Source organism: Balaenoptera physalus (genome assembly GCF_965194825.1).
Source record: "Balaenoptera physalus genome assembly, chromosome: 13".
NCBI lineage: Eukaryota > Metazoa > Chordata > Mammalia > Artiodactyla > Balaenopteridae > Balaenoptera > Balaenoptera physalus.
Window position 1 is genome coordinate 66,225,717 of NC_138892.1, and position 106,997 is coordinate 66,332,713.

Sequence of the window (106,997 nt, forward strand, 5' to 3'; positions counted from 1 at the left end):
CGGAGCTGCCTGAGACTCCTTGCATTCAAACATCCTCCGCAACTAATAATAAGCCTCCCTCTCTGGCCCTATCCATTGTCTCCCACCTCTATCACTCTTTGAGCAAACATTTATTGGAAGTCTGTGTGCCAGGTTTTGTATTAGGTTCTGAGAGATGAAACGACAAGTGAAACAGAATCCCTGCCCTTGAGGAACATTGATCACTGGTATTTTCTATGGAGGGACCTCAAAAACTCCTTTTACATTTACCTACCTTTCTCAGAGAAAATACGGAGAAGCTACCTAGGAATGAGAGTACTAAGAGGCAAGACCCCTGCCTTGATAGCCTCATTCTCAAGCCTGCACTAGAAGGGGGTGCAGGATTCTGATAGTGAAGCAAGCGTATCTGTTGGGCTACAAAGCAAACAGAATCCATTCTGGGAACATAGGTCCGGTACTACCACAGCAAGAGGTGCAACCTTTACTCAGATCCTCTTTACTCTTTCCACTGCTCCACCCATGCCTTGTTTCAATGCCTCTCCACAGTCATCTCTCGTCTCCTTGCTGTTTCTACTGCCCTTCCTCTTGCTTTCTTTCGTCTCTGCACCTGCACATTCTACAAACAATAAGAATGCAAGTGACTAGGAGATAAAACCACGTGACTACACAAAATTAACTTTTGTACTGCAAATGATACCATCAAGAAAGTGAAAAGACAACCCATGGAATGGGAGAAAATATTTGCAAATCATATATCTGATAAAGGACCAGGTATCGAGAATATGTAGCTCTGGCAACCCAACAATAAAAAGATAACCGAATTTAAAAATGGACAAAAGATCTGAACAGATACCTCACCAAAGAAGACAGAAGATGGCAAATAAGCATATAAAATGATGCTCAACATCATATGTCATTAGGAACCACAAATTAAAACAGAGATACCACTACAATCTATTAGAATGAAAAAAAAAAAAACAAAAACTGACAATACCAAATACTGACAAGAATGTGGAGCAACAAGAACTCTCATTCTTTGTTGGTGCAAATGCAAAATGGTACAGTCACTTTAAAAGATAATTTGGCAGTTTCTTACAAAGCTAAATATAGTATTGCCATATGATCCAGCAATCACATTCCTAAATATTTACACAAATGAGTTGAAAACTACATCCATACAAAAACCTGCACATGAGTGTTTACAGCAGCTTTATTCATAATTGCCAGAAACTGGAAGCAACCAAAATGCCCCTCAAAAGGTGAATGGATAATCAAACTGTGGTACATCCATACAGTGGAATATTGCAATTAAAAAAAAAAAAAATGACCCATCAAGCCAAGAAAAGACATGGAGGAAGCTTAAATACAAATTGCTTAGTGAAAGAATCCAGTCTGAAAAGGCTACGTACTGTATGATTCCAACTGTATGACATTCTGGAAAAAGTGAAACTATAAAGACAGTGAAAAGATCAATGGTTGCCAAGGGCTCAGAGTAGAGATGGAGCAATAGATAGGCAGAACACAAGGGATTTTTAGGGCAGTGAAATTATTCTGTGTGATGCTCTAATGGAGGATACATGACATTATGCATTTGTCAATAGTTATAGAACTGTACAACACAAAGAGTAAACCCTAGTGTAAACTATGGACTTTAGTCAATTATAATGTATCAATATTGGTTCAACAATTGTAACAAATATACCACACCACTGCAAGATGTTAATAATAGGGGAAACTGAGCAGAAAACAGAGAGGATATATGGAAACTCTGTGCAATCTGCTCAATTTTCTGTAAGCCTAAAGCTTCTCTAACAAATAAAGTCTATTAATTTCAAAAATATATCCTGTTCAATGAAATATCAAATAAAATTGTGATATTAAAAAATATGGGCAAGGGTTTGAAAAGACATTTATCTAAAGAAAATATACAAATAACCAATAAGTACATGAAAGGACACTTTCTTTTTTTGAAGATTATTATTAATTCAATTTCTTTAATAGATATAGGCATATTCAAATCATCTGTTTCTCCTTGTGTGAATTTTGGCAGATTGCGTCTTTCAAGGGATTGGTCCTTTCCATCTAGGTTATCAAATTTGTAGGCATAGAGTTGTTCATAGTATTCCTTTATTATCCTTTTAATTTCCATGGGATCTGTAGTGATGTCCCCTCTTTCATTTTGGGTATTAGTAATCTGTGTCCTCTTTCTTTTCTTCTTAGTTACCCTAGCTAGGGATTTATTAACGTTATTGATCTTTTCAAAGAACCAGCTTTTGGTTTCATTAATTTTCTCTGTTGATTTCTTGTTTTCAATTTTATTGACTTCTGCTCTAATTCTTTTTTTTTTTTTTTCCTGCTTACTTTGGATTTAATTTACTCTTCACCTGTAGTTTCCTAAGATGGAAACTTAGGGAACTATAAGAGATTTAGATCATCTTCTTTTCTGATATATACATTCAAGGCTATAAATTTCCCTCTAAGCACTGCTTTCTCTGTATCCAACAAATTTTAATAAGTTGTGTTTTTCATTTAGTTCAAAATATATTTAAATTTCCTTGAGATTTTTTCTTTGACTCATGCGTTATTTAGAAGTATGTTGTTTAATCTCCAAGTATTGGGGGATTTTCCAGTTATCTTTCTGTTATTGATTTCTAGTTTAATTCCACTGTGGTCTGAGATCAGCCATCGTATAATTTCTGTTCTTTTAAATTAGTTAAGATGTTTTTTATAGCCCAGAATGTGGTCTAGCTTGGTAAATATGTTATCATGTATGCATGAATGTATGAATGAATATGTATGGGTGAATCATGTGACCCTGAGAAAAATTTACATTCGGCTGTTGTTGGGTGAATTGTTTTTTACGCTTTTTTCCTGGTAATTGATTTCTAATCTCATAGCACTGTGGTTGGAAAAGATGCTTGATACGATTCCAATTTTCTTAAATCTACCAAGGCTTGATTTGTGACCCAAGATGTGATCTATCCTGGAGAATGTTCTGTGTACACTTGAGAAGAAACTGTAATCTGCTGTTTTCAGATGGAATGTCCTATAAATATCAATTAAATCTATCTGGTCTATTTTGTCATTTAAAGCTTGTGTTTCCTTATTAATTTTCTGTCTGGATGATCTGTCCATTGGTTAAAGTCCCCCACTATTATTGTTACTGTCAATTTCCTCTTTTATAGCTGTTAGCATTTGCCTTATGTATTGATGTGCTCCTATGTTGGTGCATATATATTTATAATTGTTATATCTTCTTCTTGGATTGATCCCATGATCATTATGTAGTGGCCTTCCTTGTCTCTTGTAACATTCTTTATTTTAAAGTCTATTTTATCTGTATGGGTCCCTAGGTCTGCAGTGGGTCTCTTGTAGACAGCATATATATAGGTCTTGTTTTTGTATCCATTCAGTAAGCCTGTGTCTTTTGGTTGGAGCATTTAATTCATTCACATTTAAGGTAATTATCGATATGTATGTTCCTATGACCATTTTCTTAATTGTTTTGGGTTTGTTTTTGTAGGTCCTTTTCTTCTCTTGTGTTTCCCACTTAGAGAAGTTCCTTTAGCGTTTGTGGTAGAGCTGGTTTGGTGGTGCTGAATTCTCTTAGCTTTTGGTTGCTTGTAAAGTTTTTGATTTCTCCGTCGAATCTGAATGAGACCCTTGCCGGGTAGAGTAATCTTGGTTGTAGGTTCTTCACTTTCATCACTTTAAATATATCGTGCCACTCCCTTCTGGCTTGTAGAGTTTCTGCTGAGAAATCAGCTGTTAACCTTATGGGAGTTCCCTTGTATATTATTTTTCCCTTGTTGCTTCTAATAATTTTTGTCTTTAATTTTTGTCAATTTGATTACTATGTGTCTCGGAGCGTTTCTCCTTGGGTTTATCCTGTATGGGACTCTCTGCACTTCCTGGATTTGGGTGGTTATTTCCTTTCCCATGTTAGGGAAGTTTTCGACTATAACCTCTTCAAATATTTTCTCGGGTCCTTTCTCTCTCTCTTCTCTTTCTGGGACCCCTATAATGCGAATGTTGGTGTGTTTAATGTTGTCCCAGAGGTCTCTTAGGCTGTTTTCATTCTTTTTTCTTTATTCTCTTCCGCAGCAGTGAATTCCACCATTCTGTCTTCCAGGTCACTTATCCGTTCTTCTGCCTCAGTTATTCTGCTATTGATTCCTTCTAGTGTATTTTTCATTTCAGTTATTGTATTGGTCATCTCTGTTTGTTTGTTCTTTAATTCTTCTAGGTCTTTGTTAATCATTTCTTGCATCTTCTCAATCTTTGCCTCCATTCTTTTTCCAAGGTCCTGGATCATCTTCACTATCACTATTCTGAATTCTTTTTCTGGAAGGTTGCCTATCTCCACTACATTTAGTTGTTTTTCTGGGGTTTTATCTTGTTCCTCCATCTGGTACATAGTCCTCTGCCTTTTTATTTTATCTGTCTTTCTGTGAATGTGGTTTTCGTTCCATAGGCTGCAGGATTGTAGTTCTTCTTGCTTCTGCTGTCTGCCCTCTGGTGGATGAGGCTATCTCAGAGGCTTGTGCAAGCTTCCTGATGGGAGGGACTGGTGGTGTGTAGAGCTGGGTGTTGCTCTGGTGGGCAAAGCTCAGTAAAACTTTAATCTGCTTGTCTGCTAATGGGTGGGGCTGAGTTCCCTCCCTGTTGGTTGTTTGGCCTGAGGCAACCCAGCACTGGAGACTATAGGCTTTTTTGGTGGGGCTATCCAGGAGGGCTCATGCCAAGGAGTACTTCTCAGAAATTCTGCTGCCAGTGTCCCTGTCCCCGTGGTGAGCCACAGCCACCCCCCCACCTCTGCAGGAGACCCTCCAACACTACCAGGTAGGTCTGGTTCAGTCTCCTGGGGGGGGGGGTCACTGCTCCTTCCCCCTGGGTCCTGGTGCACACACTACTTTGTGTGTGTCCTCCACGAATGGAGTCTCTCTTTCCCCCAGTCCTGTCGAAGTCCTGCAATCAAATACCTCTAGACTTCAAAGTCTGATTCTCTGGGAATTCCTCCTCCCGTTGCCAGACCCCCAGGTTGGGAAGCCTGATGTGGCGCTCAGAACATTTACTCCAGTGGTGGACTTCTGTGGTGTAATTGTTCTCCAGTTTGTGAGTCACTCACCCAGCAGTTATAGGATTTGATTTTATTGTGACTATGCTCCTCCTACCATCTCATTGTGGCTTCTCCTTTGTCTTTGGATGTGGGGTATCTTTTTTGGTGAGTCCCAGTATCCTCCTATCGACTGTTCAGCAGTTAGTTGTGATTCTGGTGTCTCATAAGAGGGAGTGAGTGCATGTCCTCTACTCCGCCATCTTGAACCAATCTCTAGATGAATTGTTGCTGTCAATAATATTCAGTTCATTGGTGGCGTTGAGTTTAACTATGTCCGTACTTATTTTCTGTATGCTATGTCTGTCCACTCCTGAAAAATGCTGAAGTCTCCATTTCTGATAGTCAATTCTTCTATTTCTCCTTTTAGTTCTATCAGTTTTTGCCTCATGTACTTTGATGCTGTGTGTTAGGCACATAGACATTAAGAATTATTATATCTTCTTGGAGAATTGAGCCCTTCATCATTATGTAATACCCTTTTTCAATGCTGATAACTTTTCTTTGAAGTCTGCTCTGTCTAAAATTAAAATTATCCTGCTTTCTTTGATTAGTGTTAGCATGGGATATTTTTCTCCATCCATTTACTTTTTATCTATAGATATCTTTATATTTAAAGTGGGTTTTTTCGTAGACAACACATAGTTGGGTCATGTCTTCAGGTCAACTCTGACAATCTGTCTTTTAATTGGTACATTTAGACCACTGACATTCAAAATGAGTATTGTATTAATATCTACCATATTCATTACCATTTTCTATTTGTTGTCCTGTTCTTTGTTCCTATTTTTGTCTTCCACTCTTTTTCTGCCTTTTGTGGTTTTACCTGAGTATTTTATGTGACTCTATTTTCTCTCCTTTCTTAGCATATCAGTAATACCTTATCACTTCTTTTAGTGATTGCCCTAGAGTTTGCAATATACATTTGCAACTAATCCAAGTTTCAAATAACACTATTTCTGAAGATTTCCATCTCTCTGCTTACATTGCTTGTCTGTTCTTACATGCTATCTATTTTATCCATTAGAACCCTTAGCACATTAATCATAGGTGTTCAAAATTTCTGGTGTGATAATTCCAACATCTCTGCCACGTTTGGTTCTGATGTTTGCTCTGTCTCTTCAAATTGTGTTTTTTTTTTGCCTTTTTATATGCCTTATAACTTTTTCTTGGCAGCCAGACATGACATACTAGATAAAAGAAAGTGCTGTAAATAGGCCTTAATGATGTGGTCTTAAATATGGGGGGAGGGAAAGCATTCTACAGTCCTATGGTTAGATTTCATTCTTTTACAGTGCCTATGCCTCTGGACTATGAATTTCACAAGTGTTTCTTGCATTTTTTTTCTCCCCACCCCCCTTAGGTGGGATAGGACAGCTAGAGTGGGCTGGAGTTGGGTATTTCCCTTCCTCAGGTCAGTTAGACTCTGATAACTTACCCCAGTAAGTTAGGCTCTGGTTAACTAGTTTCTCCTGAAGGCAGGCCTTGTTAAGAAGAATAAAGTGCTCTTGTAACAGGCAGGAACAAATCTGACTCCATATTGGATCTATTTCTTTTACTTTAACCTTTGTAGTCTATGCCTTTTGCTACAAGTCAGTCACTAACGGGATGTTGCCTATAAGCTTAAATTATACATAATGGTCCATCTCTGGGAACCCTGCCTCCCATGTAATGAACGTTAAGCTAATATACCTTTGTTTACCTCACAGGAAACCTTCTGACCAGGTCCACCTGTGAATGGCTGCAGGGAGGAAGAAATGAACACATGTAGGAACCAGGACTTTACCCTCCTTTTAGTATAAAAGAAGCCTGAATTCTAACACAGGGAAAATGGTTTTTGGGGACACTAATCTACCATCTTCTCAGTCTGCTGGCTTTCCAAATAAAGCTACTATTCCTTGCCCCAACAACTCGTCTCTCAATTTACTGGCTTGTCGTGAGGCAAGCAGTACAAGCTTGGACTTGGTAGCACTCTGGTTTAGTTCAAAATGGTTCCTCTTCTCCTCTCCCTGCTGGAAGCCCAAGGAGATTTTTCTCTGATATTTACTGTGGGAATCTGGTCAAACTCCTGGAAGTAAATCTCACAATATTGTGAGGGTCCCCCTTTGATTGGATCCCCCTATAGTTTTTAACTCCCAGAACTGTGTGCACTGAGCCTCCAGCAATTTGTCAATTACAGTTCAGGCTTTCCTACCCCTTCACTGGTTCCGGAGGAGGTTTCCACTCCTGGGTCTCTGCTCCAGTAAGCTGTGATAAACTGTATTCACCTGTTTGTCTCTCCAGTTTTGGGGTCAACAGTTTGCCCTTTGTCCTCCCCTCTCTTACAGATTCAAGAAGAGTTGTTGGTTTTTCAGTCTTTTTACTATTACTTGCTGTTAGCATGAAGTGTGACTTCCAAGCGCCTTACATGGGGAACTGGAAGATAGAAGCCCAAATTATACATATTAAATGGGTGAATTTTATGATATGTGAATTACATCTCAATAAATATGTATTTAAAATTTGAAAAAGGAGAGGCTGGAAAAGCTCCCCATACATTCTGGGGTTTTTAACTCCAAAAATTAATCTAAAGGCTGAAATTTAAAAATCAATCCACCCCTTCCCCTTTCTACCCACTACCGATTCCTATATCTTCATTGAAAGTGTTCTTAATGAATTACTGCATTAATGAGTCTACCTTAATTAGGTAAAGACAAGGAAATGTCATTCACTCATAGCCTTATCCCAAGATACTTGATCCTTTAGATCCCTTTTTCTGTCCAGGGATCAATCATCCCTAGGAGTTCCTAGAAAACTATATGAGCACAATTCAAAGAAATATCATATCAAAAGGCACCTAGGTAACCTTCAGGTCAGTTGGAGGTTGGAATCACAGAAAGTGATTCCTGGTGTAATCCCCAAATTTGAAGATGTTACTCTCTGAGAGCTAAATTAGTAAAAATCCAACCCAAAATAGAGAGTAGCTAATGGAAGAAATACATCATATTAAGAAATGGCTGTAAATGTCTTCCTGATAAGAATTTTGAGAAACCCCTATTCATTATTAATTTATTCATACATTCAACAAATATTTATTGAGGACTCATTATGTGCCAGCCACTGTGTCAGGTACTGAGGTTATAATAAGCTCTCAAGAAGCTTATCTAGAGGGGCTATCAAAGGTTCATAGGAAGCTTATATTTCATTGGACCTGGGATATAATTGAAGAAGTCAATAACCCAATTAACAATTATAATATATCAAATTCTTATGCCATAAATATATTAGTTGAGGGAAAACGGAGTAAGAAAAAAAATGGGACCTGGATAGTAAGAATTTGGCAGTGTTTATTTAGTACTGTTTGAGAGACACCAGTGGATATTCCAGTATTAGAGAGATGGATGATATGATAAAACCATGACAGCTCCTTATATGGATTTTCCATAATTTTAATCTTAAACTCCAGGACCATACATTTCACTTTTTCATAATTTTCTGTTTATCAAACAACTTTTAAATTTCAAATATAGTTTCCCAGGAACCTTAACAACTTGGAAGGGGCATTTTCGTGAGCCATGGTTGACTTATGAATCAAAATTTGGATGTATAATTTGATGGTGGACTGATGACAGAAGGGAATGTTTGAAATCTGGGAAGTTCTAAAAAATATGGTATATATCCAATCCTCGGGCCTCTAATAGGGGAGGCTGAGAAGTATCCCTCAGGGCATGGTGCTGGTATGTGAAGCCTACAGGTAAACATAGTATGGTGACTAAGGAAGAAGAGGTTGAGAAAGGGGTCTAAACATTGTCATACAAGCTAGGGTGCCTAAGGAAACTGTCAGGAGTAAAGCACACAGCTTAGCAGAGTTAAGGACCAGGAGTCACAAAAACAAAGCAGCAAGTTAGGCAAACAAGAGATGGTACCCAAAAAAATCTTGAGGCAACCAAACCAAGCCAGCAGCTGAATTTGCCCTTATTAGAAGATTATTTTCATTGCTGGTATGGTTTAATGGGGCTGAAAAAGGACACCCTGGACCCCTCTTCCAGAGAAGAAAGCTAAAATGTCCTGGGTTTGCACTGGAAAAAAACCTGGGGTCCTCAAATAGGCTTCTCAAGAGGGGCTTATGCCCATTCTAATGACTCAATGATAGGAATTAGCTAGGGTTCTGCTGGAAATCTAGAACTTTGTCCAAAATATAATCAGCTTTCTTCAGTTGTCGAGGTTTGTAGCTAGAATTCAGGCTTTAGGGGACTTGGCAGAGAGTGAGGGGAAAAAAAGACTTGAACCCATAAGAAGAGAGTCAGTTGGACCCAGAAGGCCATGTGGTTAAAGTCCACTATTTCTTCTACCTTGTACTATCTGTTGGTGGTCTTCTTGTTTTCAGCACAAAGGAGAGCCACCTTATACGACAGCTCACCTTATACGTCATACGCTGGTACCAAGCAATGAAAGACATATTCTTTACATAGATCCTCATAGTATGGGAAGACATTTAGAAGGTCCTCTTAGACTCCCCAGAGCTTTCTAGGTATTAGCCAGCTATTTGGGATATTGACATGAAGTCCAGGCAAATAATAGGGGCAAAAATTATAATTATCATGACGTAATTATCATGGCATATAATTATAAGGCATTCTGGGGGAGAGAAGTACAAGAAGATGTTTAAAGAGAATTCTGCAGCAGCTAGATAGGAAGAGCACTTGAGTAAACCAGCTGAGGTATCCTAAAGTACTTGGTTCATATGCTCTGCCCATTAACCCTGTTAAGTAATGGTAGTTAAATAAACATATAGAGAGCTTTGGAGAGGACCCTCTAAACTAGGATAAAAGTAGACATTACTGCCAGGAAGTCGAGTAGTTCATGAAGACAGAAGATCTCTTTCACAATGATTACTAAAGGCTGGTATAGATGAGGGGCAATAAAGAGGATGTTGTATGCCATACTCATGAGTCCATTCACTACCACTAGGATGGTATGAGAAGATAAAGATTATGGTGATGATGCTAGTGATGCTGTACCAGGACCATCATTTAGGAATGAGAAGTAGGTATGTCAGTCATCCAGGTGTAACTCTAACCCAGGAGAAGAGGAAATAGCATACTATAGGTTTCTTGTGTTCAGTCAACAAATATTGAGCACCTATTACATGTTAGGCACTGTTCTAGACACAAGGGGATCCAGGATTGGAGAAACAAAACAAAACCTGTCTATCCTTATGGAGCTTAAATAATAGTGAGGAAAGCAGATAATGAACAAATTAGTCAATTAGTGATAAATGCTTTGAAGAAAAATAAAGCAGGGCAAAGAAGCAGAGCAACAAGTGTGCTATCTGAAGTAGGGTGTTCTGGAAAAACCTTGCTGAAATGACATTCTAGGAAGAAGTCTGAACAAACAGGAGAGAAAACCATGCTACCAGTTGGAGGGAGAGCTTTCAGATGGGGAGAATAGCAAATGCAAAGGTTCTGAGGCAGGAAGAAGTTAGGAGTATCATACCAGAGGATCACCAAGATTTCCTTTGGACTAGAATCAGAATTGTAACTGGGTTACTATGACTTGGTGGGTTCATATTGTGAAACATATGTAGCAGTTAGGTATGGGTCTCTCTCTGGGTTGAAACAAATATCTATCTGGTCCTCTCACTTCTACACAACCCCTGGATCTCGTCTAGTCATCACCTGACTAATATACTATTGTGTGTTTGCCTCCACTAGAATGTAAGCTCCCTGAGGACAGACACTGGGCACAAGCATGAAACCACTGTCTGCGCTGGAGAGTCATCTTTAGCTCTAGTTGGCATAGGATGACCCCTGGAGACACTGCAGCCTCTACTAGCAACAAATATTAAAGTTTCTGACACAGTGCACTGGCTTAAGACAAAACTTCTTGATTCCAGTCCAGCAGATTCAGCATCACCTGGCTCCTTGTCAGAAATGAAAATTTTGGGGCCCTACCTGGAACCTACTGAATCAGAAACTCTGGGGCTGAGGCACAGCAATGTGGTTTAACAAGCCCTCCAAGTGATTCAGATGCACAATGAAGTTTGAGAACCATTGTTCTAAGTTGTGGAGGTCTAGGAACACCAGCCACTGGAAGAATAAATCTGCATGTCTCAAAGGCCTGGGTGGTTCCTATGGAGTCATTTCTGCCAATGAGGATCAACTTCTTGAGAAAGCTAGCTCAAGAAAGAGGTTACAGGTAACAAGATGACCCCTACCGCAGGCTGAAGCACCACATTCAAGTCTTGATAAGGGCAGAGGTAAACAAAGTCTTTAGCTGAGGTATGAAGACTCAAGCTTGGACCAGATACACTTTTTCTTTTCTTAAAGAAGAAAGTTTGGGGGGATATCAGAGAAGAGAAGACAAATAATCATTATATAAGACAATATTGGGAGTGAGTCTTCTACTTCAGATCTTCTACTTCATCTCATCAAGCATAATGTGAAAGGCCTAGCTGTTTAGCAAGTCCAAGGGATATATCTTCAGGCTCTTATACACATTTCCCTGGGTTAACTGAGAGGCAGTTTAACAGGGGGCCACCCATAGTAGGGTGGTCCAAGAGGATAAATAACATCATTTCTATTAACCAATGGAAGATGAAAAAAAGTGTTCCACAGGTCTACTGGTATCCTTGCATATTTGACTGGAAGAAAAGCATCTATAAGGCTATTTTCTCACTCAGTGATCTTTCCAATTTAGTTGACACTATAAAAGCCCTGAGAATTTTAGCTTCATGAAAACACAAGTTCCTTGGAGCTGGTCCTGGGAGGTTGGGATCGGGAGCTCAATGTTGAATGGTGACTAGGTTGAGATGAAGGCAATCTTGATAGAGGCAGAGCTCCCACTGATTTTCCTTTAGCAAGAATACAGGTTCTTACAGCTTAGAAGTGGTAAAACCCAGAAGGCACAGCATGATTTGGCTCTTCTACTATCTTTATAGTTGGCTCCCCAGTTACTCCTCCCCTCACTCAAGTTGTACTGGCCTCTCTACTCCTCCAATGAGCCAAACTCCTTCTCATCTCAGAGCCTACTGTCCCTTTTTCCAGAAAGCTCCTCTTCCCCCTTTGCCTGGCTAGTGCATACTCATCTCTCAGGTCTTCCCGAGAAAGCATTTTTCTGACTTCTCAGGCCAGGTTAGGTGCTCTGTTTTACACTCTGATTACATGGTATTATTTTCCTTCATTGTACTAGCATTATTCTAATTATCTAGCCACATGTGTGATCATGTGATTACTGTCTTCCTCCCACAAGACCATAAACTTCATGAGGGCAGGCAATGTACTGATTTTCCTTACTTTACTCCCAGTGTCAAGTACAGTGCCTGACATAGTATGTGCTAAACAAGTTTTCTTGGAAGGAACAAAAAGGAGGGAGGTAGAGAGAAAGGAAGAAAAGGAAGGGAAGAGGAGGGAATGAAGGAGGGGAAGTAGGCAGGGAGAAAGGCAGAAAAGGAGGAATGGAGGCCCCATTGGGGCAAATTGGGAAGATATTTGATTCTCAATCTCTAATGGGAGAGTTGGAAGGGTTAAATGTAGCTCTTACCTGAGGCCTCAGTGCTTAAAGGCAGAAGGTGAACATCAAAATTTTGTCCATGGGATAATGCTGAGTTCAAACCACACAAGCAGTTCCAAATGGGTCATCAGAGCAAAGGGGGTCTGAGGTGAGTATTAAGTATAGAGCAAAATGAGAATGGGAAAAGCAGGGAAGAAGAGGGCAAATAAGAAATAATCTATACAAATTCGGGAAACTGTAGGGCAAGTCCACCAGCTGGGCTTATTTCTTTACCTAGCAGCTTTTTATGCATGGGCAAAGCAATGTCTGATTAAAGGGACACAGACCACACACAGTTGCCATATATAGATATGTATTCTTCCAACAGCTTAATAAATTGGGATTCTTGTATACAAACCATTTTCTTGTGAGTCTGGTTAACCCTGGGTACACTAAGGGGACTGAATTAAGTTAGAGTGTATGCCATTTCAAAGCTTAGGACTGGATCCTGGACCATTGTGCCCTGCCAACATGCTGGAGCTCAGTGAAACTCTACCTAAGCAGTCAGCTGGCCCCTCCCTTTCCTACATCTCCAAGGCATCTTCTTTTTAAATTCAACATTTTTGAACCAAAGTTATCAAGCTCTTAACTTATTATCTCCCTTCTTGATCGTCAGCTCCTGGGGGAGAGGGAAAGCATCTAGTTCATTTTCTCATCTCCTACTGAGTCTAGTACAATGACTTCAAATAGTAAGTGCTCAAAAATTATTGAATAAATATTGCTATATACTTCATAGGTGCTGGGAGTAATTACTCCAATGAATTTGTTAACTTCTTGAGGAAAACCTTTTTAGACCTGAATTCCTTCTGGAAATATAAGGAGTTGGACTAAATAATCTCTAAGGCATTTCCAAATTGTAAACTACTGGGACAATGACAAGGTTATGTTACAACCTCTCTTATCATTTCTAGCATATTACTGGGCACATAGTGGGAACTCAATAAATGTTTGCAGTGAACTGACTCCAATACAGATATATTTAAGTTGAGAAGAAACACAGAAATGTGTTTCTGAAGTTTCATATAAATTGCCTAAGAGTTGGACACTACTTAAAGAGAAATCTGTTATTAAGTGGATTCTGAAGGTGAATATTTTTTATGATATTTGGAATCACTTTGTGATATAATAACTCCTTAATTTATTTTTTTAAGTTTCACATTTTTATATATCAAGGTTCCTAATAATAGGTTAAACCAGATTAGCAGCTTACAGTTATGAGGGAGCCAAATGACTTACTATTGACTAAATCAAGCTATTCTTCATAGAGGGAACTGTCCCTCTTTCTGTAGTTTTACAGATCTCTCTCTCTCTCTCACACACACACACACACACACACACACACACACACAACTTTCTCCCCTGTGTCTTAACTCATATTTTGAATTTAGTAAGTCTATCCTGATTTATAATGCTACTCATAAATTTTTCACTTTCCAATACTCCTTTCCACATTCCTCCCCCTTGTTTAACCACATGCCTCACCATTTTTAAAAATAGGTATGCCTTCCACGGTGTCTGGATCATCCTTAGTATCTAGACTCTTCAAGGCGTCTGTCTTGGGTGGTGGCTTTTCTATGAGCATGCTGCAAGTTGAAGCTTCCCCAGCTGAGAAGCAACATTTCTAGGTCACCCTCAAGGTGGGATTCAGGGAGGGGAGTGCTCTTTATTCTCTTTCACTTTCTCTATGGCTCTCAGTTAGCTGTCCAGGGCATTTTTCACATAAATCCAGTGACAAATTAGAGAAGTGATGACTCTTATCAACAACTATCTTACCTCCAAAAGGTTCTACTATTTTGACATAAATGAGGTAAAAGCAGAACACATAACTAGAAACTTTAAGACTGGGGAGGAAGAGAAAGCCATTTTTCTTTGGGACTCTATTTATCTTATAGGTTTTGGAGTGTCAATTCCAACGGCAACAAGGACTCCCACAGATGAACCTGGAAAGGTTGAAATAATTCACAAAGGACAGAGAAATCAACTACCAGCTCATGTGCTATAAATCTTGTTCTCCTTCAACTCCCAAGTCCTCCTTACCTGCCTGGGGCCTATCCCCCACACATCAGGCCAAAATCTCACCTGATACTTGTACAAGGAAAAGACAGGACTCAGTCATAAACATTTTATCATAGTGGGGATGGAATAAACAAGGTCAGTTGACTGCTAAAGCCTGCCTCTACACTAGTAAGTCTCATATCCTGTACTGAGATTCCCTGCAAGAGAACCCATTCTGTCACTGGAGTATGATCAGGAGACACTGGTACCTGTTCTCTGAGGAGTCCTGACTAACTGGCGAGACTGAATCACACACATGAAAAATTTCAGATGCAACTCCTCTTTATGCATGGTTGTCTCCTAGAAATAGAGACAGAGTTTAATGCAAATCAACAGATCTGTGGAATGATTAAGATGGACAAAAGTGACATGGACCAGGTATGTTCAATACTAACAGGTCTTAGGACCTGACAGTATAAAATGTCAGCATATGAAGTGATACATATAATCTACTTTTATACATTTGACAGGGCAAGATATCCTGAACTCAGCAAGCATCTTCTCCAGCATCTGGGAGTAGCTAAACGGCTGGGGGCCTCCAGCTCAGCCAAGTCTGACCTCAGACTGTGGCTGTCATCTGGGTCTAGAGTGCTTACTCAGAAGCATTTCTCCAAGACTGGGTCCTGAGGCCTGCCAAGCTGAGGGACTTGGTAACAAGTCTAAATGAACAAACATATTTCTTCTCATTATTTTCTCTTAAAAATAAAGATTAAAGGTTAATCAATTCGGTCCCAGGAACAACAACATGGCCATTTAGTTCTTCAGAGGGCAGAAATCTGGGTTTGACCCCGGATAGCTTTCCTCACACTTCCTGGAGGAGTGTTTCAAACTCCTCCAGAGTTCTGGAAATTTCTACACGTTTCTAGAGTCCAACCTAAGCCAATCCCAAGCTGCTCCCCGCCCCCTTTTCCCCAATGGCCAATCAAGCATGATGTAGTGCAAAGAGTATAGGACTGCAAGTTAAGAAACTTGTTTACTAGGCCCAGATCTGCCATGTACTTTATAACTTTGGGAAAAGACTTCACATCTCTGAAACTCAGACTGAATGATCGCCAATAACCTCTACAAGCACTAACGTTTTGTGATTCTCAATAAAACATGAATCTAGCCTGAGTTAGATTTAGCTCTCAGGTCAACATCTGTCAAGGCGGCCACAGGTTCCCGCAGATCGAGGGCCACAGCGAGAAGCTGCCATGGAAACCAGAGCATAAGCAAAAACCGCCAGAGCGGAACCAGAAGGCGGCAGGTAAGGGGGCCGAGGGAACAGAGAAAAGCGAAGGACGAAGGGCAAACTAACAGTATTCTAACAACGAGAACAAGAAAAAGCCTAAACTGAAAGAGGAAATCATAACCACAGCCTTGGATGATCCCTCGGCTTCTCAGGTCTCGCCACACTGCGCAGGCGTTGCGCGGGTCCTTGACTCTGCTCTTTGACCTCTCGCCCCACCCCCCCCTCCTCCGCTGCCACCGAACAGCTCTTCCGGTGTTGTGGAGGCGGTTCCGGTTCGCGGCGGTTCCCGGGTTTTGCGTTCCGCGCCCGGCCGGAAACCCCTTCGCATAGCAGCCGGTTCCGGTTCGGTGAGTGGCGGCGGGAAGCTGGGGGAGGGGTGAGGATGGAGGGAGCTTGGGCCGGGAGGCAGTGCGAACCCGGGCCCGGCAGCCTGGGCTGGGCTGGACGGAAGCGGGGACGGCTGTGGGGACGGCGCTTTTTCCTCTGCCCCGCCCCCTGGGACCACCTCCCCTCACCCCTGCTGTCTGCCGGCCGCGGTCTGGCCGGTGGCCGTTAGTTAGGTTTCCCGAGGCCGTTCCTTGAGGCCTCTTTCTCCGGGGTCGAGGAGAGGCCGTCTCCCTAAGGTCACGGCCGGCCCCATCTCAGCACCCAGCCCTACGTGTGAGGAAAAGGCCGGTTGGGATTTCGGGGCTTTCCCGCCAGAGCAGGTCTTCTCTCAGGGGAAAGCTGTTTTCACCGGGAAGCTCAGCTTTTCTGTTATACCTGCTTCACCTCCCGCCTTCCTTGAGACCTGAAAGATATTTCTCGACTACTTCTGCGTCTCACGTAAACATTTCTCCAACTCTTTTTACTCTGTGGTATCTCCCCGAGATGTGATACCGCTAGTGCCACCACCAGAGAGAAGCGTCTGGACCCTCCTGCCCAGGTTATGAAAATCCCCTTAACCGCCACCGTTTGCTTACCTGGCTCATCGCCTTCTGGTAATTCCTTTGAACCGTCTCTTTCTTGGGGTCCCCTAACGTGATCTCTCTGGATATATGCCCGGTTTCTCTTGAGCTTGGTGATTTCTGTTTATCGGTGCCTCTGCAGTATTTCCACTATCTTGTTGGCAATAACTTGCTCCTTTATCACTTTCACGTCAGCCTTGTTAAGTCATTTCATCTCACGTTTGGTTCACTTATATTTGGGGTGGTGGTGATTCTTATGAAATTTATATAAAGCCTTTTATAGGCCACTGACTATTTGATTTAGGGTCCCTTTTCCAATTGGATGTTTTTGGATGGAGTAGATCGCATCATCTCCTAAATCTTCACTCTCTATAAAGATAATTTGTGTTAAGGACTCGTGTTGAAAGAAGATTACACTGAATTTGAAATTACAGTTACCGTGAAACCTTAAGCATCTCTTTAAGCATGATCCCTTAACCTTACAATTTAGAGTTTCCCTTTTTTCCCTCTAGTCCCATTTTGGAAGCCTCGTTTGTTTTTATCTTGAGAAGCCTCATTCACTCTTACCTAATTCCAATTAATTATCCCAACTGCAAAGGTGGTCTTCGTATCACCCATCTGATGACAAATCTAGAGGGAGCAAATGGATTAAAAGACAGGTTCTTCTGCCTCAAGCTAAGGTGATGTAACTCTTGACTGCTGCTTCGGAAGTCTTTCCTTTTCTTTAGCTGACTCCTACACCTCCTACCAATTGCACCAGCTTTATTGTCTGGCTGTAAGTATCTGTTGATGAATCTGGTTTCCTCCTGTGGACAGTGAGATTCTCAGCAGCAGGGACCAGTTCTTATTCATCTTTGTATCACCAGTCCCCTGTATGTTATTGGTGCACAGTAAATGTTTGTGTATGAAAGAAAGTGAATCTTTGGTGTTTAAGGTGTTAGAGTCTAATTGGAGAGATTCCTTGTAAAAATATGAAAAACAACCAAAAAATACATAATGATATAGTACAAACTGTCTCATAAACATAATTTCCCAGAGTTCGTAGTAGGATAATTCATATGATCACTTCCACGCCCTTCTCATATCATAAATTGTTCTTACTACATCTTGGTCCTGCATAAAGCTAATTGTACAATGCCTCTCCTCAATATATACTTTCAAAAAACTTCATCATAGCTCTAACCATTCACTTTTATAATCAGCTCTTTGCATGTATGTAAACTTATAAATGTTTTACCATACTCATTACATTCTGTTATTGCCAGGACTTTGCCATCTTTTTTTTTTTTCTTTCAGATTTCCTATTATCTTGTGTTCAGCTACTTACCTGACTTCACCTGAATACCTGTAACTACTTATGTTCTTTTAGTAAATTAAATGAACAAAGTGAAGTAGAAAATGTGTTACTAGAATGCTCTTCGTAGAGGGAAAAAATTCTTATGCTTGAAAGAATTTGGTGGTATCAGAGGTTCCAGGTCCAACATTTCATGTTGAATCTTGGGGTAAAATATTCCTTCTCCCATTGTATTTGCCAAGTGACAAAAAGGAAGTAGCACACTGAAGAAGCTGGATGTATTTGTATTAAAATGTAAATGTGGGGCTTTAATTCTTAAAATTATAAAAAAGTGTGGATTCCCCAGAATTAGCTAGGGATTACTTTTATCTTGCCAATGTGTATGAATCCTTGAATAAGGATATGCTAAAGGGTGTGAAATTTTGTGTTGTTTATTGAAAGAACATTTGCTTGGAAGTGAGGATGCCTGGATTTTTGTCTTCCCTTTGCCCCATCTTTGAGATTTCAGGCAAGTCACTTAACCTCTCTGGACATAACCTCTCACGTTCTTTGATTTGCTTGCTTCCCTCTTCACATCTATCTCAGCAATGCAAAGAAACTTAACATGGGATTGTTCTGATGGGCACCAGGCTTTTAAATTGGCATTTTTCTTAACACAACAAAAAAGACTAGTGATGACTCCTGGCCCATGGGCCCCCAGAGCTGGGGGCGGCTGGGGGACAGGGAGAGAAGAGAGGCAAAGTGTCCTAGGGAACCTTTGGAAGTGCTGAAATGATTGGACAGTAGAAAATGAGCAAATATTTTAAAACTAAACCTGAAAAAAATGTCCCCTCACCCCTCCCCACCCAAGCCAAACAGGTGTGTTATGAAACTTTAAATAAATATTAAAAGGGTAGGTTTGTTAAAAAAAAAAAAGACTAACAATGACAGTTATGGGATGACCTGAAAGAGTGAAATGTGAAAAAGCCACTGCTAGTTTATTGGTTGATAGGATTTTTTTTTTCCCTTAATGGGGGACCCAGGGAATTTGGCTTTATTAAAAAAGAAAGAAGCGGAAAGAATAATCTGTAGAATTACCAGATAGAAACCTTTTAGTAAGTTGAGCATTTGGAAATATATTTGAAGCCTAAATCTAGGGCTTAAATTCTTTGGGAAACCTCCCTGGCAAGACTAGGTAATCAGATGATTACTCTGCTTAGTCTGTACCTATGCCAGGAAAAGCTCAAGCAGCCTTCCTTTATGTGTGCACTTCGTTATTGGGGCCATAAAGAATTCCTGTTATCATCATTCAGTTTCCTTAGATTGAAGCCCTGATAGTACTATGTATTTGGGAAGTGCTCAATCTTTTTAAAAATATGTGATAAGATTATGACTATATCTATGTACCATCTCTAGTCTCCTCCTATTGTAAATCTGCCAAGAAGCCTGTGTCCAAGGGTACATTTATTAACCTAGTTCCACCAGTTAGTCTTTTAACTTCTTTTTCTGGGCAAATTAGATATATCGAGGAAAAAAATAATTTCATGTAGGCAAAGGGGCTTTGGTTTGCAACTGTTTGAGTAATGATGGGGGGAAAAGTACTTAGTACAACTGTGAAGTGTTCCTTGATAACTTTTTGTTTGGCTGCTAAGACGTATGGAAGAGAAGTCCTAACAGGACTACCACAAGATCTGTCACTTGTTTACAAATTTTTTAGTGGGACTTCCCTAGTGGTCCAGTGGTTAAGACTTCGCCTTCCAATGCAGGGGGAACCCTGGTCAGGGAGCTAAGATCTCATGTGCCTCGGGGCCAAAAAACCAAGACATAAAACAGAAACAATATTGTAACAAATTCAATAAAGACTTTTAAAATGGTCCAAATAAAATAAAATAAAATGGTTTAGCATGAGGTAATAGAAAGAGTAATGGATTGGGAAGAATGTTTAGGTTGTAATTTCAGTGCAGTCACTAACTTTATGATCATATGCAAATTAATCTGCAAAGGGTTGGCTCTCCTAACCTGCTTCGTGCTGTATTATTCTGTGATTCTGTGGGTAGTCCATAATTGCTGTTTAGTATTACACAGGTTGCCAAAATGTTTGGAACTACCTCAGGCTAGTTTTAGTTCCCATTCTCTTCCCATCAACTTGCCTTACCATGTTATATTTTTCTCCACTAAGAATACAAGTGTCACTTCTGAGTGGCTTCCTGTTCTGTAATGACATGAAAGAGATGTTTCAGAATGTAACATTTCTATTTTCTGTCTTCTTTTATAGGACTTTGTATCTTTGCTGAAGTCAGTGATGTGAAAACACCTGACATGGGTAAGACTGACTATGAAGTAGTGTTCAATCCTTTTAGTTACGCTGATTAGATAAGCTGGAGTGAAAGAATATTTGCATCTTTGTGCTTAATAATATTTTCAGTATTTGTGTCTTTGTGCTTAATAATAATTTTAAAGGAGATCTCATCCTAATTATGTAATACAGTATACCAAACAATTTTCTTTTGGTTGGGATATTGTTTATAGCAACATTTTAAAGCATTTTCTCATTCATTGTATTGAAAAAGCTAAATACACAGTAGCAAGCATTTCTGTGTGCAAGGCTTTGTTTTTTAAGTACTTAAAATACCTAATACAGTAAGTCTCCTACATACAAACCTTCAAGTTGTGAACTTTCTTTTCAAAGATGCGAACATGCGTTTGCGTGTCCAATCACGTAAGTTAGTTCACGTGTCTGGCGTACATTGTCACGTGCGTGCATCCTCTACAAGTCCTTGTGCTTTTGTGTACTTTACTGTACAGTACTGTATAGAGTACAGTAGTACAGTGTCTTTATTTCAAGCCCAGGATGTCTGGAAGCAAGTGTAAAAGCAGCAGTAATGTAGGTGGTACTGCTAAGAAGCACCAGCCGTTTTACTGCACTGTACTACTATACTTTTCAAGGTACTGTAAGATTAAAAATGTTTTCTTTATTTTTTGTGTTTGTTTTTTATGTATTATTTGTGTGAAAAGTATTATAAACCTATTATAGTACAGTAGTATATAGCCAATTGTATTAGTTGGGTACCTAGGCTAACTTTGTTGGACTTACAAACAAATTGGACTTAACGGACGCGCCCTCGGAACGGAACCCGTTTGTATGTAGGGGACTTACTTTAGTACCTAGTAGGTACTATTATTATCTCCATTTTATTGACAGAGAAACTGAGACACAGAGGTTAAGAAACTTGCCTAGGATCACACAGCTATAACTGGCAGAGCCAGGATTTAAACTCAGGGACTGGTTCCAGGGTCCTTGTTCTTTAGTACTGTTATACTGCCCTCTATGTGATAAATAATATGATTAAGGTAAAATTTAAATTTCATTTAGCTAGTGGCATTGAGAATTAATTGTGATTGGAACATTTTCTGCTATTCATAGTACTTTATGTCTATAACGGGGAACAATATAAGGTCAAGACTAGTAGTCAATTTAGGAATAGTTTGAAAAATCTATACAGTTAGATCTTATAACATCCCATATGCTCCTTTTAAGTCCACATTAGTCTTCTCTCTACTGTTTTTTCCTTTTGTTTAGTCTACCTTCTTTCTCCTGGTCATTTGTTTCCCTTCTCTCTCATTGCTGATAGCAGTATAAATCACTGAGTTCCCTTACTCTCACTTGTTCCTGTTCTAACTCTTTTATGGTAACAAAGGTCTCAAAAATGGTAATAAAGTACGGTTCTGCCACAGTATACAGTAACTGAGCTGATATCTGTTAAGAGCTATATGAATAAATTACGCTTTTTGCAGAAAAAATTTTCAAGTGGATTAAATTTTAAAGCACCTTGTTGAGTTGAAACAGAGGAAATAAACCAGGGTTAAGAGTATTTGCTTTGAATGGTGAAATTTTTTCCCCGTTTTTTTTTTTTTTTTCTACAGTTAAAATAAAAAAATCTTTTGGGAAAATTTCATTATTTTTAAAACTTTGAATTAAGCTCTTTTTATTTTTGTACAAGTTTTGAACTATTTAGTAGATGATCTCGATTCCAAATTAACCAATTTCTGCACGTGGGCCTGTTTTTTTGACAGTGACATTTTGAGATTTCTTGCCAATAGTTATGAAGGAGCGGTTTTATTTGACTGTAGAGGTGTTTGGGGGAAATCATTTTTATTAGGTGAAAAGATTGGTTCATAGGAAAGTAGGTATTGAAGAATTACGTGACTTGAACTAATCCGGACTCTTTCCCCAGATGATACTGCTGATAGGATGAGGATGGATGCTGGAGAAGTAACTTTAGTGAACCACAACTCCATATTCAAAACCCATCTCCTGTCACAAACAGGTTTTCCAGAGGACCAGCTTTCACTTTCTGACCATCAGGTTAGTAATAATTTTCTTTCCTTAATGAATTATTTTGGCTTAAGTTTTCATCTGATAGAGTTTAAATGCCACACTCAAAAGCACAAGAATATATGTAAACTTTTTACAAGCAGTAATGCTAGTATTTGGAATTCTGTTTGATACGTTAGAGTTAAATAAGAGCCAGGCTATGTATAAATTCTTGGAGAATGGTACCTTTTAGAAACTCTTTATTATTCCTCTGAATATTACAATTACTAATACACAGATCAGCTTTCTTTTAAACTGGTGTCTTAAAATTGCTGAGCATTAAATGGGGGGAAACTATGAAAATATACAGTAGCTCTGAAATTTCTCTGTTCTGTAAAGCTTAGTTTCTCAAGGGACCAGCAGCATCAGCATCACCTGAGACCTTATTAGAAAAGCAGAATCTCAGGCTTTACCCCATACCTACTGAATCAGAATCTACAGTTTAAAAAATCTCTGAGGTTTGAGGACTGTTAATAAAGTGGTCTTTCTCAGTAGGAAGCCATTACTAATTAGGATGAGCCTGTTCTTTGCTGTGTGCAGAATGTTCAGCATCCGTGGGCACTAAATACCTGTAGCATCTGCCCCCAGTAATCATTTTGATAACTGAATATATATCTACACATTTCCAGATTTGTACTGGGGTGCAGCAGCACCCCTGATTAAGAACTGTCCTGTAAAGTTATCAAGAGAATCAAAACCAGGTTGATTTTGTCAGCTGCTTTGATATGTTATACAGCTGGCTTTGAGAACAGGATATATTAAATACGTATTACCTTCTAATGAGCATTCTTTGAATTAAGTTGTATAACAGATATTTTGCCCATTTTTCCCCTTGAAGCCTTAATCATTTCATCATGTTTTCCTTTCTTACTAGTATGTAGCTTAATTTATTTATAATATATATAATTATAATTAATTATATTGCATTCTGAAATATGTCATAATCTTGTTTAACTATATATTTTTCCTAGTGTAAATTTTTGTTTTATTGTAAGAAATATGGTTTAAGAAAAAACTTTTGTTTTGTTTAGATTTTACCTTCCAGGCAAGGAAATTTGGACCGATCTTATACTTGTTCTACAAGAAGTGCAGCTTATCCAAATTATTATTCAGGTATGACACATTACTTGGAGTCAAGGCATTTCTACCTTTCAGACTTCTTCCTAGCAAGTTGTTTGTGTTTACTGTCTCTAAAAGTGAAAACATTGTCAAAAGCAAAATGGTATTTTCTCCACTAAAACATCATTTTAATGAGCTCTCTGTGTATAGTTGCTATAATACTTCACTGATCTAGTCTCAACCAAATATTTTTTAAAGGGAGATTTTTTTTTTAGAATCCATTCTCCTACTTGTCTATTATGCCCTTGTTAAAAGCAATACAGCTTTGTTTTTGGCTTTTAGTTTTTTTGGTTTTTTGTTTTTTTAGATATGTGTATGTGATGTAAAGGTTACTTGTATTGATTTGAAGCACAGAGCTAGCCTATTTGTATTCTGCTTGAAATCATAAACCCTGAAAATTTATTTCTACCCAAGCTTGTCCCTCCATTAGGGCAGGAAATGTTAACTACATGTTTCTGTCTAGCACCTGCCACAGCCATGCTTGCATATTCAAGGGCTTGCCTTTTCAACTTGTGATCCATGACAGAAGTCAGCATTCTCTAGGCTATTCCTAGCCCCTGGCCTGCCTGACTTTTCATCTGCCCCCTTTCTAAGGTTTGGATTTCCAATGATCTGGCTCTGTCTTGGGGAAACTTAAGAGTTTTTTTATTGGTTAGTCTCCTGGCAGTATGACCCAGGAAGATTATAGTGGTCTTCCAAAGTCTTTTCACTCTTCATGCCTTAATCTCCTCACCTGACCCAAGTATGGGAATATTAGCCATACCATTGAACCTGTTTCAATGGGATTTTTATAAGGATAAGTTGAGATAATAAATATGAAATGCAAATAATAATTATTGTTGTTATTTGGCTTCCTCAGGATTCTTTGTCAGCAAGATGAGATCTCCTCCCCTAAAAAGACGTTAGTATGATGCTCTTTTAGATTTATATTATATTTAAATATCATTTAGGTGGGTGGTACTTTACCCTGGGCACTGGATTTCCTCTTCTGGGGTGGGAAATGGTGTCCACATAGTATGTGCATAATTGTATAGAAAAATCAGTTAATTTTTTCAGAAAGTAACTCTGCCATCATTATTGTTGAAAAGGCCTTTCTGATGAGCAGAGAGCCTGAAATATGGCTTGATAGCTTATTAGTATTGATCCTAGGGGAAGGACAGTTGAGTGGATAATATTTTCATTTGAACTCAGGCTGTGTTTGCTTGTAATTTTGTATGCTGATTTACCTTTGGACAGAATTTTGGTTTTTGTTTAAAGTAATTGCTTAATAGTAAACAATCATATATAGAAAATTATACTCAAGATCTCCTGGCTAACTCAACTCTTACTTAACCCTGTGGTCTTTTCTGTTTTTTTATCTGAGTATATATCTATGTACACATTGTATGATTTGAAACGTAATTTTTTTTTTAGCCCAATATATATTTTTTTAATTTTCTATCTGCTTACCTGTTATTCTTCTTATATACCTTTTTCTGTTGATCTCTCATAATCCGTGGAATTTATATGCACATTCACAATCCTTTACGTGCAATTCCAAAATCCGAAAAGCTCTGAAAACCAAAAAATTTTTTCATGATTTATTTGACATCAAAACCTGACCTGAGCTCAATTCATTACTTGGCAAAAGCTACATGAACTGACATTTAACTGTTTATGTTTTGTCTTTTATTTATCTCTGTAAATATGAATATTTACACATTTTACTGTAGATATATCAATATGTTTGATAACGGTGCTGCTTCAGATTATACTTAGAAGTGCTACATAGTATATACCAGGTTATCTTTGTAAAATCGCCAAAATTTTTAATGTAGAAACACAACTGGATCCAGGGGGCTGTGATTTAGGATAATGGGCCTGTGTCTTCATTTCCTTCATTTTCTCTATGGTTTAGGTCCCCTTCACCCTCTCCATTTTCAGCTATTATAAATAACATGACTTAAAATAATTTGTTTTAGCTTTTTTCTTTTAAATTTCAGTAGACCCTTGATATTCACAAAGCATATTTCTGAGATCATCTCAGGTCCCTATATTCTTGACTGGTGGTATTTAACCAGAGTGCTGGCTTTCTACTCAGTTACATGTTTCTTGAGGGTTATATTTTTTCTATGTTTGTCCTCATACCACAACTTGATCCCTATATCAAAATTTTATGCCAGAGTTTTTATCTCTCACTTGAAGGCCTTTTTTTTAGGAAAAGAAAAAAAATCATAACAGTTACTTTATACAGGACGATGACTAGAGAGTACCAACAGCAAATAATAAAACCATATTGAAATGGGGTTGCTGAGGTATTAGATTCATTCTCTAAAATACAGCCTGAAGCAGAGGATTCAGATTTATGCCTCTGCCAAGTTTAGTCTAGCCCCTGACCAAGCAAGCTTATGACATGCCACAGACCTTTTAGGTTGCTCACTGACTATCAGAACTTCCAATCTGTCAATGCCAAGGGTCTGTATACTTTTTTCTTATAATAAAGACTTTAATTCAAATCTTTTTACTGTGTACTTTTTTAACTTTGTTCCTTTGCCACACCCATTCTTGTTCATTACAAGTCCTGCAGAATATTGTCTCTGTTATCTCCTGTTCTTTGCCAATAATTTCCACATTGATTTCTGTGGTCAGTCACCTTGAGACTTAACTCTTGATTGGTCTAGATGTGGGTCCCCAGTTTACCTGCCTTAGTCTCCTCATTCTGACTGTACTGGTCTTTGTCTCCTCTCCTACCTTACTATCCTGTCCTCCACTAAGATGAAAACAAACACAGGAAATACTCAAACTTCAGAACCTAGAGTCTGGAGCTTCCCATTTACACTTTACTGGATCTGCCTCTCTGTATCAAGCTTTTTAAATATTTGCTTCTTAATCCCAAGAATAGACTGTTAAAAACATTTTTTTTTTTTAAATTTAGAAAGCAGAGAAAATGCAACATTTTCACTTTAATAACTTAGTGCTGGTCAGACTTGAAGACTTCTTGATTTTATTAAGAGCACAATTGAAAAGAAAATTAAAACATTTTAAACCTTAAAGAAAAGTAGCTTTAGATGAAAAGAAATGATTTTGCTCTTGCTTAGAATCATTGTCAATGTCTTATTTTTGGAAAATATGTTAAATTAGGTTGCCAAATAGGCATTTAGTAGGTAAGATGAATTAAAGCATCCTGTATTCATAATAACTAAATGAATCTGAAAGTTAACAGGAGCAACTGATGGTTACTTTCATACTAAGTGATTGCCTGACACACTTTTTTTTAAATATAAAATTTCATTATGTCCATAAAATTACTGCCTGTCCTTGTAGAAAATTTGTAGAGAAAAGTAGAAAAATCCCCATCATTCTATCATTGGAACACACCCAAAGTTAAAATTTTGGTGTATTTCCCTATAGTTCTATGTGTGTGTGTGTGTACACATAAGTAATCTTATTTGTGACATTTGCAATCTGACTTCTTAATGATGACAGAATACTGGGTTAAACTGTCAACTAAAAAAGAATGTGTGCAGCCTCCTGTTGGTCCCTTTCTAGCTTTGCTTGATCCCATCAGCAGTAGAGCACTATTCAGTGATTTCATTGAGTGGGGATGGAACCACCTTATTCTGGTGAAACAGATTGCCTGATCCTGTGCTTTTCCCTTGAATTTTAAAGCCAAAACCTCTGTCAGATGCCATTGAGGAGGCTACTCTGGTTTATCCTTGGTCTCAAATTTGCACTTTTTGGTAGACTTATTCCTCAAGTAGACATCTCTAGTTAGATCATTCCCAAATCAAATTTTAACAACAACAAAGTATGAGAGACGAAGATTTCTACTGTTATTACTTTGCTTAAAGATAATGATTTTCTGGTCCTTTAATGAAACTCATTTTCATTAGCCTCATGTCTCTTATTTTTACAGTAATAGTAATAGATGTCAAGCATAGTTGTTGATTATAAAGGGAAAAGGTTGTAATTCATTTTGAAAATAAATTTAATTATTAATTAGGTCATCCACTGGTGCATCATCTGGTACTAATACCACCCCTGACTGCTGCTTTTTTTCCATCTTATTTAGCCTAAATTCTGATAATCCTGATCAGCTTAAAAAAAAAAATTCCTATACAATACAAAACTGATACTTTTGTCAGCTGCCAAACTTTTTGGATAGAGTATCAAAAGCTACGTTAAATAGTTTAAATAACATAAATACATAATATTGTGCAAAGTTCCATAGTAATATGCTTTGAAAGAGGATCTTCAAAGTGATGTTGGCATTAGACAAAATTCAGGGAGTAGAGAGTTACATTTTTGTCTTTCTACTGGTGCTCCTCAGTTACATAGCCTAACATCTGAAGTTATTTTGAAGGTGTTGTTTTAAATTGTCCCATCCTGCTGATGGAGAGAGGAGGCTATAAAAATTATTCTACTCCTAGCTGAAACTTTGAAAGATTTTTATCACCCCAGTTTGTAAGCCACAAGTCAGAAAATTCAAATAATAATTAATCCTCGCTTAGTCTGATTGCAATAGCAAGCATCCGAGCATTGATATGTCTGATGATTATAACATTAAGTGACTGAAGATTATCATACCAGAACCAAATGCATAATGACGGGTCATTCCTGCCATAAGCCGGCCAGAATAAGCAGCAATTAGGTTACCTCTGCTCTTAGACAGAGCCCCTGAGTCGTGAACATGGTAATTAAAACAAGAAAGTGACACCAGCTGCTTATTAAGCAATAACTGTTGTTCATTTGAATTACAATTCTCCTTGGCCCTCCACCTGCTTTCTTACTGGTCTGGCCTACCTTCTTTCAGGCCCAGGCCTGGGAGTGCTTGCAAGATATAGTTGGGGTAAAATGTTGACTTTTGGTGGACACCACGGAGTCACATTGATGCAGATAAGGCACATGGCTGTGGCAGGATTCAGCTCCTTCATCAATTTTCAGGTTAGTATGGCTGAATCAATTATAGTTTGTAGAAGTTCCCTTATTGCAGACTTTACTGGCAGTTGAGACCGGGATCTTTCTTCCATTAGAGACATGGTGATATGCCACATTACTTTGGAATACAATGTTGGACATGGTTGCAGTCATATGGAGAACCAGTATAGGTATTTGTTTAATTTATTCAAACTTTTATTCTTCTAGACAACCCTTCCTCAGACAGTTTTCTTGGCTCAGGAGACCTAAGAACCTTTGGCCAGAGTGCGAATGGCCAGTGGAGAAATTCCACTCCAGCATCAGGTTCAACTTTACAAAAATCAAGAAACAGCCGAAGTCTTTACCTCGAAACCCGAAAGACCTCAAGGTAAGTATTCTGGCTGCTCAGTTCACAAGCTCTTCCTGCAATATAAGGGAAAATGGCTATAAGATAGTTGTTACATTGGCATTTTTAAAAAGTAACACCACTTTTGAACTTTAAACCATAGAGATACGGACAAATTCATTTTGAACTTTCAACTTTTAATTTATCTGGTGCTGGATTTTGGTGACAGCCAAATCTTATCATTAGAGGGAGAGAGTTTTGAGGGAAATCTTGGTGGATATGAGTGTATTGGGACCCTTCAGGATCAATATGGCTATTTTGAACCTTAAAGTGAAAATTGATCAATTTCTGCAACTTCAGTAGCAAAGAAACCAGCGCATTTTGTAGGCTCTCATGTGAGCAGAGACCTGACTTAAACCAGAACAACCTTACACCTTAGTCAACTACCTATAGTGTAAAACTAAACTCAGAAAGAACTTGATCATATTTAGTCTAACTTATAAGCCCTGCTCATTCCCTCACCAAACTTCTGATTATTAAAGGCAGGTGAAGTTTGGCTTAGAAACTTTTCCCTCAAGTACTTTATTATATTAGTAAATATTTCTTTTTTAATATGGTATTTATGACTTCTTAAATATTACTCTGGTGGTGGATTTTAGGCATGTGGGATCATTCAGTTTCCTGCTTAGTCAAAGCTAAGCTTTCTGGTGCTGATTGAAACCAACAAGATGGTTTTTATTTTATTTTATGATTATCAGCACATGGACTCTGGAAACATGTGTGAGTACTCCCAGGGATTGTCTTCCCCACTTCTTAATATTTTTAAAAATTACATAAGAATTCATTAACACAGTCACGTTGTAAAAGTTAAAACATTGCCAATAAAGCCAAAGATCCCTTGACCACTACTCACAATCTCACTCCCTTCCCCTTCATGCGTTTCCTTCCAAATCTTTTCCTATGCTTGTTTCTCTTTCACTTTCTCTTGCTTAGATATAGAATGATATATATGCTGTGTAATACTATAAAATGTATAATATGTTATCTTCATTAAAGATATTCTGTTTGCATCATTTGGCAAGTTGCTTTTTTTCCTCAATAATGCCATGCTGTTATTTTTTTAAATAATGTTATTACAGAAACAGTGCGCATGCTTTGTACAAAATCGGAAAATACAGATAAGCACAAATAAACGATAAAAACATCATATTCCCACCAGTCAGAGGTCACCTTTGTAATGTCTTAGTACATGTCCTTCCAGATATTTTTCTGTTTACACACATTTTTTTCCAAAAATGAGTTCATATTGTGCATACTCTTTTGTAATCTTTTTCAATCATCTTCTCTTTTTCATTCAGTAAATTTTATCTTATACACTGAATAAGTTATATTTAAGTTTTCCTAGTTGACCCAAAAGTATCCTTTACAGCTAGTTTGTCCAAAGCAGTATGCAGTTTAAAATTGCATCTGGTATTTATCACCCTTAAGTCTCTTACAAGCCTGAACAGCACCCCCTTTTTTTATGACATGACTTTTTTCTGCATAATGTTCCACCTTTTAGATTTGACAGGTTGCTTTCCCGTAGTATCATTATTTTGTCCTCTATCCTCTGTATATTTTATAAACTAGATTTTTGACCTTAATAAAAGCTGATGCTGTGTTACATCATATTAGAAAACTTACAGTCCTATCATTAGTGATGCTGGATTGACCTCTAGATTTAGAGTGATAGCACTCTAGTCCTTAATTGTACAGTTAGGTTTTCTTCCCCCTTGTGACTAGAATGTAATCTAAATGATGTTACTTTGGCATTTTATGAACGACCAGTTTCAAATCAGCCTAGGAGTTATTAATATCAACTGATAATCCTTAGCTGATAGTAATTTTTTAATTGAGGTATAATTGACATATAACATTATATTAGTTTCGGGTGTGCAGCATAATGATGCAATATTTGTATATTGATCACCACGATAAGTTTAGTTAACATCCATCACCATACATGGTTACAAAATTTTTTTTTTCGTGTTATGAGAACTTTTAAGATCTACTTTCTCAGTAACTTTCAAATATGAAATATGGTATTATTAACTATAGTCACCATGCTCTACATTACATCCCCATGACTTGTTTTATCACTGGAAGTTTGTACCTTTTGACCTCCTTTGACCTGATAATAATTTTAGTAGTTAATGAAATAGTATTTTTCTAATTTTATCATTTCTTTTACACTAATTAATTGGCACTCTGCTATAAGGGAGAGCTTTTTTCCTCATTAGGGCTGTTTGGTTACCCTGAAATAGTTTTCCTACTGGGAAGGCAGGGTATGTGATTAGATCTTTCTTTTTCATTACCAATTTTCAAAGTAAGTTTTTTTTTTTAATCGCCACTTCAGGTGGTTCAAATGAATTTTTCTGTTCTTTTTTCAGTGTCATGGATTCAGTGTGTTTTAATCCACTACTACAATCATTATTCTTTTAATGCTTACATTCTCACAACTTTGGCTAGTGGAAGTTCCTTCAGGCTTATGTCTGTGTCTGACTCAACCTCGTTAGTTGTTGGTAGCACCCTTGCTTTCTGGCATCGCAAGTGCCCTCATACTGTTTCTTTAGGAAGAAGAATCTTTTGCATTAAACACGCACACACACTCCAGGAAAAATAAATGCAGAAGACATTGTGGGGAATTCATTATATCTTTATCAAGCAAGTTATATTGCCCTTGCCATTTTTTCCTAGCCACATCTACCCATCCTAAGAAAAGAACCGTGTTTCTGAAATTCCAAGTTCTTGCTCCTTTCCCCACTCTAACACACGTAGGAAACATTAGAGTTTGAAGAGTCAGAGGGAGTATATGTACTTTTTAATTTTCTTTAGACCTAGTCTGATTTCATTTGGATCAGACCACATGTACTGATTTAAAGAGTTCATTTCAATAAATTCAGCTTAGTCAGCTATGTACTTTACTCTTCATCCTCAGCAGAAAGAAAGAAAATTAATTATATTGAGCACAAGTACCTGTGCTGGGCAATGATATTTGAAAAAGAGCACATAGAAAAAAACTTTAAATTATTAACCTAACCTTAGAGATAAAACTGGATTTTGAGTCCACAAAAATATTTTTCTTGCCAATTTTTCCCATTATTTGAGGCACATATGGTATAAAGAAACAAAGCAAAATTCTCCTTCAAAAGAGGTAGATAGGGCAGAAGGAGCAGTCACAGTGATGCAACCTCATAAAAAGCCTAGTTTTTTTTAAATGGAGGATGGGAGCCCTCTGTTGGTCTTTTAGGAAACTTAAATTCAATTGAAAAACAGTTGAGAAGCTTCAGCTTTATCCATCTTTGCATATTTAATATTAAAATAATTCCCTCCAAAAGGCTGGGAGAGGGGACTGCAGGGAGTAAATAGAATGTGCATATTAGCACACCTAGAACCCAGGTGCATACCTAGAACCCAGGTTTTCTGAAGAACTCTAATCTGATAGGCTTTCTGTCATACCACACAGGTCTATGGTTCCTGACCAAAGGAACTTATAGATGGCGAAGCTAAGAAATACAATTTTAGGTGTTTGATAATTACATAGTTTGGCACTTTAAGACCTCCTAAGTGGCAGAACCTAATGCAGCAACTCATGTATCATTTCTTGTGTATTTCCCTCACAGGGTACATCTGTCAGTCTGCATTTTTTGTTTTTGTTATTTCTTAAAAGTGAAAATAATCACCTGGTTAGATTTTCTTACTTACTGTTCTTGTCTTTTCTTACAAACTTTTTTTTTTTTTTTAGTGGATTATCAAACACTTTTACAGGAAAGTCAAACCATCACTGTCATGTGTCTGCATATGAAAAATCTTTTCCTATTAAGCCTGTTCCAAGTCCATCTTGGAGTGGTTCATGTCGTCGAAATCTTTTGAGCCCCAAGAAAACTCAGAGGCGACACATTAGTACAGCAGAAGAGGTAAGGAAAACCTGCAACAAAAGCTGCTAAAAGTTAGTCTCTCCCTACATTCAGCCATTTGTTCCCTCTGACTTAGATGTTTATTAACCATTCCATTAATCCTTTCTATGTTTTTTTTTTCTTTCTTAATTACTCTTTTTGAGTGCCAGCATCTCTTCTAAAGAAAGTAAGGAGATATTTTAGCACGACTTCAGTATTTTTCTTAGCATCTTCTATTCCTGTTGGACAGCACACTTAATCTTCAGTATTGTCTGAGTGGCTTTCGTACATCAAACTATCTCTGTTCTCTTTTGGACCCTTATTAAAACTCTAGTTTCATGTGGCAAAGCTGTTAACCTTGCTGGATTTCATACCTGCCCTTCTTACTAGGATAATTTTTCCTCAATATAAAAGAAAAGTCAAGAAGCCAGCTAAATAATTTACATCCTTTCATTATGAGTAAGATCTTTGAGATCATAAACTTTCTCCACAAGAAAGATGTTGTGTTGACACTATGTTATATTCATTCAGTAAACTTAGGAAAAAATCAGTTCCTTATATATAACATATAATTTATACAATAAGGAGATGTGCTTACACCTGTTCAATTAAATATTTATTGTGCATCTAGTCAGCTTTGGACTGGTTGCTGTGGAGATACATATGAATAATAATGACCTCATACTTATATAGCATTAGAGTTTCCAGTGTGCTTTCCACATGTATTATTGTTTTGAATTCTTTTAACCTTGTGAAATAGGTAGAGATGAGGTAATAACCACATTTTACAAAGTTGGAAAGTAAAGATCAGAGGTCACACAACTAATAAATGGCCAGCCTGCAGCCCAGTTCTTCTACAGGAGTCTAGAAGATATGCTTTCTTTTATACAGCATGGTTCTGTGGTTCCTGTCCATTGGCGCTTACAGACCGTGGAGTCAAGAATATAGCATTATGTGCTAAATAATTGTGTAATTTGGCGGTGAAGATCTCTTAGGTGGCAAAACTTGATTATTTGTTACATAGTTTAAAATGCTGTATATTTTTTGGTTTTAAATTTGTATTGAATCTAAAATATTCAAGCAGAGGATGACAGAGCTAGTAAATCATAATTATCAGGGGGAAGGATAGACAAGAAACTGGCACCAGTTGCATTTGGTAATAAGAGCTGAGCAACAGTTAATGAAAGGGTGATTTATTTTTCACTGTACCTTTTGTAACATTGAATTTAGTACGATCTGCGTATCAGTTATTACATACATAAATAATTCTTTTTTAGTTACTGGAGCTGTGGGGGTTGTGCTTGTGCTAGAGTGTAGGCAGCCAGCAGGATACCGAGAGACTTGTGGGGACCGAGACGGTAACACAGGGCAGCCGGTACAGGCCTCCCGAACCCGTCCCTGCCCCGTGTGGCTGCTGCTGGCATCACCAGTGCCCTTTAGAATGTGCGCATTGTAAGCCCCCCATTCACCCACTAGCCAACCAGTCCTTGGGACCACTCAGCCCCTCCTCCTTTCACCTCCACTTCCAGCCCGAAGACTTGGGCTGACCCAATACTTTCATCCTTCCAATCCACCTTCCAGGCCGCAGGCTGGGTCAAGGGAGGACATGAAGCTGGTTTCTCTTTCCTTCTGCAGTGTCAAAAAGATGCCAAGGATTGAACCTGTCCTATGGAACAAGAGATGCAGGGAATTTTGTCTCAGTTGTTTTTAGGTCTATAATCTGCTGTGAAAAGCAAGTCACCTGTAGTGTAGAAATATGGAGTAACCCATATTATATGAACAAGACGAAATATTGGACCAAACTTTATTAAATGAAACTCTCAACAGATTATTTAGATATTTAGTCTTGGATATTACAGATAATCCAGATTAAAATGTTACTTTTCCCCCCTGGACTAAAATTATTGATGGGAGCTTATAAGCTGGAGGAAAAGTTATTTTCCATGGAAATATTGGGATCTCCAAGAGACATCTGTTGCTTATGTTAAAGAAGAAGAATTGTGTATGAATCTTACTGCTGGAGTTGTCTAACACCTTCAGGAATATGAAGCTATCTGCGGAATTAACATGTCACCACTGTGCTGTTGAGTCTTACAACGGGTTTGAAGATAATACGTGAGGAAGAAGAATTTGGAAATATGCAGGTGGTGGCTGTACCACCACTTGGCTGATGGCTGATTCAAGGGCAACATTAAAGAACGATACTATCCAATAGGGCAGGGGTCCCCAACACCCCGGCCACAGACCCGTATCGGTCCCTGGCCTGTTAGGAACTGGGCTGCACAGCAGGAGGTGAATGGCCGGCAAGTGAAGCTTCATCTGTATTTACAGCCACTCCACATCGCTCACATTACCGCCTGAGCTCCGCCTCCTGTCAGATCAGCGGTGACATTAGATTCTCATAGGAGCTCGAACCCTACCGTGAACTGCGCATGTGAGGGATCTAGGTTGCTTGCTCCTTATGAGAATCTAATGCCTGATGATCTGAGGTGGAGCTGAGGCGGTGATGCTAGCGCTGGGGAGTGGCTGCAAATACAGATTCTCATTAGCAGAGAGGTCTGACTGCACAGAGACAGTAATAAATCAACTGCTTGCAGACTCACAAAACCCTATCAGTGAGTGGCAAATGAAAACAGGCTCAGGGCTCCCACTGATTCTGTATTATGGTGACTTGTATAATTATTTCATTATATATTGCAGTGTAATAATAATAGAAATAAAGTGCACAATAAATGTAATGCACTTGAATCATCCCGAAACCATCTCCCCCTCCCCCCGTTCCATGGAAAAATTGTCTTCCATGAAACCGGTCCCTGTTGCCAAAAAGGTTGGGGACCACTGCAGTAGGGTTACCACCAGCCACGTGCACTATTTAAGTTAATTCAAATTAAATAAAAGTGTAGTTTCTCAGTCACGCTAGCCACATTTCAAGTACTCATTAGCCATATATGGCTAGTGGCTACCATATTGGACAGGATAGAGATCATTTCTATTATCACAGAAGGTTCTCTTAGCACTGTTACAGAGGATGAGAGTTTCTGTTTAGGAAAGAAAAAAATATTAGGGACAATAGAAATGTTAAATAGTAAAAACACAAGTAGTTTCTTTTCAATTATATGTTGCTTCCAGACATGCTTCTCTGCTACATATTGAGCAGCATTTTAAGATGTTAGACTGCCTTATAGATGTCACTGATGGTTTTATTCTTTTTCTTTTAAAAAAAACATACTTTACTAATTGTCCTTATACTTATTAAACTTTCTTTGGTCCTCTATTAGGTTTGAAACATAACGTTAGCCAACTTCCTTTAACATTTTATCCAATTATAGCTTCCTTTCCTCTCAATTTCCTAATTTGCTTTCTCAATAGAAAATAGTTTAGTAAGTAATATACATAGAAAGAATTTTTTTTTTTACTTTATAGTACCAGATGCTCCAAAAAAGGATTATGTTTGAAGTCTCAAGTGACTTGCCTCCTTGCATCTTGCATTTGCTTTTGGTAAAGCCAAATGTTACGTGTTCTTCTGAGAGTTGCTTAGACTATTCTTTCTTTGTCCGAAATGGTTCTAAATAAAATGTAATATACCCAGTGTTTTATTGTTTAATGAAGCCCCAAAAAGAAAAGTGCCTTGCCTCATTTAAAAAAAGCATAAATTCTTGTAACTTCCAAATAAACATGTAGAACAGTGAAAACTTCTTAACCTTTTTTCTGTAATTTCTTTTTTAAACCATAAATCAGTTTAAACTGAAAGTATGGGATTTGAAGGAGTTCAGATAATTATTTGTAATATGGATTTATTTCTGTTCATTTTATGTTGTCTAATGACTGTGAGGTTGTTCAGGCTCAGACAGAAGCTTTTCTTTGAAGATATATTTATTGGGGAAAAAGATTTGTGGGGGACTTTTGTGTGTGTTAAATTATTTTTAAAAATCAACTCTTTGCGTTCAGTTAATCTAGATTTCTTGTAATTTGCATTAGCTGAGTTGCTTAATGGCTCCTTAGTTTATTCATGTTTTATTTATAAGTATAAAAAAAAATTTTTTTTTTTTTTTGGCTGCGTTGGGTCTTTGTTGCTGCACGCGAGCTACTCCTCGTTGCAGTGTGTGGGCTTCTCGTTGGGGTGGCTTCTCTTGTTGCGGAGCACGGGCTGTAGGCACACGGGCTTCAGTAGTTGCAGCCGCGGGCTCAGTAGTTGCAACATGTGGGCTTAGTTGCTCCGCGGCATGTGGGATCTTCCCGGACCAGAGATCAAACCCGTGTCCCCTGCATTGGCAGGCGGATTCTTAACCACTGTGCCACCAGGGAAGTCCTAAGTATAAAAATTTATTTCAAGAAAACATTTCGCTATGAGGTATCAGGAAGGAGGGAAATGTTTCTAACTTTTTATGGTTTAAGTCTCTTTTAAAAAAATTTTATTGGATTATAGTTGATTTACAATGTTGTGTTAGTTTCAGGTTTACAGCAAAGTGATTCAGTTATACATATACATATATTTATTCTTTTTCAGATTCTTTTTTCATATAGGTTATCACAGAATATTCAGTAGATTTCCCTGTGCTATAGAGTAGGTCCTTGTTGGTTGTCTATCTTATATATAGTAGTATATGTACGTTAATCCCAAGCTCCTGATTTATTCTTCCCCCCACCTCATGTTTCCCCTTTTGGTTGAAGTGTTTAGGGTACCACAAATAAATTGGTGTTCTCATAATTCTTGGTGTTCTCTGGAGGTCTTTAAGTAATGGGCATATTTCTTTATTTTCCCTTGGTATGCAGAGTAACCTCCTACACCAGTTTATCTGCTTTACTTTCCTCCCTGTGTTATGATAATACAGTCAGAGCTTTTTAAGATGTAGTTTGTTGGGACAGTGAAAATGAACTAAAATGATTGAGTTAATATCCACAACTCAGGTGTGGTATTCCGCTTACGGCTTCCCTTCCCTCCTTCCATTTTACCGCCCCTGACAACAACATACTGTTAACCCCATAGTATTGTGGATTAGGTTACTTGGTGTAGTGGGAAGGTGGAGTCAAGATTTACACTGAGGGGTATTCAAAATTCCAGTCATTAAAGTGCCAGATAACACAGCTTTCCTGTGTATAGATCACAGTGGAGTTGGTTGGCAAAGATGTCTCTTACAATCTAATAATCTGTAATGATGCTTCATTCTTCATATTATCTACTTGAAGAATTTTCATAGTAGCCAATTTATGTTTTAATAAAGAGGCATTTATTTTAATTATGGTTTTTAATACTGTAGACAGTCTCTTCACAAACACTAAAAAAGAAGACCGCCATCATCTTGAATATAATATTAATGTCTAAGGGATAAAATAATGGTGTTTATTTTCTTCATATAGAACATTGCAAATTTGTTTTTTCTCTTGGGTCTATTTTGCCACCAAATGCTCAGCTAGTTCTACCTTTTCTGATCACTCAACTATTCAGATTTGAGAATAGCTCTTTCTCATAAGGAATTGTCATGCAGCACAGTACAAGGTGTATCTTGTTAGATCAGTAACATTATACTGACAATGTAATTGAAATTTACTATGTACAAAAAAAGATTCAAGAAGAAAAAATTTAGTGTCTCTTTACCTTTGCATAGATAATTGCTTTATTTATTGTGCTTTTTAAAATTAATTAATTTATTTATTTATTTACTTTTGGCTGCGTTGGGTCTTCGTTGCCGTGCACGGGCTTTCTCTAGTTGCGGCGAGCGGGGGCTACTCTTCGTTGTAGTGCGCAGGCTTCTCACTGCGGTGGCTTCTCTTGTTGCGGAGCATGGGCTCTAGGCACGCGGGCTTCAGTAGTTGCGGCATGTGGGCTCAGTAGTTGTGGCTCGTGAGCTCTAGAGCACAGGCTCAGTAGTTGTGGCGCACGGGCTTAGTTGCTCTGCGGCATGTGGGGTCTTCCCAGACCAGGGCTCGAACCCGTGTCCCCAGCATTGGCAGGAAGATTCTTAACCATTGCGCCACCAGGGAAGTCCCTTCACTGTGCTTTTAACAAACATTTGAAACTGAATGAAATGCTTATGTGCATATTGAAATGTCACAGTGTAGGATGTTGCTAGCATTGGCACAAAGTATTAAAATTATTTTGTGAAGATTGGTGCTTGTATTAAACTCTATATAAGATTTTGAAAATACTGGGGCATGTTATTTAATGAATGCAGCCCATTGCTTCAGGGGATCTGTGCAGTGTAGATACTTTACCATGATTATAGTTACAAGTCCTTATGTAATCTAGTTCTCTGCTAAGTGACCTCATTTCTTATTATTCTTCTGATTCACACTGACCTTACTATTCCTTGAACACATCAAGCATATTTCTGTCTCAGGGCCTTTGCATTTGCTCTGACTCTACCTGGAATACTGTTTATAAATTTCTATGACTGATTTCTTCCTTTGATTTAGGTTTCTCTTGAAATATCACCTTTTTAGAAATGTCTTACCTGTTCTTGCTGTTCCTCCTCCATCACTTTCTATTCTCTTATCTTTAATTTTCTTCATACTACTTGACTAGTTTGTCAGTCTTTCAACTGTAATGTAAGCTTCACAAGGGCATGGACTTTCTTTTATTCAGTGCGGTATCTTAGTGACTGGAGCATAGTAGGTGTTTAAGTCAATAAGTGAATTATGTTGTAGATGTATAGTATGTGCTTTTCCCTAAATTCAGTATTGGGACTTGAGGGGGAAAAAAAAGTAAATAATGAAAACCATCTCTGGAAAATACTTACACTCTTAAAAATTGGATAGAATAGGAAACTTTAGCAAGATATCCCATTTCACTGTTCTGGTTACTTCCTTGTGGTTTTTCTAACAGGTATTAGGAGTCAAGGGATATGTTGGAGTCCTATTTAGAGGTCCTCAAATGTTTTATTTCTGGCACTCTATAAGTGACACAAAAGTGGCCTTCTGCTTTCATATCCCATAGTTTCTCTATGCTGTTATTTACGTATATGCCCCATAATTTTCCAAAATATACTGTCTGGTATTTGCTTCACTTAACTCCTCTTATGTATACTTTATAATTTTCTAGAATATTATTAATGAACCATAATTCTTAATTATCGTGAGGACGCTGCCAGAGCTTTGACAGAGCTTCTGGGAGTCTAGATACTACTTTGAGAAACATTTGCCTCATTGGATGTATTTAAGATTTTTTTTTCTTTTATAGACAGTTCAAGAGGAAGAACGAGAGATTTACAGACAGCTGCTACAGATGGTCACAGGGAAACAGTTTTCTGTAGCCAAACCTACCACACACTTTCCTTTACACTTGTGAGTCACGGAAACATTGTTCAAATGAATTTAATTCGACATTTTGCTATTTGATATTGAAGTTGTATTCTTCTCTTGCTAGGTCTCGATGTCTTAGTTCCAGTAAGAATACTTTGAAAGACTCACTGTTTAAAAATGGAAACTCTTGTGCAACCCAGATCATTGGCTCTGATACTTCATCATCTGGATCGGCCAGCATTTTAACTGCCCAGGAACAATTGTCCCACAATGTGTTTTCCATATCATCTTATACCCCAGATGTTGTTGCATTTGGATCCAAAGATTCTGATCCTCTCCATCAACCCCAACATCACCACTCTCTTTCACATCAGCCAGATAACTTACCAGCTTCAAATACACAATCTGAAGGTAAAAATGGTGTTATATAACTGTATTTTGAACCCTAATAGCCAATTAACAGTTTATTGGATCCATGTGAATTATAGGCAAGGTAGTAATACACATGTAACTTAATTAAGATATAAGATACAAGATACCTTAAATACATTTAATTCAGTTAGCTGTGCCACGAGTAAATGAAGCATATAATAAGTAGCTTACTTTTTTCTTACATGGAGATGCAAATGATTTCCTATAATATTTTATTTAAAAGATTAACTTCCTGAGCAGTCTTGTGTCAGAATATATTAAGCCCAATTACTTCAGTACTGTCTCTGTTTCTAGTACTTTACAATGAAAATTAAGTACTCTGAAGTTCTAGGAGTTTTGGAACATCAATTAAGAACTGAAGTAGAAGTTCTTAAACAAGTACTACTTATAAAACCTGTATAGTAGGTTTATGCATTTTGGAATGGTCATCGGCAAGTTTGGGAAACAAAGTTTTCTACCTAACTTTCAGCTAACCAAAATATTCAGTCTCTTAGCATTCCAGTTAATTAACAGGTTTGCTCTGGTAGTTTTTTTTTGTTTGCTTAGTTTTCCCCTTCTTTAAGTATGCGTTATGTGTGTATTTATGGTATGTATTTAGGCATGTAACTTAAAACAAGTTTTATGTTAAGTGGTTAGACATTAGGGATCTTTTGCTAGATCAGTCTCTAAGGCTCTCCCCTCCTTCTTCAGGTTATTTAGTTTTTTTTTTAATCTATTCCTCACTTTCTTAAAATTCTCACTTGGGGATTAAAATTATTGGTGACATCATTATATAGCTACACATATTCATGAAAACTTAAATTTTGTCAGGTGATTTACTGAGAACTATTATTAAAAGCTGTTAATTTCAGAAGCATGCATTGTATGGCAGATGCTTAGATACAACTAAACTGGAACAAATATACTACACTGAACTGTTTAATTACTTTCCTGGTACCATTTATTAAATATTCTAAATGAGATTCTAATCATAGTGCTTTAGAAGGACATGATTTCTTCCTCTATCAATAGAAAATAAATGCTAGAATGATAGAATTTACACTCTTTAGAGTCTGCTACTTCTCACATAGCTGTTGCTCTCTTTCTTTCTGCCTTCCCTCCTCTTCTTGTCCCCTCCCCTCTCTTCCCTTCCTCCTTCCCCTTCCCTCTTTCACCTTATTCAGTCTTGTGGTAGCTCATGAACTAAAGACTTTTGAGAAATCTTGGCACATTCTTGTTTCCCAGGAATAGAAAGAAGAAGCACAGGGAGCAAGCTCAGCCCAGGAGGAGATGCTGAAGGGCATATATACTTTCTTTTAGAGTGATTGCTTTATTTGTGAGGCAGGCTCTTCACTAAGCCCTATTTATGGCTCAGTGAAAATGGATCTGCCTCTCTTTCTCTTCCATCTTACCTTTATCCTTATGCTGTGTTATGTTTATGGAAATAGAATATAACAAAATATGGGAACTTAAACTACAGACATCTAGAAGGTACAACCATGTGGAATTTTGTTAATAATGATATGCTCTTGTGTTTTATTGTTTAGACTCTGTGATTTTACTCAAAGTGAAAGATTCCCAGACTCCAACTCCCAGGTAAACTTTGGTTAAAGGACATTTTTAACATATTGTTCTCCCTCTATTTAATCACCGTTTCTTCACTAAGATCTAAGTAATATAAAATGGCCTCAACTCAGACCTCTCTTATATGTTGTTTGAATTATTTCAGTAACTTCCTGATTAATCTCTTTTCCTCCAGCCTCCATTTTGTTCTTCATTCCATTTTCCACCATGTTTTCTAATCCATTCTTTGCCTTGTTCTTTAGTCCATCTTCCATTCTGCAGAGTGATCTTCCTAAAATGCTTATCTAATCATTCATTAAACTCCCTCAAGGGTGGCTTATCAGACGGAGAATCAAGCCCAAACTCCTAGTATGGTATACAACACCCTTCCTCCACAAGTCTTGCTTCCTATCATGCGTTCTTTCCTTTAACAAGTATTTATTGATAGTCTCTTGGGTGCCAGGTACTAGCATAGACATTGGAGATAACAGCAGTGAACAAAATGAAGTTCCTGCTCTCAAGGAGTCTACATTCTAATTGTAAGGGGTGTAAGGGGAGGGATGGGGGACAGATAGAGAACAAATAAGCAAATAAACACATACCTGTTGGTGATAAGTGCTGCAAAGAAAAATAAAGCAGGGTAGTATATGGACTGGGGTTTGGGGGTGCTATTTATCTAGGATAGTCATGGCAAGTTTCTGATTAGGTGACATTTGAGGAGAGACACAGTGGAGGTGAGAGAAGGAACCATGTGTAAATACTGGATTCTTTCGTGTGTTTATTCTATGCTGACTTATAAGATGATAGGTATTTTCTTACCTTCACATTGTGTGCCTTCTGCCTGGCATGCTCCCCTTCTCCCCCCTCCACTTGTCTATCTGGCAGTAGTCTTTTTCTTATCTTTTAAGTCTCAATTCACATGTGATCTTCTATATGAAACTTGACCCCTCTGAGAGGTACCAAGTACTTCTTCCTCTGTAATCCAATAAGTTGCTACTCAGATTGCTGTGTCTTTGCCATATCTGGCCTTAGCAATTCAGTTGCTAGAATAATAATGGTATCAGTTTTCCATTGAGAAGATTAGGAATAATAAAATGTTCTTTCTCATCTCAGTTCCTCTGTGTCTTTGCAGTTCCCTTGTATGTTCTAAACTTTAGATATTTTAAAAAATTCTCCAGTTATAGTTTCTCAAGGAGACTTTATAGTTTAGATGCTTTATTCTTTATACTTTTTTTTTTTTTTTTTTTTTTGAGTTAGACCTGGGTTCTGATCTTGCCTTTTCCAGGCTTCATGTAACTTTGGACAAGTTACTCTTCTAAACCTCAGTTTCCTTATCAATAAAATGCGAGTATTAACACCTTACTATTGAATTGTCGTGAAGATTAACTTACAGATAAAACACTTATAAAAGTGCTTTACATGTGTGTGCAAAAATAGGTGTTCCTTCTTGGGAAGACTTTGACTTCACGTAATGGGTGCTCTCAGTCCTTCAGTTCTTTACTGAGTCTGCCTTTCCTTTATGGGGAATTTCTCCTAGTGACGACTGAAGAGTGAGGTGGACAAGGAGTAGTCTTGGGTAAGGCGTATTGGATGATGCTGTTTGTCAGAGTTGGAGCCTGCTCTCCCAAGGCTTGGTTGATTGATTGGCTCTTTATTCTTAATCTCCCAGCATTCCCGCTCGGTTAAGTTCCAGCAATGAAGATCTGCCCTTATTTCCCAGAATGTGCCATGTATTTTATGCCTTTGTGCCATTGTACATTCCAACCCTTCCCCTTCTGCCTGGAATTCCTTTTCTCTCCTTGTCCACTTGTTACACTCTTATTTTGCTTTTCAGAATCTGACTCAGGTGTTATTTTTTTTCTCAGGACATTTCTCTGGCTTCTGCTGATAGCATTAGTCTTTCCTTCCAGTACTTCTATCTCTGTACTTTGTTCGGTACTAGTACCTTTGCACTACCACCTGGTGCCCATAATAGTGCATGGCACATCATGGGTACTTAGTAAATAAATCTGTGTTAAATAAATGAATTTCCTAGAAAGCCTGAAATACTCTCTTGAGTAGCCCAAATACTCATCATCTCCATTTTGGCTTAATACTTTGGTTTATTAGAAGACACTTTATAATAATAGAAGGAACACAGTCTTTGGAATTGGACATAAATAGTTTCTGATCCTGGCTCTTCCAAAACAAATTATTCTTTTGAACTCAATTTCCTTTTCTGTACAGTATAAGTAATATTTCCTTATTACACATTATATTGAGTCTTAATTAATTTGAGGATTATTGTGAGGCTTAACTAATATGTAAAACCCCCCAAAGAGAGTTTTATACATAAAGCACTAAGTAGGTGCTCATTAAGTAGCTGTAATTATTATTGCTTCAATTATATGAGAAGTAATGTATAATCTCTGAAAAGCAAACAGATTTTGCTTTTTCCTCTGCATTTTGCTTTCCTGCGCCAGCAGATACCTTGATCCGTTAAAGAGAAGTGTTTGGCCCTTACATTATTTATTTATTCAGTAAATACTGACTGCCTGCTATGTGTCAGGCACTATTCTTGGTGCAGAGGATACAGTAGTAAATACAAAAGAGAAAAATTCCTATCCTCATCAAGCTTATATTCTAATAAGGGGAGCAGACAAATTTGAATAGCATGATCCAGTACCATGAAATTCTGGGTGATTCTTGTCACTTTGTTATATTGTTCAATAAATGTATTCTCACGTTCATTTGCTTTTAGTATCCCGCGCTAAGTAGCCCCTCACAGTGCTTCCACTGATCTCTGTGACTTTCTTTCTTGGCTGTTGTATCAGTCGTTCACTGTGTTAAGGAGGTAGCTACCGACAGTGGGGAGGTAATAGAGCAGCATGTTTATCACCAAACCCCAGAACTAAGGATGATTGGGAATACTAATTCTCAGAAGTTAGGCTAAGGAGCAAGGGGATAATCTCTGAGCCCTTATTCTTGCCTTTACAGGACAGACTGTAGAAATTTAAGAACTGAAAGGGACTCTTATCTCCATGTTTACAAACCCAGAAATTGAGGCCCATGGAAAGGAAGTGACTTGCTCAAGGTCACAAAGCAGCTCCAGGAGATACTGGTCTCTTAAATTGCAATTTGATGCTCTGTTTACTTGTTCTACGTATCTGAAAGTTTTCTTTGGAAAACTGTTCCCTCTTCTTTCATTTGGTTCTATGAGAACTCCTTCAGTTAGGGGCAAGGAGATAAGAAAGGAGACAAGAAAGTCTGAGAAGAGCAAAAGGCTCTAGAACAGAGAGCATACCTGTGACTCTGCTAAGCATTATTCACTTGGGTTGTCAGCAAGAGCTGCATGGAGTAGAACTGGCCTTTCATCTTTGGAATGGAGTTGTATTGCTGATTATCCGCTCTGGTTCGTTGGCTCATTAGCCATTTGATATGGGCTGTTCTGTGGGCGGGGATTTTCAGTATCTAATGTGATGTGGTTGAATGTATTTTTACTCAAGTAGACCTACAAGAAGTCCAAGAACCCATAAGATTTTATTAAACCATTAATAAATCTGTCAATCTGAGCCATTTGGAAAGAGGAATGTTCTAGCTTAATATATTGCCTTGACAAGTGATGTACTCTTTCACATCGTGTTGGTCTCTCTTCCAAGTAAGGAGCATGCTAAACTTAATTTCTCGGCTGAATGTTGGGTCATCTTTTTAACTGTACGTGTGCGGATGACTCATATTTGTATTCCTTTACTTCCCAGTTAGAATTGTTTTATGTAATTTAGGTCCTTTTATTTATTGCATACTTGTAAAGCATTTTTATAAACTGTTTAAATAATTGGTTTTCTTGATGAAAATATTTGATTTTCCTTTACGTCTCCTGCTCATTTGTCACATTTTTCTTTTCCCACCCATAGTCCTACTTTTTTCCAGGCAGAGCTGTGGATCAAAGAATTGTAAGTCATTATTTTTGGTATCATTTTTCCCTCTCTATCACTTTCTTTTCAGTTAGAAGAAATCAATTAGCCAATCACCCTACCTATTTTTAGTCAGTAAAAATTTCCTATGTTTGTCTATATAGAAAATAACTTTTAAGTTAATTGGGTTTTAAAGGTTCTATTGGAGTTGGGACATATCTATGCTCAGGTTTATTAAATCTGTAACAATTGTTGAAGCTCAACTGAATTGGAAAAATATTTCAAAGTTAGCTATTGTATAGAAAGGAAAGTAAGTGCCTTTATTTTCACATTGATAAAACTAATTTACTGAATAATCTTTATTTCTGGAGTTTGCAAAATCACTGAAAGTTTAGTCTCTAGTTTCAAGGACTCACTTTGAGTTATCCAAACCCCTGGTCTAGTTGATTTTTTTGAAAGAAAAATAGAAACCCATATTTCTTCTTCTGGATCATAAATACAATATTTGAACTAAAACCTCGATGATATCTTGTATTATTCTCTTCTTTGGGATTCAGTTTCATTTTTGGATTTCTAGAATGAAGCTTCACTTTCTCCATAATCTTAGAAGCATGTTTTTAAAAAAGGACTCCACATTTACGAACACAAAAGTCACTTGTTCACGTTTAGCAACAAACTAGTAATTTTCATTATATCAAAAAAAAAATAGGATAATTTCAGTAACACCATGTGGTTTCACTTTGTCTTAAAGTAAATGTAGTGATAAGTTAGTATAAGGATTTTAGACTTTCTCTCTGAGGGTTTTATATTTAACGCTCATTGTGCGTCAGCAATGTTCTTGACACTGAGAGAGTGGTCTGCATTTGTGTCACGTTCCTTTTCATTTCCAAGGACTAGTGTTTATGATTCTCGAGCACGGGAAAGATTGCGCCAGATTGAAGAGCAGAAAGCACTGGCATTACAGCTTCAAAACCAGGTAAAACAATTTTTTTGACATAATAAATGAATAGCACATCCAGGTTGAAACTAATTTTAGAAGGTTACCTGGATTTGGGATCAAAGTTGTTGTAATTACAAGATAGTGTGATAGCATAGCATTGTATGATAAGTGGTCTATGTTCTTGGTCTCTCCAGCTAGTACTACTTAGTGTACATAGACAAATAGTAGATTTCTTTATTCCACTTATTTTGAAGCTCTGTTTTTCAGAGACTGCAGGAACAAGAACATTCAGTACATGATTCAGTAGAACTGCATCTTCGTGTGCCTCTTGAAAAGGAGATTCCTGTCACGATCGCCCAAGAAACAGGAAAAAAAGGTCATAAATTAACGCAGAGCGAAGATGAATTTCCTGAAATCACAGAGGTAAATTATATACTCTCAATTCCTACACTAGCAAGTGTTGTGTTTAGAGAGAATTCTTTGGACAAATTTCAAACATAAAAGTAATCTGGTATTTAAATTGTATTGCATACTCCTGCTTTCATTTGTATTGCATACCAATCTTGGCTTTATTTTTAAAGGATTATTGAAAATTCAGGAAAGAATTATGGGTGACTTTTAGTGACTTCAGTAAAAAAGCATTTAATAAATTTATGTTTCATTTCATGTGCACTTTTACTTAATGCATGTGTCTGGTACTTTGATATCAAATAGTAAGTTGAGCCTTACCCTTTTTTTTAAGCAATAAAACGCAGAATAAAAATTTGGAAAATACATAAAAGTCTGCATACATTTAAAAATCTGTTCCTTAATTCATTCTTCTGTTTGAAAAACTATCATATAGCTGGTGAGTGTAACACATTTATTATAGTTGTGCTGAATTCCACAGTTTTACATTAAAAAAGTAAAACAAATTTTTCTAGGAAAATGTTTCTAAAAGACTTCACTACCTTTATTCCCTTATTGCCTTTGAGAAAGATTCTATTTCTCGGGAAATTGTTTGGACCAAAGATATAAAATATAATTAGGTCTTCTCATGAACTTAGGAAATTTGACAGCAGAAGGTTATTTCAGACTTCAGGAATAATATGAAACAAGGGTCTGAAATGTACTGAAACAGAGAAGGGAGGACAAGCTAGGATGGAAAGAAGTAATCAGGGAGATTACTGGAAGGAATAGAAACCAAAATATTAGAAGTAAATAGTTGATTTAAGTCTAGGGATTGCATGGAGCTCGGTGAGAGATTGGTATGTCTAAGGCCATGTATGCTTGATCTCTGACACTTCTTGGTTCCCTAGGAAATGGAGAAAGAAATAAAGAATGTATTTCGTAATGGGAACCAGGATGAAGTTCTGAGTGAAGCATTCCGCTTGACTATTACACGCAAAGATATTCAAACTCTAAACCATCTGAACTGGCTCAATGATGAGGTAATCTCACACTAGTTTTTATATTCAAAGAGTAAGTAAACATCAAGTGGAAACGAAAGGTATTATTTCACTGTTTCTCAAAGTGTGGTCCTTGGATGACCTGCTTCAGAATCAGCTCTCACAGGCCTCTCCATTCTCCTGAATAAGCTTGAGGCAGTGTGGTAGAGTTATGTATTTTAAACAAAGATCTCAGGTGATTTTTTTATGTACCTTAATGTCTGAGAACTGCTGATTTATCTTTTTATGTGTTGAAGATTTGGACGCTGAGGGAGAGGACCTTCGCTTATTGGTATTCTCGCTCTGTTTAAGGCACCTGCCCTGCAGTTCACATCTTTTGATCAAATATTTAATAGCTGACCATGTTGCAGCATGAAGGAATACTTTGGGATTTCCATATAGGAATCCATTTCTACTACCCTTTCTGTCTCTACTTAGGTCACTTACGTTATGAGTGGGAAGCTTTCTAAAATAGCCTACATTTATACGTGATATTATTTAAACTGACATAGAAGTTACATTATTAAATATTTGATGTATTGAGTTAAAAAAGAAAAAAGGTATGGCTCTCAGCTCCTGAGAGTTCTAATTATTTTATGTAGATTAGTTACATTAGAATCTTTAAACTGATCTGTCCTATTCCTAAACCTGTAGGAGTCTACAGGTTTAGGAAGGATATTTTCACAGCAAAAGAAGAGAGCTGGGTTGGGATTTTTTCCTATTTACCTGCCTCCTTTCTTAGGCCCACTAGGAGCATTCCTGCCTGATATCTTTGGTGTACTCAAGCTTCATAGCTATGGATACTTTTTAGATGCTCAATATAGTAAGCACTAGATATTCTAGGTACCTGTATCCTGGCCTTCTATGTTTAAGACCTTCCAAATACTAATATTGGCCAACGTCTGTTGGGCATTTACCTTATGTTATGCAGTATTTTTTTTGAACTCAAATACCTTTTTTTTTTAAACATCTTTATTGGAGTATAATTGCTTTACAATGGTGTGTTAGTCTCTGCTGTATAACAAAGTGAATCAGCTATATGTAAACATATCCCCATATCCCCTCCCTCTTGCGTCTCCTATCCCACCCCTCTACGTGGTCACAAAGCACCGAGCTGATCTCCCTGTGCTATGCGGCTGCTTCCCACTAGCTATCTGTTTTATGTTTGGTAGTGTGTATATGTCAGTGCCACTCTCTCACTTCGTCGCAGCTTATCCTTCCCCCTCCCCGTGTCCTCAAGTCCATCCTCTACGTCTGCGTCTTTATTCCTGTACTGTCCCTAGGTTCATCAGAACCATTTTTTTTAGATTCCATGTATATGTGTTAGCATACGGTATTTGTTTTTCTCTTTCTGACTTACTTCATTCTGTATGACAGACTCTCGGTCCACCCATATCATACAAATAACTCAATTTTGTTTCTTTTTATGGCTGAGTAATATTCCATTGTGTATATGTGCCACATCTTCTCTATCCATTGGACACTCAAGTTGCTTCCATGTCCTGGCTATTGTAAATAGTGCTGCAATGAACATTGTGGTACATGTCTCTTTTTGAATTATGGTTTTCTCAGGGTATATGCCCAGTAGTGGGATTGCTGGGTCATATGGTAGTTCTATTTTTAGTTTTTTAAGGAACCTCCATACTGTTCTCCATAGTGACTGTATCATTTTACATTCCCACCAACAGTGCAAGAGGGTTCCCTTTTTTCCACACTCTCTCCAGCATGTATTGTTTGTAGATGTTTTTGATGATGGCCATTCTGACCGGTGTGAGGTGATAACCTCATTGTGGTTTTGACTTGCATTTCTCTAATGTTTAGTGATGTTGAGCATCCTTTCATGTGTTTGTTGGCAATCTGTATATCTTCTTTGGAGAAATGTCTGTTTAGTTCTTCTGCGCATTTTTGGATTGGGTTGTTTGTTTTTTTGATATTGAGCTGCATGAGCTGCTTGTATATTTTGGAGATTAATCCTTTGTCAGTTGCTTCATTTGCAGATAGTTTCTCCCATTCTGAGGGTTGTCTTTCGTCTTGTTTATGGTTTATTCTAAGTGTTTTATGTGTTCTACTCATGTCATAGTCACCACAACCCTTGGAGGTAGATACTGTAATTTTATCATCTCCATTTAATAAAGAAACAAGGCATAGAAAGATTAAGAAACTTGCAAGGTTACATAACTAGTAAGTAGCAGAGCCAGGATTCAGACTCAAGCATTGGGTCTTATCTATTATGTCATACTGCCTCAGAATCTTAAATTGGATCCCATTTTAGGATTAGATGTATAGGATTTGAGAACCATGTCATGTCCAGTAGGTTGATCTTCTATGGGGCCAGCTGAACTAACCCCACCACCGTCTTTGCCATTGGTGAGTTTATAAGATATAAATTTCAGAAGTTCATCACTCCCTGAATAATATCTTTGACAAAGAATAGTAAAGAAATGATGGTTTGATACTGTCTTGCTTTAGGGGAAGCATCCCTTGCTTCTTGTGGCTCAGAATAGTGATATTAGAACATTGGGTCAAATAACAGGGGAAAAAAAGAGCTCACCAAATCAAAGGGCAAAATGAAAATCAAAAACAGTCATAAGTATCCACCAATTAAGTATTTTTGATTTGGAGGTATTAATCTGTGGTCTTTTACCATTTTTTCACTGCCACTGCTAAATGAGGAAGAGTCAGTTATTCTCTAGGGATTGTAGCTCGTGTTTGTTGTAAATTATGCAGAACCTTCTGGGGGCAGCAATGAGTAGGATATGAGCTGAGTTCTAGCTATATATTCTGGTATTACCTCAGTGAGCTCCCTTACAGAGGCAGCATTCATCAGGACATATTTTCCATTCCCTGGGCCCACCAGAGGCTGGATTTTTACCAAACAAAGTTCATGGAAATTACATTACTTAGAAGAGACAAGGGAAAGGAAAGATTCCTTGCCTACTTTATCTCTACCACACCTACCCATAACTTTTGTAAGGAGTACTTGTCTTCTGAGTTCAGGATAATGTTAACCTTGAAAGCAGGTGCCAATTCACATGTCCATAATGATGATGAGAACTGTTATAATAACTACTTTAATAACTATTTTAACTATTTTAAAAAGCACCATTTTCAAAGTACCGCATTTCTCAGGCTTTTAGAATTACTGCCCTTGAGAAGCTAATACCATTCTGAAGGGGAATTAGTAGATATCCTTAATTATTCATAATCATTTTAAAATACTTAATTCCATTTCTCAATTGTGAACTCTCAATCTTTTGCAAGTAATTTGCTCTCTTCAGTGCTATTCTCCTTCCCTCACACAGATATTTTCATTAATAACCATTTCTTTTCTTTTTGTTTCTCATGTCAGTTTTATAGGCTGCATTAAAATTTTCTCCAAAAGAAGGTGGTTGACACATTATTTCTACTATTTTATAGACGAGGAATATAAGATCCTAGAAATGAAAGGGATCAGATTTAGTTTATAAGGAAAATAAAATCCAGAAGTCCTGTATTTGGGATATGTACAGAAAGCCATTAGGCTACCCTTTCTCTGCTCTCTTTCCTAAAAGAAGAGTAAGCCACAGTGCCTGTTCATACAATAGGCTTTCTAACATGGTTTTTTTTTTTTTCTTAACATCTTTATTGGAGTATAATTGCTTTACAGTGTTGTATTAGTTTCTGCTGTATAACAAAGTGAATCAGCTATATGCATACGTATATCCCCATATCCCCTCCCTCTTGCATCTCCCTCCCACCCTCCTTATCCCACCCCTCTAGGTGGTCGCAAAGCACCGAACTGATCTCCCTGTGCTATGCAGCTACTTCCCACTAGCTATCTGTTTTACATTTGGTAGTGTATATATGTCAGTGCTACTCTCTCACTTCGTCCCGGCTTACCCTTCCCCCTCCTCGTGTCCTCAAGTCCATTCTCTATGTCTGTGTCTTTATTCCTGTCCTGCCCCTAGTTTCATCACAACCATTTTTTTTTATATTCCATGTATATGTGTTAGCATACGGTATTTGTTTTTCTCTTTCTGACTTCACTCTGTATGACAGACTCTCGGTCCATCCACCTCACTACAAATAACTCAATTTCGTTTCTTTTTATGGCTGAGTAATATTCCATTGTATACATGCACCACTTCTTCTTTATCCATTAATCTGTCCCTGGACACTTAGGTTGCTTCCATGTCCTGGCTATTGTAAATAGAGCTGCAATGAACATTGTGGTACATGACTCTTTTTTTAATTTTTTGCTTTTAAAATATTTTTATTTATTTATTTGTTTTTATTTTTGGCTGTATTGGGTCTTCGTTGCTGTGCTCGGGCTTTCCCTACTGTTTGTTGCAGTGCGCAGGCTTCTCATTGTCGTGGCTTCTCTTGCAGAGCATGGGCTCTAGGCGCAAGAGCTTCAGTAGTTGTGGCTCACGGGCTCTAGAGCGCAGGCTCAGTAGTTGTGGCTCACAGGCTTAGTTGCTCCGCGGCATGTGGGATCTTCCCAGACCAGGGCTCGAACCCATGTCCCCTGCATTGGCAGGCGGATTCTTAACCACTGCGCCACTAAGGAAGCTCCCATGACTCTTTTTGAATTATGCTTTTCTCAGGGTATATGCCCAGTAGTGGGATTGCTGGGTCATATGGTAGTTCTATTTTTAGTTTTTTAAGGAACCTCCATACTGTTCTCCATAGTGGCTGTATCAATTTACATTCCCACCAACAGTGCAAGAAGGTTCCCTTTTCTCCACACCCTCTCCAGCATTTATTGTTTGTAGAGTTTTTGATGATGGCCATTCTGACTGGTGTGAGGTGATACCTCATTGTAGTTTTTGTTTTTGTTTTTGTTTTTTAACTTTGGGTTTGTTTGTTTGTTTGTTTATTTATTTATTTATTTATTTCTGTGTTGGGTCTTCGTTTCTGTGCGAGGGCTTTCTCTAGTTGTGGCAAGTGGGGGCCACTCTTCATCGTGGTGCGCGGGCCTCTCATTATCGCGGCCTCTCTTGTTGCGGAGCACAGGCTCCAGACGCGCAGGCTCAGTAATTGTGGCTCACCGGCCCCGTTGCTCCGCGGCATGTGGGATCTTCCCAGACCAGGGCTTGAACCCGTGTCCCCTGCACTGGCAGGCAGATTCTCAACCACTGTGCCACCGGGGAAGCCCCCTCATTGTAGTTTTGATTTGCATTTCTCTAATGATTAGTGATGTTGAGCATCCTTTCATGTGTTTGTTGGCAATCTGTATATCTTCTTTGGAGAAATGTCTATTTAGTTCTTCTGCCCATTTTTGGATTGGGTTGTTTGTTTTTTTGATATTGAACTGCATGAGCTGCTTGTATATTTTGGAGATTAATTCTTTGTCAGTTGCTTCGTTTGCAAATATTTTCTCCCATTCTGAGGGTTATCTTTTCGTCTTGTTTATGGTTTCCTTTGCTGTGCAAAAGTTTTTAAGTTTCATTAGATTCCATTTGTTTGTTTTTGTTTCCATTTCTCTAGGAGGTGGGTCAAAAAGGATCTTGCTGTGATTTATGTCATAGAGTGTTCTGCCTATGTTTTCCTCTAAGAGTTTTATAGTGTCTGGCCTTACATTTAGGTCTTTAATCCATTTTGAGTTTATTTTTGTGTATGGTGTTAGGAAGTGTTCTAATTTCTTTCTTTTCCATGTAGCTGTCCAGTTTTCCCAGCACCGCTTATTGAAGAGGCTGTCTTTTCTCCATTGTATACTCTTGCCTCCTTTATCAAAGATAAGGTGACCATATGTGCGTGGGTTTATCTCTGGGCTTCTATCCTGTTCCATTGATCTATATTTCTGTTTTTGTGCCAGTACCATACTGTCTTGATTACTGTAGCTTTGTAGTATACTCTGAAGTCAGGGAGTGATTCCTCCAGCTCCGTTTTTTTTTCTCAAGATTGCTTTGGGTATTCGGGGTCTTTTGTGTCTCCAGACATATTTTAAGAATTTTTTGTTCTAGTTCTGTAAAAAAAATGCCATTGGTAATTTGATAGGGATTGCATTGAATCTGTAGATTGTTTTGGGTGGTATAGTCATTTTCACAATGTTGTTTCTTCCAATCCAAGAACATAGTATATCTCTCCATCTGTTTGTATCATCTTTAATTTCTTTCATCAGTGTCTTATAGTTTTCTGCAAACAGGTCTTTTCTCTCCTTAGGTAGGTTTATTCCTAGGTATTTTATTCTTTTTGTTGCAATGGTAAATGGGAGTGTTTCCTTAATTTCTCTTTCAGGTTTTTCATCATTAGTGTATCAGAATGCAAAAGATTTCTGTGCATTGATTTTGTATCCTGCTACTTTACCAAATTCATTGATTAGCTTTAGTAGTTTTCTGGTAGCATCTTTAGGATTCTCTATGTATAGTATCGTGTCATCTGCAAACAGTGACAGTTTTACTTCTTCTTTTCTGATTTGGATTCCTTTTATTTCTTTTTGTTCTCTGATGGCTGTGGCTAAAATTTCCAAAACTTATGTGGAATAATAGTGGTGAGAGTGGGCAACCTTGTCTTCTTCCTGATCTTAGTGGAAATGGTTTCAGTTTTTCACCATCGAGAACGATGTTGGCTGTGGGTTTGTCATATATAGCCTTTATTTTGTTGAGGTAGGTTCCCTCTGTGCCTACTTTCTGGAGGCTTTTTATCATAAATGGGTGTTGAATTTTCTTGAAAGCTTTTTCTGCATCTACTGAGAAGATCATATGGTTTTTCTCCTTCAGTTTGTTAATATGGTGTATCACATTGATTGATTTGCATATATTGAAGAATCCTTGCATTCCTGGGATAAACCCCACTGGATCAGGGTGTATGATCCTTTTAATGTGCTGTTGGATTCTGTTTGCTAGTATTTTGTTGAGGATTTTTGCATCTATGTTCATCAGAGATATTGGCCTGTAGTTTTCTTTTTTTGTGACATCTTTGGTTTTGGTATCAGGGTGATAGTGGCCTTTTAGAATGAGTTTGGGAGTGTTCTTCCCTCTGCTATATTTTGGAAGAGTTTGAGAAGGATAGGTGTTACCTCTTCTCTAAATGTTTGATAGAATTTGCTTGTGAAGCCATCTGGTCCTGGGCTTTTGTTTGCTGGAAGATTTTTAATCACAATTTCCATTTCAGTGCTTGTGGTTGGTCTGTTTATATTTTCTATTTCTTCGTGGTTCAGTCTTGGAAGGTTGTGCTTTTGTAAGAATTTGTCCATTTCTTCCAGGTTGTCCATTTTATTGGCATATGGTTGCTTGTAGTAATCTCTCATGATCCTTTGTATTTCTGCAGTGTCGGTTGTTACTTCTCCTTTTTCATTTTTAATTCTGTTGATTTGAGTCCTCTCCCTTTTTTTCTTGATGAGTCTGGCTAATGGTTTATCAATTTTGTTTATCTTCTCAAAGATCCAGTTTTTAGTTTCATTGATCTTTGCTATTGTTTCCTTCATTTGTTTTTCATTTATTTCTGATCTGATCTTTATGATTTCTTTCCTTCTGGTAACTTTGGGGTTTTTTAGTTCTTCCTTCTCTAATTGCTTTAGGTGTAAGTTTATGTTGTTTATTTGAGATGTTTCTTGTTTCTTGAGGTAGGACTGTATTGCTATAAACTTCCCTCTTAGAACTGCTTTTGCTGCATCCCATAGGTTTTGGGTTGTTGTGTTTTCATTGTCGTTTGTTTCTAGGTATTTTTTGATTTCCTCTTTGATTTCTTCATTGATCTCTTGGTTATTTAGTAGTGTATTGTTTAGCCTTCATGTGTTTGTATTTTTTACAGATTTTTTCCTGTAATTGATATCTAGTCTCATAGCATTGTGATCGGAAAAGATACTTGATACGATTCAATTTTCTTAAATTTACCAAGGTTTGATATGTGTCCCAAGATATGGTCTATCCTGGAGAATGTTCCATGAGCATTTGAGAAGAAAGTGTATTCTGTTGTTTTTGCATGGAATGTCCTGTAAATATCAATTCAGTCCATCTTGTTTAATGTGTCATTTAAAGATGTGTTTCCTTATTTATTTTCATTTTGGATGATCTGTCCATTGGTGAAAGTGGGGTGTTAAAGTCCCCTACTATTATTGTGTTACTGTCAATTTCCCATTTTATGGCTGTTAGCATTTGCCTTATTTATTGAGGTGCTCCTATATTTGGTGCATAAATATTTACAATTGTTATATCTTGTTCTTGGATTGATCCCTTGATCATTATGTAGTGTTCTTCTTTGTCTGTTGTAATAGCCTTTATTTTAAAGTCTATTTTGTCTGATATGAGAATTGCTACTCCAGCTTTCTTTTGATTTCTATTTGCATGGAATATCTTTTTCCATCCCCTCACTTTCAGTCTGTATGTGTCCCTAGGTCTGAAGTGGGTCTCTTGTAGACAGCATATATATGGGTTTTGTTTTTGTATCCATTCAGCCAGTCTGTGTCTTTTGGTTGGAGAATTTAATCCATTTACATTTAAGGTAATTATGGGTATGTATGTTCCTATTACCATTTTCTTAATTGTTTTGGGTTTGTTTTTGTAAGTCTTTTCCTTCTCTTGTGTTTCCTGCCTCAAGAAGTTCCTTTCGCATTTGTTGTAAAGCTGGTTTGGTGGTGCTGAATTATCATAACTTTTTTTTTTTTTTTTTAATTTATTTATTTATTTATTTATTTTTGGCTGTGTTGGGTCTTCGTTTCTGTGCGAGGGCTTTCTCCAGTTGCGGCGAGCGGGGGCCACTCTTCATCGCGGTGCGCGGGCCTCTCACTGTCGCGGCCTCTCCCGTTGCGGAGCACAGGCTCCAGACGCGCAGGCTCAGTAGTTGTTGCTCACGGGCTTAGTTGCTCCGCGGCATGTGGGATCTTCCCAGACCAGGGCTCGAACCCGTGTCCCCTGCACTGGCAGGCAGACTCTCAACCACTGCGCCACCAGGGAAGTCCCCATAACTTTTGCTTATCTGTAAAGGTTTTAATTTCTCCCTCGATTCTGAATGAGATCCTTGCTGGGTAGTGTAATCTTGGTTGTAGGTTTTTCCCTTTCATCACTTTAAACATGTCCTTCCACTCCCTTCTGGCTTGCAGAGTTTCTGCTGAAAAATCAGCAGTTAACCTTATGGGGATTCCCTTGTATATTATTTGTTGCTTTTAATATTTTTTCTTTGTATTTGATTTTTGATAGTTTGATTAATATGTGCCTCAGAGTGTTTCTCTTTGGGTTTATCCTATCTGGTTCTCTCTGTGCTTTCTGGACTTGATTCACTATTTCCTTTCCCATGTTAGGGAAGTGTTTTGACTGTACTCTCTTCAAATATTTTCTCAGTCCCTTTCTTTTTCTCTTCTTCTTCTGGGACCCATATAATTTGAATGTTGGTGTGTTTAATGTTGTCCCAGAGGTCTCTGAGACTGTCTTCAATTCTTTTCATTCTTTTTTCTTTATTCTGCTCCCTGGCAGTTATTTCCACCATTTTGACTTCCAGCTCACTTATTCGTTCTTCTGTCTCAGTTATTCTGTTATTGATTCCTTCTAGAGTATTTTTATTTTTATTTTTTATTTTTTTTTTGATTAGACGTTTTTATATAGCAGAAACGTAACAAATGTGACCAAAGATACATTGGTACTTAATTATTGCCCTTCAACTTTTCAGCATAAATCTTTAAATAGTTCAGGACCCAAAATACCCCATCTTGCAGGAATAACCCAGCCAGTGGAGGGAAAAACAAATGCGTATTTCTATATGCATTTCCTGAATCGGCTCAATGACGCAGGACGCCCCTGCCAGCACCCAGCACATGCCCGGTCTGTGTAGGTTCTCTAGATGTCTGTTGGTCTGAATTGATCCCTGCAAGCCCTTCGCTTTGCTACCCATTATTTAGAACGCCTCTGCAGGGCCACATTATCACTAGCTGTTACATTTAGAGCAAAGCAGCAAGAAATCAACTATCTTTGGGATTTCTGTGAAAAAGACTTGTAGCTGGAAGTCATACATAGACTGATGAGTGTTTTACGGTAATGTGCTTCTCAAGTTCAATTTCTTTTTTTTTTTTTTATTTTTTCACACACACACACTGTATTTTATTTTTACAAGAGATAAATAGACTGACACCAAGCATTGTACCTGGATGACCACAACAAAAGCAACAATGATTGCAATTACCAAACATGAAACACACTCATACTATGTCATAATATTGACATTCAGTCCAGTAATCCTCCACTGTAACAGCTCCTTTACTTTGCAGTGAAAATTGATTTGTATATTCTTTGCCTCTGAGTCCTTGTGGGATTTTTTTTTTTTTTAATTTCAGACAGAAAGTCACAAAAATTATACTCATCCTCATCAGTTCACTCAGTCACATGTAATTAATTGTTTTTTTTCATCTTGATCTTTTGTTAGCACTTTTATGAGTTCATCAGTTTTTCATCAGAGTTCTGAAAATGCTTATTCATTCAGTTCAGCAGTACACTCAGTTACCAGAAACCTGTACTTGTCAGAGTCTTTTCCATGAATTTCTTGAAGATGAAACCCTTTTATAGGAACATATTTGCAAAATCATCAGAGTACACCCAGAACTGTCTGTAAATGACAAAAGACTTAAAAATGACCACGGTAAAAGATTTGATGAAAGTTCATAATAATGCAGTTGACAAGAAAATTAGTTATTTCTGAGATATACATTTTAAAGTAATAACTAGGATTATTACTTATAACATCATACCAGAACATGTAAGATTTTTAGAAATTTCATGTAATGTCTGAAACATTTATATTAACATATTTCCATACATATTTCCATACAAATACAAATATAAGAGTTTTAGAAATTTCATGTAATGTCTGAAACATTTATATTAACATATTTCCATACATATTTCCATACAAATACAAATATAAGATTTTTAGAAATTTCATGTAATGTCTGAAACATTTATATTAACATATTTCCATACAAATAACCCAATGAAAGTTTAGTATTAGTTGTTTTGTTTGTTTTTTTATACTGCAGGTTCTTATTAGGCATCAATTTTATACACATCAGTGTATACATGTCAATCCCAATCGCCCAATTCAGCACACCACCATCCCCACCTCACCGCAGTTTTCCCCCCTTGGTGTCCATATGTCCATTCTCTACATCTGTGTCTCAACTTCTGTCCTGCAAACCGGCTCATCTGTACCATTTTTCTAGGTTCCACATACATGCATTAATATATGATATTTGTTTTTCTCTTTCTGACTTACTTCACTCTGTATGACAGTCTCTAGATCCGTCCACGTCTCAACAAATGACTCACTTTCGTTCCTTTTTATGGCTGAGTAATATTCCATTGTATATATGTACCACATCTTCTTTATCCATTCGTCTGTTGATGGGCATTTAGGTTGCTTCCATGACCTGGCTATTGTAAATAGTGCTGCAATGAACATTCGGGTGCATGTGTCTTTTTGAATTACGGTTTTCTCTGGGTATATGCCCAGTAGTGGGATTGCTGGGTCATATGGTAATTCTATTTTTAGTTTTTTAAGGAACCTCCATATTGTTCTCCAGAGTGGCTGTATCAATTTACATTCCCACCAACAGTGCAAGAGGGTTCCCTTTTCTCCACACCCTCTCCAGCATTTGTTGTTTGTAGATTTTCTGATGATGCCAATTCTAACAGGAGTGAGGTGATACCTCATTGTAGTTTTGATTTGCATTTCTCTAATAATTAGTGATGTTGAACATCTTTTCATGTGCTTCGTGGCCGTCTGTATGTCTTCTTTGGAGAAATGTCTATTTAGGTCTTCTGCCCATTTTTGGATTGGGGTGTTTGTTTCTTTGATATTGAGCTGAATGAGCTGTTTATATATTTTGGAGATTAATCCTTTGTCCGTTGATTCATTTGCAAATATTTTCTCCCATTCTGAGGGTTGTCTTTTCGTCTTGTTTATGGTTTCCTTTGCTGTGCAAAAGCTTTGAAGTTTCATTAGGTCCCACTTGTTTATTTTTGTTTTTATTTCCATTACTCTAGGAGGTGGATCAAAAAAGATCTTGCTGTGATTTATGTCAAAGAGTGTTCTTCCTATGTTTTCCTCTAAGAGTTTTATAGTGTCCAGTCTTATATTTAGGTCTCTAATCCATTTTGAGTTTATTTTTGTGTATGGTGTTAGGGAGTATTCTAATTTCATTCTTTTACATGTAGCTGTCCAGTTTTCCCAGCACCACTTATTGAAGAGACTGTCTTTTCTCCATTGTATATCTTTGCCTCCTTTGTCATAGATTAGTTGACCATAGGTGCGTGGGTTAATCTCTGGGCTTTCTATCTTGTTCCATTGATCTATGTTTCTGTTTTTGTGCCAGTACCATATTGTCTTGATTACTGTAGCTTTGTAGTATAGTCTGAAGTCAGGGAGTCTGATTCCTCCAGCTCCATTTTTGTCCCTCAAGACTGCTTTGGCTATTCGGGGTCTTTTGTGTCTCCATACAAATTTTAAGATGATTTGTTCTAGCTCTGTAAAAAATGCCATTGGTAATTTGATAGGGATTGCATTGAATCTGTAGATTGCTTTGGGTACTATACTCATTTTCACAATGTTGATTCTTCCAATCCAAGAACATGGTATATCTCTCCATCTGTTGGTATCATCTTTAATTTCTTTCATCAGTGTCTTATAGTTTTCTGCATACAGGTCTTTTGTCTCCCTAGGTAGGTTTATTCCTAGGTATTTTATTCTTTTTGTTGCAGTGGTAAATGGGAGTGTTTCCATAATTTCTCTTTCAGATTTTTCATCATTAGTGTATAGGAATGCAAGAGATTTCTGTGCATTAATTTTGTATCCTGCAACTTTACCATATTCATTAATTAGCTCTAGCCGTTTTCTGGTGGCAGTTTTAGGATTCTCTATGTATAGTATCATGTCATCCGCAAATAGTGACAGTTTTACTTCCTCTTTTCCAATTTGTATTCCTTTTATTTCTTTTTCTTCTCTGATTGCCGTGGCTAGGACTTCCAGAACTATGTTGAATAATAGTGGTGAGAGTGGACATCCTTGTCTCGTTCCTGATCTTAGAGGAAATGCTTTCAGTTTTTCACCATTGAGAATGATGTTTGCTGTGGGGTTGTCATATATGGCCTTTATTATGCTGAGGTAGGTTCCCTCTATGGCCACTTTCTGGAGAGTTTTTATCATAAATGGGTGTTGAATTTTGTCAAAAGCTTTTTCTGCATCTATTGAGATGATCATATGGTTTTTATTCTTCAGTTTGTTAATATGGTGTATCACATTGATTGATTTGCGTATATTGAAGAATCCTTGCATCCCTGGGATAAATCCCACTTGATCGTGGTGTATGATCCTTTTAATGTGTTGTTGGATTCTGTTTGCTAGTATCTTGTTGAGGATTTTTGCATCTATATTCATCAGTGATATTGGTCTGTAATTTTCTTTTTTTGTAGTGTCTTTGTCTGGTTTTGGTATCAGGGTGATGGTGGCCTCATAGAATGAGTTTGGGAGTGTTCCTTCCTCTGCAATTTTTTGGAAGAGTTTGAGAAGGATGGGTGTTAGCTCTTCTCTAAATGTTTGATAGAATTCACCTGTGAAGCCATCTGGTCCTGGACTTTTGTTTGTTGGAAGATTTTTAATCACAGTTTCAATTTCATTACTTGTGATTGGTCTGTTCATATTTTCTGTTTCTTCCTGATTCAGTCTTGGAAGGTTATACCTTTCTAAGAATTTGTCCATTTCTTCCAGGTTGTCCATTTTATTGGCATAAAGTTGCTTATAGCAGTCTCTTAGGATGTTTTGTATTTCTGCAGTGTCTGTTGTAACTTCTCCTTTTTCATTTCTGATTTTATTGATTTGAGTCCTCTCCCTCTTTTTCTTGATGAGTCTGGCTAATGGCTTATCAATTTTGTTTATCTTCTCAAAGAACCAACTTTTAGTTTTATTGATCTTTGCTATTGTTTTCTTTGTTTCTATCTCATTTATTTCTGCTCTGATCTTTATGATTTCTTTCCTTCTGCTAACTTTGGGTTTTGTTTGTTCTTCTTTCTCTAGTTTCTTTAGGTGTAAGGTTAGATTGTTTACTTGAGATTTTTCTTGTTTCTTTAGGTAGGCTTGTATAGCTATAAACTTCCCTCTTAGAACCGCTTTTGCTGCATCCCATAGGTTTTGGGTCGTCGTGTTTTCATTGTCATTTTTCTCTAGGTATTTTTTTATTTCCTCTTTGATTTCTTCAGTGATCTCTTGGTTTTTTAGTAATGTATTGTTTAGCCTCCATGTGTTTGTCTTTTTTACGTTTTTTTCCCTGTAATTCATTTCTAATCTCATAGCGTTGTGGTCAGAAAAGATGCTTGGTATGATTTCAATTTTCTTAAATTTACTGAGGCTTGATTTGTGACCCAAGATGTGATCTATCCTGGAGAATGTTCCGTGCGCACTTGAGAAGAACGTGTAATCTGCTGTTTTTGGATGGAATGTCCTATATATATCAATTAAATCTATCTGGTCTATTGTGTCATTTAAAGCTTCTGTTTCCTTATTTATTTTCATTTTGGATGATCTGTCCATTGGTGTAAGTGAAGTGTTAAAGTCCCCCACTATTATTGTGTTACTGTCGATTTCCTCTTTTATAGCTGTTAGCAGTTGCCTTATGTATTGAGGTGCTCCTATGTTGGGTGCATATATATTTATAATTGTTATATCTTCTTCTTGGATTGATCCCTGGATCATTATGTAGTGTCCTTCCTTGTCTCTTGTAACATTCTTTATTTTAAAGTCTATTTTATCTGATATGAGTATAGCTACTCCAGCTTTCTTTTGATTTCCATTTGCATGGAATATCTTTTTCCATCCCCTAACTTTCAGTCTGTATGTGTCCCTAGGTCTAAAGTGGGTCTCTTGTAGACAGCATATATATGGGTCCTGTTTTTGTATCCATTCAGCCAGTCTATGTCTTTTGGTTGGGGCGTTTAATCCATTCACGTTTAAGGTAATTATCGATATGTATGTTCCTATGACCATTTTTTTAATTGTTTTGGGTTTGTTTTTGTAGGTCCTTTTCTTCTCTTGTGTTTCCCACTTAGAGAAGTTCCTTTAGCATTTGTTGTAGAGCTGGTTTGGTGGTGCTGAATTCTCTTAGCTTTTGCTTGTCTGTAAAGCTTTTGATTTCTCCATCAAATCTAAACGAGATCCTTGCCGGGTAGAGTAATCTTGGTTGTAGGTTCTTCCCTTTCATCACTTTAAGTATATCATGCCACTCCCTTCTGGCTTGCAGAGTTTCTGCTGAGAAATCAGCTGTTAACCTTATGGGAGTTCCCTTGTATGTTATTTGTCGTTTTTCCCTTGCTGCTTTCAATAATTTTTCTTTGTCTTTAATTTTTGCCACTTTGATTACTATGTGTCTCGGCGTGTTTCTCCTTGGGTTTATTCTGTATGGGACTCTCTGCGCTTCCTGGACTTGGATGGCTATTTCCTTCCCCATGTTAGGGAAGTTTTTGACTATAATCTCTTCAAATATTTTCTCTGGTCCTTTCTCTCTCTCTTCTCCTTCTGGGACCCCTGTAATGCGAATGTTGTTGCGTTTAATGTTGTCCCAGAGGTCTCTTAGGCTGTCTTCATTTCTTTTCATTCTTTTTTCTTTAGTCTGTTCTGCAGCAGTGAGTTCCACCATTCTGTCTTCCAGGTCACTTATCCGTTCTTCTGCCTCAGTTATTCTGCTATTGATTCCTTCTAGTGTAGTTTTCATTTCAGTTATTGTATTGGTCATCTCTGTTTGTTTGTTCTTTAATTCTTCTAGGTCTTTGTTAATCATTTCTTTCATCTTCTCAATCTTTGCCTCCATTCTTATTCCGAGGTCCTGGATCATCTTCACTATCATTATTCTGAATTCTTTCTCTGGAAGGTTGCCTATCTCCACTTCATTTAGTTGTTTTTCTGGGGTTTTTTCTTGTTCCTTCATCTGGTACATAGCCCTCTGCCTTTTCATCTTCTCTATCTTTCTGTAACTGTGGTTTTTGGTCCACAGGCTGCAGGATTGTAGTTTTTCTTGCTTCTGCTGTCTGCCCTCTGGTGGTTGAGGCTATCTAAGAGGCTTGATGGTAGGCTCTGGTGGTGGGTAGAGCTGACTGTTGCTGTGGCGGTCAGAGCTCAGTAAAACCTTAATCCACTTGACTGTTGATGGGTGGGGCTGGGTTCCCTCCCTGTTGCTGTGGCGGTCAGAGCTCAGTAAAACCTTAATCCACTTGACTGTTGATGGGTGGGGCTGGGTTCCCTCCCTGTTGGTTGTTTTGCCTGAGGCAACCCAACACTGGAGCCTACCCGTGCTCTTTGGTGGGGTTAATGGCAGACTCTGGGAGGGCTCACGGCAAGGAGAACTTCCCAGAACCTCGGCTGCCAGTGTCCTTATCCCCCCGGTGAAACAGAGCCACCACTCGCCTCTGCAGGAGACCCCCCAACACCAGCAGGTAGGTCTGGTTCAGTCTCCCCCAGGGTCACTGCTCCTTCCCCTGGGTCCCGATGCACACATTACTTTGTGTGTGCCCTCCAAGAGTGGGGTCTCTGTTTCCCCCAGTCCTGTCAAAGTCCTGCAATCAATTCCCACTAGGCTTCAAAGTCTGATTCTCTAGGAATTCCTCCTTCCGTAGCCGGACCCCCAGGTTGGGAAGCCTGACGTGGGGCTCAGAACCTTCACTCCAGTGGGTGGACTTCTGTGGTATAAGTGTTCGCCAGTCTGTGAGTCACCCACCCAGCAGTTATGGGATTTGATTTTACTCTGATTGCGCCCCTCCTACCGTCTCACTGTGGCTTCTCCTCTGTCCTTGGACGTGGGGTATCCTCCTTGGTGAAGTCCAGGTTCTTCCTGTCAATGATTGTCCAGCAGCCAGTTTTGATTCTGGTGCTCTCGCAAGAGGCAGTGAGAGCACGTCCTTCTACTCCGCCATCTTGGTTAATCTCCTAGAGTATTTTTAATTTCAGTAATTGTGTTTTTCATCACTGTTTGTTTGCTCTTTAGTTCTTCTAGATCCTTGTTAAATGTTTCTTGCATTTTCTCCATTCTGTTTCCAAGATTTTGGATTATCTTTACTACCATTACTCTGAATTCTTTTTTGTGTAGTTTGCCTATTTCATCTTCATTATTTGTTCTTGTAAGTTTTACCTTTCTTCTTCGTCTATAACATATTTTTTTGTCATTTCATTTTTTGGTTTTTTTGATGGTTGGTGCTGTATTCCTGTCTTACTGGTTGTTTGGCCTGAGACGTCCAGCACTGGAGTGTGCAGGCAGTTGGATAGAGTTGGGTCTTTGTGCTGAGATGAGGACCTCCAGGAGGTCTCACTCTGATTAATATTCCCTGGGGTCTGAGGTTCCTGTTAGTCCAGTGGTTTGGACTCAGAGCTCCCACTATGAGATCTTGGGCCCAACCTACACCCGGGGAACCAAGATCCCGTGAGGTTTGTGGCACGGTAAAAAAAAGAAGAGGAAAGAAAGAAAGAAAAAAAGGAGCAGTACAATATCAAAGAATAAAAGACAAAATAAAAGTAGAAAGATAAAAAATATGTTAGGAAAAGTAAAAGTATAATTGAAACAACTGCAACAAGGCAAAATAAAACCACAACAGAAAAAAGGAAGAAAAGGCGGGGTGGAGGACAAGCCAAAAGGAGAGATCACTAACAAAGTATAAAGAATAAAATAAAATTAGAAAAATAAAAGATTTATTAGGAAAAATAAAAATATAAAAGAATCAACAACAGTGAATCAACAAGGTAAAACAGAACCCCAATCTAAAAGAGGAAAAAAGAAAAAAAAAAAAAAAAAAAGCCTTGACCATGGGGGCGGAGTTTAGGCTGGGGTGGCACTTAGGCAGGGGCAGTGTTTAGGGTGGGGCGGGGCTTAGGCAGGTGGGGGGGTGACGTTTGAGCATGGGGTGGGGCCTAGGTGGGTGACGTTTAAGCGTGGGGCGTGGCCTCTGCTTAGGACCTGTGGGGAAGAGGAGAAGCAGCATGTGGAAAGGAGGGCCTCAGGAGTGTGGAGTTCCGAGTTTGGAGGTAGGGCGCTGAGTGAGGGTGTGTGGGTGGGGTTTAGGCCCAGCTCGTTGGAGGGGGTCTCCGAGTGTAGAGTTGGGGCCCTGGGTGGGGGTGTAGGGGTGGGGCTTGGGCTCTGCACGGCAGGGGGGAGGCTCCGAGGGCAGAGGATTAGGCCCGGGAGCCCAACAGGCTTCCTGGCGCCTAAGTGGACAGGGAAAGTACTGGCCCCGTTCCCTTCCGCTCCTTCGTGCCCCTCCCCCACCGTCTCCCCCAGGGTCTCCCCCGTTGCCACTGGACCCCTAACCGTGGTTGGGTCCCGCTGGGTGTAGAAACTCCTTCCCTCCCCCAGCCAGCCCTCAGGGTGCCGGTCCTGGAGGTCTGGCCTTAACTTTTGCTCCCCCTTCCCTCCCTCCCACTCCCTCAGGACCTGCATGGCTGGAGGGGGCCTCAATGGGCAGAGGATCAGGCCTGGGATCTCAGCAGGTTCCTGGGGGTTCAAGTGGGCAGGGGAAACCTGGCCACACTCCCTTTTGATCCTCTACCCTCCCAGTGGTTCCCCAATTTACCCCTTCCCCTCCCGCAGCCAGCCCTCGGGGCGCCAGTCCCATCCCGCCTCCACTTCTCCTCCCCCTTCCTTCCCCCAGTGACCCACATCCTACCCAGTCGCTGGGGGTTCCTCCTACCTGCTTAGGTGTCCGTGGTCCCCCACTGGTGCCTGGTAGGTGTCCTAGTTGTGAGGAGACGTGAATTCCGCATCCTCCTAGTATGCCATCTTGACTCCGCCCCCCCAACATGTTTTTAAGAATGGATTTTTATATAGGTGAGGATTAACATTTTACCTTACTATAAGAAAATGAAACTTCTCAAAATTGGAATGTGGGAAGTGGCTGCCTTGTAAAGAATAGAAAATGAGGCTGGAAAGCTAATAACATATAGATGGGGATTTCTATACCAGGTCTGGTGATTAGTTATTAAAAGAAATTTCTAATTAAGGGAAGGAAGACAGGGTTAAAGAGAGGAGGAGTTAGTTGCAAAAGTAGATTGAAACAAAAGGAAATATTAACAAATATTAACAATACAATATTATTAAATATTAACAATATTAACAAATTAAACAAAAGGAAACATTTTTAAGTGTATGTCAGTACTAGAAACTATTTATTATTTCCTGGAGATTGAGTTGAATAACTTCTGGAATCCAAGTCTAAGATTTTAGGTTAATGATCCTGAGGAGAGGACTACCTTAGGCTTTGTGTTTCTCTTTATGGCCTGCTAATTCTGCTTCTTAGAGGGCCTAAAAGTTGTTTTATAAAGCATCAGATAAATTTAGAAATACATGGAAATTATTTAGGCATACAAGTAAATGAACCTGACTTCTTCTGATCTTGATAGAATAAAATGGATCAGATTTACTCTTTCAACTTAACTAGGAAACTAGATAAAACATCAAGCAAGAATTTTCAGACATTGGATAACAGTGATTCCTGAGAGAAGGGAAATGAAAAGGATGAGCCTATGATTTCCACAGCTTACTGGGGCGGTGTGTTGAGGGGAGAGAGCTGGTAAAACCTGGCAGTGCCTGGCAGTCTTGTGAGTGGAGGAGACAGAGTTCAGGGAGGCCAAAGTGGCTAAGGTTTGTGAGATAAATACTGGAGGGGAAGTTGCTGAACAAAGAGAAAGCTCCAGAGATATGCAGTGGGCCCCCCTCAAATCTTTGGCTGAATACTGATCTGTACATATATGGGAAGAAACTACCAGAGCCTGGGGAAAGAACCACCAGAAAGAAGGAATCAGAACAAGCCTGAGAGCTAACACAGGTGCCAAGAATAGTTCATGTCCCAACCATCTAGAGTAGAAAAGTTGTGGGGCGTTGAATAGAGTCCTCAAAAGGGCATTGCTTCAAGAGCGGGGCCAAAGTGACCCTAGAATAAAGGTTGCCCTGAACCCATGGTAACAAGCTTAAATACAAGTCTTGAAAGCTTGAAACTGATCCAACTAACTTAACTATATCACAGAACAAAGCCCAACAATATTTAAAGGAACACAGCAAATTCTGGTAACAACAAAACCCAACAACATGAAATTCACAATGTCTAGCATCCAATTAAAAATTCCCAGGCATGCAAATAGAAGAAAAATATAACAAAGGGAAAAAACAGTCACTATAGAAATACCCAGAAAAGACAAAAATGATAGGATTAGCCAACAAAGATATTAAAACAGATATCATTAACATATTCACATGTTCAGGAAAGTGGACATTATGAGGAGAAAAATGGAAAATATAAAAGACCCAAATTGAACTTCTAGAGATGAAAAATACAGTATCTGAAATGAAAAATACATGAGATGAGATTAACATATTAGACACTGTGGAAGGAACAGTTAGTGAACTTGAAAATAGAGCAATAGGAACCATTCAAATGGAGTAGAAAAAAGGCTGAAAAAAGATGACTAGAGCTTAGCGAGCTCTGGGGCAGTGTCAAGCCTAAGCATGTAATTGAAGTCCCAGAAGGGAAAGTTGGGTGTAAGTGGTATCAGAAAAAATGTTTAAAGAAATAACGGTGGAAGATTTTCCAAATTTGGAAATATACTGACAGATCCCAGAAATTCAGCATACCTCAAATAGAAGAAACACCATAGTGAAATGTTATAATAATCAAATTGCTAAAGACCACTGATAAAGAGAAAACTAATGAAAGCAACCAGAGGAAAAGAGGCATATTATGTACAGAGGAACAAAGATCTGTCAGAAACCATGTAGGCCAGAGGACAATATAGCTACATCTTTAAAGTACTGAAGGAGGAAAAAAAAAGCTTGTCAACCTAAATTCTATACCAGCAAATAAATCTTTCAAAAAATAAGGCTATACTTTTTTAGGCAAACAAATGCTGAAAGAATTCATCACCAGCAGACTTCTACCGTAAGAAATATTAAAAGATATTTGTCAGGCAGAAGACAAATATGAGGTAAAAGTTTCAATCTACACGAGGAGTGAAGAGCAGTGGAAATGCTCTCAGTTTTTAATATCTCTGAAAGACAATTGACTAGTCAAGTCAAAAATAAAACAACATACTGTGGGGTTTATAACATGTTGAAGTGAAGTATATGACAATCATAACATAAAGGAGGGGGAAAATGGAAGCACATACTTGTCTAAGGTTCCTGTACAATACATGAAGTGGTATAATGTTATATGAAGGTAGACTACAATAAGTTAAAGACATATAAATCCTAGAGCAACCAGTTAAAAACAAAAACAAAAACCAGAGAGGTATCGTTATAAGCCAGTAATGGAGATAAAATGGAATTAAAAGATACCCAATCCAAAGGAAGGCAGGGAAAGAGGAAGGATACAAAGAACAGATGGAACTAATAGTAAAAAAAGAACATGATGGTAGATTTAAAACCAACCATCTCAGTAATCACATTAAATGTAAATGACCTAACCCAGCACACCCAATAGAAATATAATGTGAGCCATGTATGTAATTTTAAGTTTTCTAGTAGTCACATTAAAAAAAAGTGAAAAGAAACAGGTAAAACTAATTTTATAATATATTTTATTTAACCCAATATATCCAAAATATGTTATTTTGGCATGTAATAAATCTGAAAATATTGTTAATGAGATATTTTACCTTCTTTTTAAAAATGTATGTATTTTACACTTACAGCACATTTACACTTACAACACAATTTGCATTAGTCATATTTCAAGTGCTCAAGAGTCACATTTGGCTAGTAGCTACCATATTGGACAGTATAAATATCCTGTTAAAAGGCAGAGATTGTCAGATTAGGTTAAAAAATATGTCTACAGGAAACCTGTTTTAAATATGAAGACACATATAGGTTAAAAGTAAAAGGATGGAAAAAATATACCATGCCAACACTAAACAAAGGAAAGATGAAGTAACTGTATTAATATCACACCAAGTAGATTTCAGAGCAAGTCATATTACCAGTGATAGACTTTTCATAATGGTAAAGGGGTAAGTTCAAGAGGATTAGCAACCTAGATATGTACACACCTAACAGAACTTCAAAATAGATGAAGTAAAAACTGAGAAAATTGGAAGGGGAAATAGACAAATTTATAATTACTGTTGAAGATTTCAACACCTCTCTCTCAATAATTAACTGTTTCCGAGGAGAAGTTAAATCTAAGTGATGCTTGGTAAGAGAGGAAACATCCTGCCAAACATTAAGCCCAACTAGACAAACCTAGCACAGGGAGTAGGTTTTCCTTAGGAAATAAAAACTGCGTAAGAAGGGAAAAAAATCAGACAAAATGAGATAAATTAAGTGAATATGATGGGGTCTACGATATGCTATGCACTCTAACATGTGGAATAAAATGACTAGAATGGAAGTTATAGTGTTTCTAACATGACTCGTGGGAAGATTCCACGTCATTATAGTTTACCTCTTTAAAGTGTTTCTTAATAGAACTAGTCCTATTGATAAACCAGGGATTTATGTGAGGTCACAGGGAGAATAATTACAGTTGTCATGACTCCATAAAAATAGATGTTGCCTGCCTCTCTTTCTCTAAAACCTTGGCAGTAATTTAATAATTTGTTACTTGAATTCGCATGTGAGAAAAATCCTGGGCACAGTGAGGGATGCAGTAACACAGAGCTTACCTGAAGTCTGCCTTCTTGGTTTCCATAGTGTTATTAGATTAGATCTTTTAGGAGTGAGTGACCTTCTGACTCATAATATTCAGGGGTTGTTGCTTGGTTAGTCTTTTGGGTTTTGTGGTTGACAAGGATAAGTCTAATTTAAAAATCAGAATGAGGAAGACTTCCCCAGTGGCGCAGTGGCTAAGAATCCGCCTGCCAATGCAGGGGACACGGGTTCGAGCCCTGGTCCAGGAAGATCCCACATGCCACGGAGCAACTAAGCCCGTGTGCCACAACTACTGAGCCTGCGCTCTAGGGCCCGCATGCCACAACTACTGAGCCCGCGTGCCACAACTACTGAAGCCCGCGCGCCTAGAGCCTGTGCTCCACAACAAGAGGAGCCACCGCAAGTAGCCCACGCACCACAAGGAAGAGTAGCCCCCACTCACCACAACTAGAGAAAGCCTGTGCACAGCAACGAAAACCCAACACAGCCAAAAATAAATACAATTAAATCTTTAAAAAAAAAAAAATTCAGAATGAGTATGTAGAGGGGAAAATCTGGAGGGGTAAAATAGGAAAACAGCTTTTTTTCCCCCTGAAAGTTATCGTGGTCTCTGCTCAGGAACACTGTCATGCTCAGGACTTTTAGAACATTTATTTCCTAAGTCAATTATAAGGGTTCAGAGTGTGAAATTGGAAAGGGTTAAAGTCAGGATTGTATTGTGCAATGTTTTACTTCTAAATGCATGAGAAAACAATAGTTTGGCTGGTTTACTGCGTGAGAAGGAGGATACAAATAGCAGTCATTTATGTCATTGTGGTAACATACAGGAAAAGGATTGAGTCCTTAGTTTGAAAACATGGTAGGCTTTTCTTTTAAAGAGAAGCTTTTTTCAGCTTCAACCTGGCAACTCTTCAAATAAAATCACAAAGGAATAAGACACTATAAACAACCATTCCACCCCCAGACAGGACTGCATAGACAAGTAGGCACTCATGGCCAAAGCTGCAAAGGCAGCAGGAAGGGCAGCTCTTTAGGCACCAGGAGCTGCAGCAAGCAGAGGCAAGTGTGAGCCCCCAAAAGAGTGACAAGTGCAAGACAAACAGTAGGCACCGGGCTGACTTATTACTCTTAGCCCCCTATTCCAAAGGGAATTGAAGATCTTCTGAAGCTAAGAGAGTCCTGTGTGCAGAAAGGCTCTCACTATGGAAGGGGAGGGAACCTTGTCTTCACAAAATACAAGCAAGTGCTCTGACCATCATTGCTTCTCTTTCATCTTAAGCACTGTGATCCCTTCTCTCATTTCTTTTTCCTTTATCTTCAGCCCTCTGTGAGATGACGTGTAGGATTCTTTTTGTTCTCCTAACTCCTAGCTTGTTTTTTTGGTATGATTGTGTCTTGGCTGAACTACGGCAATTTTCCTCATTTGGATAGAGTAAGAGCTGAAAAACTGAGAAGAGAAACTCAGATCTAAATTCGGCCTCAGATGTCAGATTACATGTCCTCAGTTAATGGGAGGGAACATTGAAGCCACTAAACTCCCTCCTACTGAGATACAGGAGAAATGAAAAAGAACCCAGACCACTCCGTAGAGCTAATTAATGAGCTGACTTTGGAGGAAGCCATTTCCCTCTCAGTGGAGAAACCTTGGTTGGAGGCAGAACTGAAGCAGTGGAAGAGGGATTCTTAGTGTGGTGTCCTGATCACTAGGTCTCTGTTCCTGTTCAGCTGGCTTGGTCTTTAGCTTTATAGGTCCACTCTCTCAAAATAACAAAATGAAATAAGAAGCCAAACAACTCAGTCTATGGAGGTCCAGCTAAACTTAATTGGTTCCTGGCACTCTTTCCTCCTGAAAAATAGGATAGTCATGTGTAGCATGACACTCATAATGTCATCCTTTTCACTTCAGGGTAACTATACCAAAGGTGGTGTACCCCTCTGATGGGCACCTGGGGGAGGTATATCTCTGTGGCTTTCATGTGCTTGGCTATCCTTATCTCTCTCTAATTTCTTCCACTTCCATCCTAAGTCCTTGTTGCTTGTTGTAATATATAACTTGTCTGCCCCCATGGAAGGTTTGGCTTACAGTGACTGACAGGTTGTCTGCCTGTTCACTTCACCCCCTGGATTGAAGGGTTTAGTTAGTCTCATAGCATGGCTAATACTGTGGGATAGAATGCCAGAGGAATCAGTCCCTTCCTGCTGATTTTCTCTCACTAGAGGATGTAGATTATAGCTGTGAAATATGTGCTTGCTGAGCAAGATCCTCCTGCATTCCTGGCTGCCTTCACAAGTGGAGAAGCATCCTTTAGCACCATTATCTTCGGGGGCGGGGTTAGATTAAAAACCTGGATTGGAGAAATCTGTGATCCTAATTGTGTCTTAATTCATTATCATTATTTTAAATAACTGAGCTCCAGTTACCTATTGGGCATCACTCAGCAGAGAATTAACCACAGCCTGAGTCCTCTGGGCCTGTTGTTCCGTCTTCAGAGATGCAGGAAAAACAGTGTCTTTCTTCAGTCCTGGCTCTCCCTCCCACCACCCTCAGAGCTCTGCTTCATGGTGAATGTGGTATCCCTGCAACTGCTTAGGCATCCTCATCTATAGGCCCTTTCTCTGGTCTAGACCATGCTCCGGTGTGTTCCTGGCAGCGTTCCCTGCTGCCTCCCCAGTATGTAGTTGCCTACTATTGGGCTCACTGCTCTGGCATTCTAGTGTGTAAATATTTGTCAAAGGACGGGGGTGTTTTCCCATTCCCCAAAAAGCATTCTGAAAAATGTGCCTGTTTTCTTAGTCATATTTCCAAGCTTTGGATGAGTTAGCCCATTCATTCCTTGCAGTTGACAGACACTGGCCTGACCTCAGCTGGCCACATAAAATAAGTATGCAGTAACTTCCGACACAGTAACTTTCAAGCTTTGGTACCAAGGAGTCCTGGGCTTAAAGGAACCATGGATGACATAGTCATTGTTAGAGAACACATTGTTTCATTAACATATCTCCTGTATCAAGCGTTTTAATTTCTTTCACTTGTACTTGATATTGAAGGCATAAATGGAATCAACAAAAATGAGGCAGCTAACCATATAGATTCTGGGGGAGAACTTTACTCTTCATGTTTGTCATTTTACTTTCAGGTCTCATGTAATGTAGGTTATACTATATCCATGTCTGCCTCTATATAATGGTGACATTGCTGAGCTACTACCAGTTTAGAGATGTTTTTCCAATATAGTTGATGGTTTATTCTGTCACTCAGTTCTACTTGAGACCAAAACAGTTTGCTTCTGCTAGGTGGCTTGTTAGGCTGAAAATGCAATCCTTAGTCATGGAGCAGAATTTTCTATCTTTGTGCAGAATCAGGAGACCTACATAGAAGGATTGAACTACTGATCTTAGCTTTATTAACACTAGACTCTGAGCTCAGGATTTATTTAAATTACTCGCACAGTCCCGATAGATTAAAGGAACTGCTAGTGTGTACCTCATTATACTGCTTGTACTCCTTCCTTTCCTTTTCTCTGAGTCTCACCTTGTACCACCCCTTCCTCCTCATTTTCCAGTTTTTTTAACCTAGTCTTCAGTCTTCTACAAGTCCGGCCAACATCTTCCTATATGTATCTGGAACCATATATATACACATATGTGTGTGTGTGTGTGTGTGTGTGTGTGTGTGTTTATACACACACACACACATCAGCTTTTTCTGTTTTCACTGTTTATAACCACCTCAACACCTCCCTCCCTTCTAGTCAGAATTTGATATAGGGACATGAGGCTGTTGGGTGTTGAAGTCATAATTGAATTGATTAGGAAACTAACCTATGCTGTGCAATATTGCAACTGTGTTTCCTTCTTACAACACAACTATTTTGAAAGGCTGGAGTATCTATTTTAATACATATACTTTCTTCCCACAGATCATCAATTTCTACATGAATATGCTGATGGAGCGAAGTAAAGAGAAGGGATTGCCAAGTGTGCATGCATTTAATACCTTTTTTTTCACTAAGTTAAAAACGGCTGGTTATCAAGCAGTGAAACGTTGGACAAAGAAAGTGGATGTCTTTTCTGTTGACATTCTTTTGGTGCCCATTCACCTGGGAGTGCACTGGTGTCTTGCTGTGAGTGCCTCTTTTATTACTGATAAAATTTAAAAGAAATCTATGTAATTATAGAATACACAGAGAGTGGTGAATATTCTATATTTTCACTAGATGACAGAGAAAAAGTAGCATTTAGTTGTCTAAACATTGGATAGATCAGTGAACTCCCTGTCAAGAGTGGGAGATACTTAGACTTTGAAGAAAGCTATGGAGTTTTCCTTTTCTGGAAATATTTTAAAAGGGAGTTATAAGTCAAAGCAGGCTAAAGGCAAGGCATGGGGAGTAAAAGTGACTTCTCAGTGATGCTGCCAACTCAGATTCTATGACTGTTATTTTCTGCCTAATCATGACTTGTCTTGCATACTTGGTAATTCAGTATTTTTTATGATTCTGAGAACATGGATACATGAGCTTAATATATTAATAAAAGTATAAAAGTATTTCACAGTCTGTTTTGAATTACATTTGAAAAGCATAAGCCAAAAGGAAATTCTCCAAGTAAAGAAACAAAAACTAGACTGTTTTACCATCTTTCAGAAAATGTATGGAAATTATCTCACTCAACTTACGTTCTCTGAAGAGCATGTTGTGTCTTCACTGTTACCCACAGTGCAGATGGAGAACCTGAGTACTAGGAAAAGGTTTCAGGGCAATTACTGGAGCCACCAGTCAATCAGCCCCCATCGTAGTTCTGAGTAAATAACCCCCCTGTTCTTCTCTCCTCTGCAGATTAAGCATGGTATAATGCTAAGCATCCATCAAACTTGTCATGATATCATAGGAAATCTGGCAGAAGGTTCCAAATTCCAGGGAAGGGAAAAGCTGAGAAACCAGTTTTCTTCACTTCATAAACACAGATTTTTTTTTTTTTTTTAATTCCCAGGTTGTAGACTTTAGAAAGAAGAATATTACCTATTACGACTCCATGGGTGGGATAAACAATGAAGCCTGCAGGATCCTCTTGTAAGTAGGGAGTTGAGGACAAAGAGTTTGATGTTGGGTATATGTTATGTTTTTCGAGCTATTGAACTAGTTCTCTGATCCCTTCAATGTAGTGATTAATAAAGGAAATCTTTATCTTGAGTAAGAATGGATATTTTCCATCTAAATAAGTAAAGTTTAATAATAATATAATACCAAAAATACACCCTAATGGGGATAATTACTGTCCCAGTGCTCTAAATACAGAGTGGATATATACATATAGATATAGAAACTACTTAGAAATCATCTACTCCAACCTCCTAATTTTTCAGATGAAGAAACCAAGACCCACAGAGGTGACTTCGATTTGCTCAGGTCCTGCTAGTTAGTGGCTCAACTGGGAACCAGAATGCAAATCTCTTTATATCCCGTGTGTTTCTCTTTCCAAAATGTCTATTTCTCACTGTACCATTTTGGCAGCCAGGAGGGGGCTGGGTTCCAGAATGGTGAGCAGTTCGCACTTAAGAAGAGTGCTGTATATGAGGTATGCACTCAACAAATTGTTGATTTGGATTGAATTTTCACACAGGAGAATCAAGACTGTAAATAAATAAATACCTCAGTATTGCTGGAGAAACATTTTTCTTCCATTAGATTGAGTTCTGTAGGACCATATAAACCAAGGAAAAGAACCAAAACTTGTTCCTCAGGACGGACAGTAGGTAGAAGGAGCCTGGGTATCAAAGGCAGATGTCATGCTTCTCTTGGGTTGACAGGGAAGGCCTGAATTGTGGGACCTCCAAAGGAAGCTTAGCAGTCCAAAGATTCCCTGCCCAGTAGTATATACTGTTTTCCTTAGACGCGCAGAAGAAAACTCTTCCTAAGGACTGGCAGCCCCGTTCTTGCAGTGGCAGCTGTCATCACTGCTCCCCAAGCTCATCTCATTCTCTCCCAATACCTTTAGGCAATACCTGAAGCAAGAAAGCATTGACAAGAAAAGGAAAGAGTTTGACACCAATGGCTGGCAACTCTTCAGCAAGAAAAGCCAGGTACATTTCTTCTTGATGAGATGGAAATCCTGAGACCTAGGGTATTGGAAAGAAAAGGATTTTACTGCTTGGTCCCCAGAGACCTTCTGTGTTAGTGTCTAGCCTCACCTCAGCTTAGTCGTTTGGTTCCTTGGGGAAGATAGAGTAAGCTATCTGTGGGAAACTAGTAATGTGTTTCTTATGAAGAACTAGGTTTTATAAATGCCCAGCTATTTTGCTAAACTTTCATCTGTGGGAAATGTTTGCAGATTGTTTGGCCCTTGTGGGAGGGGCCAGCTTTTACACCCTTGGGTGTCATGGAAATCTAAGATAGTCTCCTGTGTGATTAATATGAAATACACAGGCTGGACTGAGATGCTGAATTTTTTTCTGTGAGCCTCTGTTGTTCTGAGTCGGGGACCAGGGTCATCTCTTCCAAATTCAGGGAAACCTGTAAAATTTATATCCTTTGGCTCTTATTTATAATCAAATAAGAAAGAAGGAAGCTTGGAAAGATGTCACTTTTTTATTGTTTTTGGCCTTTCAGGAAATTCCACAGCAGATGAATGGAAGCGACTGTGGCATGTTTGCCTGCAAATATGCTGACTGCATTACCAAAGACAGACCAATCAACTTCACACAGGTGAGCCAAGCCTTCAGGAGGGAGCTCTATGACCACCCTGTCTCCAGGCTGCCGGGTAGTTGTTTTTCCCTCCACTTGCTCCACTTAGGGGGCTCTGCTTCAGTGTGGCTCGTAACACGGGTGGTTACTGCCTGTGCCGCGTCACAAGAAAAAGGGTAGTGATAGGCCACATCCCGGGTTACTGTATATCACATATTGTGATGTATGGGCAGAGCCTTCTTCTCCGCCCATCTCTCCCACCTACCTCAAATCCTGTAAGAAGCAGAGAACTGGGACCAGAGCAAGTTTCCTATAGTTTCCCTTTATTTGGATAGCAGTTAAGTTTTGGAACAGGCCACACCTTGATCTAGTGTAATTTGTTATGCTGCCCTCTTCCCCTGCCCCTCACTTGATGCAGCTGGTCAGTCTTCTTATAGTTTGTGATTGTTTATTTCTGTCCACGTGGTCCTTCGGAGACCAAAGTGGATTGAGACTAGAGATTAGGGGTTATTCTGTGTCCTCCACTTAACTCTTTACTTCTGTTTAAATCAATGGCTTTACCAGATTTTTCCACCATAGCCCTTGGGTGGAGCTCACTCTTGCAGTTCCTATAACTCCTCCCGTAAAAAGTGAGTTTTTGATTTTCAAGTGTCGGATCTCATATCCTCTTAAAAGTTTAACATAGAGGACTTGATAGACACCATTCTCAAAATTCTTGGAGACATTTGGGTGTACCCTAGGGACTTCTGGCAATGCCCAACAAAACTTCTAAGGTTACAACAATGGAAAATAGCAATAGAGATAGTAATAGAAAAAAGCAATAGAAAGAAAAAAAATCACATGTGATGAAGAATGAGCCATTTGAAAGATCAGAAATTCAGCTGAGATTATTTTAGTTGAAAACTTCAAGACGGAAAGGAGTGTTAGGTCTGCATACAAGAAATGAAAATAAGGGTGTCTCTGTGTCCCTACAGCAACACATGCCCTACTTCCGGAAGCGGATGGTCTGGGAAATCCTCCACCGAAAGCTTTTGTGAAGACTGTCTCAATTAGCAGACGTGGACTTGTGGGAGACCAGCTCTTTGTTGTCTACGGCCAGAGACCTTGGAAACAGCTGCTCCCAACCCTCTGTTCTTGTAAAGTCCTTGATCCTGGACCAGGCCCTGGAGAGATGCACTCACAAGCACATCTGCCTTTCCTTTTGTATCTCAGATACTATTTTTGCAAAGAAACTTTGGTGCTGTGAAAGGGGTGAGGGACATCCCTAAGCTGAAGAGAGAGACTGCTTTTCACTTCTTCAGTTCTGCCATCTTATTTTCAAAGGGCTCCAGCCTCACTCAGTCTCTAATTAGGGGCCTGAGAGAAGCTTGGAAAGACTCTTGATTTCATGTAAACTCTTGTTGTTAGGCCTTACTAAGAGGTAGGAAAGGACGTGGGCAAAAAGGTAGGGATGAAAACCACCAGCATATACACGCACACATACATACACACAGGATTTTCAAGATATGTCACTGGGAAAGTGACTGTAAACTGGACTTTGGGGCACCTGCATAATTCCCTCCTCCAGGACCTTTCCTATTTATATGCCCCTTTGTGAAATCCGTCTACTTCTGTACAAGGCTGTTTTATCATCTGTAGCTTCTTCCTCTCCTGAGGCACAACACGTGAGCCCTGGATGGACCCCAAAGTCCCAGGCAGTCCTTTCCTTAAAAGCAGAGGCTTGCATGTGCTCACAACACATGATATGGGGAAGACCCACCCAGGGAGCAGTTTAGTGGAGCGACAAGGCACCACTTTTACTGCTACCTACTTCTGACCAAGAAGAAGGACCTCAGTCTTTAGCATACAATTCCAGCATTGGATGAATGCAGGTCTAGTTTGGTCTGTGGCTAGCTAGTTTAAATATGTTTCTAACCACAGAGAATTTAATATATATATATATTTCACAGGGATATGTTTTTTTTTTTTTTGAAGGCTGAATGTGTTCACCATTTTAGCCTGTAGGTTTATTACCATTTTCCAAATTTAGCTCCAGCACGCACAGATCCCAGCCCCTATGTGTAGGGTGTTTGTGGACTTCCTAACAGAATATTTTGATTCCTGGTTGAATTTTGGCTTAGGGGTAGAGGTTACAGAGGGAGGCGAGATTTTCAACTGGAAAACGGGTGGAATTTGGACTGATCAACTTGAGATTGAAAAACTGCTATTCCTTTTGTTCTTTGTGGCATCTCCCCACCCTCTGAGCGCTCCTCAGGCTAGATAGTGAAACGATCCAATGCCAGTGTCATTTTGTACTTAAGTTCCAAAATAGGAACATTTTATACTTTTTTCTGTATTGTAATAGGTAGTTTTGTATGAAATCTTTTCTTCTCTTCCCACGTACCTCATCCTTTCCAACGTTGTGCTTTCTCCCTGGGCTTATTTGAAAATTTGACTCCGTTTTATATCAGGCTTGTTTAGTACATTTTTCTATGTGTTACCACAGGTTACAATTTGAAAAGAAAACTATTTTTTTTAAATATTCCATTGTTAACTGAATGTTACTGTTTTCCACTCCAGCAACTAGATGTCCTACCTTTTTCATACTGCCTGCCTTTGGGGGGAAGACCACCTTCTGTTTGTTTGTTTTCTTTTTTTTCTTCTTTCTTTCTTGCCTGTTTTGTTTTGGTTTTTTTGTTTTGTTTTGTTTTGGTTTTTTTTTTTGGTGTTTTCTATAGGAAATAAATAGCTTTCTATATATGAGTTCCTGGGACTTTCACATTCTCTTCTAGAGAGCTATGGCATGCAGGCTCATTGTGGGACTCCTGAACGTTGATTCTTGGTACTTAATGTATTTAAGTGACAACTTGAAAGGTGGCAATATGGTATAGATTTTGGACCATGAATCAAAAAGACCTGAGTTTTTCAGGCACTCTTGCTATTGTCTGGGGGACTCAAAACAAGATACTTCTCTGTATTTATTGTTTGTCCATTTAGATAACATCTGTCTTACTTTCCTCACAGACTTTTTGTACAGACCAAAGCAACAAATATTTATTGCCATGTACAGCGGAAAATGAAACATGCAACAAAAGCACTTTGAAAAATATACAAGGAATTGTTAAGCCTGTCTGAATTTGGCCCCACTTTCTGACCAGTGCAGTTTTGTACAAGGTGAAGTTAGTGATCCTGAGATGCCCTGCATGAGTGGGCCAGGCTGAGACACAGGTTGTGGTCCAGGGTGGGAACCAAGTAGACTTAACATAGTGGGGACCATTCTTTCCAGACAGCTGCCCAAGAAGAGCAGGACTAGCATCTGGAAACTTTCTTCTTCACTTAAGGGCGGACCTTGATGACAGGGGGGAAAAAATACGACGTTCCTGTATTCCATGGCCAAGGGCATGTTACCAATGTCTTGTTTAACCTGCTTTAAACTAAAGCCTGTTGCTTTCCTTTTCTCCGATCTTCCCCTCTCCTCTGTGTCCAGTGCTCATGATTACCTGCCTCCCCAAAGAAAGGGAACACTTGATGGATGATAAGCTCTAGATGCCAGATATGGAGCGTTCAGCAGAAACCACAGTCTCAACAATCACTCCTGGACCCTGTACAGAGAAAATCAGACCATTCCTGCCCATTTGAGGATACATGGTGCGAGGCACAGAGGCTAGTTCCATCCCGTTTGTCACCTGGGACCCACCGTTGCTCCCGGGAGCCCTGTTTAGGTTTGAATGTAAGAGCGCTTTTCCCTCATCTGGCCTGGAGACTCTGTGTAAACTGACTCTTCATATTTCTCTGTGGTATCAACTTCTCTCTTATTTTGCCCTTGTAATTGTGCTAGCATCTTCTACCCACTGCCCCTAGCAAGATTAGCCCCAAAGTTTTAGTGTTCTGGGATAGAAACAGGTTGCCCGGAAAAGCACTGCCAGCAGCCATATTCCAGAGTCTGTCCATCGCCACCTGGTTCTGCGTGGCCCATAAAAGGCTCTAGTGGGTAGAGAGGGAGGGTTCACTTCAGAGCCCCAGTGTGTTTAGCGTTTCAGCTTCTGGTCCTTCTCCTGTGCCATCCCTCCAGCTCTCAAATATGTCTTAACCCAGAGTAAGAGAGACAGCTGACACTCGGCCTTTGTCTTCTCCCTTGCTTCGTCTGGATGGGCCAGGGGGGTTGGGGTAGGGTGGAGTATGATGCTTTCCTCCTGGGAGCTCACGCACCCAAGAGAGTCAGAAAAGGACGTGAAACGCTGTCAGGCCCTGTCGTTGACTCAGACTACATGCTGAGCTCCTGGCAAAGTGGCCATATTTCCCTACCCAGGAGCAATCTGTCCACAGTTTCAAATTCATCCTAAAATTTGGGAAGGGACAAGTAAGACTCAACCCAATAGCTTTCCTAATAGCCCAGGCCTTATTTCACCTGTGTTGAATCCTAATATCTGTCTTTTAAGAGCCCATAATTCCTATTCCCAGCTTTGGAGGTGGTGGGTGATGTAACGTAAGGGTAAATGGGGTTATGCTGGTCACCACTGAGAGAAGAGTACTTAGGGGCTTCCCTGGTGGCGCAGTGGTTGAGAGTCTGCCTGCCAATGCAGGGGACACGGGTTCGAGCCCTGGTCTGGGAGGATCCCACATGCTGCGGAGCAACTGGGCCTGTGAGCCACAATTGCTGAGCCTGTGCGTCTGGAGCCTGTTCTCCGCAACAGGAGAGGCCACGATGGTGAGGGGCCCGCGCACCGCGATGAAGAGTGGCCCCCGCTTGCCACAACTAGAGAAAGCCCTCGCACAGAAACGAACACCCAACACAGCCATAAATAAATAAGTAAAAAATTAAAAAAAAAAAAAAAAAAAGAGTACTTAGACATGCATCCCCTGTGGGAGAGAAATGGGAAACTAGGAGACTTTTAGCTACAAGATAAACCTCGAGGAAACGTTAGTGCAGGCTGCCTCTCTGGCCTGTCAGGGAGAGGGTGGGGAGAATTCCATTTGGGAGTGGTTGAACCAGATTCTGAAATGTTATTGAGGGCCATAATGCTGCTTGGAATAGAAATTGGTCAAGGTAGAGATTCAAAGTCAAGTTGAAGGCCAGTGTTAACACTGGCTTGATCTTAGAGTTAAGGCCCAGGTCAGTCTTTCCTAATGGAACAGATCATAGCTGCTGACTTTTCTCCATTCTAAACTGAGGAGTAACCATCAACTGCTTGACTTCTGGAGATTGTCTTTCCTCCTTCACAGAACTTTAGTGCTGGGAAAGGCAAGTTGTCGGGGAGAGGCACACAAGGAGCTCAGAGCCTTCAACCTGCTGGGCACCCCTCATCCAATTTACTTACTGCTTTCACGAATACACAGCGCGCACACACCCAAATCTCACCTCCTTGAAGCCTTCCCTGATTACATTAAAATCTCTTATCTGGACATCTGCAGCACTTAGAAAATAATACAACTCCACATGGCATATGTATTGTAATCTGTCCTTTACATCAAGAATGGACTGAGACCTGTGTTGCCAGTGAAGGCAGGTAAATGATTTGGTGCTTTTTTTTCCAGGCCAGGAGTGCAAGCTGCTTCTCTCTGGCCTGCTAGGGAGGAGTAGGGGTAACTGATTAAACATTTACTTAACCAACATTTCAGGAGTCCGGGGGAGAAGGTCCACTCACATCAGCCTGCAGTGAGGCTGCACCTCCTTTGTTGGCCCTAAACCTAGTGCCTCACTCTGCCCTTAACAAAAGCCCCTTCCTCAGCAGTTTGGCATATCCTTCATGGGTTTCAGTCTCTATGCAAGGGGCCTAATCAAAGTATTTTTTCCCGGAAAGGAGGAGTCCGCCCAAGCAGTGGTGTAGAGGTGACGGGACGCCAGTGGTGTAGAGGCTGGAAGAAATACCTGAACATGTGGAATCCCAATGCCGGGCAGCCAGGGCCATATCCACACCCCCCTAACGTCGGGTACCCTGGAGGTTGCAATCCTGCCCATCCACCACCTGCCACCCCTACCTTTCCTCCAGGCCCCTTTCCCACTCCCCCAGGAGCACCCCAGGGGAATCCAGCCTTTCCCCCTGGTGGGCCCTGTCATCCTGTGCCACAACCAGGGTATCCAGGATGCCAACCCTCAGGCCCCTACCCCCCTCCATACCCACCACCTGCCCCTGGCATGTGTCCTGTGAATCCATTGGCTCCTGGCATGGTAGGACCAGGAATGGTGATTGACAAGAAGATGCAAAAGAAAATGAAAAAAGCTCATAAAAAGAAGCAGAAACACCACAGACATGGCAAGCATTCCTCCTCCTCCTCCTCCTCTTCCAGCAGTGACTCTGACTGAATACAGGGCCTGGACCCTTCCCTCAAGTCTCTTCAGCTCTGCTCCCCCATCAAGCTTCAGATGCCATCTTGTACTGGGGGAAATTAGCCCTTGTGTCCCTCCCCCCGCCAACCCTGCAATCTAAGCCTCACTCTGCTGTTCAACCCTAACTGGCTAGGGAAAATGGGAAAAGAATTGCCATGGGCTAGCAAAGGCCGTCTTCCCGCTGCTTGGATAGAACTTTTAGCTGGTGAATTTTGCAGGAGAACTAGTTTTTGAAGATGGTGAGATTTGAGCTAAATGCTGAAGACAAGTCTAAGATCTGTAAAATGTGATTTTTTTACTTTTTTTTTTGTAATACTCATGACTGGGGAGATGCTGTGGAAATTTAATTATGGAAAGGAAAAAACGACCTGTACCTTTCTTGTAATTGTGGCATGCTTGGATGATTCAGTGGCAAATAAACGTTTCCCAGCAGGCCTTTCATTGACTGAACTCACTGCAGGGCTGCTGGGAAGTGGAGTCCATTTGGCTGATGAGCTCTGCTTGCCATTTTGGAAACTGATCTCTACCCCTTAGCTCAGTATGCTATCTCAGGTCCTCCTCTCACTCTCCAGCTCTCAGTCCAAATAAAGCTGTTTCTCCTGGAAAAAAAAAAAAAAAAAAAAAGTACTTTTTCCCTAACCACACACCTTTCTATTATATACAGTTTTCTTTATGCTTTTTTTATCTCCAGTGATGTTGTACATCCATGATGGATTGTGGGGCCCCTTCTGTCTGCTTGTCCTTTAAATGGACTGTTTTACATGCTGCCTGTGTCTTGTCTATTAGCCGGAGCTAAGTTCCTGGAGGGCATTTTCCTCATCTAATACTTCCGAGGAGCCCCTTCTGCTAGGTGTTTAATAAGCCTGTGTTTAAGCGCTGGGCTTGGGGGCCCTGGAGGGTGGAGTGAAGAGATGGTTTGACCCTCTGGTGGAAATAAAAGCCACCCATCCTCAAAGACCTTAGAGTCTAACTCATGTAGGAGGCCAGACAGATACCAAGCAATGGACCTTATCAAGAAGGCAGACTCATAGGCATATGGTCCAGCTTGAAGCTGGGTGTAGATGATGGCGGGGCAGAGGTGGAGATAAGTCAAGGATGATGTTGCCTTTATCTGTCTATCTATGTGTGGCTCTCTCCTTAGTTTTTAAAAGTTGATTTATTTTAAAATAAATTCTGTGGATTTTGCTTTCTTGCTTTGACTTGGAAACTCCCTGGTAAAAAAGGACTCGATGGTGTTTGTCTCTCTGACTGTCTCTCTGTCTCTTTGACTGTTTGTTCTGTCTCTGTCTGTGTCTGTGTCTCCTGATCCAAGCTGGACCAGTGATTGGATCCTCAGTGTGGTCTGGATTCCGGAGTCCACGCCTTAACCAGGAGTCTGAATACTGTTCATTCATTCATTTCATTCCACATACCTGGACTTGAAGTCTGAAACGCAAATAACATGCAAATCTGTGGCTCCTTGGCACTTTTTAAAACCAGACCTGTCTGTGGAGCCAGCCGGAGAGCCCTCCTGAGCCAAACACACCAGTCGGGACTTCCAACCCACCCTGGATACCTAACAGCATCCCTTGTCTCCTTGCCCCCTCCCACACCCCTTTCTCCTCACCATCTAACCTCCAGGAAGTGCTTCCGCCGGTCTACCTGTAAAACTCGCACTCCAAAGAATAAAACAAGAAAGCACCAACTTCTGAAAAATCTTCCACTATCCTGGGGAAACAGTTTTATCTGTGTTGAGTTAGAAGAGTTGCTTGTCATCACCAGGACATTCTTTTTTTTTAATAAATTTATTTATTTATTTTTGGCTGCTACTCTTCGTTGCGGTGTGCGGGCTTCTCATTGCGGTGGCTTCTGTTGTTGCGGAGCACAGGCTCTAGGCGTGTGGGCTTCAGTAGTTGTGGCACATGGGCTCAGTAGTTGTGGCGCACGGGCTTAGTTGCTCCGCAGCATGTGGGATCTTCCCGGACCAGGGCTCGAACCCGTGTCCCCTGCATTGGCAGGCGGATTCTTAACCACTGCACCACCAGGGAAGTCCCTCCAGGACATTTCTTGTGTTCTAACATTTTTCTGACACAGTTAAGATTTTTCAGCCGCTTGAAAATGGTTGGAGTGAGGAGGGAAGTCTTCAAGCCACTCTTGTTTTCTGATTCCCCAATGTGGTTAAAGATAGCTGATGATTGCCTGGGTCTACAGATGGGGAGAAGACTCCATCACAGTGGGGACCTGGACCCAAACGTGAGTCAGAGTCAGGCTCTACCCCCAGGTGGCTGGGTTGGTCTTGGGCCCTGCAGAAAGTTACAAAGGGAAGGGGGGTGGGATTCACGTCCCTTAAGGAATTCGTGTTCCAGATGCGCTTTTTATTCTTTTTCAGATTTTTTTCCATTATAGTTTATTACAAGATATTGAATATATAGTTCCCTGTGCTAGATAGTAGGACCTTGTTGTTTATCTATTTTATATATAGTGTTTGTACCAGGTGCTCTTCTGAAACCCAGGAAAGAAAGTTTGCTTCCTTGTACACCTGAGCTCCGTTTCCCGTCAGCCCACCACCGGCCAATTACCTATGCCTAGAAGGGCCCGCGAGGCCCTGCACGGTGGCTCACCACCTCTCCAACAGCTTCCCCCATCACTCTGCCCCGGCTCCTTGGTCTCGGCCGCACAGGCCTGCTTGGTGTTTGTCTAACAAACCCACCTTGCTTCTGCCTCATGGTCATTCTACTTGCAGCTTCCTGTGGCTGGAGGGCTTTCCCCCAGACACTCTCCCCCCGACTCACTCCCTCACCTCCTCTGTCATTCCCACACCCCAGTTCTCACGCTCCCTAGCTCCCTTCATGTTTTCTCTGTAGCATTTCATTCTGACTATATTATTTACTCATTTGCTTTGTCGGTCTCTCACTAAAATGTCTGTTCTGTTTATGCTGCATCCCAGGTGCCTAGAACAACGGAAGGAGAGAATTGTTGAAGGAGTGAACGAGTTACAGTTATTCAGCATCTCTGAGCAGTGCCTACCTTCCGTATTGAGAGCCTCCACCCTATCAAGTCCTCACTCACTTCCTCGAATATGGTTGACAGGGCAGCCTCCCCCAGGGCCTCTGGCTTCAAATTCATCATCCACTTAGCACTTAGAGCTGTCTTCTTCCAATAATAATAAGAAGACTAAGCATTTATTGAGGCCCTGGCCCCAGCTTTATGTGCCCAATCTTTATATACATTACCTCATTTAATCCTTACAAGTGTATGAGGTACTTTATCCCCATTTCTCAGATGAGAAAACGAGCATAGAGACTGCATAAGTTGCCCAAATTCTCACAGATTGTCAGTGATAGAAAAAGAGACTCCAAGCCAAGAGCCTGTGTCCCCGAAGCCTGTGGCCTGCCACTTCACACAGCCAGCCCTGCTCCGTCTCACTCAGCAGGGGTCACGGGGCTCCAGCAGCATGAGCCAGTGAGAGCCTCCGATGAGGTCCGCAAAGGCCAAGGCTCCCTCTTTTCCCTCATGAGCAGGATTGAGGCCCTTACTTGTCTCTTCACCTTAGTTTGGAAGGTCAAGGGGAATGTCAGGGCATCTCTCCTTTGGGGTTCATTTCCTCTTGACTTCTCTAGCAAGGGGTACCAAGGAATTCCCTCACCCCTCCTTCGACAGCTCTTTCTCCAACTGCCCTCTTTTTGCCCCCCACTCTTGTCCCCAACTCCAGGTTGCCCATACTAGCAACACTTGTCCTTTGAGGCCTCTGGTTCTAACCCCGAAAGGGGCAGGGCTGAGGATTGGAGGGTGGTGGGTAGGGAGACACCAGCCGATCCAGCGCATCCCCACAGATTCTCAGGGATCCAGGGCGTTGCGTGGGGGGCACACTTGCAGACGTTTTGGGTGTTCCACAGTGCTCCATTTTATCTTTTCACTTTCTTCTGCGTCTAGGGCTCAGTCCCCTCAGTATGAAGTTTCCTCTGCCATTCCGTTCCGACTGGTTTGAGAATCTCAGGAATGCAGAGCCCAGTGCCCTCCTGCTCTCCCCTCCCACCTCCGTACAGAGAGCCCCTGTAGAGGCCGAGGGGGAGGAGTCCTGCTGTCTTCCTGGAAAAGAAAGACAGCACACACTCGACCCTTCCTCCCACCCTCTGTCTCTGATTTTTTCCCCAAAATCAGTCTGCCGCTTTCAGCTTCCTCTTAAACAGACGGCCTTTCCCACCCTCACCCCTCACTGGGGGCCTCTCTTGATGGTAATTACTCCTAATTGTTTTCCCTTGGCACACGAGGCCTTTTCTTGCCTGCCCTGAGCCAACAGTTCTGTGTCTGCTCAGAAAAGAGGCAAGCCCCCTCCAGCCTTAAAACCCAGGCTTTCTAGGTCTGATTCAGAGGGCAGCTTTGACCATGGATCTACTTTAAGGGAAGGCTCTACTTGGACTCTCCCAAAACAAATTGCAGCAGGGAAGAGTGATTAAACTTCAGGAGCACATCCCAGCAACAAGAGCCCCTGAGGAGCTCTGAGAACTTCCTTCCATGAAGATCTCAGCACCAGAGAAGATCTACTGGATCTGGCCTGGGGACAGGACCCCTGAATGGGGTCTCCAAGCCCCACGGCGCCGGCCTTGGTGGTATGGAGCCGCCCGTCTCCTCAGTCAAGCCCCCTCATCACGGCCACTCATGCATGCACACATGCACTCACGTACACACGGCGGCTTTGTGCTGCTCCCTCCTGGCACCCCCAGCTTCTGGATCAGCACCGTGATAGCTAGTGATGGGGCTGGAGGAGGAGGATGAAGGAGGGGGGACCATGGGTAGCAGGGGTGGGGGTGAGAAGAGTTTGGATGGGGGCAGAGATGCCACTGTCCCTTTTTCCCTCAGCAGGGCTGCTGACCCTGATTCGTTCTACCCTCAAAGGAAGGTCCTTAGCGGTCTAGCGCTCTTGAGAATTCTCTATACCTTTTGGGAAAGGATTTGGGGGTGTTATCTAGAGAGAAGAGGACATAGGAATGTTTTATTCATTCATTCAAAAAAATACAAGTGCTTACTATGTCAGGCCCCTGTGTTAGGTGCTGGAAATGTTCTACACCTCCTGGTCCAAGCACATAACAGTCTACTCTAGCCCCCGCCTAAAACATTTTGTGCCCAGGGTCCTGTTCCATGGCACCCCCATCAGCCTGAGCCTCATCTCTTCCCATCTATCTCCTCCCTAACTCAGTGCTGCTTTGCCCAGCTGCAGAGCACCTTTTCTAGTGGGCAGAGAAGCCTCTGCAAGAAGGGGCCTGAAGCAAAACATGAGGATGGAGAAAAGGCCAGTTTCACCCAATCCCAGACCTCCAGGGGAGTCTCAAGGACACGCTGTAAAGAGTCTGGGAAGAGAGATTTCCTTTAAATTCAGGAATAAGTTGGCTGCACCTTCTAGACCTAGGTTTCTCCTTCCTTGTATCCCACGTTTGGACCAAGAAATCAGATTAGGTTTATCAGAATGTCTACTTGGATCTAAGAGTCTTCATTTATTTATCTATCTTTCTACCCATTCACCCATCTACACATCTGCTTATCCATCCATCCATCCAACATTCACTCATTCACTCTTTTAGGACCTACTCTGTGCCAGGCACTGGGGAGAGAGGGATGAATATGGTATGGTCATTGGTCTCTGTGGGCCTATTCTTTGGTCCCCAGAGCATCTCTCTCAGCCTCAGCTACTTCCACAGAACCCAGATCTCCCTTCTCTCCTCACATAAGAAGCCAGACTCCTACTGAGGAGGACTCCCAATGGATAACTAGAAGTCCTGAACCAGAAGCCACTGGTAACAAGGTCCAGTGAGGGGAATGGAGACCAGGCTAGTGGTGGGAGGGATGAGGAAGGCTCCCAGCCAGGCCACTGAGCCCATCACTGTGGCTTGGCTCTTTTTGGTGAAAAAAATAGCAACTTTGGACAAGTGTCTCCCTGTGTCCTGAGCTCTGGGTTGCTCCCGACAGAAGTCACTCCATTAAACAAACCACAGCCAAAGGCAACAGGGGCCCAGAGAGGACTCGAAGGGGGAGCAGGGACATGGGGCTGAGGACAGGACTTGGGCCAAGCCCATCCATCACAGGCACAATGGTGCAAGTGAGGCCTGCTGGCTGAGTTGGAGTTCTGCGCACACATCGCGGGAGCTGCAGGTGAGGCAGGGGAAAGAGAAGCCACACCCAGACTCACAGACAAGGAGAAGACAGACACACACAGTGCGAAACTGAAACCTCTCCAAAAGCAAATAGGGTCAGGTCTCTAGAATCTGTTTTAAGGTATTAGCCAAAGATTCTTCCCCCAAAGTACCCAGATGCGTAACAAGAGGTTGACAGTAGGGTTGAGAAGGGGAGGTTATGACAGGGCACCAGAGTGTGTGTGTGTGCGTGTGCGTGTGTGTGTGCACGCGTGCACGCGTGCACGCTCTATTAATATACGAGTTTGGGTCAGTATAATTTTCTTTCTTCTGTGCCTTCTACTTCATTCTAAAATCAGAAGGACTCTGAGTGGTTTGGGCTTCTCCAGGCCTCTCCTCCCCTTTCCACATGTGGCCGAGGGCGAGTTAATGGGACTGCACACACAGAGACTCACACAGCCTTGCAGACAGAGAGCCATTCATCCCAGGACACTGCGGCACCGCTCTCCCAGGCTGGCCTGCGGTCCGTAGCTCCCACATGCGCGAGTGAGAGACGTGCTCCTTTGCACACGCCATGCTCTCGAGCACACACACAGAGCCACACTCGGGCTCTGTTAACCCTTCACCATCACGTGCGGGGGGCTCTTGGCTCCCAGCCTGGGTTCTGGACTTGCCTTTCTCAATCCCTTTTACCCAAGCCTGGCCACACCTGAGTTAACCCTTGAACAACGTCCTGAGGATCCCCAGGGATCCCACCGCGGGCCTGCAAATCCCCTGAGTCCCCGGGAGGGGAAGTGAACACACTCTCAGCCAAAGAACTGGATGAAAGCCTTCCTCCCCATGAAGGAAGAGAGAGGACTCGGAACGTCTGGGTTCAAATCACAGCTACGCCGCCTGCAAGCTGCGGTCCTCAGGCAAGTCAGTCCGCCCCTCTGGGCTCCAGTCTCTGACAGTGAGATGAATAGAGACCACCCTGAGGTCCATAGAGAAACCTACTAAAATCATACGCAAAACATGTAGAAGTCTATATTTTGCTGGAAAGAGGTTTCATGAGTTTAGCCAGCTTCTCATAGGTCCGTTGAACTCCCTCAAAACCAAAGAATCAGTGAATTTCTTGACCATTCAGGGCTCTACGTGTATGAGTCATGTGCTTTGCAAGTGACACAAAATGGCCAATGTAAGTCCACTCAATCATCTAAGGTCAGTGTCAGCCTCACCCGACACCTACTTTCTGAGGTTCTCCCACACGACCCCCATTCCCATATCCCCATACCCATCAACTCCGTGGAGAGTCTAGCTCAGGCTCAGACTGAGGTGCTCTCATCTGACGGACCCATTTGCTGGGCTGGGGTCGTCAGGTTGGAGGGTCAAGCCTGGTAGTGGTCATGCAGCAAGAGAGAATGGAGGATGGGGTAGATATTTGGAATAATAACCATGATACTAATGTCTATTGAGTGCTTTCTATGTGCCAGGCATCGTGAAACCAAACAATGAAGTGAATAATATCATTATTCTCATTTTACAGGTGAGGAAACTGAGGCTCAGGGACATTGTGAATTGCTCAGGATCACTTGCCCAATAAGTGGTAGAAACTAACACTGAAATCAGGACTGTCTGACTCCAAAGTCTTTACTCTTAAAAGAGAAGGGCATCAAGGGGATGAACCCATCCCTGGTGACATTTCAGATGAATTGGGCACAGCACTCTTCAGCATTTGGGGTACAAAGCTACATAAGGAATCCCCTTTGGAGAGAAGGGCCAGAGCCAGAAGTCTGTCTGAGCCAGTCCTTGGGAGTATGAGGGCAGCAAGAAGGCTGGGCCAAAGGCACTGGCTCTTCAGAGCTTTTGCCAAGGCCTGGTTCAAAGCCCTCTTTGTTCACTGCTCTGACTTCTACAGGGTCCTCCATCTCCATCCTCAGGGACCTTGGGCTGCTTCACCAACATACAGGGGTCCCCAGTCCCTCCCACCCTCAGCCAGAGAACAGCCAGCCCCCATCATGCCGAGGGGTCCCTGAGAGGGTGGGTGGCTCGGGGACCAGGGGCAGGACTGCTCAGGAGGTGGGGTGGGCAGGAGGGACTGTGTCCGGGAGAATCAGAGTGGAGGCACTGCACTCCCGCTGCTCCCCAAACAAACAGGCTTTACTTCTTTTGAGGCAGAGAATCAAAGACTTATTAGCTGCTTATTTTTATATTACTTAAAAGAATTTTACAAATTCTTATTAATGTGCTACTAAAGGGCTCAGAATTCCTCCAAACGCTTGTTAATACAGCTCCCCTATCCTCTTCTCCCTATAATCCTTCAGCCCCCTTCAGCCTCTGCTGAAGTAACAAAAAGAGAAGGGAAGATGGGAAAATGTGCCAGCTGGATTCTTGATAGATATCCCAGAACTTAATTTCAGCTTCCTCCTCCCCAGACTGGCGTCTAGAAGGAACCAGAGAATATAGGAAGGAGCCCTAGCTCTAGGAAGTTCTGGAGGATGGGGTCCACTCCACTAGGGAGTGGGGAGTCGGGAAATCTCCAACTCCCTTCCTGGTCCCCTTGCTGGACACTCTTAATACTCCATTCTTCTCACACTGTTACCTTGGCCCTTCCGGGTTTGAGCTCCATCTCCTTCCTGAGGGTAGGGATGGTAGTCATGGCTGCATTTCCCAAGCCCGGGACGAATATGACAGACAGCTTTGCAGGAGCCTCCATGTCTGCGGCCTCGTTTCCTTGCCCCCTTTGCCAGGGAGGACATGAGGCTGTTCCCAGACAGGGCTCGTTCCTCCTGCTTACCTGGGTCCCCCTCACAGAGCACCTCCTTCAGGTCCCCCTGTTCTCTGCTTAGCAGTCACCTCCTGCTCCAGCACAGGCATCTTCCTGCCCTGTTCACGGACAATTCTAGAGATTTCCTCTCAGTGCAGAGCAGCGTGTGGACTGGGGGCCCAGGGATCTGTGATGGTGGGATGTCCTCGGAGCTGGGTGGTCCAAAGGTGGGCTAGAAACTACTCGGGACACCAGGAGGGCAGGGTCACTAAATAAAAAATTAATCATGTAATCTCTGATATTTGATTTTTTTTAAGCATACAGGTGGTCATCATGGTAAAAGCCAAAACTTTGTTGGACTTCTGTATACTTACTTTACCATTTGAACTGCTTTTATTTGAATACCAATCTTTTCAAAGCTGGCACTTGTAAAAGTTTTAATCCAGCTCCAAGGGCTCTGCATTGTCCCTAAGCAAAAGGAAAATCAGCCTGGGAAAGTCAGTCCTATGTGGCCCCCAAAATGGGGGTGGAGTGACCCCAGAAATAAGGGGTCTAGGCTTTGGGGCCAAGGAGCTTAGGTTCAGGCCCCAGAGCCACAACGTGTTACCTGAGAGACCCTCAGCTCACCCTGTGTTCTCTCCCCTCCAGACGGTGCAGTATTATTTGCCTCTACTTCAGTGGATTGTAATGAAGGTCAGTAGGACTGCAGATGCCCAGGCACATTGAAAATAGTCACGACATCAACATCAGTCATCATTAGAGCAAAGGGTGGAGGGAATGTCCCAGAAAGACCATCAGATGCTTTATGATGGCATCTCGTCCACCTCTTGGTTTCTAGTCCAACCCAAATACACACAGGGAAGGAGACCCCAGGCCTAATCAGTCTAATTCTGGCCTCACCACATTGTGAGGGTGGTCTCTCTCTCTACTGCTGAAATAAACACCTTTGGGTTATGTAAACAACAACAGTTTAGTTCAAGGTAAATTTCCAAAAGGACTCCCTTTGCTAATTACAGACACAATGCCACCGGGCCTCCAGGGAGAGTGGACCCCACCGTAAGCAGCCCTGTCCAAGTAGAGCTTCTTGGTCCCTGTGGTGTCAGCGGAGACTGTGATCTCTGAGTTCACCCTCTTGCTTCTGGCCAGGGCAGAGTGCAGCCCCGTGTGCTGTTTCTATCGTGTGAGCGCACTGTCACAGCCTACTAGTTGAAAATTGGCTCTCCTTGGATGGCCCTCAAGCACTGCATTCTTTTCCAGCAAGTCTCACCAGACCCACAGATGAATTTATCTTCCCTGCGTGTGCCATTTGGCTGTTTCTGTTTCAGGAACCGCTAGCTCAATGAGTTCCACTGTTCTACGGAGCTGGCCAAAACAGCCGTGGCTCTGTTCTCTCCGCCAGACCCTGGGGCCTGGAGTTCTGCCTCCGGGAATTCCAGAATTTGAGAATGTTAGAGCTGGAAGACACCTCAGCCCTCACCTAGTCTTGCCCCAACCTCTGTACAGATGGGGAAACTGAAGCTTAGGGAGGGGAAATCCTTCAGGAGCACAGAACGTCAGCCTTTCCTTTAAGCTGTGCAGGCACCCCTTTCCCTGGCCTGCCGGCCTCTCGGCCATGGAGAGCTGGGACCCTCCCAGGCAGCCCACTCCATTGCTGGAACGCTAGGAACGTTCTTCCTAACACTGGGCTAAAACTGACCCCCTGACTCCCTTTGTTGCTCATCTTTTTGTGCAGTCTCCATGGAGAGACAAGACCGACCTATAAAGAACAATTTAGAAATCAGTTCATCCTCAAAGGGAGTGGAGCAGACCGTCCTGGGTCTTTCCCGGGCAGCCCCTGCCACCAGATTGGAGAGAAGGCCCAGCATCCTCATCACAGATACTTGGATTCAAATCACACTCGATTGCTTAAACGCTATGGGACGGGGAGCATGTTACTTAACCTCCGTTCCCTCATCTGCAAAAATAGGGATAATGGTAGTTTCCACCTCTAAAGGCTGTTGTGAAGATGCAACGAAATAACATGAAAAGTGATTAAGCACAGAGCCGGTCTATGGTCAGAAGGCAACCAATGTGGTTTGTTGATGCTGTTGGAAGAGCATAGGCTCTGGATTCATATAGCTTTCATTTAAATCCCAGCTCCTTCACTCCTTCATGTATGTATCATACTTGACTTCGAACAAGTTACTTAACTTTCCTGGGCCTCGTATTCTGCATCAGTTTGGATACTTGCAAGTTACAAAAAAAACACAAAAATTCCAACTCAACTATCTTAAATAATAATGGACTTTATTAATTCACATAACAGAAAATCCTAAGGTCATAAGAGTTTCAGGAATAGTCTGATCAGGGCTTCAGCTTGTCTCTGTGATTCTCTTGGCTTGGCTTGGCTTTGCTGATATGTTGGTTCATCCTCGCCTATGATGATGGCTCACCCATGATCCTAAGATCGCTACCAGCAGTTCCAGGCCTCACACCTGCACATATCACAGTCTAACATAAAAAGGAAAGAGAAGAGCGGTCTTTTCTTTCCTCATCATTAAATCAACTTCTGCCCTACACTTCGTTTGGATCAACCTGAAAGAGTTTCTCGGGCATGAGTGATAGGATTACCCTGATTGGCTCAGATCTACCAGGTTCTACCCTTGGAATTGGGCCTGGTGTCAACCCTACCAAACTGCAAGTTTGCTCCATAGTGGGGGTGGGGTGTGATGGATGCTGAGGAAGAAACCACCATATCCTCTGCAGAGGACATTTGTCAGGGCTGCATTAGATAAGGTATGAAAAGTGTTCAGAGTAGCACCTGACCCCCAGGTTTTTTTGTTTGTGTGTTTGTTTGTTTTTGTTGGTAGCACCGTGCAGCATGTGGGATCTTAGTTCCCCAACCAGGGATTGAACCTGCGTCCCCTGCAGTGGAAGCATGGGGTCTTAACAATGGGACCACCAGGGAAGTCCCAGGGCTAACCATTTTTTATGAACTATCATTGTTATTAGCATCCTGAGGTCATGCCCTGAATCAGTTTTCAAATGCATTTCTGATGGCCAGTTTGGGGTACAGCCCCAGCAACATCACCAAGCCTATTCCTTTCTATTTCACAGCAACAATATTGCTGCAGCCCTACTCCTTGTTTCTTTCTCCCTTAGGACTCTGTTCAGCCTCAGGCCACTGGGAACCCTTTAGGCCCTGCAGTGCCAACAGCCTGCTTGTGATTATGCCTTCCTTAGCTCCCTGGCCCTCTCCTAGCTTTGGTGGGCAGCTGTGCTGCGTGGTTCTTTGTTCCCAAAGTAGAGCTTCCTTTATAGTCTTTCCACATTTTAACTTCTCCCTCCAAAAGTTGCTTTAAGGCATCCAGGACCCCAGCTTTATTCTCCCCTTTGATCTGTGTCACTCAAAGTACACCAGTCCCAGGGAGATAACATGTCCCCTCTGCTGGCCCCATAAATTATCTCAGGAGAGATAAGCCTTCCCTCCTAGACAAAAGTATCAAGGGTGTCTTCAATGGCACGTGTCCTACCAACCTCTGGTTTTAAGTGGATCAATCCCAGGTTTGGGTGATAAAAAAACTATGGGAGATTTCTTACAGCAAAGGACTTCACTTGCGTGGTTAATATTAGAACCTACTCTTCTCCCAATGGTTGATGCTGGAGGCTCCTCTCTGACCTTCTGGCTGCAGAACAGAGAGCCCCTCCTGCCGCTTTCAGGTGGCGTGAGTGGTCTGGTTACCAAGACTCTAATGACTTCTAGGTCAGCATCAGCCCGTTGCCAGTGCCTGGAGAAACGTGTCCGAATAGGTCATCCCCTCTTGTCATCTTGATGGTACCGTACAGCTTAGAGAGTCCATTGGACGCCCTTCTAAGGATGTGCCCAGTGGCCCTGACAGTTGGGGATGGGGGGGGGGGTAGTTGTTATTTTTCTAGTTTACAGAGAAGAGAATGAGGCTGGAAGACTTTAAATGGTTTGTACAAGACCACTCAGCTCAAAAGTGGGAGAGCTGGGACTTGAATCTAGGGCCTCTTGAATCCAATGCCAGTGTTCTTTTGAGTCCTGCAGATTGGTTTCTTGCCTTTGGACCTGTCTCTGGGGAAGGAATACCCTGAGAAACCTCAGTCAGGCTTGTCTTCCTGCCTAGCCCAGCCTGAGCCAGAGCAGGAGCTGGCGCAGCGAAGCAGGAATGGGCCCTAAAGCCCAGCTCTGCCCCTGCGTGGCCTTCCCTTGGGGCTGGGGGCACACACAGTGGGGATCCCAGGAATTGGACCAGATCCTTAGTTACATCTGTAAACACGGCGGCAGTCTCTTCCGATCCCTGGAGCTCCATAGCTGTGTGGGTGAACATTTCTCACTGTTTTCTTTCTCCTTTAACTTCAATCTCCTCCCCAGGTCTCCTCTCCATTGAACTTGATTTTCCTCTTAATTTCTCTCTTGATCTCCAGCGCATTTCAGTTGGCCTTTCTCTCTTGTTGATTTCTTCTTTCTGCCTTTTCTCTCCCTCCTTTTTCAGAACTTCCTGGGTTAAGCAGGCAGGGAGATGCTTCCGCAGGGCTAGGGGAGAGAGGCTGCTGAGCTGCCTTCCCCTCCCCCTCCTCCCCCTCCCCCTCCTCCCCCCTCCCCCTCCCCCCCATGCCCTCCATCGGCAGCTGCCCTGCACCCCTCTCACTTGGGCCCTGGCCCCTCATCACCTTAGCCAGCTCCTCCTTGATGTGTGGGGCTGAGACGAAGGTACACGGGGACCGTCAGAGCCACTTGTCTGGGTACAAAAGCTTCTTTCTCCCCTTCGGAGATGAGGTTTCCAGGCAGGTTATTTTTATAGCAGGGCTCAGGCGGGAGCCTTCAGAGAAAATAAACAAAGTCGCACACACCAGTCCTTCACACTCCTCAGCCCCTTCCCTGAGGGGCCCAGCCTGGCTATTGCGGACACAGGGACACCCACCTCCCCAGAGGGGCCGCGGACGCTGCTGCCTGGATGGAGAGAGGCCGGGAGGTCCGTGGCGGGGGGGGAAGGGGCTCCTGCGAGGGAGACAGACAAAAGCCCACTGCCGCTGGTCCTGGTTGTCCAAAGGGGGTCCGGGAGGAGAGTGCTGAAACCCTGGGGCCCCATCTCACAGTCTGGGCCAGGGTCTTGGGTTCTGCATCTGTAGGGGAGAGTCAGATTTAAATTCAAATTTAACCCCGATTTTCTAATTGCCCGCCAAAGCCGGTCACTGTGCTTGGAGCTTTCAAACACATCTCATTTATTCCTCATCACTGCATCCAGTAGAATTCAGTTCAACAAATTGCCACTTTGCATCCACCGCTGTGTGCGCTGTTTCAGGTGCCTGAGAGACAAGAATACACAAGACACATAGAGGCGAGTCCTCAGAGGGCTGTCTGGACTGGGGAGAGGTGCAATATGGGGCTACAAGAAGCTGAGGTCGGTATGGTCATGCTCACTTTGCAGATGAGAAAACCGAGGCTCAAATGAGGTAAAGTGGCTTGTCCAAGGGAAGCCTGGGCCTTGGAAATCAAGGGCATTGGGGATTTCTCGGGGCAGGTTTCTGCTAAGGGGGTGAGGAGGGCGAGAAACCTGAGCAGGGGTGGGGGACAAGGCACAAGTCCACGTCCAGTTTTCCTGGGGTCCCCGATCCCCACATTCCAGACCCAGGGTGGGGCATGCACAGTTCCCAGCCCCTGAGGGCAGGCAGGCGGGCAGCAATGCCTTGTCTACCAGATCCCCAGGAAGGAAGGCCTTTCATAACTAGGTTCCCTGAAGTCTCCTCAAAGCTCCTTTATGAGGAAGCATCAGGTTAAAAAGTCTTCATAAATCACACACATTCCCCATTGGGAAGGACAGAAATATACAGCCCCCGAGCACACCTGCCCAGAGAAAGCAGACAGCTCACGGCAGCGGTCCGGGGTCCACCCAGGCCGGCACCCTCCCCGCCCTCGGCAGAGCCAGTCCCTGACTAGGGGCAGGCCCTCGCCACCCCCGGGCCAGGGAATTCCAGATCCCAGCATTCACACTAATGACCCTGCAGGAGGAGTGAGCTTCAGTGCTGCCTCAGCCCCAGTGCTCATTCAGCCTTTTTATGACTAATTGTGGAGTGAAGGAATGTGTCCCCAGTTCAGCAGTCTCGAGTGTCAGGAGGTCACGTTCTAGTGAGTTCTTGAAGAGCCAGAGGAGACCCAAATAACACATTCTGGTATCTGTACTCCCTTATCTTTGAAATGGAGCTAATGATACTTGGGCGGTGGGGTTACTAAGAGCTTCTAGATAGGCCGTGCTTAGCACAGCACCTGACACACCGGAGGTCTGAGCTGTTGCCGGCCCCGCTCCCCGAGGACCAGACTAGATATACATTCATTCATCAAACGGACGTTGAGCGCATGCTGGCACTGACTACGTGCCGGTGCCGGGCGCTGGGGGTTCAGCGTCCCCTGAGGCCCAGCCTCCATCTCCAGATGTCCACATAATGGAGGCTGTTCAGACCTCACCTCTGGGACCCTTAGGATCAGGCAAGAGAAGCTGGCAGCCCTTCCAGGACCCAGGGCCTTCCCTTCCCGCCTTGAGCCCTGGGCATCCCCTTTTAACGCCCCCAGTTCGCATCCCACCCCTCTCCCAGGTCGCAGCTGATTATTTTCATTCGACTGCGGGCTGACCTCAGTATGGTTTACTGGTCTTTTCCTCCTGCGGCCACTCTCATCTGACACCTGGAATGCCGCTCTGAGCTGCTTCGCGCCTTTCTGTCTCTGCTAATGAGGCTTTCTAACAAAGCCATGCGTCAGAGGGACCGCTGGAACGCCGCCTGGGGACCGGGGCTCTGTGGGTGGAAGGGGAGGGCTGAGGGAACACAGCATTTCTTTCAGAAAAGGTTGAGGCCTGGGCGGGGCAGGGAAGGCACGCTGCTTCCTCCAGGCCGGCTCCAGGGTGGCCACGGGCCATTTGCTGGAGAATTCGTCCTCAGCCCCAGGCTCTGGGACTGTCTCTATAGCCAACCTGAGCAAGGGCCGAGGGGCCAGACCAGGGAGCAGGGCCTGGACCTGCAGGGGGCACCCAGCACAGGGCCTGGGAGAGGGAGTCCTGGGTGGGTGTGGGCTGCAGGCCTCTCTCCTCTGTCCACGCAGGTGGCCTTTCATGTGTCCAGGCACCGTCCTGTCTCCACCCATCTGCTCTGGGGACGCTTCATACGCCACCTCCACTGGCCTCGCCCGCTCCTGGGAAGACTCCAGCTATTCGGCCAAATTTGAAGGATAAGAGGTAGATAGTTCCACAAAGAGCCCTGGAGGCTAAAGATAACTTGGTCCAGAGAAGAGAAGGCCATGAGATGGCCCAGGAATAGATGCTCTCCAAGGCTCCAAAGGGTCCTTAGACCCAGGCAAAGGAACGCAGCTCTCAGGCTCCATGGAGCCTACTATCAAGAGAATGTAAGAAAACACTTCCCAGGACAGCCACGATCAATCAACAAATGTCTATCAAACACCTACTCCCTGGAAAACAAGTGCCAAAAGACTGCTCTTGGCAAGAGCTAATTCAAGGAAGGTACAGCCACCGCAGTTTACTTGCTGTTACTGTGTATCTGGTGCTATGCCAGGAGCATCTCATTCGGTCCTCCCAACAAAACTGGGAGGAGGTAGATGTCGCTGTCATTACCCACTCGTTACAGATGAGGCAGTTGGGTAACAGAGAGGGTAAGTAACTGACTCAAGGACACACAGCTGGTAAGCAGTAGAGTCAGGGTCAGAACTCACAGCCTGCCTGTGAGCGTTACGCTGTAGGAGCTGTACCTCCTCAGGGAAGAGGAGGTTTGGGGGCCTCGGAGGAGGTTGAGGAGGAGCAGGACAGGTTGGAGGTGGGGGGCCAGTTCACCTCGGTGGAGCAGTATGGGCAGAGGGGAGATCAAAGGAAGGAGACCAGATGTCTGGGCAGCGAGTACACAGGGCCAGGGGCAGAGACCGGAAAGACGGATTAAGAAGGGCTTCGAGTGCCAGGCTGAGGAGTTGGCCTCCATCCTGCAGGCAATGGGGACTTACAGAGGGCTTCAGAGCAGTTCGACTGAAACTCCATGAGAGTAGCATTTGAGGACAGCAAGTCGGGCTGGGTGTGCAGACCACAGGGGGCAGACAGAACCACCATCCAGGGAGCTGTGACATGTCACCAGAGCTCTTTGGACATGGAGCAACACTTCTCTCTGCCCAGCCCAGGGTTGGACCCTCCTGTTTAGATCAAAACCTTGTCCATGTCTAGGAAGCTTTAGGTGAGGGTTGAGATCAAGTATGCAGTGTTCCCAGATGGATCTGTCAGATCTGAGGGCCACCTGCACTACTATGGATTTAATAGTTTCCTTAAGTCAACTCTCTCATTCTCTTTTCCTTTACTCAAGTTTACGTGAACTGAAAACTCTACATCATGGCATTGATATTCTACCTTTTCCTCCAATGCACATTAAAATAAATACATTACAAAAATGTATAACTATTAAGACGAAAAATATTTACCCATGTTCCACCTAAAATCACCCCAGGGACCTCTGCACTTAGGAAATATTGGTGACCCTCCCCCGGCTCCCCCACTTGAAGTGACCTCATTCCAAGATTTCACATTTGGAAAAAGCAAGTCAGAAATCACTCAGAGCCAAGGGAGGGGAGGGGGCCAGGCTTGGGGGGTGGGGTGCTCTGCAAACCAGGCCCAGCAGGCCGGGTGCTGGTGGGTGTGAGACCGAGGGGCTGGGGGCAGCAGAGGGAGCTGCCCGGGGAAGTGAATGAGGCCTTGTTGAGAGCCATGGCAGCTGGGCAGTGTGCAGAGACCATGCTGCAAGTGTAAAGTTTCCAATAACTTTTATGGATGGTTTCTTAATAAACATTTGAGCCATCTGTCTGGACTGGAACATCCGTTATCCCAGGCTCCTGGAGATGGGGCTGGGAGAGGGGCTGCTGTTTCATGCACCTCTCCCACGATGTCCCCTCTCCCCATCCTCGACTTGTCCCCTTGTTCTTCTTTTTTGTCATAATTAGAATAGCTTCCGTCTGCTGAGTGTCGACTGAGCCCAGCGCTGTCCGTTGTGGTCTACGTTCTGCCTTATTTAATCCTCACAATTACTTTACAAGGCAGGCGCTTGAATGGTGCCACTTTTGCATGTGCGGAAATGTGTAAGCACATTAGGTTGCAGAGCTGCTAAGTGGCAGAGCCTGCCTAGCCCTTTGGGCCCAGATCTGTGTGACCCCCAAGCCCATGCTCTGAGCCACCTGATAACTCTTTCTCGCCCATGTCAGCACACTGCCTGCCCTTTCCTCCTCTACTTCTCCTTTCAAAGCCAATCTCAGCTGGTGCCTCTCCTCTCAAACATCACTAGGGAAATACCTCCCCCCACCCCAGGTGTCAGAACGGGCATCACTCATGAATATAGCAGGCTGGTCCATAGGGCAGCTGACCTTTCTGTGATGGAACTGATTAATCTAACGCAGAGAAACCTTCTGAGCCATTGAAAGCCACTTGGATTATTGGCTCTGGCTTCAAATAAACAGGATAAATAAACTTCAGCCAAAAAAGAAATGGTTCCTGGTGTCTTTCTCTGAATCTGGTGCCTTTCTGTGAATCTGGTGCATCAAAGACAATTGAGTTCTAGTTGGAAGTATGATCTTCTTACAAGCACCTTCCAGTGGGGTCCCTTGCTTTGTTTAGTTGATGTATATGAATTGATAATAATTTTAAAAAATATTATAGATGCTTAATGGCCTTGCTGGGCCTATCCAAAGATAGAATGTTATAGGAGAGGAAAACATCTCAAGAAGAAAGGTGCTCAGATGTCAAGAGGCAGAAATGGCGGCCTTGAAGCATTCCATCTACAGCCCTAGTAAACCCTCGACACACAGCTCATAACGAACCAATCAGCCTGTTGCATCTAGTCTACTAAAACTAGCCAAACTGACTTCAACCCTGTATTTCTTGGGTCTGGGGTTTTGTAGGGCCCGTTTGATCTGTAAATGTATAATTTTCAAAAACCCCCAGTGAGGAAGCAGCAGCTGGGAGTTAGAACTCATGAATAGGAGGTGCTCTCATCCTCTGTGCAGAAAAAAAGTCAATTTAGATTATTCAAAACTCTGGATCGACTGATGCGCATACGTGTGCACTCAAACCCTGCCGTGACCTCTCTTACTTTGCGTTTGCACGCAGATTATAAGCTTCCTCAGGGCAGAGACCATGGACCAGGGAAGTCCTTCTCCTTCCAAGATGGAGACCAAGTCAGAGAGGTCCTCAGGGTCCATGGGATGCCATGTCCATGTGTCCTCCTAATGCTCTGATTAGCATTTGGCTTGCAGGGCTGTGGGCCTCTGGGGTTGGAGGACCCACATTTGTTCTACTCTAACACAATCAAGAAGGATAAAAGATGGAACGATAGCTAAGGAATTAGCTAAGGAATCTCAGCAGCTGATGAACCCAAGTACCAGCCATCCAATGGAGGCGGGTGAAGCCCTGGGCCAGGGGTCAGGCCTGAGAACTGGTCCAGTTCCCCCCTTTGCCTGGTCTATGAAGGCTGCTCAGAGGGAAGAATCATGGACCCAGGCTCTGGACAGCTTCACTGAAGGACAGAGAGCACTTGTTACAAGCAGTTCTTCAGGGTTGAAATTCCACTTCAGGTCTCAGTACCTAAAGTCATTTTTCTTCCTTATTTATGTTTCCTGTGGAAAGTCTGAAGAAAAACCTGTGGAGCATCTTTTGAGTGTGCATTTGGAAGGGAGGAAATATGTTCCCTCTCTGCTGGGCAAACACAGCAAACATTGGTGCTTTCACAACTCGGACACAAGCTGGTTTTCAAAGCCTCCCGCTTGGCAGCCCTGAAGAGCTCGTCGGAGGGGTGAGGGGAGCAGAACTTGGGCTGAGGAGGTTTGCTTTGGGAGCAGAGCTTGGAATTTGTGAGTTTTCTACTCCAAGCACTTCCAAACGGAGCAGCCACGGACCCCTTTGGCACAAGCTCGCTCAGGCAACTGGGGCTCTGTCTGCCTGGGGAGGGGCTGGAGGGCCAAGGGCCTTGGATGACCGGCTCCCTGATCCCACGAAGCCTGTGCTGGGGTGTTGGAGGCTTAGCAGAGAGGATGCAGATGAACAAAGATGGCCTCAGGGACTCTGGTCCCCCTCTCTGGGTGATGCTGAGGATAGAGGGTGGAGGTGAGAGCGAAGGGGACATGCTTCTGCACCCACAAATATCTCCAGGCTTCCAAACACTAATCAGGGAAACCACTGGGCAACAGTTGTTCCTGTAAAGCTAGAACTGTGAGATGGCAGCTACCCACTGTGGGCTGTCTGGCTCTTTCAATGTGGTCTGCAGCAAGGGTTTCCTTCCCCCCACCCCGCCCCGCCTCCCTCCCTCCTTTCCTTCTTTCCTTCCTTCCCTCCATCATTTCTTTCATGACAGAATAATATAATAAACTCCCAAGCACCCATCAATAGCAATGATCAACTCATGGCCAATCTTGTTTCACCTGTAACTTCACCTACCCCACCCGCTCCATGCCCTCCAACTGGAATCTACCGAAGCAAATTCTAGACATCATCTTATCCATAGATATCTAGATTTTTTTTCTTTAAGTATTGGACTCTGGTGAACACCAAGAACCCTCCTTCCCCTAGGCCTATGTATACATTTGCAAATCACTGCAGGGGTTCAGGGAACATCTGAACTGCATCCAAAGGCCTTAACTTGAAAACCTCTGTTATATAGGATAAGCTCTATCTCCAAAGGAAAACTTCCCTTTTGATATCTTGGAACTCTCAGCCGTTCCTTCTAAGGAGCTGTACTTACTTGTTTTGTTTGCAGTGGCTGTTTACTGAGTGCAGGGGAGCATGCTGGGTGATTGTGGGGAGAGGTGAAAGAAGCCAGGGCAGGGCAGCTGCCTTCCAGGTGCTTTCAGTCCAGTGGTGGGGTGGAGAGGGGGGAGCCGTGGGAAGGAGCCCACAGGCTGAGGGAGCAAGAACTCCGCCTTGGGAGGAGGAGGAACCTCTTCTGCATAATCTCTCCTGGGGGGTTGTTTATTGGCCAGCATTAGTTAGGTCTCTTAGTGGCTGTTAATGTGTTTGTTTAGGGTCTGTTGTAATGTCTCTAAGATAAGGGCCAGCTCAGTTTACACTCCACCTTCAAGAACTGGGCTTGGGGCCTAGGGTACCTGTGAGGGAAGCGAGCCGGTGACCAAAGGCCTTTCTGGGCTCCTGAAATTGGCAAGGAAGACACTGCGAGGATAGCCAGTGCACAGGGGAGAAGGGCTTCCCTCCGGGCTGGACAAATAGCCAGATTTTTTAATGAGGAAACAAACTTTGTTCTCTTTTTGATTTTCTTTTGAGAGGCGGTATGGGAGCAAAGACATTTTTGATGCGGGGTTCTTTGGAGAGAGCTTAGAATCTTTCCGATCTTAATAGCCAACTTTTTGCTATTCCCCCACCCCCATCCCGTCCCACCCCAGTGTCTGCAAACCCAGAAACCTGCAGTCAAGTCCAAGTGGCACCTAAAGAAAAGACAGGCTGTGGTGCTGGTGCACGGGGACCTAGGCCAGTGGGGCAGCAGGGGAAGCACTGAGACAGGCACAAACACTCTCTGGAAGTGACAACATAGTAAAGATGGCATTTCCACCAGTGAGGAAAGATAGGCTTCTCAATAAATGTTCTGGAACAACTGGGTAGACACTCGGGGAAAAAAGTTAAAGTCAGATTTATACCTCACACCTTAAAATGAAATAAATTGCATATGGATGAAAAGTTTACATGTAAAAATTAAACTCTGAAAAAACTCAAAGAAAGCATGAGAAAAAATTTAAATCTATGAATTAAGCCAGAAATCAAAATAAAATAATTTTGACCATAAAAAATAAAAGGTTTTTGCATGGCAAAACAAAAAACAAAAAAATCACCATAGGCAAACTCAAAAGACAAAATGTTAAACCATGAGAAAATACTTGCAACTATTATTGCAGCATTATTTCATCAAAAGACTAGAAATGGCCCAAATGTCCATCAAAAGAGGATTGGTTAAATAAATTATGATTTATCCACACCGTGGAATAGTAAGCAACCAATAAAATAATGAGGCCATTTTTAACGTGTTGATATGAAATCATCTCCAAGATACAAAAAAAAAATGAAGTCCCATGTAGACCAGTGTGTAGAGTGTGTTACTATTTGTGTTAAAACAGAGGACGGATGATATTTACCATTTGTAATGCGAGGGGGGGAACAGTTGCTGAGCTATGCTTGGAATCTCTTGGGAAGGATACCTGAGAACTTGTCATGTTGATCTCTTCTGGGAGGGGAAGTAGGTGACTGGGAGGGAGAGTTCATTTTTTGTAACTTTGGAATCTTGAATCATGTGAATGAATTACCTATTAAAAATAATAGTAAAGTTATGATATTTTTTCTTTAAAAAAAAAAGAAGAGAAAAGAAAGGAGAAAAACCAAGAGTACTTTCCTTTCTTTGTAGATGATGCAAAGCTGACCCAACCTGGTTCATGGTAAGATGGCACCTCACTGCCCTCTCCTCTCCTTCTTTATGGGCTCTCCCAGCAGCCATGCTCACAGAGATTTTTAGGGAACAGTTGTCTGTAAAAGCTTACCACCAAACCACGATTTCCATAAATTTGGGTTTCCAAGCCTTTCTTTTGAGTGGAGGACAGTTGATCCTATAGCTAGAGGATGTGAATCACAAGCAGCACTGATTCTGGGCAGGGACCATGTACTCTTTCTAAGAAAACTGTGTGCTTTACATGAGTGTGCAATGGAGAACCCTGGAGAAACAAAAGAGGGTTATCCCCAGCCGAAAAGTTAGAGGGGAGAGAGAAGGAGAGATTGAGAGAGAGAGGAGGGGAGGGGAAGGAGAGAGAAAACAAAAAGAAGCAACTGAGTGTCCATCAACCTGTGACTGGTGCGCCATGGTGCATCCTTGCAGAGGAACGCCGTGTCGCATGACCATACAACGAAAGAAGAGGTGCTTCATCGGTGCCCAGTTGTTGCATATTGTTCACGCTTTACGTGCCTAAGGCTGTGCTTTATGCCATGAGCATGGGGTGAGGAAAAGAACCACAGGTATGGTGAAGCTTTATCAAAGAAACAAAACTATTCTGAAGAACGCCAGCCTGGGTTTGGGAAGGATGGAAGGGGCTTCCTCACTTCCAAAGCAGTACAGGTGAGAGAGGGTTGGGCAGGGGAACTGGCCCACATTTTAGCCTGTGTTTCTACATCTGTTGTTACCTCACTGCAGTATCACTATTCTGATACTATCATCAATAGCAATCTGTTATTTAGGGAATAATTTTGCAGTTTCTTAATTGTGCAAATATTGCTTCTCTGACT

At 41.3% G+C, this 106,997-nt stretch overlaps 1 protein-coding gene and 1 pseudogene across 13 annotated transcripts; both read left to right on the plus strand.

Moving 5' to 3' along the window:
• The first annotated feature begins 15,905 nt into the window (after positions 1-15,905).
• SENP1 (SUMO specific peptidase 1) lies at positions 15,906-80,971 on the plus strand. 12 transcript variants are annotated; one of them, XM_082420963.1, is made up of 22 exons: positions 16,266-16,891; positions 17,457-17,538; positions 18,155-18,205; positions 18,594-18,660; positions 20,407-20,454; positions 22,367-22,497; positions 23,538-23,619; positions 24,485-24,526; positions 28,750-28,909; positions 32,652-32,823; positions 39,980-40,083; positions 40,166-40,452; positions 42,000-42,048; positions 45,909-45,947; positions 46,800-46,884; positions 47,116-47,271; positions 48,147-48,278; positions 74,775-74,978; positions 75,844-75,923; positions 76,849-76,933; positions 77,460-77,555; positions 78,509-80,971. In XM_082420963.1, exons 4-22 carry the CDS (start codon positions 18,615-18,617, stop codon positions 78,569-78,571), a joined length of 2,061 nt encoding a protein of 686 aa, XP_082277089.1. In that variant the 5' UTR covers positions 16,266-16,891; positions 17,457-17,538; positions 18,155-18,205; positions 18,594-18,614; the 3' UTR covers positions 78,572-80,971. The 12 variants fall into 12 exon arrangements, with proteins under 12 accessions (XP_082277086.1, XP_082277088.1, XP_082277096.1 ...); XM_082420968.1 differs by lacking the exon at positions 18,594-18,660; XM_082420964.1 differs by lacking the exon at positions 17,457-17,538.
• A 2,382-nt stretch (positions 80,972-83,353) lies between these two features.
• Positions 83,354-88,139, plus strand: LOC309641197 (proline-rich protein 13 pseudogene; annotated as a pseudogene). The gene has a single exon. The product of its transcript is annotated as a proline-rich protein 13 pseudogene (transcript).
• The last annotated feature ends 18,858 nt before the right edge of the window (positions 88,140-106,997 follow it).

What these genes read in the sequence shown, in the direction of transcription:
- SENP1 (XM_082420959.1), top strand. Translation starts at nt 16,840, where the DNA reads ATGAAAATCCCCTTAACCGCCACCGTTTGCTTACCTGGCTCATCGCCT. An exon ending in TGTGAAAACACCTGACATGG is followed by an intron (nt 20,455 to 22,366) that starts GTAAGACTGACT and finishes CTCTTTCCCCAG; the next exon opens with ATGATACTGCTGATAGGATG. An exon ending in TCTTCAGCAAGAAAAGCCAG is followed by an intron (nt 76,934 to 77,459) that starts GTACATTTCTTC and finishes TTGGCCTTTCAG; the next exon opens with GAAATTCCACAGCAGATGAA.